We start from the raw sequence: 128,362 nt of genomic DNA on the forward strand, positions 1-128,362 counted from the left end.
TTGTGTTTGGGGAAAATAGCGTCAATATCACAGCACTATCAATATCAATGCAATGCAATCATCTAAGAATAAATATGCATTCATGCAGTGCATTTACATAATGTACTGTACATTCATGAATAAGATGCGTGGCTGATTGTTGTGCTTTTTTTTTTAACAAGCATTGAGATTAAAATCAGGAACAAATTGGGAGGAAGATTTTAAGCTGATGTGATGAGGCAGTAAAAATAAGCCTGGGAATACTCCAAATTTACTGGAATAATGTTATAAATTTTTAAACAATAACATTAACTGGATTATTTTACTATCCCCTCTTGAGCCAGTAGTAGTGTTGCACTACTTTGCTTGCACCAGCGTTTCCATTAATTCCCTCATTGATTGGCCAGACACTGGGATCACCTAGCCAGATCTAAATCAGTCACTAATTAAAAGAGCAAGATGAAAAGCAGCCGACACTGCAGCCCTTCAGGACCTGTAAGGTGAAACAGTCTGTAACAACTACAAACTAGGAAGCTGCTCGACACTCGTAGCAGAAAAAAAGAAGCTAGCTCTGCATAGTAATGATTCACAATCTTATTCTGCAGATAAACAGATTAAACTGGTGTGGGAAACCTTCACTGATAATTATCACGCTTTTGTGCAAGGTCACGTAAAGGCAGGTACGCACTCACAGACATGCGTATTTACTTTACACGTATGGTTGATTGTGTAGAGATACTGTCACATTTACACACACACATACACACACACACACACACATATACACATACACATACACATACACATACACATACACACGAGAGAAACAGGAAGCTAGTCTCTTTCAGTAGCAGGTGCCACATGTTGCTGAAGTCAAGCTGGATTCAGTCTGCTTAAAACCTAACACTGCATAACAATGTTGGGCATTCACAGCACATCTGGCTCTGCCCCCGCTCATAACCAAAGGTGTTAGAAACGCTTCTGTCAGCCTGTCCTATAAATGTTGGCAGATCAGTTCGGCTCAGGAAATGCACTCCCATGTAGACAGAAACCCAACAGGGGAGAGGAATTTGAGGATCGAGACCAGTGAAGGTTTTTTCTTGTGGAGCCTCAGATGATCCTCAGGAGTAAGAGGTGGTGAGAGGTTAGTGAGGGGAACGTCAAAGCCCTACTGTGTTGTCTTCACACAGCTGAAGCCCACTAATCCTGGGACGTCTGTCCCACAGCAGCAAATATGTAATCTCTCGCTATCTCTTTTTAACATTTTGACACACAAGGCAACAGTATCTCATCAGAAAAGGTGTTGAGTCTGAGAATACCACTGCTCTTTACATTGGTATCGTATCGTAATGTCATATCTCATGGACTGCAATTAGCTGAGTGGGGAAAGCTATTCACGTCAGTCTCCTAGTTGTAATTCAAAGTCAGAGTTAGAAAGACTTTCTGACACAGATGATATGTCCCACTTTTAAAACAAGAACTCCATTTATTATCAATGAAGCAGTGACAAAAAGGCTGGTAGTGCATCTAAATAAAATCCAGCAACACTAAGGGTTATTAAAAATGAGAAATGGTTTCACTTGTTAATGAACAGCTACAAATATGTAGCAATAAAAATAGTATATTTAGACTTAATTTCCATTCCTCTCATGTGACTAACCATCTTGGTATAATGCATGAACACTCTCTAGTTGCAATAACTTCCCTCTTTGCCAACAGTGCATCTTAACGGGGTGACACCACCTTCGGACATTTCTGTGACATACAATGTAACCAGCTACTTATTATGTAGGCATAGATGACACAGAGCATCCGGTGCCAGCAATTGATCTTCTTCCTATTTCCCATCACTGCTTAATACGAAATGTGTGAATGAGTGCCTCTGTTTCCCAAAGCTGCAGCGATTGATAGAGAAAATGCCACAGTTAACGCTGAACAGATCACATAACAATCAACTTGATGAGCCTGATCAGCACCGGTCCAAGGTTTGGGTCATTTATTGGCTCACTGGGAAATATTTGATTGAAATTGCTATTACATAATTGAAAAGAGAGCATTCAGTCCTAATCACCTTTCAAGAGATAGACTAAAGAAGGCTTCTATGTGAAATAATGTCCCGATTTGAATAATGAAACCTCATAATCTGAATTGAGAACAAATTAATCCCGACCTCGAGCCAGACAACCTGCATTCCAAGCACTTTTTACATTTCATTCTTTTCAGTGTCAAAAACCGGGAGAGGATCTGCAAGGCTGTCTTGTATCACAAGGCCAGTTTTAGAAGCCGGAGCTATTTACATACAGAGATGAAGCACATTAAAACAAGCGCAGGAACATCAAACTATCTTCATCACAGGCTTTCTTCCATCTCCGCGTTGACGTTCTCTCTTCCCTCCTTGTCTTCGTCTCCTTGTTGTACTGGAGATAACACGCTGTGCAAATTCCATTCAGGTGCAAACACACATATTTGCATTTGTAACAGCTGTATAGTCGGCACCTGTTTATGAAGGAATTTCACATTCAAACTTGAAAGAAAATAGAGCAAAGCTATTTTTATATAAAGTGATAAGGCAATAAAACTGTTTCAACTTTGTACCTGGTACGTACACCTCATAAATCTGGCAGAGTCACTTCAGTACAAAGCCTGCTATAAATGCTGGCTTCTGGGTTCTTTGAGAAGAGAATGACAAAGGGTTTTAACAAAGCTGGCCCTATACATGCAGTGCAGGAAGTCTCACAGATCAGGAGGCATGACACAGCAGCCCAGGGTGACATGCGACATGGTCCGCAGACACAGGCTAACATAGTTTTTATAAATGCCCCCATTTCCTCTTTTTAATAACCACTTATGCTGTCATTTCCTGCCCCATCCATCATCATGAAGCACCGCACCACACTGCTGCTAAAAGCTGCATGCCGCAAAACATTCCTGCACATTCCTGCACATTTCTCCATCCTCTTTCATTATTTCTTTTCACCCTCCTTTACTTTTTGGTGCGTGTGTGTGTGTCCATGTGGTGTGCACACAGATACACACATACATTCATACATACATACATATATACATTCATATATACATACAGTAGCATGCATATGACAGTGTGAATCCCATGGGTAAAGTCTTGGGGTCCTCTCTCATCCAAAACTGTGGTTGGTGTTTGTGTGCAAGTATGCTTTTCATTTGTGTGCGTATTTTTGTGTATATTCTCTGTGCATGTGTGTGTGTGTGTGTGTGTGTGTGTGTGTGTGTGTGTGTGTGTGTGTGTGTGTGTCTGACTGCATACCCATGGGTCCCTCACTGAATGTACTTTTTGAGAGTGTGTGTGACTGTGTATTGCATGCATCCATGTGAAGCTGTGTGCCTGCTAGTTGCCTCCAGACTTGTATTCCCAAAACAAGCCGCAGGGCTTTGGCTCAGGTTTGTGTACGGACGTGTATGTGTGTGTGTGCGTGCACCTGTTTGATAGTGATTGTGTGCAAGGAGTGCACGCTAAATTCTCTCTCGCTGTCGTGTGTCTTTGTACCTGTCTGTGTGACTTTGTTTATGAATCTGTCTGTCTGCCAGCCTGTCCATCTGTCTGTCTGTTTCCATCTGTGCCTGTTACTTATATGACTTCCTGTCTTTCTATATACGACATGTGTTTCACTATTTACTGTCTTTGCTGTTCTTGGTCTGGAGTTGGGCTGCAGGTGTGCCAGGGGTAGCACTTCAGGGTTGCCAAACCACAGCAGCTGCTACCTTAACAGAAAAGAAACCCTTAGATAAAGAGTTCAGTTGGTATTTAAGTAATTAAAGTTTCTACAGCATCCTAATTTTGATTAAATATTGATTATTCCTGCACTGTACCATAGTCCACTCTGAAAAACTGCACTCTAATCATACTTAAAACAGCAGTTTTACTAACTCCAAGTTACAACTCTTCCCTCCGCTTCTAAGAGACTCACCACTCTATAAAAACTTGCAGTGAACTACACAAACGATGCCCAGTTTCTGATCATGGTGTTAGATAATATTTGATTTTCTTTCAACTTGTCATAATCAAACACATCAACCTTTCACTATTACATCTAATTAGAGGAAGGTACAATTCTGAGTTTCTACTGATAGCTTGGCAGCCCTAACAGACATCATCAGTAGAGATCTGCTGTACCTTCACTAATGTTTGCAAGAAAGCTGTTTAGCTAATGTTGACAAGCATACTGTTGAAATCAGAATTCAATACATTTTGTTTGAAGTTAAATACCATTTCACGGTTTCACCTTGAAATTCAAATACATGCAGTAAATACTGGAGCTTCAAATATGTATATGAAGATGAACGGTAGTGAGTTGTTATGTCACCCATTAGTCTGTATTGGAGCCAGATTGAAGCACAGAATTGCTGCTTATGGTCAGCACCATTTCTATTTGGAGTCAGGACCTTCCAAATAAATACAACCCACCACCTGAGACCGAAGCGAACGCTAGCTTACTGGGAACATCAAGTAATGCACACTCGGGCTAAAAGTAGCTAATTTAGCTAAATAGTGCTTACAGGGCAGGTATCAAAATCGAGTAACATTAAACTTACCAAAATATTACAACAATAGTCCAACTCAGAGCGAGCCCCGGAGCCAGGGAGAGCAGCAGCTGAGCGAACTGTAAACCACAACTGTCAGTCAACACCCACATGAACATCGATGCCTCAACATCTAAACTATAAGGCTTCAAATCTTATCAATGGAGAAATTAATCTCCAAAATGACCACAAGCACACTTATTAGGGGTCCCTTATTTAGACTGTAATGACTCATGGGAAAAATTAACTTGGTATTTCAAGTTGAGGGATTTTTTTTGGGCCAACATCTGGTGACTGTTGCGATGTTGCACTTTAAGGTACTTCAGCACTGGTTTCAGCCTCAAGCATTGGTGGGTGCTACTTGCTTGATACACATCAGCAGTGAAAATGTCTGTCTATGTCACCCAATCAACATTTACCCCCTTGAATTCATACTCTTAGACAGCTGACATGTGGTTTCTTCATAATTAGACAATATTTTAATCTGTATTTTCCATTACAGATGTATTTGCACTGCACTGACTAATAAAAGTTTAATTTTAAAGAACAAGTGAATTTTAGGCCTATATGTTTGCTTTTACTGCTGTTTACCATCATTTAATGTTTAAAAAGCCTCTTCACTCAAAAAAAAAGTGAATTGATGCATTAAAGAAAATCTAGTGTGCAATTTAAACTCCAGCACAATTTGGGCCATAGAGAAGAGTGAATCTGATAAATCGTGTCCCCTGCTGTTTTCAATGGAGGGCACTCTATCCGGAAATTATGGATTTATTTAACGAGCACTGTAGTCTGAGATGTTATCAGTGAAAATATAGATTTGTAGTTAATAAGCTCGATGTATTTGTCCTTTTTAAGTAAGCCTTCCCAGATTTAAAAAAACAAAACAAAGAAAGAAAGAAAACAGCATACTGGATTAACATTTTTACTGGAAAACCTTAGTCACTCCCACATCACATGACCTCCCGCCTTCATGCCACCACATGCATAAAGGTCTGCTCCAGGCTAAAGTGAATATGCAACACGGTCATCGATACAACCCCAAGAAGAGTCCAGAGAAGAACACTGGGAGAGGGAAGTAGCATAATCGCTCCAAAACACCAGTCTCTGATCTTGTTAAAGGCTAATTGATGTTCTATGTTAACAAGCTTTACCTTAATTAGTGGTATTAAAAAGAACACTGGGTGCAATGTGTGGAGAGGGTGGGAGAGGATTTTGGGTGGGCGGCAGGATTGAGGAAACTATCCACTAATGTTGCATCAAACAAATGATGAAAGGGGAGGAGGGAGAACGAGAGGGAAGCGGAAACTGTGCAGAGGAAGTCACAGGTTGCAGGGGTGAGAGAGGAGACGGAAAGTATTGAGGCAAGAAGAAACAGGGGGATTGGAAGAAGAAAAGAGAGACAAGCAGAGGGGGGATTGAGCTAAGCTTGAAGGTTTTCTGTGCAAAAGTCAATGAATCAATAAGGTGAAATTGATAAAGAGCAAAAGGGGTTGGAGAAAACAAGCACACAAATGTTGACTCTATCCCTCTCATCTCTTCTCAGGCGTCTTCCAACCATGTCCCTCCTCTGATATTCAATTCCAACCAGCCCCTCTTAGCCCACCCCTCACTCTTCCCCCTTCATTCTGCTGCGTTTCCAATCTCTCACCCCTGCTCTCCCCTCATGCCTTCTCTCCTGCACCTCCTCCTCCTTCTCCTCACACTTTCTCTCATCTCTCTCTCTCCCTCCACACCTTCTGTATATCTCTCTCTCTCTCTCATCACCTCTCCTCTCCCCTCCCTTCCTGTCTTTCCCCTTCTCACAGCTGGTACAGTACAGATCTCTCTCTGGGCAACTGTACGACAGATCGGCGGAGAGAAGGGGGCTCTACTGACACTGAAGGCAAGACTTTAACGGGCAGCAGTGCATGCAGTCGGCTGCTGCAGTACGCCTGTGTGTAAATTTCACAGGGCTTGCGAGGGAAAATGATAAACTGAACAGAGCACATCACCTGTGGGTGAAAGAGCTGATTGAAATGGATATCAGCTAGAGAATTCAACTGAGAGAGGGGTGAGACACGAAACAGCCCACAGAAATGGGAAAACAACACATTAATTCCAATTTCCATCTGGATAAATGCACTCAGTGGCCCCACAATATAGGCCAATACATTTGATCTTGCTACTCCCAATCACTGCAGCAAATCTGCAAGAGAAGCAACACTGTGCCTCTCCATTTTACAGGTCAACAGCAAGATCTTCTGCCTTGGTGGTCTCAATGGTCCAAGGCCTTTTTTTTCTTTTAAGAAAAACAAGTGGTTATGATGGTGTTTGTGCCTGTCATTCACTTCTTCCTCCTTATAAAGTACTGCAAGGCAAAGACAAAAGTTATTTGGGCACCCGAAGGCGGTGCAAATTTAGAAATCCACCAACAAAGTGCAATATCTCACACACTCCTTCACACAGCTGGGGGAAAAAAAACAAAAACCCTCCTGCTCCAGCTGTCTGAGAGTGTTTGAGGCAAGTCAACCCGTTGGGGAAGATTCCTCGGTGGCAACAGAGGGATAACTGCGTGCTGCCATACGCCCAAATATTCAGCGTATCGGGATATAAATAGATCAAGAGGCAAAACTGATCAGCAATCTTGCGGGCATAGCGGTGGCTATACAAGCAAGCAGACACGCACACTCACATGCTCACACACACACACACACACACACTCACGCACTAACATTGACCACGCAGCCTGAGAAAATGAGCATCAACAGATATGATCACCTCAATTAATACATCCGCAGCAGAGTGAGGGGGAAACTGCAGCCAGTGCTGGTGTTTAAAGACTTAAGCTGAACCAAAAACTCTTTCTTTAGCTATTAATAGCCACCAATGCATAGAAAATGTATGCCAGACAAAACCATAGCCTAAAGGTTTAGTCTAGCTATGTGATTATTTGAACTGCCGGTAAACTGTGTTGTGTGTATGTGTATGTGTATGTGTGTGTGATTACAATATGTATCCGGGCTGCTGTGAGGAACCTATGCGTTAAGGGGCTAAGAGGCTTGTGAGTTTCCAGGCGCAGCAATGACAGAGGGGTCAAAGCCCCGGTGCGCCGGCCGTTTCCACCTCTCCATCCCCGGCCATCCATCTCTCCATCACAGGCAGCTGTACAGATGCCGACACCCTAGCCCTCTATTCCTGTCTCAATGACGCGTAGCACCCTCTCACTCCCCGAGCCGCAATTAATCTAAGCAGTACTACGAGTCTTGTGTGCGTGTGTGTGTTTGTGTGGTGTGTGTGTTTGTGTGTGTGCGTGTTGCGGGGTGAAGAAAATAAAAAAAAAATGCCTCCGCACTCTGCAAATATCATTCAAATAAATGTACTTACTGTTTTTCACCAGCCTTTCCCCCCTCTTTTCCTGCGTCCCTCCATCCTATTTCACATCCTTCCTTTTTGAGGTATCCGTTTTGCGGGTGTCCCCCCCCAACGCCGCCGCCGCCGCCACCACCACCGCCACCGCACACACACGCACACACACGCACGCACACAAGCTGGGAAAATATATATCTAAATATATGTTCTACATGTATTCAATTTCTCCGATCTCTCTCTCTTTGCCTCTCTCCCTCCCTCTCTCCTCTCCTCTCTCACACACACTCTCTCTCTCTCCTTCTCCCTCTTTCCCTGTTCTTTTGTTAAAATTCAGTATATGCGCCCCGTCACCTAGCAACCGTCAACCTCTCTCTCTCTCTCTCTCTCGCTTCCTCCCCCCTCCCTCCCTCTCTCCATCACTGGCGACACGTGTTGAATGCTAAACTTAGCGGTCCGGAATAAAATTAATAAAGGGATGGACGCTCTATATCTCCCCCTTTCTCTGCCTTCTCCCTCTCCCTCCTTCACTCTTGCGCGTATCATAATGCAATATAAATATTTACTAGAACCACTCAGTCCTCTCATTGCCCACCCGACACCCCCGCCCCCCCCTTCTTCCTCTCTTGCGTCCCTCCGCATTTTCCCTCCCTCCATCCATCCATCCATCCATCTCTAGCTCCCTCCCTGCATCCCTCCCTCGCTGTCCTGCCTTTTCTCCTGCCTCCTATCGCCTCTTTCTGCTTCTCCAAGCAAAACGGAGGCGCCACACCAGCGTCTGTGGATCCACATGTGAGTGTCACCCTGCCTGGTCCGTCGTTGCATGGAGAGCTGCAGCGTGCGTGCCCGTGTGTGTGAGTGCATGTGTATGCATGTGAATGAGAAATCTATACTAGTACAGTAGCAAGTCAGCGCCCATGTGTGACCAGGTTTGCAGGGAGTGGAGGAATACTGCAGATCAGTTTGTGAACACCTTATTTTTGGCTTCAGAGTTGAAATATTTGTATTTAAGTTTTTGTAACCATTTGTTGAACAGAAATGCATCAGTAGGCTTGTTTAATATATATTGTATATTTTGATTGCAATGCTTTTTCTTTCCAAATGAGTTTCTGGAGGAACAGGTGTTAAGTAGCCTACTTTAGAGGATTTAGCTGTTGTGTTGATTATCTGTGTCTATTATGTTTCTTAATGTGTTACAAATCCCACATGCATAGCCAAACCAACAATTCAACAACTCATCCTTACTTACAAGTATTGTTTGTGCATCCAAAGTCTGCTATATTGTATTTCTCTGTGCCAAAAAGTCAATAAGCTGCACTGCTGCACTTAACATCTTCCCTCACCACAAACAGTTTGGGCATGTAGAAACGCTCCAAACAACAGCAATCATGTTTTCATTCTCAGGAGAGCAGTTCTTTATACAGTACAAGCCTCTGCACATGTGTAGTAACATGGCTCCATTTACAGCTTCGCTAGTTGGTTGTGCTACATATCACAACCTCTTTGACTTTCTACCAAAGTCCTTTACAATGTACGCAGTATCACACCAGTTTGTACAAAATGTAATCTTTAAATTCATGAACATGGATTGATTATTATTTTTGTGACTCAGCAAAAATGGCAGTCTCCTGCAAGCCAAGTACATTAAGTCCACTTTTTGAAAGTCTATTCCACTCAACCCACCATCCAAGGAGGCTACATACATTTGTCACCTTAGATGTCAAATGAACTGCACCACTTCACATGAACACATATCTATGGATTCAATTTCGTGACAAATTTTCATAAACTGCCGTGACACTAAGCTGCAATGTGGTACAAAATGACTGAAAACATGATCGCTGTTATTAGTCTTTGGAGCCATTTCTGAACAAACTACCGTAACCAAACTGTTTGGGGTGAAGGAACATTTCACCCAGCGCAGAAGCAGACTCATTTACCTGGTTTTAATACTGTTTGGACAACAATAGAGGTCAGCACTACAGCACAGATGAATAACATATAGCAGGCTTTAGATACACACACACACACACACACACACACACACACACACAACTTATAAATAGGCTCAGTTCATTGTTTGGTTCTGCACGAGCTTTGTTCACAGTTAGAAACACTATAGAAATCTCCTATCCTTCAAATTTGAGATGTGCTGTTCTCTTCCTCTCTTTACTTTGCTATTTTTCTGTGTGTAAACTTGATCAGCAATAATTAATGGAGCAGTAGTTAACCTAAAATCAAGAGCAGGCTGTGCACCAAACTCACTTAAAGATCTTATTGTTGATGTTTAACATTTCCAATCTTTCTTAGTCACACACTGAGCATGTGTGTGTGCAAAAAGTAAACATAGCTGCACATCTTACCACACACAGAGTCCTTAAATGTAACAACTTCTTTAGGACAAACAGGGCAAAGGTCTTGCTTAACTGATAGAGCTGTATCGTCCCTGGAGGGTCCGTAAATGATGGACGCACATCTTAGTTCCATCTAATTGAACAATCATCAATATGAGACTGACTCCAAGGCACACACATGCGCAGCAGAAGCCATACACAGGTTGCAGTATTGTGTAGATGTGTGTATAGTGTGAGCACAGATCAATGCCTGGAGGTGATGTCCCCTTTATCAGACTTGAGATCTGTCCTGAGGAACCATTACAGTCCCAAACCTCAAACACAAATCATTAGGCTTGCCTCGCTTCGTCACTTAGGTCACCAGTGTGTGTGTGTGTGTATGTGTGTGTGTGTATGACATTTTAATGTTTATCATGTTATATCGTTAGTTCACCAAAATTACAAAAAAGAGACAGATGTTCCTCACTTGCTCCTATAGTCATGCAGATAGTTTTGATTTCTTCCAAATACAATGGGGTCGAATGGAATTTCTTTTGTTTTACTCGCAGCACTGAAAAATATGACATTAAAAAATTCAACAGCAACATCTCACTCCACAATCAGTGCCCCCATTACTCTTGATTATCTGGAGAAAATGCAGTCAACATTTGTCACAGTTTTCCTTTAGTAGAAAATATTTGTAACGGAAAACTCGACATGAAAGGCAAAGTTCTGATTCCTGGGTGATAAATACCACACAGAGATGGGAAAATGTGTTTTTTTAGAGAACTGACCCTTTAATCCACTGACATTTAGAAAAGGTACACACAAACACAACAAATGCAAACATGTAGGGTTCACATGTTTTTGCTCACACAGAGGCACAAAGTAGGGCTGCAACTAACAATTACTCTCATTAATGATTGATCGATTGATTATTTTTTCAATTCATTTACCAATCATTTATACCATAAAATGTCAGAAAATCAAATCAAAATCTCCTAAATCTCAGTGTGATATCTTGGTAGTTTTGTCTGACCAACAGTCCAAAACCAGCAGATGTTTTCAAGTTTTTATCTTAAAAAATGTTAAAATTAATTAACTATCAAAATACTTTCCAAGTAATTACTGACAAACTGATTGACTCACTGCACACACACACACACACACACACACACAGACACACACACACACTGTGCATACTGTGGTTTCCACCTGGCTGTTTCCACCCTGCATGTTTTGTGATGGAATGAGGATGAAGTTGCACTGGGGACAAACAATTAAGAACATAAACTGCTGCTAGTTACTCTACATGCACACTGATGTACTTTCAGTTTTAGGACTCTCTCCATATGGCAATAAAAGTTAGGATGTGAGGCGATTAGGCTCCAGATGGTATAGAAGGACTGGTGGCCGCTGTTCCCAGGCCACATGATCTGTGATATGGTATCCATATCTGGTTCAATGGTGCATTCACTGTCACTGCTGTGGTATTAATGGCCAGATACACATCAGCTATTCATATTTCTGCTATGGGGAAAAGGTGAACCAGCCGCTGTACTCTTCATATTCCTCTTGTTATCTGTATTTGCCACATGCATTCATCTTCATTTGCATTATCAATCAATTCATCATCACAGCTTGCCTCTGTGCACCCCTCTCTCTCTTCCTTCCTGTCTCTATGGCGTTCTCTCCCTTTCGCTTACAGCCTATGGAGATACGAGTGGTAACATTAGGGTTTATGAGGCATGTGATGGTCTGCGTCATCACTGTATTTACTCCACAGTGTGTGTCGGTATGTTTCTGTAGTGAAGACATACGCTGAGTACATTTACATGATGTGCTGTTGTGGATAATAAAGGTACAATGTGTGATTGAGGCGCATAACTCTGCTGATGTCTGTCTCAATTTAACATCTGTTAGAGCACGTGTGTTTGTATGTGGTAGAGAGAGAGAGAGAGAGAGAGAGAGAGAGAGAGAGAGAGAGAGAGAGAGAGAGAGAGAGAGAGAGAGAGAGAGAGAGAGAGAGAGAGAGAGAGAGAGAGAGAGAGAGAGACAGTTTGATTTTTGCTGTTTGGTCTAATCAGATGTGGCTGAGCTGCCCTATCTCTATTTACGCATCTGTTTGGTGCTGAGCTAACAATCAAGTTCCTCTCTCTCTCTCTCTCTCTCTCTCTCTCTCTCTCTCTCTCACACACACACACACACAAATACACACTGTGTACACAGAAACACAAGGGTGCACTTGAAATTCTGGACTCCATTACAACATTCTCACATATTTTATATTTTATATAAATCATATTTAAAGAAAAGAGCAAATGTAATGAATGGAACATATTTATAAATTTATTATGTTTTTTATCAAAATAAAATTAAATACAATTAGACATGCTGAGATGATGCACAAGCAGTACGACAGTAATGGTCAATTAACTGTGTTACAGACTTCATTCCTGAGGAAAAGCTTTTCCTATAGTTTTAAAAATAAAATGTCATCAATTTATGTTCATCTATTTCTGTTCTTCCAACTCTTGGTGGTGTATTAAAACATTTCTTTTGCAGATGTCATGTAAACACTGGCAGACCCTGCAGCAGTGGTGGAATATAACTAGTGTATTTAATCAAATACTGTACACTACCAGTCAAAAGTTTTAGAACACCCCACTTTTTCCAGTTTTTCATTGAAAAAATGTTTTCAAACTTACCATCTTGGTCTTTTTTCCTAAGGTAGTTCTGGCATATCTAGGACTTATGTTTTGGGTCATTATCTTGCTGTAGGATGAACTCCTGACCAACTACGTGCATACCAGAGGGTACTGCATGGCGCTGCAGAATGCTGTGGTAGCCGACCCTGGATCCAGAAAAACAGCCCCAGACCATCATGCTTCCTCCTCCATATTTGACAGTTAATGTCACACACTGAGGAACCATCCTTTCGCCTACTCGACGGCGTACAAAACTCCTGCGTGATGAACAGAATATTTAAAAATTTTGATTCATCAGCCCAGACAAGCCTCTTCTTCTTATTCATCTAGCAATGGCTTTCTTGCTGCAACTCGACCTGTTAAACCTGCAACTGGAAGTCTTCACTTCACAGTTGAAACTGAGACTTGCTTACTACGACCGCTATGAAGCTGTTGTCCTGTGAGCCGCCTATCACACAAGCTGTTGACTCTCAGAAACTTGTCTTCTGACTGTTGTGGTTTTGGCTCTGCCAGACCTCTTCCTTTCAGAGTTTCCTTTTTTTTTTTAGGTATTTAGGCTTGTGTATTTTACCATTTTATACATCTTTATACTCCTTTTGTCTGTACGTCTTATTTCATTACATTTATTTTACAGCTATAGTTAATAGTGTGATGTACCAGTTATTATGAGCTAATAGAATATGATGCATTGTAATAGATTACCTATCCACCATTAGTATATAAAAGGAGTGAATTGTTGCTCCACAGAGACAAACTACAACACTATAATTCAGCTTGCACACAGTATCTTCATGCTTCATAGTTATTTTTTATCTTAAAGTACATTTGCTAATAATACTTTTAAGTATTTTTTTATAGTATGACTTTTACTCATTATGTATGTATAATATTTTCACAGTGACAGTACAAGAGTAAACATTTTGAGCATGCAAGTTGGCCTTAATAACTTTGTTTTCCTTTGTTATTTTATTGGAAAATCCAACCCAGAAGATAAATGATGAACGACTACAAACAGCCTGCGGTTTGAACAGATGACGCAATAAACTTAACAAATGCTACTTAAGACTCTAACTAACAACAAACATAGTAATAAAGGTGTGTGTTCATACACGTTTTGGTTTTACATAAATGGGATTTTTCTAGCCTAGGGAGACCTTTAACATTTCCGAGCGGGGATTTGACTCTCTCAAAAATGTGAAAACAGGGATTGAAGAGAACATTTTCATTTCACTTGGTGTCCCAGATGGTGAATGTTTTGAACATTATAATGCTAATTTTACTGAATACATTACTGTTTATATTAATTGACATAAATGACAAATATTCTCTAAATTATACCACCACTGAACCGTTCAAACTTTTCACCCCCTTCAGCACCTGCAGACACAAACCACAGAGATGTTGTACACAAGCAATTAAAATTGATTTGTCTATAATTCAAAGTGCAGTTAATGAGGTTAATTGAGACAGAGAAAATTTCTTTTTAATAGTTTTATCACTTGGTTCCTGTTATGTTAGGTCCCACTGAAAAAGAGACAAGATGGATGAAAGAGGTTGACCACACGGAGAAAGAGACAGGGGTGGTGAGAAGGCTGCTGGTGTCTTAGATGAGTGGTGTTAGTCTGGCAGTACAGTCTACCTCAAATTGAATTTGGCATGTTCACACAGGCCAAATGGCGGTTTTGAGTGCTACATTTGGCTTTGATCGCTGCAGTGTGTGGGGGCGGGTCAGCTGAACTTGAAATATTCCCTTCTCCCTGTACAGCAAATAAGCATCAGGTCTTCTTTTTTTTTTTTTTAACAGCTCTGTTGTTTCCTCCATCTGGCGGGGATGTCGTGAAACAAACAGACCTCGGGCCACAGGGAATATACTGAGATTTCCACACGTTGCAGCATTCAACAGCCATTTGTGAACTCATCAAATTGTATTTCTTCTGAAGTGGACTTAAAAGTTGTTGGGATGACTTTATGTTCCTGGCTGGACTGTGAGGTATTAACATTGAAGACACTAAGCTTTGACATGGAACAAGACGATATGGAGGGTGTGGATGAGGGGATGGAGGGCTCATTATAGGTTGGAAAGCAGCAAAGAGGAATAGTGAGGAAGCAGGCCATGGAGCACTGCCATGTTTTTAAAAGAGCTGGAAATGCCTTTTCAACTTTCTGTGAATTCCTCCACCTTGCACATTACTGCACACTATATGCGTGCATTAACTTTCAGTCGTTTCAGTCCATCTCTCCTTCTCTCTCCCTGCCACTCTCTCACACAAACACAGGGCAGAAAAGTGAGGGAAAGTGGCAATTGAATTTCCTTTCAATGGCAGTGTGGAATAGGAAAAAGCACAGGGCCACAGTGCTAGCCTCTATCTCACGCAGACACTGAACGTAGCCTTAATCCATTCCTCTGCCCTTCCCTTTCCACACATACTTGTCTCCAAATCCCCTCCACTCCATTCCTGGAATAAATTATTTCATTTCTTTTTGGTCCACAGCTCTATGGTGCGCCTCAACTTCTGTCCCTGTGGAGAGCCCTGATGGATGTGTTGGGCTCACACCCTCTGATCATCCCTGCTCTGAACGCCTTTAGATACACACTGGCTTCTGGCTGCCTCCAATCCAAATAAGGACAGTCTCTCTCTCTCTCTCTCCCCCTCTCTCTCTCTCTCTCTCTGACTCACAAATACACAAAGCAATAACGCAGGCTGTTGAATAGATCTGGATTCTTTATCTTTTTCTTCACACACACAAACTCTGCAGAGACAAAACACACTTCACCCTCCTCTGTGGATATGAGCTAGCGCTGTTCCTCCTTGTTCAGATTAATGATGACATTTAACAACACTGAACAATTTCAAATAACATCTATAATTCATCCGGGAACATACATACAACAATATATGGAACTCAGTCTATATTGCTGAGCTTGTGAATATGGAGAAAAGCGGCAAATGAATTATTCTTTTTTATTTAATTGGAAGAGAGAGTGTAAGGACTTGATTACCAGAGCAAGAACCCTTTGTGTGTAATAGCATGTGTTCATATGGTTGCATGTGTGTGTGTGTGTGGGGGGGGGGGGCTCTGAACATGTGTGCTTGAAGGAATTAATGAAGGCAGTTGCGCTTGCGTGCCAAGTTATCATGTTGGGGTGCTGCGCTGATTCGCGTGGCCTGGAACCTGTGTTTCCCAACGGGACATAGCTCAACAACACAAGATTGGGATTCGATAAAGATAAGTGAGCGCTCTGTTTCATCCGGGTCAGTGGGGAATTCACTTCTAACTTCTAACCCAGCAAAAAGCACGCAAGGATTCACACAAACATACACACACATAGAAACCACATTCCCCCGGCAGGCGGTCCTCCAGTGGTATCAATTAAGGAGCTAGTCCAATCAATGTCAGCTAATCTTAGCACCAGCTTGATACTCAACTACAAGGAGATTAAGACTAAGCTTACATCTTAAGACAGAGGAGGAGCCACACAATCATACATACAAAAGACCCCCCCCTATCACAACACATAAAACACACATTACACATCACAACTCCCAGAGATGTTAACACGACGCTCAGGCTCTTTTTTGTCTGCTGTGTGGTTGCATCTGGCGGTATTTGTGCTTTGAGACACTCTCTGAACAGAGGACAATAATGGAATGTGTACTTTCTCTTTCTCTCACAGTTATTTTTTTCTCTCCTCTTGTCTCTCCCTTTGCTAGGCTAAAGTCTGACCTAAATACTTCAGGTTTTTTGATGATTGGACCAAAACAGAGATCAGAGACGTCCAGCGTGCTTGTCGTGATAGTGGAGGAAAAGGAGTGAGGCTAAGGATCCGGACACACTCACAGAAAGATGCTGGTATTACCACACTTCATAACTGTACAACACGGAGCTCATAAACCAGTCAAACCTTATCTGCACAGACCGCTGAATTCATCATCTTAAATCTTACTCAAAGCCTTACCTTTCACCCTGCCATGAGATGAAAAAGCTGCAGTGTATCAGCTCTGTGCCCTCCACCAAACCACTGCTAATCCAGGCCTGGGCGGGAGGGGTCCATTATTCACACGCTCGGAGGGGACACCTAAGAACCTTTGACCTTGGCTTGTGACCACACCTTAAGATTGAAGAGCCGGTAATACAGTGATGGCAGCCGGCCCACCAGTTAATGATATGCTTTTTTTTCTTTTTCAGCTTAATACGGACCTGTCCTGCTCACAGTCATCACTGCACTGACACACAACCACAAGCACGGCCTCATGCACACATTGTCTCTCTGTCGAACACGCGCACGCATATGGACACAATCAGAACAGGAAACATAGAGGTCAAAGAATGCTTCAGCAGTTTTTTAAGAGCGCCCGTTCATTTTTCATTTAATGACGTGAGGTGATGTGATAGGTGTAATCACCATGATAAAGTCCCTTCCAATTCCATCAGCACCTGCGCCGTCGTACCGCAGGAAATAAAGAGATACAGACCAGGAGAGTTTAAAAGAATGTTTTGCTCAGGTAGAAACCATCCTCAGCTCAGTGTGAAAAGATGAGTAGTGGAGCTCACCACCAAAGTTATGTTATACTGTTATGATATAATGGTGAGATTTTATTATAGACATTAATCTTAGTTTTTCAAAATTAAACATCTCCTGAGTAGGCAGGAATATTTTTTTTATTTTAACTGCAAACTATAAATCATCAGATTCAGTGCTGTCTAATGCACCTACAGGTGTGTAAGAAAATTTCAGTCATTCAGTAAGTAGCCTAACAGGAATGCCCGGTAAAGGTCTAAGACCAAATCATTGCATTTTCAATAAAAATGAATGTTGACGGTGTGTGAGAATATTAACTTGAATTCAGATAATAAAAATAATTTGCAAGTAAAACAAAAGACGTTTTAAAACAATGGTTCTCTGAATTCTTCTGTAGTAGTGCTGAGACACAGCCGTGCCTTGAGATAAAAGCTAACATCCACATGCTAACATGCTGTTTAAAGTAAGCAGAATGTTTAGCGTCTTTGCTTAACATGTTAGAATGCTAAAATGTTAAGTCTAATTAGTATGAAACCCAAAAGCTGATGGGAATTGCATTAGTGCAGGAATAATGATGCATAGGATAAATCGTAGACTACAGTAAACATCCATTTCATCCAGTAATCAATCAGGAAACCAACCTTTTGATTGACTTCATAATTGTAGGATCAGTCATCCGAGAGTGTTGCCATTCCTCACCATAGTTACCATTAACCCTGTTCCCAAACAACCTAGAAACCACAATTAGATAATCAATTGAAGCAATCAATGACTTGATCAACCGGTGAATACATGTCTAAGTCACAACCAGTCATCCTTTAAACTGCAGTGATGCATGTGCTGTCAGAGCTCTGTGTGCATTGAGTCCAGGGAGAATAGAAGCAAAGCACACCTCAGCTCTCTGAAGTGGCTTCCCTTCCTCTAAACACTGATCTGATAAGATAAGAGCAAACCCCACCAGGAATTTGTTTTCACCGCTCTTTCACGGTGGAGCGGATGATAGCAAAGACATGTGAAGAAGAGAGCCACTTTGGCCCTGTCTCAAGACACTAAGAAAAGCAAGTGAATTCCACCGGAGAGGAGGAATCCAGAGCCAGTTATTGGTTTTGGCCCTGTCAGAATGACCCAGTGAAGCCAAACATCTGCTTCTCTTATTTGATGGGGAGGCAACAATATGTACTTGGCAGTCACCGTCAGCGCTCACTCACACAAAGGGAGAGTGGCCCGCGACTCAAGGACGGACACGGGCGAGAAATTATGACTGCTTCGATTCCACTACTCATTGACTAAACACGGATTCAATTAAACCCAGCTGAAGGTCATGAGGTAATACAATGTAAGCGAGTCTGGCGTTGTGCTTAATGGAAGCTCTCATGGCTCTGGTAATATTTAATCCAATGGCCCACCCTGACTATCCCCTTGTGTCAGGCATTTATATACCTGAGTGCTGGAAAGAAGTGTCACAGTGGGGGAAGAGGCCTGTCTGTGGAACGTGCTCCAAATTCAAAGACAGCTGTTAACAAAAGTGTGTTACTTAATGTTTCCAGACATGTTATTGTTAAAAACAGTCTTGACGACAGAGAAGACAGAACTGATAGAGATCAGAGAGAAGGAGGGGGTGACACAGGTGAGGAGTTAGTAAAGTACAGTGGGCGGGGAGTGGATAGTATGGGAGGGAAAGAAGGGGGGAAGGAGGGAGGGTGGGAGGGAGGGAGGGAGGGAGGGAAAAAAGAGATAAGGAAGGAACAGGCAAAGGAATTTCTTGAGGAACTGAAAGCAGCGGAGGGCGGTTGAGGCGAAAGGGAGGAGCACACAGCAGACAGCAAGGTTACACATAATAAGTCTGGGGAGGAATTAAAACAAAGCACAGAGAGGCAGGGACGGAAGAGAACAGGTAGAGTCAGTAAGAAGAACTTTTCAATCTTACTTCACAGCTAATTACCACCTCTTCACTTTGGTGCAAATAAGTAAACAGAAAGTAAAAGAGAAAAGCAGAAAGCAACACACAAACAGAAAGGGCAGCTAAAGGCAGCGGAGAAAAAGCAGAAGTAACACGAAGAAGGAGGGAGGGGGCAGTTAAAAAGTCGTGTTCAGGAGATTAATTGAAGAAAAAGAAAGAAAAAAGGAGCAGCAAGGAGGAAAAGTAAGAACCTGCAGAAACTCATTGACAGAGAGGACCGGACTTAACTCCATGGACTACTGACATCAGCACAACAAAGGAAGAAGAGCGTCAGAAAAGAGGTCACTGTGGTGCAGCAGCAGTTAGCTTCGCTGAGTGTGCCTACTATGCAGCTGAGATAGACAGACCTCAAGCACAGACACTTCTCAGTTCATAAAAACTAACTCAGTACCATGTTGATGAAAGAGTACCGCATATGCATGCCACTGACTGTGGATGAGGTAAGTGTGTTTGTCTTTCCCACGCTTTTTCTCTCTCTCTCTCACACACACACACACACACACACACACACTAAGTGTACCTTCCAACAACTGTAAATTGCAAGACAAAGAGGGGATTTTATTTCAATTGTGAACGTGTTGTTACGAGTTATAATCTTGAAAGTGTTAATGTGCTGATAAGAAAACTGCCAACAGAGCACACAGACCTCCTGTCGCTGCTCTGCGGGAGCTTAGCACACTGGGTAGTGAGGTATGTTCTGCACGGACAGACCGGGCCAATCTGACGGAGGCAATGTGTAACACCTGGCCAGCAGCATCATAGCATGCTGTTGTGTCTAAATTATCTCCCCCATCTGTCTCCCTCTCTATGTACCTCGCTTGCTCGCTGAAGCACTCCTAGCTGTGCAGAAACTAGTTAAACTGGTTACAGTTTGGCCAGACCTACATGCAAACAAAGGCATTTGGCCTCCAGCTTTAAAAACAAAGTAGATCCTGCAAGAGAGAACAGAGGGGCGGACATGGGAGTTATGCGCCAAAGTGCCCTTCAAAAATAATGACCTCACAACCTCTTAAACCCCCCGTCTGCCACGTCCCATTCAACTCTACCTGTTACCACAACAATGACAGTGATAAATTACAATCCAAAACAGGATTTACTATATCAGTGCCAGGCAAAATGAAACTTGAGCTGGCAGCAAATCCTCTTTTGTCTGAAAAAAGGATTTGCTTTGGTGCAGTTAACTATAACTGCACCTTATTTGAGGCAGTAGTATTCAAGTCATAACATTTACCTTGGCAAAAGCCATTTACAACATCCTAACCCTCACTCCACTTTTGAGGGGCACATCATTGATTTTCAGGTATGAAATATCCAACAGCCCTCCTGTAACACAACACGGTCCAGGTGTGTTGAACAATGTTCACTATTGTATTCTGTGGTGAGAAAAGCAGACAAGTGGCAGCCTTAGATCAGGTGGTTAGAGTGGGTCAGCCTTTAATTGTGGGGTTGGTGGTTCAATCCCAGCTTTGACTCACATGATGAAGTGTCCTTTACTTAGATGCTAAACTACAAGTTTTTTCCATATGTAGGAGGAAGAATGTAAGTCAGTTAGAGCAAAGGTGTCTGTGTAATATAACAGTGTTCAACTTATGTCACTATGATGTCCATCATATACTCTTTTTTTATAAGGAATTAGATAAAAAATGCTTGTAGTGGTTATTTTGGGAAAAGGTCCTTGTATGTGTTTTGCAGAATCTCTCATTTTCATTGTCAGTGGACCAATTCGGGGTTACATAACAAACTCAAGTGCTTTTATGATTTTATCACATGTATTTTTTTAATTGCCTTGAGCTAAAATCATAAATTCTTTCATTTTCAGTTGCTGTCACACTGACACTATCTGCAGAGTCGCTGCCCTTCAGTGATGAGCTATATTTACACTACTCAGGAATTTATAACAAAAGCACTGATTGTAAACCTATCCTCACCCTTTTATAAAAAAAAGACAATAGGAAGAAAATGCATGCTAAATATTGTTTCTCAGCACGTCAGTCATGACAGCTATTCAGAGTGCATAGTTGTGATTTAAGGACAGATAAGTCTTTCAACTTCCAGCTGAGATTAACTTTAAAAGTGAAAGGAATCAAAACCTTTGTATGGGATGTGCTGGCTGCGCTGTAGAGTGTTAGTCTTAAGACGGTGTAAAAGCACCCATCACTGTGATTAATTAAGCTCTATGAATACCCAATAAGTAAATATTGAATGTTGACATTCCACAGTAATTGGAACAAGAAGGAGTGTCACACTGATGTCAACAGTGTACAGTGAAGGATGGCAAAATGATATCTGCCCTTGTCTTTCTCTCTTCCTCCCCATTTTACTCTGTTTCTGTTTTTAATTAAAATAATGCTTTAGTGGCACATCGATAGAGATTGACAAAATGAATTACATTATGGTGGCCACAGCAGCACAGTTTGTGTTTTCAGTATAATTTTATTGCTTTTTCATAATAACTTTATAAACAAAGTTCATCGAGCGATTTGCAATTAAAGCAAGCAACAAGCAATAATAATGTACATAGAAACAAGTTAGGGAAGAATAGAAAGAGCCAGATTGCAGAATCAGTGAAAAAAATAATTACTGGGTAAAGCATGTCATTTTTAAATTGCTCCAAAGACAACACTGATTCTGTCAGGCTGAGCTCATCCATAGAGCCGGTGCCCAGAGGCCTCGTCCTCTTTCCACTCACTGACACAAAATACACCAGACTCATCGGCATCAAGCTCAAACTAGGCCTGCACCAGAGGAGAAAGTCCCATCCCCCCTAATTTAGACACCCTGTATTCACCCTCACTGGCCAAATTAAATTTTGATGTCTGATACGGTCACTTGAGGGAAATCTTTGTACACAGCATGCAACTATTTAAAAAATGAAGAGCAAATACAAAGCTCGTGCCTAAGCAGCACTGAGTAGGCTAAGTGCCTCTCAAGACAAAACTGGACTCAGCAACTGTGGTTGAACCTGCTGCCAGGATTTTCTGCTGTTGCTCTCACCAGCTACTAAGAGCTTCCGCTAAGTGGGTGGTGCACATTATAATTACTTAAACGGAGTGCCCAGTTTATTGATTTGATATGAATGAATGAACACACATGTAATAGATGTTGCATGTACTAAGTAGACAGAAATAACAACACAATTACTGCTCTGTTTAAATTGTTTTTTATGCATGACCACAATATACACTTTGTGAATGAAACTTAACCTGTACTCACTTTGATTTTAGATTAGGGATGATGGAAGATGATTATACTTTCAGTTTCATGTTTTCTCATCAGTCTCTTTTTTTCTCCTCACCTTCACCACTGTAAACCTCATCCTAAACCTCTCCTCGGGCTTCAGTATAGGATTGGGCAGCTGTACATGATCAGTAAGCACAGCTGTGAACAGAGTGGTGGAGGAGAAGGGGTGGAGGTGGTGAGGAACGAGTCCGATATTCACCCTCAGCACGGCCAAGGACAGATGACCGAGAAGCGAATCTACCTCAGCAGGTAAAGTGCACTCTAATTATTTTGTTGCTGAACTTTAACTCTGCCTATTTGCAAACTGAGTGATCTTTGACCTCTTACTTCACTGCAAAGCTTCACATTCTAAAGATCTGAGTTGCAGGTATCACTACTGACAAGCCATAAAATGTAATCTCAACAGCACAGTGACACTGCAGTGAAACCTGCCTAAATCCAAAGTCCAAGTACCAGAAACATGCTGAGATCGATACTGTGGGGTTACAGTGGAAATGTCATTGTACTATGAGCTCATAGGCCGGCAAACAGTTCAATTATTTTCATTGTGTAAGTACAGACTGGGAAATCACACCTGTGTCATCCTGATGATGGTAATTACAGGATGTGTGACACATTTTTAGGCTGTAATATTTGGCTTCTAGTGTATCAGTCATATAGTCATATATTAGTGTTGGTTGCGCAAGGTATTAAAAGCTATTCACGCCACAAAAGGTTATTCACACTATAACCATGTGTACAAAAAGCACAAATTATCAGGTACTTTTTCTTATTGGTTAGGTCATGCATTTAAAAGCAGTATGTTAACAGATAATGGTTTTTTAATGGTGGATATCTGTAAACTGAGGCTGGTGTATACATGAATAATTACTGCCAGTATAATAACATACAAAGGTAATGTAGCAATTTACATTTATTTTAATTTTATTTTTTTATTATTAATTTTATGACAACTTGAGGATTTGGGTGGGGGGGGGGGGTTGTTATATTTAGTATTTGTTGGCTTGGAGCTGTTACCACGCAGTCTGCAAAGACTCCAAAAAGTTATTGCTCCAAGCAAAGAAATAGTCCAGCACAGATTCTGTAACCTTCGGCGAGGACTAGGCTATCCTGTTCCTCTTAATCCAGTCTTCATCCAGTCTTTATACTAAGATAAACTAAGCTAACCAGCTTCTGGCTGTAGATTCATATTTATCGTACAAACTTGAGAGTAATATCGATTTTCTCACCTAGCTCTCTACAAATGTGAATTTGAGTATTTCCTGAAATGTAAAATTACTGCCTTGATATTTTGTCAATATGTCAACAACTTCAGCTCCAAGCTGTATATATGTTTGCTATATATTTTTTAATAAATACTTGTTCACTCTCCATCAGTAAACACCATACCATCATGCAATCCATGAGCTGTATCTGATAGCTCCACAGAAATCTTGTAAGTGGAGCTAGTTAGTGGACTCTGAGTTAAGATTTTTTTACATTTATTTTTTAATTAAACTATTAAACTAAACTACAACACCTAGAACCAAGACTGAACCTTAAAGCTCAACAGGTTTAAAAAATGATTTGGTCATGTGTATTAATATTATCTGTTCATGGACCAGTTATGGACTATTCAGGAGAAGCACAAATACATTAATAAACTTACTTATGTCTGCTTACAATTATTGTGCTTTATAAACAAAGGTGAATTGGTGAATATGTCTTTCCAATATGATTTAAACAAATTAGACAATCTGCAGTCATTAAAGTAACAAGGAAGTGTTACATCTTAAACGTGATGATGATTTAAAGCTATGCATGACCGACTGTCCTTGTTATTGTGCTGGAAGGATTATTTGAAATTAACCATCAATCAATGAATTTTGATTATGATGAAAGTCTGCTCTGAAAACAAGCAAAAATGTATTTTAATTCTACATTCATTTCCTAACCCTAAACTGACCGCTCTCATTTTCCTAAAATAACCTCAACTCCAACTCTAATCACCACTATAAACCCAAGGCCTAATCCTAAAATAAACTCTAAGAAAAGTAAAGAAATGTTCTCACTGTGGAGGATTTTCCTAATCTCTGTGCTTGCAGGACATTTGGTCCTCATTAGTGAATAAATGCTAGAACACAAGCACAAGCACACGCATTTGTATTTATATTGTTGTGAGGACCCTCATTAACATAAATGCATTCCCTCGCCCTAACCATCACAAGTAAATGCCAAACCCCATCTCTTATCTTAAACTGAACCTAAACCCTTTTTGTCACCTTTAAAACCAAGTCTCTTTGAAAGTTTGCCCCAAAATGAGACAGACCAAAATGTCCTCACATTCTATTAATGTTCTCACTCCCAACTAAAATTGGCCCTCACAAAGGTAGACATATCAGTACACACAAACACACACACACACACACACACATACACACACACACACACACACACACACACAGTACAGTATAGTACAGTGAGTGCAGAATGTTTTCCACCTCAATCATGTTCTGACATGTGACCTAGAAGCAACAGTAACAATTCATCACCACAGGTGTAATTGGGAATGAGTCATACAAATGAACACTGTGGTGAGAGTAGCCTACAGGTAATCTGGCTATGAATGGCACAAAAACCACTTAGCATTTCTCTTTCTCTATGTCTTTTGACATAATCTCTCTCTCTCGGACTCTCCTACCCACTCTGACTGATTCTTATTTCTTTCTGTGTTGGTTTCAGTAAACTGCCGTCCTGGGCAAAAGCGTTCGTCCCGCGATTTTTCTTTGTGACAGAAAAGGCCTGGAACTTCTACCCATATACCATCACAGGTACTTGTGTGTTTATGTTTGAGTGACTTTGTTTGTGTCAAACATCAGGTTACTTTCACCTCAATGCATAATGCAAAACTTATTTACTTTTAACAGCTGGTTTTCCAAGTACCATCAAATATTTATAATTGTGTATGCATGTATTCCCCTGTGGTAACGTAGAGCAATTGCATGCTCATGCATGTGTGAGTAACTAATGCTGTTTTCTCCCTTTCCATATTGAACGTCCCTGGTGCTTCAGAGTACTCAGTAAGTATTCTCACACATCATTTACTGTACATGAATGCAACAGAGCTCATTCTCATCTATTTTCAGTATCAACATATCTAATCTGCACCTGCTTCCACTCTCTGTATCTGTACCCCACAACTCTTTTTCCTCATTTTTACCTCTTGTCACCCTGTAGGTATCATTTCTCCCCAAGTTCAGCATCCGTATTGAGACAAGATTTGAGAACAACAACGGTGATAACGACAATGTGAGTATGAGGGGGAGAGGGGGAGCAAGAGGTGAGAAAGATGGAATGATTAGAGGAAAGGGAGGGGGAAGACAAATGGAATGAGAGAAATCATCATTTTCTCTGCAGCGCAAAGAAAATGTTCATCAAATTGATGTGCCCATTACAAGGAAAACAAGCAAAGCACATAATGCAGTATTGGCAGATCTATTAACCAGACATGCAGCGCGTTGAGCACAGCTGCCATGCTGCATTTTGTCCAAGGCCAAAACGCATAAAAACACACACAGAGACATTCACAAGCAATTGCAACTCTGTCTGGCCCTGATGTTTCCACTCCGTAATCAAGGAACAAGACACAACATGTCAAATATGGAGATGCAGAGTTAAGCTTGTGGAGAGAAATGCGGTGAATCTTGTTTCATGTCGCAGGTCGTTAAACGTTACATACATTTATTCCAAACAAACACGTATCATAGACAAAGTTGTGCATGACCTACAGTACACGCGATTATGTAAGCTTCAAGGCTTTACGTTTCTACACCACAGGGACAATGGGTCTGATGGGGAAACTGGGAGAGCATTTTGAGCGTGTTGTAGAGAGCGACTCAATGCATCCAGCTAATGCAACACATTCCATTAGAGGGAGCAAGACCTTGGGTAGATGCAGACCAACAAAAGCACCAGCTGAGTGTAGCGGGCTATTATCTAACACCAGGTTTTCTTTATTTGTTAGTTTTCAACTATGAAATGAACAAACTTCAGAAAGGCATTAGAACCATTTTTAAACAAGATCAGATAAAAGTGCGACACCCCCACCCCCTGGAGCTTCCCTCCATTCTCTCTAAAGGAAAAATGTATTCCGCCATCATAACTCTTCTTTTCTCTCTCTCCTTTAATATCCCTTCGACCGCCTTGTTTTTTTTTTCCTCGCCCCTTCCTCTCTTTGCCTGTTTACTCCTCTGCTTGCTCCAGTATGAGTTGCTCCAAGGGCCTCAGGGTGGGATATAGAGAGGGGTGTTATGGTGTATGACCTCACTTTTCCACAGTTACTTATCTACTCTCATCCTTTCCTCCGCTGAGTGAGTGACTGCGCTTGTGTTTGAGAGTGTGTGTAAGTGTCTACTCTCATTATACTGTATGACCTCCCTTCTCTGTTTGAATGTAGGTGTTTGGGGATACACCAACCCCAGCAGAGAATGTGAGTTTACTGGATATCCTGAGTGACCCCATTCCTGAAAAGCACTACAAAGAGTCAGAGGTACGTACAGCTCTGTTATACACACACAAACGTGTACTATTGTTGACTCTTTTGAATCAACCAAAGTAAAGTGCTTTAATTACCTCAAAAAATTGTCGAATATTTTAGGAAATATGCTTTGGGAAATACACTTAGAGTTACACATGATGACTGGTGTATAAACGGCTAACCTCACTTAAATGCTGTAGCCAATCAGAATACATGTTCAACAGATGTGAGGCCTGTTCCTGACGAAGTAAAGTGTTAACAGCAATGTCACTCTCTGCCTAGTCGTTATAGATAATAATGTAATCTAGAGTCAGAATAAAGGAAAAGTAATCTGAAGTCACCCAAAGTGGGAGAAGGATGCACCTCGATGACACAGTCAAACAAAAAAGTCAACCCCAAGCCCTCCTGTGTCCTGTTAAACAAGCTAAACAAGCTAGCAAGGGAAAAAAATGTTGGCCATGAATAAAACAAGTGAGAACAACACAGGAAACAGGTGAGTGAGGCTGTGGATAAGTCAGACAAACGTAAATCAGAAAATTAACAGGAAACTACATGAAGGGCAGAAAAAAATGAGCCAGGCAGCACAAACAACATCAGCTCCAGCAGTGTGCAACCGAAACCACCAGGGGAGTTTGATTTTAAAAATGTACGTGAATGGTCAAAGTGAATAAGATGTTTCCAGCGCTCCAGAATAGCATCAAGCTCGGATAAATAGACATAAGAATACCAAGTAAATACACCGATGTACACTCACTCTAGGGACAAAGATGACAACATATTGAATGTCTTTCCATTAAATGACAATCAGAAAAAAATGTATTAAGATATGAAACAGGATTTTGAGAAACACTGTGTGAGTGAAAAAACATTATTTTTGGGCTTGCACGGTTCAACAGGCGCCATCAAGAGCCAGGAGAAAGTGCTGAAGCATTTATTACTTCTGTCCATAGCCTAGCTGAGCATTGTGCATTTGGAGATCTAAGAGAAGAATTGATCATAGACAGAATTGTTATTGGTCAAAGATATGAAATACTGTCTGAGTCATTGCAGTTAGATCTTGAACTCACATTAGTCAAAACTACAGCCAGTGTGCGTCACAGTGAGGAAATAAAGAAGCAGCAGCCAATACTACGTGGCAGCTTAAATGAGAGGCAGTCAGAGAACGTGGACGCATTAAATGCCAGGCGACAAACCCAGAGAGACACAAAAAGGACAAAAATATAGCTCACAAGTCAAGCCAGAAAATACAAACAGAGTCACAGGTTGTGGAAGATGTATTAATGCAACAAATCACCAGAGGAAGGATAGCCCCACCAAACTGCAGAACGCAAATACAAACAAAGGACATCAGTTGGTGGCATCTATGATTTCACAAAAGATCCTGCAGCCCATGGAGAAGAAGGTGTCTCCTTACTTGGAGAGGTGATTATTGAGATTGACAGTGTTGAACATGAGTGGACAGAAACTCTTTAATTAAATAGTAAGGCAGCGGAGCTCTAATTAGACATTCAAGCTGGACTTTCAGCTATTCCGAGCCACCACTACTCCACAGAACAAACATGGGACACAGCAACACGTAAGGACAGATCAAGTCAGGCAGCTCCTGGATGTAAGACGATACTACAAAGTAAACTTGGAGTTTTGAAACAAGACAACTGAACAAGACACCTATGTGGGGGGTCAAACTGATGAAATCGCCATTGGGACTTCTAGCCATTAAGGCCTTGACACTTGTCAAACAAGTGCATAGCGTTTAGGTGAAAGAAGTTATCAGAAATAGATCCCTTATAGTGTCCATGGGGTAGTGAAAGCTGAAGGACCCACACAAGCAAAATCATTTGCCCTCTCTGCCCCACGCTGATTCCCTCTCTCACTGCATGGAAGTGATGGGAGTGATAAGGTCACTAAACCCACTCCATGGTGTGCCAGCCTAGTGGTTGTGTCCGAAGCAAGATCAAAGGAGTAACTCTGGCTGTGTGCAGATCTGACACCCCATCAGGCTGAACATGATACCAAACCTCACCAGGTACTCAGGAAACTGAGAGATAAACGGCTAATGCTGAACAAGGACAAATGTGAGTTTGCCAGGAACAAAATTACACTGCATCACCACTGAGTGTGTCAATCCTGACCCAAAAAAGGTCAAAGCCATTCTGGAAATGCCAGAGCCAACCTGTGTTGCCACCATCACAAGAGCGATGGGCATGGCTAATAAGCTGGGCAAGTTCCTGCCTCATCTGGCACCATTCACACAACCTGTGAAAGCTCTTCTGCCTGAGAAGACAGACTAGTGCTGGAGAGCACCACAAGAAGAATCTGAAGCCAGAACTCAGCTCACCCAAAGTCCCGGCTTTAAACAATGCATGTGTATCAGCTGTCATATTATTCTTCAGTCTTGGAGCTATTCAGATCCAGACCAGCCAGAGAGTAGAGACTGGAAGCCAGTTGTTTTCATCTCCCGAAGTTTGTCTAATGCTGAGAAACACTATGCTTAGATCGAGAAGGGGGCACAAGTAGTAACCTGGTCATGTGAGCACCTGCAATCATACTTGCTTGGCATGAAGTTCACACTCGAGACAGATCACAAACATCTGCTGCCCATATTAAGTTTTAAGGTGCTGGACGAGCTTACTTCTTAAATCCTGAGATTGAAATTCTCTTGTGACATTTTACATGTATCCCGAAAACTACTCATTACGGCAGACACATTTTCACAAGCACCAGTAGAGCACACTCAGGCAGTGGAAGAACAGAAGGCAGACATCCAAATCTTTGTGGACACAATCAGACAGTCTCTCCCAGCTAATGAAGCTAGACCGCAGCAGATTGGAAAGACAGGCAGGAAGAAGACCACTTATACAGTACATTAATCAACTACTGTCAAACTCAGTGACCTGACAAAGCCCACCTATAGGACCTTACTGGAACCTAACCCTAACCCTAACCTGCCCCTGGCTAGGGATATTCTCCCGAAAAGACAAAGAGTTGTCATCCTCATCTTGTTAAAAGAAGAAATGCTCAGCATCCTCCATTTGGGTCACCAAGGGATAGTCAAGAACCAAGGCAGGGCCTGTCAGTTGGTCTGGTGGCCACGGCCTTCAGGTAACATTAGCAAGAAAGTTGGACACTGTCCCATATGCACAGAACAACTCAAAGGGGGCATACCCTGTTACCAAGTCCTGTTCTTAGGAGACCGTGGCAATGTATGGGAACAGACATATTAATATGGGACAAGGAGTGGTTGACTATTTCTCCCGATGCATAAGCCAACACAGTCATATCATCTCTAGAAAATCTTTGGCCAGTTTGGAGTATCCCAGAGCTGCTGATGTGAGACAACAGTCCACAGTATGCCTGTACTCTCTTATTAGACTTTGCCAGAGAGTATGGATTCACTCACATAATCAGCAGCCCAATATACCCACAAGTCAATTGAGAGGTTGAGTGAGCTGTTGCCACTGTGAAGACTTGTGAAAAGAGGGAGGATATCGTGCTAAAGCTCTGCTCCATTATCAAATCACTCCAATGGAGAACAGTTATTCTCCAGCACTGCTTCTCATGGAGAGACCGCTAAGGATCTCTCTGCCTCAAGTACCCAAAGCTTTGTCTCCACATTGACCCAACATCAGGCAGTTCTGGAGTATGGAAACACAAGGGAAGAGAATACAAAAGCAAATGTCATAGAACACACTACCTACCTGACTTGCGCCCAGGCTGAGCGTAAAAATCACCACGGTACTGTCAAACACACAGCCTCCCCAAGGTCTTACCTCATCAGAACTGTTGAGGAGAAACTGTATACATCTGCATGCAACTTATCCGACAACATCTGATACAAACACCAAAGATGACACAGACGCAGGTAGCGCTAACAAAACTGCAGTTGACCCAGACAGTACGCATGTTAGGAGCTCAGACAGACACTCTACTAAAGGTGTTACATGTGTTGCAAAAAAGAAAGAAAATTACCTGGTTTCATTTAAAGTAGTTATGTTTCAAAAGAAATGAATTGGATCATTAATATGAATAAAAATAAGCATTTTTTTGTTGTTAAATGCTAAAAGGAAAAAAGAGAGACAAAAGTTTATTTCTTAAAAAGGGAAGACATTAGGGTCAGAATAAATGTTCAACAGATATGGAAGTTGTGGGGTTTTTTCTTGACTAAGTGAATTGTTAACATCACCCTAATTCTCTGCCTCGTTATTACAGATAATAATGTAACAGACCAGTACCACTCTTAAGTCTGCTCAGGCAGGAGGAAATTGGCTTTTAGTTTAATTTAGCATGAACACTCGACGAAGGAGTAAACAACATAGCTAGCCTGGTTCAGCCCAGTTTAAAAATACAACTACCAGGACCTCTAAAACCCAATAGTTAACACGTTGGATCTTGTTGGTTAAATTAATAAACATGGAAACAAAGGACAAATTAAAGGGGTAGAGAGTGGTGAAAGTCAATGCAGCCGATCGCTATTCACAAAGTAGTAGTAACAGATAACTTTTCGTAATAATCGCAATGTCTCTTTTTTTATATTGCAAAGAAGCATATTTTCTAAAATGCTGAATTATTTGTTTCTTGTTGCTCATAATAGATACGGTATGTGCAACAGAACACAAATTATCATAAACAAATGCAAAAAACACTCTTTTATTCCTTGTTTACTTTGTTTACTTGCTTGTGTTTTTCCCTCTAAAGGAGCATAAATCAGTAATACACCCACACACCTTTTCCCAGTCTGCCTATCTTCAGTCCCTTCCCACCAAGGTTTCGCACATTTTTACTGCCAGCCATTGCATAGACACAAAGGTCAATTCACAGGACTGGTAAATGCAGATAAACACACATTGACACTGATATGGATATATAAACAAGTGCACATCCATTCATACACATGCAGAATAACCACAAGCACACCGAACTCCTGCCATGGTGAGAACCTAATATCACAGACACACTTTGCAGTCATCCTTTGGTCACAGATGCATAATGTATGTTATAATACTTTCTTCTTATGAGCTGTGTTAAGCAACAATCTGCTTGCACATCCACACATACTGTATCATCACACTAACTCACTCTCTCATACACACACACGCACGCACACGCGCACACACACACACGCACATACGCACACACGCACACACACACACACACACACACACACACACACACACACACACATACAAATCCATAACTTCCCTCTGAACATGCCTCAGAGGGACAAAGCTTTTGCAGACTCAGCAAGTATCAACTAGCACATAGTTTGCTCTTTGCAGGACCTGAGTCGCTGGCAGTCAAGTAAAACTGGCCGAGGGCCTCTGGAGAAAGACTGGAGAGACGACCACAAGCCCATTATGTGTTCCTACAAGCGGGTGCAATGCAGCTTTGAGGTCTACGGCTTTCAGACCAGGACAGAGGAGTTTATACACAGAGTAAGACATAGCTTTTTTTCCTATAATGTTGTTTTATTTTCCCCCGTGCTGATGTAAAGGGGGTTGCATCAAGATAAGATCTGCAATTAAGGTTAAAAGCCTTTATGGGTGTAATACAAAGTGGGAAAATTAAAATGTACAGTTAATTGGATTCAATAAAGTGCTTTGCTCTATTTTAGTATTCATTTCTGTAGGTTTGAGTCTTTCACTTCACATCTGGAGTGAAATGATTATCCTCAACAATCCTGAATGATTATTAGTTGTTTGAATGTGCTATGTCATGCATTTTGACATGAATTTATCATAACCATATTAATTTATGGGCATAAATTGTATTACTAAGTCCAATGCCAAAAAGGTTGTTAGCCTCAAATGACCTCTGCCTTGTATCTCATGTAATGCACCATTGAGTCAGATTTATCGTGATTTTTCCTGTATTCTTTCTGTTCTAGTCTTCTCTGTATTTTCTGGAAGGTTTTCAGAGTTTCTAACTACAAAGGCTGGTAGATAAGTAAAAGTAAGAGTAAGTTAAGTAAAACAGCTGATGGAAAAATCCCTTTCAACAAATGTACTGTATGCCCCACAATGAAGCAAAACAATGAAGCTCAAAGAAAAAACCAAAAGAAGTAAGAGCGAAACTAGCGACGCCCAGTCTGCAACATCAGTACAGTGAAACAAGTGTTTACGGGAAATGTGGTTATAGCTCGAACAAAGCATATAATACAACTGAGATAAGTCTCCACTTATGTGAGATAAGGTATCACTTATCTGAACCATGGTCTTGTTTCTTTCAAGTAATTACACAAAAGGTATGGTCATTATATCGACAATGACGTACTGAAAGATAATGCTAAGTGATGCATAATACAAGCAGAGCTACACATAATACATGTAGAATTTTAATGACATTGTTTCCTTCCTGCCATGTTTTTGTTTTCTTTGTTATCTCAGAACATCCGAGACATTCTTCTGGTTGGCCACAGGCAAGCAGTTGCATGGATAGATGAGTGGCACGGTAGGTCAGAAAAAGTCACAATGCAAATGTTTTCATATTAAAATAGAAAATATAACAGAGCAGTGTAGTTTTACTTTGTTGTATTTTTAAATATAACTTTACCCTCAATATACACACAGTGAACTTTAATACATATTTGATGCTCTATTCTAATGTAGTGTGTGCTGTGCTTTCCCCACAGGGCTGAGTTTGGATGAGGTGAGAGAGTATGAGCGGAAGATGCAAGAGACGACCAACAGCAAAGTCAAATCAAGCCAGAACAACACAGGTGAGGTTGGACCTCCTGACCTGCACTGTACAGAAATACCACAGAGGATATGAGAGGGGGGAGGAGGAGGGGGAGTGGGAGTTGGAGTGGGGGAGAGGAGAGAGAATACAGCTGGATATGAGCCACAGAGGTAGAGAGAGATGCAGGTGACGACGTAATGAAATGAGTCGCACACTAGATGAAAAGAACAGTTTGAAATCCACCATAGTTGTAATCCACCATAATTATGCTTGTATTTTATTTCAGCATAATAAACAGCAGACATACTGTAGCAGGGCTGTGAGGTGAAGTATAGAGAGAAAAATATACAGATTCCCATCCGAGGCACACATTTTTAGATCATTAGGAATTTACAATACATCTGAACAGGTATTTATTTACCCTGCCATGTAATCCACTGCTGTCAATGGACTGGATAATAGCATGATTTAATAGTTCTTTAATGCTAACAGGCTTAAACAGAGGCTGGTTGCACCACTAGCTCCTTAGCTGTGCCCTACAAGTACCCAGATGGCTGGTGTACATCTGTGAGAGAAAAATGGAGAGGGAAGAGCAGTCATAAAGCATTTCATAACACAAGGAGCAGTGAGGAGGGAGAGACAGAGGGTCTATGCCCAGAAAAGGAAGACAGAGAGACAGATGTAAGAGACTGAATAAGAGTGTAGGCTGGCTCATGAAGTGATAATGCCACTGCGTCGGTCTGATAAACACTGTAATGCAGCCACCTGCTGAACTCTCCCCATCACCAGCCCTTGCAACATAAATAACCAGCCATTGCAGCACTTAGCTGCAAATGTCAGGCCTGGTGGAGGTCTGTATGTGTGGGTGTGTGTGTGTGTGTGTGTGTGTGTGTGTGTGTGTGTGTGTGTGTGGTCACCCTGCACCCTGCTGGATAGTCTGGTGAACCTCAGCTGGATGTGAGAGATATCAAAGTTAGAATTATTCCTAGTATGGCCTGTAGCATCGTGCTGCCTGTGCTCTCTCTCTCTCTCTCTCTCTCTCTCTCTCACTCTCTATGCGATAATGAGAGACATTGAGCTGCAACAAATCTGCAGTCATTGCTCAACCTGCTGCAGCTCGCTGCACCGCCATGACCCCCTACAGGCCAACTGCTGCCATTGCGTTTATCTCCGCACAGACTGGACAGAGTAATAGTTTTCATTTCATTCATCTGCTGTAATAAAAGTAAATGGATGGATGGATGGTAATTTACTCTAGAGAGTCTAATAAAATGTCGGGTATGTGAGTTGATTATCAATAAGGGATTTAACTAACGGTAATCTAAATGTATGACACAGATTTTAGGTATACTTAAATAAATTGAAAACTCAAACACAGTTCTCCCTTTTTTGCTTTTCTTCTCAGTGCCTCTTTTGCTTCTCTTCCTCTTTTATCTCTGCCCTGTTGTTTGTTTCAACTCAAGTGTATCTCATTGTTTCTCCATTCCTCTGCCTCTTAGTTTTAATTTCAATTTGCTTTATTGACATATTAAATATATGGACAAAGAAAAAAGGAACAATTAAAAAAATCTCTTATCTGTCTCTCTGTCCTTTCTTTCCCTTTCTCAGGCCCACCGGCTGCCTCTCGTCCTGTGTTCTCACGCTCCATCTCAGTGACAGACGAGCGTTCCCTGAAGAAGATGGGAGTGACGACTGCGGCCATGTCTGACCCTTCAGACTCCTCTGTGCCACACAGTCCAATGCGACTCAACTCCACTCCTGAATGATGCATCTCACACACATGCACACACTCACACACACACACACATCTACTGTACTGTGCATACACAGAGAAACCTGTGTGATGTTATTTCTCCAACACAACCACAGGCTGAACATAATCACATTATAGAGGTTACTTGTTCTCCCCATTGTACAACATACACATTAATACTGCACAAACACCATGTGCCTACTCAAAGACAATTTCTACTGTCCACCGTGTCTTCAACAGCCTTTACATGCAGTGCATTTCAGAGTTTACTCTCCATTCCTCAGCTGTGGTGAAGCTCACCGACCACCAGCAGGGCTCTACGATTGTTTCCCAGCCCCTGGCCAGAAGCCTACAGACAGATGCATAAGGAGTTTAATAGAGTGGATCTAATGAGAGAGCTGAGAAGAAGCGGGGGGAGGGCTGTCAATGCTATGGATCTGCTCCCCTCTCCAACTCAGCCAATAGGTCAGACCAGGTGTATTGACAGAGGGCAGTGAGGCGTTGTATTGGCTCCTTGATCGCTTAGCAGAGAGTTGCAAATGGGTCAAGCCAGGGCTAAACTTCAATTATGGGTCAATGATCTGACCATTTATAAGACGATTAGCTTATTTTTTAATGTACATTTAGAGGAGAATGGGTTCTCATCATCAGGGATCAATGATGGCATCATTTGACTCATTTGATGCATATAATGCAGAAATAACAGTTTACTGTTGCCTTATTTGTAATATCCAGTATGACAATGAATCAAGTGGAAGATTTATGAGGAAATTACACTGTAAAGTCTTTTATAATGGATTTATATCAATGAATAAAAAAATGTCTTTCCAATGAAAAGGTTCACCAGTGCTGTGATATCTGTACAGATAAGTGAAAAAAATGGACTCCCTGCACACATTATGAGCCATGTTTGATCAGTATTGACCTGCAAAGATGGACCAGCTGCTCGCCCATCACAGCTCTCACATGTAATCTACTCACCAATTTCACACTTGTGTGCCATGTGGATCTGGCTACAGCAGCAGTGGACATGAAAAGAAGCACCCACTTGTTTGGTTCTGTAATTCATGGCAGTTTTCTCTGCAAGACAAGTATGAATAATGAATATTTAACAGATGCAGGGTTGTGAGTTGGGCGTGTGTGTATGTCTGTCATTGCTGTATCACTTTATTGTTCAAAACTTCAGGACAAAAGCCCAGGCTTGTCACAGAGAGACTTGGAAGTTCCTATGATTGACTGACATGGCAGCTTCCCTTTGAATGGTGCATTAAATAGATCACATTATGGGGCTCATTATGGCGTCTTTTATCCATACAAATCAAGAGCCAGCATGACAATTTGTTATTAACTTCCCGACAAAGGCTGCACACTTGCATTTACACACACACACACACACACACACACACACACACATAAATACATGCACGTAAAACTCTTTCTCTCAGTGTCTCTTTTTACAGTAGCAGCAGGAGGCTGATATGAAAGAGCAAGTGCTCAACACAGCCAGTCCTGTTCACAAGTGCTGCAGAGGGAGCACACACTGCCAGCTCCACTGCATTAACATTACCTCTTTCTCTTCTACTTCTTTGTCTCTCCCATTAAATTTTCTTTCTCATTATGACTGTCTCCTCCACTCACTCTCCTTTCTCTCTGTCCTCCTCCTTTATTCTCCCTCTCTCATTCTTGAAATCTCCCTTGATCTGCCTTTCTTTCGTTTCTCTTTATCTGCGTGTCCTCATCTGTGTTCCTCAAGAGGGCCTCTAAAGAAGATGTACTGTGTTCATTATATGGAAATGTTCCCCATGGTACATTATCATAGATCCTGACCCTGTAGCGCTGAATCATCCTGCTATTCCCAGTACGCCAGTCAGACCCCACAAATAGTATGGTGGAGGGAAGACGGGACGCTCTCCAGAGCCGCATCCAGTCAGCTGCACTGCTGTCTCCTCCACTGACTGTACTGTAAATGTTACACCCTAAAAAAGGGAGACATCAATAAAGATGCTCAGACACAATACTTCCTCTCTGGCAGCCTCATTGAGAATGTATTATTTTCAGAAGTATTTACATAGGTGCAAAACTTCTTTCTATATAAAATTTTCCAATAATAACATCTCAAGGTCTACTTTTCAATTTAATTTTCGTCTTCCACTTTTCTTTTACAGGTAAGTAAACAGGTAAGCATATTGTCATTTCACACTTTTCCTTAAACATGTAAAATCAAATGTGACAGATAATGATACTGTTAAGAGGTGCCCGTTAGTATGGTGCCTTTTGTTCCAGGCTACTCCTTGCCACGCAAGGCCAAAAGAAACTATTTCTGATCAGTGATGTTGCATTATTTTGTTCGATTGATGACCCATCTCACCAGGCAACTCTTTCAATACAGTGGTCTTATACTTCTCTGGTAATACTAGCTATGTTTTGTTTACTAGCTATGATATCTTCCTGCAGAGAGTGCCATCTTCATTAATATGAAGTCTTTCCCATCCACACAGTGGACATGTGCTTTGCTTCCTGAAGGCATTAATTTCATGCCCTAAAGGCTTGTTGTCCCTCAGCTTACACTGCATTACTGGACCAATGTTCTTGTCATCTTGATGTGCTTGCCGGATCTCAGCAACCAATAATGGTCTGTGCATCTTACTCACTGCTGTACATTGGAGAGAGACAGACTCATAGTGAGCTGGAGTCATAAGTCTCAACAACTTGGGTTGTCACTGCCACACAATCTGATGCCAACTCTCACACACTGTCCCATCATTTCCTCAATATTTACAGACTGTCAGCATCCACATTTTCTTTACCTGGACAGTATTGGATAGTAAAATAAAGCTCTGTTACCCATCAGCATCCAATTGTGTTGAGCTTGGCACTTGACAGGACATAAGTTAGCAGATATTATCACTAAACACAGTAGGCGCATAATGCAAGTAATATGGGACTTTTTCTGTGACTGCCCGCTTTAAGGCAGTCCCAAGTGGAGATGATAATTCCATTCATAGGCTGTCAAATTCTGGGAACCCTATGTTATCAAATTAGGGCTGGGCGATATGGACCAAAAGTCATATCCCGATATATTTAGGCTGAATATCGATATACGATATATATCCCGATATTTTTATCGCAAAGTGAGAGCAAATGTTTAGTCACAGTCAAATCCAAATATGACATGTCACAATTAATTTGATTGAAACTAGCAGGATGAAATAATGCTCAGCTGTTCAAAGAACAATAAAATGTAAACATAAATACTATATAACCACAGGAGTACGTTCTTTGAAATCAAAGCTCCATAAGGTGCACATTTAAATGAAAAATATAGCCCATCTTAAATAAAAATAGCCCATAAAGTAAAATAAATATATTTATATGAGAAAAGCATCAACATTTTGACAATTATAGATGGCTTATTAAAATTGTATTTTATTAAAAGTAGTTGTGACTGGGTAGCTCATATCTCGGGTATGTGTTTTTCAGTAGCTTTTTAAATCTGACTTGTTCCACAGTTGCAACAGGGACCACATCTTTAGCAATGTGATAAGTGACCGCTTTAGTTATAGTACACCACTCGTCACTTTTCTTTTCATACGGTAGCCTACACTACGGGAAAATGAAGCTTGCAGTGAGCTTTGTTTCGGGGCTGGAGCTTTTGCGGGTTGTGGATGGCTTGCAGCTGGGGCTTCTGCAGCGCACAGTTTCACACACTCTTCGTACTGCAGTTTGTGCCACTGTTTTAGGTGGTGAAAAAGATTTGTAGTGCTTCCACCCCTGGCTGTAACTTGTTTATGGCACTGCCTACATATAACGTGATTTTGTTGCTCATCTGATACTTTGAATCCGAACCATCTCCCTATTACTGAGCCACTACTTTTTCTTTTACCAACCAATTCGTCCTCCACACGCTCCACAGACGGTGTTGCTTCCTCCAAGTTTGTTGAAAAGTGCCGGAGTGTGTGCTCCAGCCCCTCCCCCTCTGTGGGTGAAAGAGGAGGGGCGGGGGCGCGGGGAGCAGTGCAGTGCAGAGAGCTCCGGGTCAGCAGCTTGTTTGGAGCAAGGATCACAGCGCAAATTTGAAATATATATATATACGTATATCGATATATGCGATATGGTCCAATTCCATATCTCATTAAAAAATATATCGATATATTTTTTTATATCGATATATCGCCCAGCCCTATATCAAATGGAGATAAACATCCTGTTGTTGGTATAGAACTGCCTCGAGGCCTTGGTTTGAGGCATCTGTATGGAGGATAAATGCCTGTGAGAAGTCTGGGAACTCGAGGACTGTTGGCTCGACCAGACAGTGCGTTAGCTGCTCCAGTATGCGTTGATGTTCTTCAGTCCACACAACTAGTTTGTGTGACAGCACACCTGTTCCCTATAACTTGTGTTTTTCCTGTTTTGTGGTATATTGTTGTCTTTTGTCGTTCCTATCAGCAAGTTGTAAAGTGGCCCCCGAAGTGAAAAGTCCTGTATATATTTGTTGCAATGACTTAACAAGTCTATGATCTTCTAGGAGTTCTAGATCTCCAACACTGCTGGTTTACATTATCCTCAAACGACTGACTGTACACTAGTGGTCATCCTGGTAGGGGACACAGTCTCATGTCTCATGTGTCTTCCAAACACTCCTCCCTACAGCATTGAGAGGCTGTGGTTGTGTTCATTAGCACAAATTGAATCCTTATCTATTCATAAAGGCACCATGGAATCACAAATGTAGTCAAAGGGCTTTATCCATAAAACCATAATGGTAGGCCTTTCTTTGGTCTAACAATGAAAACCACAAGTGGTCAACAAGACTATCGAGGATGTACTACACTGGAGGAATCGGTTGTCTATCAGCGTTGGTCTTTTTGTTTAGCTTTTGTTCATTTATTCAAAGTAGGTTGCCATCCTTTTTCCTTACACAGACAACTGGTGAGACATAAGGTGAGCTGGATATCTTCACCCATCCTTGCACAATAAGGTTGTGCAGACAGTTTTTTATCTTTTTATATAGCTGCCTGCACTGACAGGTAAGCACGCAACAGGATCCATACCCTTCAATGATATGCACAGCTTCAGCTTCTCGATACATCTAGTGTCATCATCTGATTTAGGGAAAAAATGAGCATTCCTCACAAAGCATGTTCTACACCACTATTCTTTCATGTTGACTCAAATGGCTCAGTTCAATGGGTGGATAATACTGTATGGAGTGTCAGTAACTTGTTCACTCTGCATTCACTTGACTCACTGACAGTGGAGGGCGATGATTGGGTTTATCTAAAATGGTAGCTGGATACACAGCCTGAACTGGCTGTAAGGTACCAACAAGAGTTATCAGCGGGATTTTGAACATCTGGAACAATGTAAGGTTAAACACCACTGAGTTTACCAGCATCTCACAAAACTCAAGACCTTCAGCCCACTAAGGATTTATGTCAGGCTCAATAAGAAGTGTGGTGTCTTTCTTCAGTGGCCATGTCTGAACCTTACAGTCAATCTTAACAGCATGTGTTTAGGTACAATGACTTCCTCTTTTGTCGTTTCCACAACAGTCACATGACTATTCAGCAGTCACAAGATGAAGTGAATGAATGCTGTAACACTTTCTTACTCAAGGATAGGGAAAACCACTCTTCTCCACTGGTCTGGTTTCTACTGTAGTGATAACACTAATGCTAATTTATGTGTGTCTCATTTTGCAACCATTTTCATTCTGAAGGCAGACCGACATGCTGTTACAACCAAATCGGTCTGTTTTGCATCTGAGGCTAGCTGTCCTTGTGCGGCCTGTTGCAACTCGACAGTTTTATCTTTCAGGATCAGTAGCTCTGTCCTACCCTGATCCTCAAGATCACCTGACTCTTCTCTCTCTAAGTGCCTCGTAAAATGTGAGATGAGAGGAGCGTTTTTTACCTATTCAAATTTTGAACCAGCAATGGTTAAAAAATTGCAAACTTTAATCGAATTATTTCTTGGCAATGGGTACAAGGCACCACCAACTTATAGTTTCATGTCTTCGAGCTCTGAAGAATCCATTTCAGTCTCTGATGGACAATATCATGGACAATGGACAATATCAGCGTGATACAGAAGCTTCTTGCAGAATAGACAATGCCGCTCTCCTGGCACCAGTGGCTAACCCCAGATTGCATGCATATCTTTACCCAGTTGTTGAACCACCACGCGCTATCATCCACCAGCCTGTAGATGTGAAGGGCTTGCTTGGACAGCTGGTCCTCGTCACATTTATCATAGTGGTGCTGCCAAGATGTTACGCTCTGAGAACAGGTACAGTGTAGCTAGCAAGCTGCTCAACAGTATACTGATTAACAAGAAAAAGACCAAAATAATTCTTTGAAAACACTCAACATTTGGTCAGCATGTTAACAAAACACATAAAAAACAACTTAGCAAATATATTTGACTGTTCAAGAGCCTAAACTCATTTTGCACCTGAAAAGTGGAGATATCAATAAAGACGCTTTACCATGATGCTTTCTCTCTGGCTGCTTCACTGAGAATGGGGCACTGTGGCCGAGAGCTCCCACTTCTGGCCTCTGCTGGTACAGCTAATCAATGACAAGTGTTGTTTCTCAAAAAGGCTCAACAAGTAGACGATAAATTAACTCTTCTGGCAAATCTTGTATGTAACCCTGTTAGCCTTGTTTTTTAATGTTTAAAGCTCTTTCTTTCATAGGATTTCAACATTTTAGCCTTTCTTACGTTTATGGTTGTGTGCTATTTAATAAATGAATTCCCTTTTGTCAATGGATCAGCTTCCTAATAACATTAATCTATCACATACACTTTCATTTTGATGTGGCAATGGGCACCTACTGGCACACGAGAGAGAGAGAGAGAGAGAGAGAGAGAGAGAGAGAGAGAGAGAGAGAGAACAGCAGAAAGGGGGGGGAGTTAAGAAAAAATGAATTAGGAAATCAAGAAGAGCACACAAAATGATCAAAATTTAGATAGTATGAGACAGAGTCTGTGTGTCCTGGTAAAATAAAAAGAGTGCGTGTGTCTGTACATAATTTCTCTTCCACCTTAATGGCATTTTGCCTAACCACATTGATGTACGAGCCTCTCCTCCAGATCAATACGCGCTCTCCATTCACTGGACAGACAGTAATGCAACTGCCTCATTTGTTTGATGATGTGTGCACGTGCCTTTGTGTCTGTGTGTGTCCACGTCTTTCAAACTGGTCTCTGTTTCCTGGCAGTATCTTTAACTCTGCTGTTAAAGGAAAGCGACCATTAAGTCACATAGTTTAGCATGTCACTAACTTAATCACTTAATCCACAAGCCAGCATTGATTTCATAAGAGTGTAATTAATGTGTGTGTGTGTGTGTGTGTGTGTGTGTGTGTGTGTGTGTGTGTGTGTGTGTGTGTGTGTGTGTGTGTGTGTGTGTGTGTGTGTGTGTGTGTGTGTGAATTCCCACGAGTGATACTCTTGCATAAGTCTAAAAGGTGAGGCCAATATTCTTGTGTTCCCTCATTACAGTGTCAGCAATACAGTTTTTAGCCCACTCAACCACATAAATGACTTCAAATCCTCCGTGTATTAATCCTCACCACTGGGAACCCAATTTGTAACCTCTGCCCAGTAATACGTTAACTGGACTTTATCTGGGGACAGGCAGAGTGTAAAATTCATACAGTATCTGAGAGAACTAATTGAACCAATTAAGAAAGTGAATATGGATTACTGTGGGACTGTGAACACACACATCCCCTCTGGAATAGAGTTGGAGACCACTGCTTTCACGCGATAATGATTGTCATTGCAAATGGATGGCAGGGCTGTCTCACTGTGCTGCGAAAAAACACTCCCAGAGTCGGCTGGCTTTGCATTTACACTGATGTGTTTTCATTTCCTTAGCAGCTGATCCCACGGCTGCTATTCTAGGCTGTAATTAATTGCATGCCGGTAAAGGAAAAGTCAAGGATAAGTGTTAAAACTGTTCCTCGCCTTGTACACACGCTCACATCACACACAAACACAAAGGCAGTGCTTATTTTTCACACAAACACACATTTGCTAGAGGATACAAAAAGGGAACGAGTATAAACAAGGAGATACACAGAAACTTGCAAAAAAATAAGAGCCTTGGGTGCTTCATGCTTTAAATATCTTAATCAGCAAGCCCATAAAGCCTCCCGATTTTAATTGCCCCACCATGACTATTAATTACATAACAGCCATTGCAGCCAGCATGCCCATATGTTTGCTAATAGGAGAGGATGGATTAGAATAGTGAGTGGAATATATTAGAATACAATGGTTTTTATTGATCTACAAAGGTAGAATTACATTTCCCCTCCAGGATGCACACACAAACAACAGCTTTTTTTTTTCTTTCTTGTGAGCCCCAAAGAACGACATAAAACACACGGCAGGAGACATTTCATAGGCGGAAAGAATCATGTATTACTGTAAAAAGGTAAGGCAGAACACCACATGTAACGGTATGATAAAAGATGCTTCATACAGCAGGCTGCAAGAACAATGCACCACATTGTTGTGAAACTGAAACACTATATTTCATTTAAGAGGCAGCCAGTTTGAACTGACATGTGGATCAATAAACCTCACTTGGGATTTTTGCATGTATGAGTAATTTCTATTAAGAGACACCAAGCTCAGCATGCTGGTATGGCGAGATTCTTGGCACCTTAAAATGCAGATCTATGTCTTCTTGAAGTGTTTTCATCTGTACAATAACAATACTACTTTGTTAAATTTGTATGACGAAGGGTTTTCTCCGTCCAGCACAACAAATATTGCCTGTTTTCTGTAATCCTACCACAACACTGGTCCCAATATCTGTCAAATGTGCAAGTATATACTGTATGACTGAAAATTATTGTTTTTCTTCTTAAAAAATGGTCCCATTTTACCATCCTTCCTTTTAAATACAAGCACTCTGGTGGCAGCAATTTGACAGCAGCGCCCTGTTCTGTCCTCAGCCTCAAAATCTTATGCTGTGATTTTTATTTATTGCTAACTTGTAAGATCTTGCTGGTCCTAATGCCATAGTTTGTAATGATCTGTGTAAATTTTGTTAATAGAATAATTCACCTTTTGTGAAAAGTAGAAGCTTCTTTTATAATGTTATACTGAGAGTTAGATTTAGTGAATGTCTTTTTGATGTTTTTTATTTGTGTGATAATTAAGAATATTTCACGGAGTGGTTGCCGTGCATGCCACATAATTGCAGGGTCCCTGGTTCGACTCCCTGGTTCAAGGGACCTATGCTGCAGGTCATTCCCCTCTATCTCCCTGTTTCCTATCGACCTCTCTGCCACCTAATATCAAATTAAAGGCAAAAAACCCAAAAATAAATCTTTTTTCTTTTTTTTATATTTCAAAATATTTATTTATTCTGCCGTTGTGTGGACAGATAATCATGAGGAGGTTAACATAAATGCTTCTGTATATTTCCAAATTGTTTTAACAAAACATTGAGCTGATGCTGCCTTCCTGTGGGCTGCTGGGGTTCAAACTGTCAGCTAAAAAATGTATTATAATAGATACAAACATGCGGATGCCACATTTGTAAAGACAAATACAAAATCACCACAGCCTCACAGACTGAATACAGCATCTATGCGTATACATTTGTGGTTTGTTACACAGTGACCTCACAAAAGTAATTTAGCACTACGAGCAACAGTCAATCAATGAATTCAGTCCAATCCATTCAACTGTGCTGGTTTCTTTATCTAGTGTACACGATTTACAAGGTGAAGGCTCTTTTCTGATCCATTATATATTGTTGGATGATTATGATATTGTTATGGCCACATATCTGTTTTCTCCCGTGCTCTTTCTCTCTGAACGTCTGTGTTTGACATACCAGACATGTTAACAGGCCACTCCACACTGACTGTACTGTGGGACACATGCAGACTCATGTCGACAGGTGATTGGGTCTCCAGTCACCGTTCAGTATGACAGTGAAGTGTCAGCTGGTCTGCAGACCGGAGAAGGAGTTTCCTTTCATGTGTCCCAGCCCAGCTGTTAGTTTTGTCTCTATCATAGGAGTAACTACTACTGCGATTCACACTTCTGTGAGTCGTATTGTTGCGTATTGAACAATTAAGATGATAAACAGAGACCGTTTTTTATTTTGTTGGCGACCTGGTTCAGCTGCACTATGTTCACTGAGTTGGATCTGTTTTCGGTTTACGAATTTAGGGCAGAATGATGCACTTTATTTTTTATTCTGCGAGGTCACACGCTGTTTGCATTTTGGCTGGGCAGTCTATGCATTATTTATTGTCTAAAATGATCATTTATGGTTCCTCTGATTATTATTGAATCTCATATATCAGGAGAGTAGAAAGTTTGGTGTCATAAAGTGAATTTAAATTCCGAGTATTAAGCTTCTCACTGGTCACATCATCTTTTCTTTGCTTTAAATGTCTTTGAGTGAAAAACTTGATCAGCAGTTCACACTGTTTTAAGAAAGAAAACAATGAAATTCTCTGAAAAGCTGAAAGTCTTAGACAACATGGTAATGACTACCAAAGTCTTAATTCCATACAAACGCCAACATGCTTTTCATTCTCCTGCTGCTCGCATAACATCTTTTACAACTTTCCATAGCTTTAGGCCAAGCTTTCCTCTCCTCTTTCTTCTCAGCCTCTGTCTTCTCTCCCTCTCATCTGCACTAATTTCCAACTTTGCCACCACACTCTGTTTTATTTCCAAATCAAAGTAATGAAATGCATCTTTACTGAGGTGATTTTCATAGCAAGCAAAGAGGGGGCTGTCATTACTGCATCATGTGGAGGGACGATGAGCAAAATGAAAAACAGGAGGAGGAGAAAGTGAGCAGAGAGACAAATCAAAGACACTCGGCTGCCTGGCTTACTTTTTCAACCAGATCTATAGCACTCGCCTTAAGCTAAAATCCACTCTTGAATACTCTTACGCATTATAAGTCATCAATCTGAGGTGTTCAGTGGATTGCAGCAGTTCATTTGTCATGAAGTGTTGACATTTTTACTCTACAATGGATTTCTCCCTGTGTGATTGTTGAACACTCGTACATCTAGAGAGACACTCCCATTCTTCTAAGGTGCTGTTGCCAAACCCAACACTGATATTTCAGAAAACTCAGTTTTATGTGCTATTGAACTAGCTACAAATATTTGACACCATCTGTGTTTGGACAATCATTAACTGGGAAACAATACTAAAGTCTACAGCCATGCTAGCTCCTCTGTGAGGCTGTAGTTAGCAAGCCCACCAGGAACAGCGCTTAAAATCAACATGCTAACATGATTAGCAAGCATCACGTTTATAGTGTTCAGCACCTTAGTTTAGATATCATGCTAACATTTGTTGGATTGAAATGTATTAGATTAAAAGTGAAGGGATCAACAACAGAACATCCTCAGACCAACATGAATGTTTAATCACTTAACGCACGCTGTTCCGTTCACGGAACGGGACGGATGTTAGGAGGTAGCCACAAGTTCTTCTGAATGTTTTAAACACCAACCCTTAAACATATATATTCATGCCGTACATCGTTGGAAAGCTTAGATTGTCCTGATTCATTCAAGACCACTCACGACTTATATGGTTGCTCACAGCCGTAATAGTATTAGCGATTAGCTCGGCTAGCCCCTGAGCTAAGTAAGAAAAGCAATAATGCCTACATACCTTCAAAGTCTTCCCTTTATCCACAACGATCATCTTATGACTCAGGACTTTCTGTACAGCTCGCCAAGTATCCATTCTTGTGAAATATGAAATCCGTTTCCATAAAACCGAAATACTTTCCTCAATATGTCAACATGTATTTAGTCCAACACCTAACGTAATAACACAAATAACAAACCATATACGGTCCGTTTACGTCATTTCCTGACCTGCACGTCCATCTCAGAGTACACGTGACTAGATGTCACCTGCTTCTGACGACACCACACACAAGCCAATCGGTGTTTAGGATTAGGCAGTACATGTCTCCAAAGCCAATGAGGACATGTGACTTAACATATGACTTATACCAAAATAAACAGATAGATAGATAGATAGATAGATGGATAGATAGATAGATAGATAGATAGATAGATAGATAGATATGGCCAAACAAAAAATATGGTTATATGTAGTAATAATAATAATAATAATAATAATAATATGGCGTCAGCTTTCATTAGAGACCAAGATTTTGATTGTAGGCAAAGGGGTTGTGAAGTTATAAGTGTTTGACTGCGGTTATACAGCTTTGGTAACCAAGTGTCCATTTGGAGTCTCCAAAAAGGACCTGAGGAAAACGCATGTTGAAAAATAATTCTGAAAATTTCATCTTTTGGTCTTTTGACTCCAAATTTGGACTGCATGAAGAAAGCCAAGACATGTGGCTGTGGCCTCATTATGTCTATATCCTGCTGAGAGGTCCCTGAATGTCTGTACACATGTCATTGTAAAGGCAAACCTATGGGCGAGTAAACAACCCCATCATTGTAACCTCTGCCACTCTTTCTCAGTAAGTCACAGAATCACACGGACTGTGCTGCTCACAACTTGGGCATGTCGTTTAGGCTAACAGCATAAAAAACAGGGGCGTGTGTTAAGTGGTTAATCAAATTACTGCCAATCCATCCCAAATTATATAATATTTACCAGGTAAGTGGAAACTTTGACATGCTGGTGGTAGATGAAAAGTCAGAGACTCACTGAAGTCTGATTCCTCTGCTGGAGAACATAAATGTCTGTTTATAACATAATGAAATTCATCCAATAGCTGTTGAGATATTACACTCTGTGTCGTGATGGACCAATTTACTGACCAACCGGCAGGGCTACATTTCCATCCAACTAGAGCGGCTACAAAAATATGCCACCAAACAACGAAATTGACTTGGAAATGCCGATATTTAGCAACAACAGCTGTTATGAAGAGTTTTTTTTTTACAGTGATTAATTAAAAACAATTCACTGGAAATAACAAATGGTGCTTTTTAATTCATTTTGGTGAATTCCCCAAAGCTATCGGGTTGGAACGGAGCTAAAGCACGCCTCTGAGCCTCTGTTACTGTGGGCCACTGCATTGTACTGCCGTGTCTACCTGCTTCACGGGCCTATTATAGAGACATCAGGGGAGTAACAGAGGCCGACAGAGACAAACAGGTCACCCTTACCTGGGCTGCAGGATAAACGATTTCCCCTCCGCCACTGCTCTACCCCCCTTATTTTCTCTTCATCCCTCCATTCTAACCCCCCACCACCCCCACCCCCATCAGTCTACCTCTCCTCTTTTCTACCTGTCTGCCATCTGACTTCTTCTTTCCATCTCTTTCCCCTCGACTAGCTCCTCTGCCCGCCCTCCATCCCCTCCTTCTTCCCATCCCAACTCCATCTCTGTGCCCCCACCCCACCACCCCTACACAACCCCTACACAACAGAATTAATATTAAAAAGGTGACTGTGTGTGCAGCGAGGGAGGGGGTGATGAGGAGGACAGCGTGTACAATGACCTTACTCGCAAATCGTTGCCTCATGTACAGCAAGCATGTCCTTGTTGCAACACCATAACAGCTCTGAGCCCCAGACCACAAGGCGGCACAAACACACACACACACACACACACACACACACACACACACACAGACCGACAGCTAACCTCTCCCTCTCTCCTTCTGTAGCAGTGTTGGATGCTCATTATCTACCCTTAAAATTTCATCCACTTTGCTTGGTTGGCATTTAACAGAGAGTACAACCAATACTCCATTCTTGTAGGAAAGTGTTGCACCTCAGTATAACAGCTTTTTGCTTTTTTCTTTTCTTTTTTTTTTTAACCCTGACACCTCAATCAGGTGTAATAAGAAGGAATGTGCCTGCAGCTGGTTCCTCTTTAACTGTCATAGAAAGGGACAAATGATGTCAGACTCTGTTGCCACTGCTTCAAAGATGCACATGTCCTTTTAAAAAGCCCTGGAGCTTTGGCATTTAACATTAACATAGGACAGGTGCCGTCATGCATTCAGCTCTGTGTCACCAGCACCTCACGTATTTATGCATGCAATCTTATCCGCTGATGTATGATCACATGCATACCATATGCGTGAATGCATAGATGTGTGTGTGTGTGTCTGTGTTGCTGTGGCATAAATCATTGGAGCTGAGCAGGGGGCTGGTGCTGCTCCCTCCATCTGTCTCTGTCTGCAGGGGTGAGGTATTTTACACTGATGATAGGGCGAACGGAGGGAGGCGAGAAAAAGTGAGCCATGCTCGAATCGTGTGGGATGGACAGAAAAATAAATGCTGTGGTATCGAAGGGCAGCGGGCAGCGTGTGGATCATGTGAGTACGTGGAGAGACTTGGGGGAAGGGATGCATTGAAGCCTTCAGCTCACATAATCCGCATCTCTGCAGGGCCTGTTACTCACTACCTAAGATCTACTTCTGTGAAACACTGTTATGCAGTGCTGAAAAAATAATGCAGCTCCTATGAGGTCTCCACATGCAGTCCTCCCTCTACTGCAGGCTGCATACTGGATACATGTGAATTAATGCACCTGGAAGCTAGAATCTCAATATCTGCTTGGCCTTACATTCACTTTGGGTCCATGATATGGACACATCAGCCACACTCTTGGACTAAATTACGTTTTCTGGTCCCATTTACATGCAGAGATGGAACAATCCCAGGAACCGGCTCTAGCCATGGGAGAGGAACTGGCTGTCCACTAGTTACCTCCCTTCCATCAATCCTGCTCACTCCCTCTAACAGGATAAACTGAAGCAGAACAGCTCCTGAACAAATGTATCCAGTACTTCCTGATCAGGCTGTCACAGTGACGAGGAGAAACGCTCTTCAACTGTACAGCACAGGAATTCAAGCTACTACACTGAGCTTGTTCCGCTGACGTGTCCTTGAGCAATGAAATGAATCCCCAACACATCCAGAAATTGCGCCGAGATGGACCCTGCAGTCCGTACTATCTATAGAGAGGAGGCAACTGTACAGAGAATAATGGGTTACACGCAGCAAACTCACTTAAAAACAGCAGCAGTTGGTCAGCACATCATACAGGGACTGAGAACACCACCACCGCTGGACACTGCGCCTCGTTGAGCAGCCTCTACTCCAGCTGCACCCGCAAGAAACTGAGAGAGCTTAGTGCAAAAACAATTCAAAAACTGGAATAGGTTTTGAGCCCCCCATTTATGACTCGTGGTGAATCCCTCATCCCTCCTATCCATTTGGATTACAGCGTTTCGAAGAGACTGAATGACAAAGACAAGAGGAGAGACTGTTGGCTTATGTGGGTCTACCATTGAAGGAGAGGGGGTCATGCTTGGTTGGCTTGGTTGTTAAGGTAGAGGGAGCAGAATCTCTCCTGACAGACAACCAGTAGCTCGCCACAGTGCAACATTTGGTTCTGGGTGCTGAGATTAGCTCAAGCATGGCAATCTCTCCTTGGAATTTGTGGAGGGCTTTAAGAGGCAGCCGTAGAGCAGCAACACGACTGTGGAAAGGACAGAGCCATGCCAGGATGTTTTTTGTTGGGGTTTTTTTAACACAAAGTCAGAATTGGCAACTGAACACCGCATAGTGACACAGTCGCATGATTGTTGCTGCATGTTGTGTGTCCTGGTTCTTCTTAAAGTAATAGTTCAACATTTTTCATTCCCAGCTCCTCCAGTTCACATGTAGTGGGGAGAACAAGTATTTGATACACTGCCGATTTTGCAGGTTTTCCCACTTACAAAGCATGTAGAAGTCTGTAATTTTATCATAGGTACTCTTCAACTGTGAGTGACGGAATCTAAAACAAAAATCCAGAAAATCACACTGTATGATTTTTAAGTATTAATTTGCATTTTATTGCGTGACATAAGTATTACATCAGAAAAACAGAAACCTTTGTCTGCAATTACAGAGATCAGACGTTTCCTGTAGTTCTTGACCAGGTTTGCACACACTGCAGCACGGATTTTGGCCCACTAAGATCTTCTCCAGATCCTTCAGGTTTTGGGGCTGTCACCTTTCTCATGATCATTGATGCCCCACGAGGTGAGAGCTTGCCTGTAGCCCATCCCAGCCTTGTGCAGGTCTACAATTTTATCCCTGATGTCCTTACACAGCTCTCTGGTCTTGGCCATTGTGGAGAGGTTGGAGTCTGAGTGTGGACAGGTGTCTTTTATACAGGTAACGTGTTCAAACAAGTTCAGTTAATACAGGTAATGAGTGAAGAACAGGAGGGCTTCTTAAAGAAAAACTAACAGGTCTGTGAGAGCCGGAATTCTTACTGGTTGGTAGGTGATCAAATACTTACAGTATGTCATGCAATAAAATGCAAATTAATTACTTAAAAATCATACAATGTGATTTTCTGGATTTTTGTTTTAGATTCCGTCACTCTACATGAAAAATTCCAGACCTCTACATGCTTTGTAAGTGGGAAAACCTGCAAAATCGGCAGTCTATCAAATACTTGTTCTCCCCACTGTATGTCTCTGGGCAGCATACTTAACCCCAAATTGCTCCTGATGGCTGCACAACAGTGTGTGAATATGTGTGAATGGTTAATGGTTAGTTTCCCTCTGATGAGCAGGTTGGCACCCTGCGTGGTAGCCTCTGTCATCAGTGCATGAATGTGAATGTGTGAATGTAACATGTAGTGTAAAAAGTGCTTTTAGTGGTCTTAAAGACCAAAAAGCTGCAGGAGACAGCAGGTTAGCTAAATTCACAAGATCACGAGAATCCATTCTTGTGATCTCGTGAAGGGAAGACGTGATATACTGATGGTTCATCCAATCAGCCCTTTTCCAAACAGTTTCCAAGGAAAATTTCCTCGATGGTCTTGTGTAACAAACCATCTGGTGCGTCAGGTTGGGTTAGCTTAGCATAAAGACTGGACATACAGTAACACAGCTAACCTGCCATTTTAATGAAGCCAGCCCATCCACACAGCACAGATGCCAGTGCAGTGGGCTCCAGTGAAAAAATGTAGGGTCCTCCACCAAAAACATTGCCTGGTTCAACAGTAATATGTGTCCTCATCTAGCAAGATGCTGTGGAGGCCAATCAAATACAAGCAAGTGAACATTACTTTGTAGCCTAAATGTGAAAAAGAACTGATAAGCCTTAAACTCATGGATCTGTTACTTGAACATGTACTAGCACATTATGTTTGTAAAATCACAGCCTGTCTTCTACATGTTTTTTCATTTTTTGTACAAGTTAATCCAGCAACATGTAATGTATTCATTTTTGAGTTTTACAGTTGCTGGTATAGGCAGAATTGTTTAAACCTTTGTCTCAAGTCTTTCTGCTAAACTCAGTTAATCAGCTGCTGGCTGTCACTTTATTTTAAAAGGACAAAAATGAGAATAAAATCAATATTCTTGTTTAACACTCTACAAGAACGTAAAAACACACAGAATGCTTCTTGGAAAGAGGCGTGCAGTATCAAAGCTCCTATTAATTGTGAGCAAGGACACACTCTTAACATCTATTCAAGACAGATAATTGAACTGTTTGATGTTCAGTGGGATAAACTCTGAGTTTATTCCATGTTATAAATAAAATTAGGACGTAAAGGAGCACTGCTGATGGTATGGGCGAGAGGTAATGGCGCACCTAGAGCACACATGTGGGTTATGACAAACATAAAGATACTTACAGATAAAGAAACCCGAATGTGTGAGGAGGTCAACCTAATCTGTGGTTGTATTCAGAGCATATGGAATACGGATGCAGGGGGTAGTTAATCCCTACAGTACTCCTACGACCTTGGAGGGATGGGAGCCCTTATATGCTCATTAACATGGATGAAGCATGGCCACTTGGTGAATACACCTACCAGCTCACTCTAGTTCCCTGCAAACTAATAGACGACGTAACACACGTACACAAACCCACGTGCATACATACACGCACAGTGAAAAGAGCAGCCAGGCATGCACAAACCTCCAGCATCTATTTTTCATTATTACAATGCTATCAGCTGGAGGCAAGGTTGGGTTATGTTACACTGCAGCTGTGCAGAGGCTGCGTATGTGAGGTGGGCTGTCATTGACACTCGCCCTCAAACATGAGTTGTTGCTAAAAAGTACAGGAAAGACCCAGCGGGGAGCAGAAGGGGAGCAGTGAGAGGTGTAGTCGAGTACATATCCTGCGCAGGAACTCAGCTGCGTCCTTCTGCAGGTTAAAACACACAAGATTGCTTGTGGATTTATTTTATCTGATTTAGCTGTAATCTTTTTCTACAAGACAATAACTCATCAGAGGACAAATATTAGCAGTTCAGGTGCTTGTAGTTTAACAAGCTGCTCAGGAAGGATCAGACCACTTTGTTTCATGTTCTCTACAATGTCCTGTCCTGTGTGCTTTGATGTCCTGTCCTGTAGAAAGAGGATAAACTGTCGGCTCCTATTTAAAAAGGAACAAAAATAGTTTGAAGTGAATAAGTAGTCCCTCATGTTGACATATACACATATATCCTGAAGGATGTCCTGAAGGTTTAAAATGAGGAATAAAAGCACACTAAAGCTTGTTCGTACTAAATTCACACACGGATGTGACATGTCGAGGCTGTCAAAACAATGGCCACAGTAGCTTTTGGTGCTAGACATTTATTAATAAACAGAACATCTCAATAAATTAGACAAGACAGGGCATAAAATGATCTAATCCTCTGTCAAAATGAGCGACGATCAGTTCTATGAAACAAACACACAAAAAAAACAGGCAGTAATACCATCTTGTATTATTTGCCAATTAAATTATCATGAACAATTGAAGTAAGTACTGAAGATTTACATGGTACCATTATTTGTTAAGTGTCACAGCTTTTTAGATTTACTGTGGGTCACTAACATCAAACTGAACACACACACACACACACACACACACACACACACACACACACACCTGGGAGGGAAAATTGGTCCTTATAATGTGATTTTTGATGTTACTCTACAGAGATTTCTTACTGGATCTTTCCTCTTTATTATAGAGATTTTTAAAAAACCTGCATGATTGATTTTAGACCACATTGAGGCTCAATTGACACCCGAGTTTATAAAACTGACATAATTGTTATGCAAAGCAGCTTGAAAAGGTGAACTAAAACACTGACATAAAGGTTAAATCACCTTTAAGGATGTAAGTGGTAATTTGTGATGGATTTTTCTTCCTAAGAGCACGAAAGACAAGATAAGATAAAAATGTCTCAACCTGAAGCCAAATAAACATCCTGCAGTTTTACTGACAAATAGTTCACTCTGATTTTATGGAGCTTTGTATCCGCTGTTGCTCTGCTGAAGACCCAAACACAACTAAAGCCCTTTTTTTTCTTCCAAATCGTACATAAAGTGTTCAATTAAAAAAATCACATTCCTCATCTATCTGCCATTCTGCTCACTGACCTTCATTCCAGCAGTGAAAGAAGCAGGCATCTTTTTACAATATTAAAACACCACATTACAAGTTAAAGTGTTATCAGAAAAATGTGCCGAAAGCGTCACAAATGAAAGTACTCATGATGCCCTCTGAGTGTTAGACTATGTATTTTATATATTGGATCATTATTACTGAGGCAGTAATATGTAAATTAAATTTTACTGTTATGTTAGGCTGTGGAGCAAATTTTAACTATTTCATACATTATTGGGTAGTTTAATTTACAACAGAGCATTATATATTATAAGCTCATTATAGCCTACCCAACCACTTCATTAGAAACACCTGTGCACTTCTAATGTCATCCAATACTACAGCTCTGCCATAAATTCTACTTTTACTGAGCTTGTACATTTTCTGTTTTTGTTGAGATTGTCTCAAAGGTGATAACTCTACATTACATTCGACAGCACAGGTGTACCTAAAGAGGCCGCTGAGTGTATGTTTTGTATGCAACATCTAAATCTGTAAAGAAACTAGTGACGACATCCAGTGTAGAGTTGTAAGATAAAGATAAAGTATGAGGGAAAAGAGGCTGGAAATCATAAAGCAAAGTACAAAAACATCAAATGTATTCTTACAGTAAGTGAATATATAGTCAGTTTTTACTACTGCTTAATTCTAATGGGCTTAAAAAAACAAATTCACATTCATAAATTCCCCATCAGTCATTAATTAAATTTTGATTAATCCTTCTGTTTGATTAAAATACATTCACAATCACTATTTTATGGTGCAGGAGAACATTTTATAGAATATGATGAATACAACATGTTTTAATGCTGATTTTGGCAGGGGGGGTTTTTTATATACAAAAGACTTGTGCATTTGCATATAAATATTTGCACCAGCGGCACAAAAATAAAAAATAAATATGCATTTTATTTTCATTGTTGTATAATATGGGTCAGATTAGACCCTGAACAGTATGTAATGGTTTTTTTTTATTATTATTATTTAAATGTATGTACTTATGTGAAAAAAGGTTAAACTGATGTGTTACTTATGTGTCATAATTTACAAAATAATGTGCATTTTTACAATTAAGGAATGAAGAAATATAAACAAATAAATAAGAAAACTTAAAATAATAATAATGAAATAAATTTCAGTTGAAGAAAAATACAATGGTGAGAGTGATCTGTGAAATTTCACTGTCAAGAATAACCGTCATCGCTAAATGTCATAAACATCACTGTCACAGTCACTGAGATATTTTAAGACAAAGCCATGATGTGTCAGGTAGAGACGGCTAATAGTGACTAATAGTAGAAAAACTACACGAGCACACCAGCAGCACACTGAGATTTTAATTCACATAGTACTGCAATACTATTGATACTATATTTCTTTATAAAATGCAAAGCCTGTCATGAGCCATTGGAATAATGTCCTGAAAACTTGCAACTTGTCCAAATTTCATATTAAAATATTCAGAGGATCCACGAAAGCTTCTCAGCTTCGTTTTATATTATAATAAACCACTATAATGGAAAATACTGTCTATATTTATCCCATAATAAGCCTACAGCGTGCTAGTAAAGTTTCTAGATAGGCACACTTACTAAAAAGCCTCTGGGATACATTTTCTGTTGGTAAAAGGCAAAGTGTGAGCTGCACAGAGTAATTTTGGGCTGATATTATAAAACACCACAGCAGGAAAATTATAAGAATTAGGCACACAATCTTCAGCTGGTCCTTGGGTTCCTCAAAAGATGCTGAGCAGAGTTCAGATACACACACTCTGACTAGTTTCATTAGGGAGAAACCTTCACATACATACTATATAGGATCATTCTTTTCACATTTCAAGGCCCTACCTGCTGTAAGGCCTTGGATTCTGTGTGAATTGGAGTTGCCCCAACTGCACTTTATGGGTCTATATTGGGGTAGTCTTTATGAAGTCTTCATGAAGTCTCAGGGTCTTGGGATTGCAGCTGGAAACTTCAAACATTTCCTAAGGTAACACTAAGCCCAGAAAAAAAAATGCTTTAGAGAAGAAAAGTTGAAAGTTGGTTAAACTTTCATCCCACGGGATTGAGCGGCTCCACTACTGACTGTCAAGAAGCTCGGTTGGAGTTGTTGAGGTTCCTGCTATTGTGGCTAAGGTCAGTTTAAGCACCAGTACATCAAAAACATTTCTTCCCACTCGTTTAGTGACTGCAGAGCCAAATAATGCCACATTGGGTTAGCCCTGAAAATGAGGCTCTTTTCTTCCTGCATTTTTTTCCTTTTACAAAAAAGAGGCAAACATCTGTGGTTCAGAAAGACTGTTCAGTCAAGCCTTGTTTTGGTGCTAATTAGTCCAATTAGCCTTCCCCATCTCACACAGTTTTAAACAAAGACGAGCAGCAGCTCTGCTCAGCTTAACCAGCCCTGCAGTTTGATGTGTGGTTGCGCTGGAAAGCTGCAGGAGCCTCTAGTTACAGACACAGACGCAGGCTACTTTAAACAGTTTCGGGGCATCCTTCCTCCACAGGATAAAACTGCACCCTGCCTCGTCTTTTGAAATATTCTGTGTATGTCCCTTTAGCAAGATTTTAGCACAGAAACATGCTTTTGTGTGTTAGGAGTCAGACTGCAGTGTGGAGGTAAAATTCCCACATGATTAGCAATGCTGAAGGGCACGTTCCATATTGGTCGCCTCAGCCTGTAACGTGTGATAACAGATTTCACGAGGAGGTGTAAATGAACCAGTTAGATACAGCTCAACAGAGAACTACAAGGAAATTTGTTATTCTGAACATATGAAGAATAATTATCCATTCTTCAACAACAGCCTCTTTAGATGCAGTTTATCATCATGAATCAACCCACTTCTTCTTTCCATTCTTCCTCTTTTGAAAATCACACAAGTTATTATTTACAAATCATGTAATTATGTGCAGAAAGATGCTGATATCTGACTGTTGTCACACCATTTATTCTAGCGGGTAACAGCAGAGAGAACAACAAGAGAGAACAGCATTTGAATCTTTCAGACATCTCCTCCTTGGGGCAGAGGAGCAGTAATAATTCACCAGCTTTTGCAGAAGAAAACAAGATTTCTGTAGTGGTTTCATTGAATCCCCATGTTTTGTGTCCCAAGAGGAAGCGATACATTCAGATGTTTTTATTTTCTTTCTACAGACTTAGATACAGTCTGAGGGTCAATATAAAAAATACAAAACTGTTTATGAATGCCATCTCAACACTGGCTGCTGATGTATAAATGTACATCAGCATCTAAATCCAGAATCTGGTCTGCTGCGTTCCCCTTTCTTGCGTTTTCTTTAACAATTATGATTGAAAATGTTGTATTTTACTGCTCTTGATGATTTTTTAGGGTTGATGTTTTAGTAATGCTAGTGGCATGACCGTAGGGGTGGCAGGTCCGGAGTGAAATATCTATTGGATAGATTGCGATAAAATTACAGACTTTCATGGTACCCAGATGTATGTTCTCATCAAAACAGACAACCAAAAGATTTGTGTGTTTGTTAGTGTACAGAAATATATATAATCTAATCTGGTAATCTGATACAAGTGCATCAACTCTGAACAGAAAACTTTAACATGGAAATCATTCACAGACCTTAAAGTGAAGGTTCATGTGAAAAAATATTAATGCATGTATCACATACATGACTTACACACTCATGTATGAGAAATAGCCTAAAAGCTGATATGTTAACACTGTTGTTATTCTATTTCATTTAATTATTAAAAGTCTTAATTCTAGTTAATATAAGGTATAAGTCAATGAAGAAATTGTCACAAGCTGGCAGGCAGACCTCCTGCACACTTATTCACAAACTACACAATATCGACAGGTGACTGAACAACCACTCAATTAAAAAGTGGATTAACTCCAAATGAATCACACTCTTTCTGTGTGAGTCCACACAGCTCACTCTAACTGTTCAACAGCTTCAGTCACCAAGCCAACTACTTACAGCACACTATACAATATCTGCTGCATTCTTGTTAACCACTTAACACACACCCCTGTTTTTTATGCTGTTAGCCTAAACGACATGCCCAAGTTGTGAGCAGCACAGATCCCACATAGTTTGAGACTCAGAGATGTGTCTGGTATCATTGGAAAGGAAACACTCTCAGAATTCTCATAAAAGTGTCTGTGTGATTCTGTGACTTACTGACAAAGAGTGGCAGAGGTTACAATGATGGGGTTGTTTACTCGCCCATAGGTTTGCCTTTACAATGACATGTGTACAGACATTCAGGGACCTCTCAGCAGGATATAGACACAATGAGGCCACAGCCACAGGTCTTGGCTTCATGCAGTCCAAATTTGGAGTCAAAAGACCAAAAGATTAATTTTTCAGAATTATTTTTCAACAGGTATGTCCATGCATTTTCCTCAGGTCCTTTTTGGAGACTCCAAATGGACACTTGGTTACCAAAGCTGTATAACCGCAGTCAAACACTTATAACTTCACATCCCCTTTGCCTACAATCAAAATCTTGGTCTCTAATGAAAACTGACGCCATATTATTATTATTATTATTGTTATTATTATTATTATTATTATTATTACATATAACCATATTTTTTTGTTTGGCCATATCTATCTATCTATCTATCTATCTATCTGTTTATTTTGGTATAAGTCATATGTTAAGTCACATGTCCTCATTGGCTTTGGAGACATGTACTGCCTAATCCTAAACACCGATTGGCTTGTGTGTGGTGTCGTCAGAAGCAGAAGAGGCTCACGGTCGTAAACATCTAGTCACGTGTACTCTGAGATGGACGTGCAGGTCAGGAAATGACGTAAACGGACCGTATATGGTTTGTTATTTGTGTTATTACGTTACGTGTTGGACTAAATACATGGACATATTGAGGAAAGTATTCCGGTTTTATGGAAACGGATTTCATATTTCACAAGAATGGATATTTGGCGAGCTGTACAGAAAGTGCTGAGTCATAAGATGATCGTTGTGGATAAAGGGAAGACTTTGAAGGTATGTAGGCATTATAGCTTTTCTTACTTAGCTCAGGGGCTAGCCGAGCTAATCGCTAATACTATTACGGCTGTGAGCAACCATATAAGTGGTCTTGAATGAATCAGGACAATCTAAGCTTTCCAACGATGTACGGCATGAATATATATGTTTAAGGGTTGGTGTTTAAAACATCCAGAAGAACGTGTGGCTACCTCCTAACATCCGTCCCGTTCCGTAGACGGAACAGCGTGCGTTAAGTGGTTAACGAGACAAATCACATTAAACTTCCACACAGAGACACATTTAACCATCAGAGGAGACACAGAAGGAAAGAGAAGCTGTATTTGACTCACATTATCTGATGTCTTCTTTCTTTCATGGACATGAAGTATCCATGTCATAAAGTCCATTTCGTAATCTTGAACGATGATGGTTAACCAGTCTGATAGCATTAGCAACAACAACGAAGAAGCTAACTCTTCCGGTTTCAAGTCCCTTCTCCCGTTACCTTAGCAACAGTCCTTCAGCGCTGCTACAACAAGGTAACTGTTGGGTTTAGAAGTAGTAGTTCGCCATTAGCATGTTCATTTCTTTACTAATACTTTTTTTTTTTTTTTTTTTTTTTAAATCTATCCATTATTACAGAGATTTGAAAATGAAATTAGTAAACTTATTGGACCAATTCAATGTCAATATTGTACTCTGGTTGCTGACTGGTTATAGAGAACTTCATTTTACGTGTTTTGGTCAAACATAAATTAGCATGAACATTAAATAGTATAGTATAGTGTATATATAAGTACATTAAACTGATATAATATATCCCGCCCTAAAGAAGACAGCTGGAGCCCGTCCTCCTCTGCCCCCACCACCATTTCTCACACTCACTGCCCTTTCCTCCCTTGCCTGCAGGTGTCACTGTCTTTTTATAATGTCACTGAAGTTGAAACAAGTAACGAGCCTGTTTTGACAACGTGAGGAGTAGAAAGTACATATATTTGTGTTCAAATGTAGGGAGGAAAAGTAAAAAGTCGTCAGAAAAATAAATACTCAAGTAAAATAGCTACAGATACCTGGAAAATCTACTTAAGTATAATAATAAAGTATAAATACTTCCTTCCCACCTCTGCCTATAATTATATCCAGATCCAACCTCTCTCTGCATCTTACTGGTGAATAGAACACACCGGTGTATAAGGCGGACCCCACTTTTAAATTAAACGAAATATCGTGTTAAAGGTGCGTCTTTGCCTTTTTATGGTATAATACGTCACAGTACAGTTACTGGAAAGTAAATGTATAACATTTTGGTTAGTGAACTTTGAAGGTGTGTGTGTAAGAGATTTAGATATAATGCTATGCAGATCTGCAAAACTCTATTTGTATCTGTACATACACACATTTACACACTAACACACACATTTATTTTCAGTGAACAACTACGAACCTTCTTTTATACAGTCTATGCTACGAACACGGTGTTAAGCCAGGGAGTGGAAGAAGAGAAAGATAAACACTGATTGATGACTGACTACTGATGGTAATTTTACCGTTTTTAAACATTGTGGTAAACACACACTGAGGTGCTTATGTAGGGATCCTTTCCATGTTGTGAGCCAATGAGAATGATATTTATGAGCTGTCACTGGAGAAAACTAACGTATTATTTATCATGTCCGCCTTGTTTAATTGCACTCAGAACCAGTCAACCTTGTGGTGACAACATGGCGTCTGTTGTCGTGTTGTATACGGCTCTGGTTTTAATCAGAATTTCAATCATGGATTTTTTTCTAAATCATAGTGAGATTTCGTTTATTTCAACCAATTATTTTTTCATATTTTTTAATTTCACCTCCCTGTTGCCTCTCAAAAGGCCATAGAGGTGCATAGATGAGCTTCCTCTGATTGGGCTGTATAAATAAAAGTTACTTGAAAACCTTTTTTTTTCATACAATTAAATTGTCAAGATTGGTTTGCTCAAGTGTGTGTTCATACTACCTTTATGTGGAGAATTGGCTGGACTTTATTTGCCTTTATTGGACAGCAACAGTTGAGAGATGACAGGAAACAAGGAGAGTGAGACATGGAATGAAAGGCAACAATAATGTCAAATATTTGAGCTTAAACGGCTAACAGTGTCTGTTTGACTGGACTTTATTCTTTAACCATTTATAATCACATATAGCCAACCATTTTTATTAATTCATTCAACAGTTAATTCCTCATTTTAGATATTTCAGTGAGCATCACACCAACATGTAATCTTCTTTGTTTTCCTCCTTAATACTGCAAATATGTGCATATATATTTTAATCAAATGACATCTTCTGCTTTTAAGTTAAGTTAAATAGGTTTAGTTGAGTTAATTAGTTCAGCTTTCCATGTTCTCCTTGGCAACTGTGAATACCATCTGGGGCAAGCTCCCCTGGTTGGTAATCACTATGTACTGTATATATATATGAAGCTGTCGCTAGAGAGCCAGCAGCAATTCAGGGCCTCATTGAGTCTCTCATCACCACACAGCTCACATAGTAAAGAGATTATTTGATGGATTTTACAACCCATGTATTGGTTGCTGTGGTACAAAATGCCTTTTTTTCTGCTCTAATACTGAAAATGTGATTACTGCTCACTGTTGGCTAACTGACATACAGTGGCTGCTGAGAAGTTAACATCCCTGTGCCTGCTCTCATATGGTTTATAATTGCAAAGCAAACCTCTCAGAGGAGCGCCACAGAAATCGAAACATAGCAACCTTCTGCCAATGATCTACCTCAACCAGCTCCACCCCTACACATACAAACCCGGTACTCAACACCCCACAATACCCCACCCCAACCCAAGAGACGAAACGAGAGAGCGAGGAGGAGAGAGAGCGAGATGGAGGGAGGGAATCCGCACAAACCATCTCACGTCTCAGGGAGAGCTACCTGCTTTACATATGAAACACACCTTTCTCCCTTTAATTCCCATGAAATCGTGCAGGAAGCGGTTATTGCAGTGGGGGGAACGAGGAGGAAGTGATGTGGAACGGCTAGAGGGGCCATTACAGAGAATCCCTCATTACACCCTGGTCACAGCTTTGGAGTATTACCCTTGTGAAAACACACTCTCTCACCCCCAGGTGTCAAAGAGAGTAGATTGTCTCCTCTTATTTTTCCCTTTGTACCTGGTCTCTTGACAGGTATGGTAGGGTTAAACTTATCAAAATATAATGCAGCTGTAACTCGTTGTATCACCAACAGACAGGCTGGTTTAGATCTATCTGGGCTGTAAATAAGTCTAAAGAATTGTCTGTTATGTCCTTATATTCTTCTCTTTGATTGGAATAGAGATGGATCCTCACAACACATCTTGGTCTGTGAACAATCAGTCAATTAATCAACCACTGGCTTTTATACAGGCTCCTCATTTGCAGCCACAGTGTCTTAACCACTGAAGAGAACTGTTAAGTCATCAAGTCTGATGAGAAAAAAGAAAACACCCTCTAAAGGCATATTCTTGCGTTGGAGAGCAATATGAGTTGTTTGGCAAGACATCAAAGAGGGAAAACATCCTGACTCATCTGTCAGATTCATGTGCATCCATCAAGCCTACTTTCTCTGTTCATTAGGAGATGCAGTTTACAGTAGAGGCAGTTTGAAGGAGTATTGGCAAATGGAAAAAAAATAATTGATTATAAAATACATAATTCAGTACATCAGTATCAAAACAAGTGAGAAAATAGCTGCCACAGTTAGAAATGATATATTCAACAGACCATTCACTTACATGTGTTGAACTTAACTTTGGCCCACTAACAGGTCTATCAAAAAATAATATAATTTAAAGTTTTCAAAGCATCACCTCCGTGGTTGGGATTAGGGCTTAGGTTATGGTTAGACGTAAAAGATGTAACTGGTTGGGGTCATGTTAAAGGCATCCTTTGCAGAATTATCCTAAAAGATAAACAATGTACAGTCAAGCCCGAAATTATTCATACCCCTGGCAAATTTTGACTTAAAGTTACTTTTATTCAACCAGCAAGTTGTTTTTTGACCGGAAGTGACACAGGCGTCTCCAAGAAGATAAAAAGACAATGTACAAGAGGCATCATTGTGGTAAAAAAAATATTTCAGTCAGCTTTAATTTACATTTGAACAAAAAGTGGCATGTCCAAAAGGGGTATGAATAATTTCGGGCTTGACTGTATATACTATATATATACATACACAGGGCAGAGCTCCACACACACACACATACACACACACAGGGCAGAGGCCACAGTGGGCAGCGTGTGCTAAAACTGCATTCACACCAAATCCAGCAATATGGCACTTACCTGCATGGTTGTGCGGAGGTGTGGGTGTGTTTTTGTGCTTTAGATTGTAACCATTGAAATAACGTTTTATTTATCTGATTCACTGCTTTTTTAGTTAGCATCGCTCCCTCTCTTCAACCACCACTGATCTCTCTTCCTCTCTCTTACCCATGCTACTTTATGACTTTTTATCTGTAGGTCCTTATGGCCTAAACTTGAATATATCATTTATTACAATAAATGCGATTAAATTTAACATTAAAGTTATATGCTGACGTGGTCCTTGATGGAAAAACACAATTTACAATCAGAAAATATCTTTTATCTTTTGCCTTGATGATCACTGACTTTACATTATTGTTCCTCCAGATAATAATAACTATGTCATTATGAAGATTAACCATCAAGCCATGTGAGTGTCAGTGCTTTTTCATGGATATTTAAGCAGCATATTGGTACAAATGAATATTTAATTCACTTTGTGACCATCAATATTTGATAAGACATAATTTGGGACAGTTTCTTGTAAAATATAGAGGTGATCAGTAGTTATTTCTCCATAAAGCAGCTTTGGGGCAGCTTTGGCTCAGGAGGTAGAGTGGTTCATCCATTAATCAGAAGATTGTTTTTTCAATCTCCAGCTCCTGTCCAGATGTTGAAGTTTCCTTGGGCAAATTACTGAACCCCAAATGGCTCCTGAAGGCTGTGCCATCAGTGTGTGAGTGTGAGAACTCCTGATGAGCAGGTTGGCACCATGCATGGCAGCCTCTGCCATCAGTGTATGATTATGTGAATGGGTGAATGTTGGCATGTAGTGTAAAGCACTTTGAATGGTCAGAACACTTGAAAGGCGCTATATAAATGCAGTCCATTTTACCATTTAAAGTGTCCACTGGTTAATCCGTTCAGCATGATATATCACAGCAATGAGCTGCTCGATTTCTTGACACAGATAAAAGAAACCAGGAAGAGCCACATAGAAAAATCTATTAAGACTTTAATTTTCTTAATGCTTTAAAATACATTTTGGACAGGGGTTGATATCTTTGGCATGAATAAATTACATAATAAATAAAAGCAAACACATTTTATTTTGTTTCAGTTGACACAATAAGGCATTTATAGCAGCAGAAGTGGCCTACAGAGTCTCAGTTACCTGCAACACCCCCAGTGTTTTCAGCTTCATATCTAAATCAGGTCACTTTATAACAGTATTTAACCTGGGTTTAGTCAAACCTGTGAAACTGTCTCAGGGGTGTTCTGGTCTCTGAAATAGGAAACTCTGCGCTAGTGTTCGGAAATTCAATTAGAAACGAGGAAAACACTAGTGTAGGCCCTAAAGCACTGGAAGTCACAGGAGGTAGCATCTTACTCTCCTGCCTATCAATTTTCTTTTTTTTCATGCAGCAGGCAATGTTTATTGATTGCTATGATTATCATAGCCATCCATCCACATTTAACTGCATTTTTCATTGTTTCTGTAGTGAAAGCTGTACAAAAATAGCTTCAATATAAATTTTCAGTATTCTGTTGAAGGCTTACCTGTGCTCAAATATCTTCTTCTAATAATTTGCCACAGCTGTCTTGCTTGGTAAGACATTGGTTTATCATCAGAACAAGAAACTAGAGGCTGCAAGGTTTGCGTACAAAAACAAACATGACATGATCACAGTATGACCTTACATCTACCAGTTGCTGTGCCCTTTACACATATTGCACTCAGCACATTACATTTATTTTAACACAATATGGTTGAGAAGAGCAGGGGAAACACAGTTCTTGCAAAATCAAGTGGTCTTACAGAAAGACATCCAGTTAGTTATTCCCCAAATGAATGAGTCAATCAGAGCCCTTCAAAAATGATTCATGGCATATGCAGCCAATTAAGAGTAAAATTTAATTTTATGTAGATGGGATCTTGTATCTAAATTACATTTATCTGGTGCAGCTTAGGTTAATGGCAGCTAACCTCTGTCAGATTTTTTTTTATTAATGTTATTATGTTAAGTGGGGTTGAGATTGGACATAACTCACTGAAAGTATATTATACAAACAAATATTGTACCCATTTCTGCATGACCAGTAAATCATTTAGAATATGAAAGCAAGATCACTGTCACAATTAAGAAAATGTGCAGCATTTACTGGATCAGCTCCAACTGACTAGCTCACCTCTGGTCATTTTTAATATTCTCCAAACATATTACGTCCTACTTCTACAGTGCATTTTATAGTCATGTCTTATATTTAACTGTACAGCAAAAATTTAACAATGTCAAAAAACACATTTGTGGAATTAGTTTTGCAAAGTGAACAGGTGTGGTCTTGGCGCTAGGTTATAAATTGTGCTAAATCTGGCTTTGCTAGTAGCAGGGTAAGCACCGAGCAGCGGGCCAGACACAGTTGGGGGTTAATCAGGGAACAAAATGACCACCTGTTTTTGCAAAGTGATGAGAAAACTCTCACTTGTCTGATTGGTGCATTTGTATGAGGACTATTTTTGGGGCAGTTGCCTGATTGCTCTCCTGGAGAACAGTGACTTGAACAAGGTAATGTGGTTGTTCTGATGATTACACTGGATATCTACACTGGAGTTACTGCCCGCTGGCAAAGAGACTACAACGAAATGTCTAGTCTGAAATGTGGACACAGAAATACACAATCTCTCTTCTGTGTCTTTCACTCGTATCCTCTCACAGATCAATCGCACCACACACAAACAGGCACACTTAATTGTAAGCGTGTGTAACTACAAGTGCATTTGGCAATAATGCTTATAAATATAGATGGAAGCATTTTGTGTGTTGACACAAACAAAAAGCAGCCCTGTGTGCACAGTTACACACAGTCAGACATACTCAACACACACATACTTGCACTCGTGCACACACTTGCACTCGCACTTACACATGAACACGCACACACTGCTTGTTTGTAGCTTCTGCCAGCTTTCTCCCTCTGCATGCCGACTGTGTGTCTGGCACCGGGTTAAGGTCTGGAGCCACACACAAGCTGTGTGCTCTGTCTGGCTTTTACACACTCTAAATGGGCTTTATGAATGGCTAGGACTCAATGACTGAGTCAACACCAGGGGCCACACTCAACCCAATCCGACAACGGGTTTTGGAGATAAGTCAGAAACAACATTCTCCCAGTGCAGCCAGGAAGCATGTTTAAATTAATATGCTACCAGGTTTTCTTTTGTTTTGCACTGCAAACATTGTGCTGTGGAGTGTGTCAATCCACAGATGTGTTGCTTGTTTGCCATTTCTGGCTGAGCCCAAGTGCTTTTAAATAGCGTGCAGTGTCTATGTGTGCGTAGGGTGCGTGTGTGCCATCAAAGCTATGTTTGATCTAATCTCTGCAATGAATCCAGCTCTCGACATTGCGTGGAGCCAGTGACTCTGACAGCCTATCAATGATGGATGGATGGAGGCTTCTATTCACAATCTTGTGCCCTCAGTGGGATTCATACAGTCTTCCCCATTCATGACAATCAAAAACTACAACAATCACCTTCTGTACATAGAGAGTTACAAACAAATATGCACACACAAGTTCTCACCACTGCTCTATCATTAGATCCAACACTCGATTAGCACTTACTCGTGTTGTTCTCTCCTGACTAGATCCTTGCTTGTGGATATAAGGATCTGCTAAATTAAATCATAACATTGTAACATGGTAGCATTCAGATCCAGACTGAAGTCTGTCTCAACGAATGGAGCTGTGGGTGGGGTAAGTGGGTGCAGGCCAGATGTCAGCGTTTCAAGCCAGTCAGCAGCATCAAACTGAGTTGGAGCCCGTCGTTTCCGTGACTTTCCAGTGGATAACAGAGGGGAGGTGCAGATTGGAGGTGGTGGAGGAGCAGGGATCACCTGGCTTGTGGTTATTACAGCAGGAGATGGAGGGAGCTCCAGTAAGAGAGAGGAGCAAAGAGGCGAGGGCAGAAAGTTGTCATCCTTGGGGTGTTGTTGATTGGCTTGAGGGGGAGGAGAAGGGCTGGGGTCTGAGTGGGCAAGGGATTTATCAGAGACATTGATGGAGCCTGGAAGGATGGTAGTAAAAATAATTAGACTCTGAAAGAAATAACAGTTTCATTTAGGTTGTATTCTTAATTAATTATTGGATACTCACGGGCGCAAGTAAAAGGGTCATCCAGAATATCATCTATGGACTGCCGGGGGTCCATCTGTTGGCAAGAGAAAGGAAAAACACTTATTTCCTTCTGTACAAAAGGAGTTATTGGTGATGTCTTCCTGATCAACTAAAGACTCTAACCTGTGCTTTCTGGATGGCCTCTTGTAGTTCTTCCTCCAAGCTGCGAGCTCCAGGCAAGGCCTGAACAGGACTTGCTGTAATCTGCACTGGCAGTTCAAAGTCCTGGCCGATCACATCACATGGTTGGCAGCAAAACACCTGATTAGAAAGCAAAGGGTGAATTAGCGGACAGGTGGTGATGGGAACATGCTCAAACATTTAGAAAGGAAGGCTCTGTGGTGCCTCCTTGAAAAGAGGCATCTACATGTGATATGTGTGTATTGATTTTTGTGTTTACCTGTGTAAACAACACCTCTGTCTGTGTGTCTGTTTCTGTCTTCCCTCTAGAGCATCCTGAATCCTGTTGCAGGAATGGATGAAGGGATCCTCCACAAGACTAGAAGATGAGAGGAATGGTAAAAAGGTACTTATAATTTTATTTCTGGAAAACAGTCACCCTGTTAAATTAACTGTTCCCAACACAGATCAAAGATCCAAGCCAGTTGGTCCTTACCTCATTGCCAGTGTTAGCAGAGCGTTCCCTGGGCCTGCTCCTTATCCTCTCCCTCATCTCCAGCTCCACGCTCAGTTCCTGCTGCTGCTGTTGCTGCTGCTGCTCGTTGTCAGTCCTCCAGAGAGTACCACATTGCAGGGGTGAAGAAGACGACATGGGTAGACTAGGACTTGGAGTTCCTGAGGCGGTGCTTGCCGGAGCCAGGAAGACAGTGTTGGTAAGACCACATTGTTCACCTGTCAAACTGACTGATGCAGCATTTGAGAAACCATTCGAGACAGCACTAAGGATCCCATTTGGGACTTCGCTGAGAATCCCATTAGGAATTCCCCTGTCCTGCATGTACATCTGTTGGTTAGGGCTGCTGCTGGGCGAGTCTGGTCCAGAGCTGGAGCTTAAGCTGGGACTCTGGTTGGGTGGCAACTGGGGGCTGGGAGCGAGGGGCTCCATACTGGTCCCCAGCTGGCAAAGAGGTGCAGGAGTGAGACAAGAATGGGGGAGCTGGAAGGGTCGGAGACGCTGCAACAGGGCAGGCTTAGTGCCGGAGACGGGGAGTCCACGCTTACGCAGCTGTTGCCGTAACTCTGACACCTGAGGAAGGGAGAGTTGAAATGACAGTCATATGAGTTTGTCTTAAATTGTAAATAAGAGTTTTTGGTTCTCAGACATTTTAATTGCTTTTCTTACTGTTAGATCAACAAGATTGGCTGGGAGAAGCTCAGGCTTAGATGTGGAGTTTGTGTCCATAGGCGTGTGGTTTGTTGTAGCAGGAACAGGTTGGGGGTTCAGGGGCATGGCTCCAGAGGACTTCACAAGATCAGCGTGATCTCCACTAGAGGAAAACGAAACCGTAAACTTACCAGGAACATCTGAGTGCTGATGCCCTGCATACCGCCTAGGTTCAGATTGAGTTACCCAACACTATCAGCAGCAAACTACTGAAACTGCATACCTGGGTACAACAGTGAGCTGTTGTTGGGGTTGTAGTTGTTGCTGTTGTTGCTGCTGCTGGTTCTGGAGGATCTGCAGCTGGAGGAAGACCTGCTGCTGCTTCAGAAGATGGGAATAGGCTGGGTCTAAAGACTGGGTAGGGGTAGGGCTCTTCTGTTTAGCTCCTCCCCCTGGAAATAAACACATTTCCAGGCTTAATTCAAACAACCAGCAACAAGAGCAAGTCTTGAAAGAACTAAAGAAAGAACTATTAAATTAAATGTAGTAGCATGAAATTGGTACCTCCAGTTCCAGACCCTCCTCTCTGGTCTGGAGGAATGTACTGGTGATACTTGAGTTTCCTCATCTTGGGTTTGGTGTCCCGCGGTTTCCGTGGACGTGGGAGGTGGTTGAAGTTGAGGGAGGATGGCAGTGAGGAGGAACAAGTGGGGCTGGGAGGCCGTGCTGTCTATAAAGGTAGAAAATACCCACATTTATAAGTATATTCATTTGTAAGTATACTGAGGTTCTGATGAGTAATTTCAAGAATAGCATGTAAAATATCACACAGAGAAAATGTCAAATCGTTTAACGTCATTTGACAGTATTTGCCCCATGTCAAGGTTAAATTCTTACATGAAATGCACAAATGCCTCGTAAATCTTCAGATGACAGCATGTGCTAGTTCTGACACACAGCCATGCTGCTTGTGTGTGAATATGTTAACCTACAGGGCAAATACTGAGCTCCCCCAGAAGTGCAAATTGACAGTAATGAATGCAGAGGAGCTTACAGCAGAGCACTGTGTTTGACAAAACAGAGGAGTGACCATCCTGTTAGGTTAAAGACCTTTACAATGCTGTTTTATCTCTCATGTTGTATACCTGCTGTGAATGCCTGTCACCAACATAAGAACATACGCACACATACCCAATCTAAATGTTGTTTCCCTCAATGAAAATCACAGTTATCTCCCTGCATACATGACATTAACATTTTATTTTCAGGAGTCAAAACAAAAAACATACCACCATAAATTTAAATGACCCAAAAAGAAAAAAGAAAACCAAAATAAAAGCAACAGAATCCATATGCATTAACCCCACATTACCTTTGGCAGCAGGGGTGTGGTCTGAGAGGTCAGATAGATCCCATTTGGTCTCCCAGTTGTTGCCATGGAGTTTGATTCACTCAGTGTTACAGTCATTGGTTGTCTGATGCCCTCGGTTGCCGGGAGCAACGCCAAACCAGACTGAAAGGAATATTACATTATTGGAGTTGACATATACAGCTATTTTTAATCTCATCAGTCTGTTAATATTTACTTTAATGTGTTTATCAGAGGCTATTGGTGAGAAGTAATTTATTAGACCTTCTTGTTAACTTTGTGCACTTCATGAATCTTAATCAAAACTCAGTGCTGTTTCCTCACCTGAGCATGACTGGGGCTGTGGTTAAGGGGTGGGCCCACAGCTGAGAAGTCACTCAGTAATTGGTCACCTGAGAGCCCTGGCAGTGAACGGAAGGCTGGTGATTGGTGAACGCCATGTTGCTCAGGGGGCGATGAGGAAGAGCAGGAGGAGATGTCATCTTCGAAGACATCAGTGGACAGAGGGAAAGAGGCAGGACCTGAAGAATTTAAAAGTGAAAGGAGGTAAGGTCACAGGATGAGATAAGGAGATGAGGGTATTAAAATAAAAATGTGTGCCATCGTATGTGGATGCATGTTGACTCACGGTTCTCCAGGGGCAGCGTGTGTTCGTGCTTTTGCTCCACAGGTCCAGGCGGATGTTGGATCCTCTCACTGAGGTCCTGTGCCTGGCAAGTCTTCTTCTGCCTCTGGGCCCCGCATACACTCCTCTCTGCGGGTGGGCGGGATGGTGGAAAAATAAGCGGAGGAAAGGGGACAGATGGGAGATCAGCAGAGAGGGAGAGAGAGAGAAAAGAGGAGATTGGAGTGAGAGAAGCAACAGGATTTCAGAACATATGTGATGTGAGACTGTGCTGCCACAGGCTATATGTCCAAATTCAAACTAGTAGTGGCATCAAAAATAGTAAACACTCCTGCCCATAGGGAGGTGTATTCCCTTGGATGTGAACATGCACACACAACATTATTAAAAGGGCAGAAAAGGACTGTTTAGGAATTCAGACAACCTGAAAAGCCAGATATTATAAAAGCAATGTTTTAAATTTAAAAAGATGGTTAGAGGGTTACGGAGAGGAGGAGGAGGAGAGATAAAGAGATGAGAGAGTAAAATGTCACTAACAGGAAAAAATGATGACTCTGATCCCTGAATGGGCGGGCTTATCGTGTGCTGTCAATCACCGATATGTTTGCAGCCTACTTAAAATGCAGAGTTACAGTGTGCAACAAGGTCACATTTCTATTTAACTGACAGCTGATGAAACGCCAAGCCTGCTACCAGATTTACACACTTCATTTCCTCGTACAACTACTGTACAACAGGGAGCAGAGAGCACCACAGATATGATAAAATACAGACAAGGAGAGGGAGAGAGATAGAGAGAGCAGAAGAAACAGCAACAGTATTCTGAGCAGGGCATCACCTTGTGCAGTTTCAGTGTTCAGACCACTAGGGGGCAACTTCTGAGTGGCACCATCATCAGTTAGACGCTGCATCAGGAAACAGCAGGTCATACAAACAGCCAGGGATTACAATGTAGTTTACTCAGGGGAAAGTTAAATACTGCCGTAGTACAATGTCAATTATTTTGCAAGATCTTTGAAGCAGCGCTTGGATCTTATGCAACACTGAGACCAATATTAAGTCTCTTTTTAGGTTATGTTTAGTCCTCACACAGAAGACTACTTAGTTCATTCACTTGTTTTTGAGTGTGAATGTTGACTTAGTCCTCATGAAAACACAGCAAAAGTAAATAAAATTTGGTCCCATCATTTTTTTCAATTGAAAAATGATCCTAAATGTGAAGTGAAAAATGTCTTTACATTGCATCATGGCTTTTACCACATCAACATCCATATTTAATCTGTTGAATATCAATGAGAAAAAGGATGGTACTCACCAGAGCTTCACTCTGGTCTTTCTCTGTTTTCTGAGAGGGACTGGTAGATTTCAACCCTGCAAGATAGTAGTTATGAATTAAAATGACAATTCAGCAGAAGAAGACAGAGAATGTTTTTCAAATCCAAACTCTCATTTTGGTTTTTCTTTTGGAGGATGCTAGCCTAATAGAGGAGCAACTCGGGTGAACTAACAACAAAGCACTATAAGCCTTCAACTCATCCCTCCAAGTTACAGCATGGAGCATCCCAGGCACTTTTTTGTGTCGACAGGCATCAGGATGTGCAGCACTTCTTGTGCAACCTGCTTCCACCTCAGACATCTAGGAGGGAACTGAAGCAAGGTGCACTGCCTGTCGACAAAGGGATGGTGTTTTGCTTTTCTACACTGTCGACTACTCTGTAGATTTACTGCATGAACCTGAATCTGCATGTCCTGCATATGAGTCTACATCACATTTTATTTACATACCTCTTACATATACAGATAATAAGTGATATGAAGAACATATTATTTATGCACACATGTTAACTCCCACATATATAATTGTATCCAGACTTGCACAATTGTATCTGCATTTCAAAAGCTACAATGAAAATATGCAATCCTTTTTTTTATAGTGCACCTCTACAATTCTGACACCTTGCTGTTTGTGTGACCCTGTGATGCCTTGTTAATGTGAATAAAAGGCACATTGTGCATATCTTTTTTGTTGTTGCTATTATCCATTATCACGAGTATTTTTATATTATTTTTTATTTATTTATTTATTTATTAACATGCAGTTTTAAGCCAAAATGTTAAATATAAGAAAGTAAACAATCAATATAGTAAACCTACTAAGACATTTACCAATCAATAGGCAATCATCTTTCAGTAAGACAAGGTGACCTAAAGATCATTAATATGAAACTGAATCAATCACTTTGTTAATGATACACATAGACTAACCAGGGTCTGCATTGATCTCACTCTGCCTTCGGTTCTGAATCCTCAACTGCAGGACTGAAAGAAAGGAGCAGAGTTTGAGCGGGCTGTTAAATATTTTAAACTATAACAAGTTAGACTTATGGAACTGTAAATTAGATTAATTTCTCTATGAAACAGACAAACAATTTAAAGGACAAATAAATCACGTTTGACAGAGAAAGGTAAGAGTTGAGTAAAGCAATATAGCAGGTCCACTGTTAAATGATACGTCCTTGTAACATATATTACCTCATGACTTCACATTGCTTGTAGATTATATATCCTCTTGCATGCATACACACATCTACACACCACACATAGGCGCACACACATTAACATTCAGTACACAAGCAGGTGAAGGGTAGGGCTGGGCCAAGGGCCACGATTGCTTCCCCCATGATACATTTCAGTGAGTTTTGAGACCTGAGAGACCTGACGAGGGGAGTGGAAGTCTGAACAGGGGGTTGAGGCCAGTAACTATTTATCTCTCAGTATGTCTATTTCTGTTGGTCCCATCCCCCCTTCAGCTGTCCCACTCTCTCCACAAGCCTCTCATGCATCTCCTCCTCACGTCATCCTCATTTGTGCTAACTATACTCTTCCTGCTTTCCTGCATCTCAGAGAACTCAAAACAAAAGTTTAACATGGTAGAAATCTGGATTTTAAGCACATTAACACACTGAGCGCTGTGCTTTTAATAAGATAGTGAAGCAGCTCTTGACACACAGATTGGTTTCAGAGTGTCACAGCAGATTTTTTTATGTACTTGAACAGGGGGCCTGGAACAAAAACTTAACCTCAGTTTTAATCACAAATACGCTTTGCATAATGTAGTGGTTCCCAACCTGGGAGTCATAAAAACAGAATATTTCTGTTACTGAAATGTGTATGTTTGTTTTTCGTTTGTGGGGGTTGTCATTTTCCATTTTTCTTCCAAAAACAGTTTTCTCTTATGTCTTCAGGCCTCTTAAAATCATTCAAATTGAAAAATCCCACACTGACTCTTAGGTTTAACTTTTCACAACTCATAGACACACACAACCTGTGAAATGGGCTTGCATGTTTAAGAGGTTCATTTTCAAAAAAGGTTGGGAAGCACCGCTTTAACATAAGGATGAACATGTTTTCTTAGAACTGACCAACATCAAGCATATGCTTATGTAACATGAGATGCACCAGGAGATATAATGTCAAGAGTTTCAGGTCAACAAAAACAGTAACAGCAAATTTAAACTATCGTCCTATAAACAGACTGACACCCGGCTAATCAGTAATATACTAAGTGATATTTTGGTCCTGCGCTTCAACAGTCTGTACATACATGATTTCAAACAGAGCAGCTGCCCTAAAGAATCACGTTTTCCAGCAGGTGTTTGTACACCTAGGGGACTGTCTCCATGTCATTTCCTCGGCTTTCTATTTTACCAGCCGTTTGCGACAGCTGCCAGGGAACACAACAGCAGCCGCTACAACTTGTAGCGAAACTTGCATTATGCACTTATGAGAAAGTTGTTTAATGCTGTTTGTTAGAGAAGATTGTAATGAGTGGAGTAATACATCATATTGGTACAAAAATGGAATTAATTTCAGTCACACTTTGACTAATTTCTGCTCAAGGTCTTAACAAAATGTAACAGGATATCATCGATCTGTTCACCTGCAATAATGTCTACATATTTCTTGTGTTGAATTTTGGACTTAATCTTGTGTTGAATCTTGGATATAATCAAATATACTCAACAAAATCTCTGCTTTTTAGTACACTGTCTCTAATAACAAGCCTTGGACTTTGACAGAGCTACACTGTATTTCTCTGATGACATTTGTTCAAAGAAAAGGAAAGTTCATTTTAAAGGGCCATATAGTCTATTTTTCCATAAATTACAACAAACCAACACATGACCTCATTAAAGTGTCACACAGTAACACGCAGAGATCTTTAACCCCAGGTTCAGCTGTCCTCATGTCCATTCAAAACATCTCTGTCTGCGGGTAGCAATGACTAAATCCATTCACCATGATCAATACCTTCACTCTATTGATCACATGATAGACAATGTGACTGACTAGCCAATAACCTTCACAAACTCTTCACCTCTATATATTGATGCTAATCTTGCCAATTATGCCTGAGATGTGAAGCCAGTGTTGTGGGGAAAATAAATCCTTCTCCCCTTAATTGGCGTGAGTTGAGTTGAGTTGATTCCTCACCTGAGCGGAACTTGTTACGGATGAGGAGCGACCTCTCGGAGGCCAACAGTGTCATGGTTGATTGTGGGGGGGAGGGGGGGGGGTACGGGGTGAGGGAGTGGAGCAGAGAGAAAGAAAGAGGAAATTCCTGGTGTCACTCTACCAGGAGGAATGGTCCCTCTTCTTCTGTCTCTCGCTGTTGGGAGCAGAGGAAGCAGGGGAGGGAGAGAGACAGATGCTCGTTAATCCACTGATAGACACAAACCGATATGGATAGTGGCACACAAAGCACAGCAGAGATAGATTGAGGGGGAAATAGAGACGCAAGGCCTCTCAGACCTACAGACAGACTGAACACTGCGGTGAGCTGCTCTGGCAACAGCAGGCCTCCCTACAGACAGCCTGTCATAATCACACAAAGAGTTACAGAGGCCCACACACAGACAGAACTAACGACAGAGAATTAAACAGACAAGGAGGCTTTTAAAGAGGCAGAGGAATAGGAGGAAGAGGAGAGTCGAGCTGCATGAGTGACAGAGACAGGAGCGCCAACAGATACTCAGACGTCAGGGCTGAGGCGTTCTGGAGGACACTGATTGTGACGGACAAACATGAACTTGCAACATCTACAGCATCGCACTACACATTTGCTGTTTGAAAGAGTGACTGCAAATGTGTTGTGCTGTAAAAGAAAACGAGGTGCCTCTCAAATAGAGAAGGCCAGAAATCTACATAAGCTGCATTAGCGCACACACACAACCTATTACCAATATTGATTTCAGCAGGCCAGCCACAGAACACCCAAAGGAAGCCTGTTTGAAGGCAATGGACAAACACACACAAACAAAATACACACAAGCTGTGGAATAGCTGAGGTTATGCATACTAAATCACCACAGTGCTTTTCCTATTCCCAATCCCATAAATGCACACACCTCACTTATTTACAATATGAAGAGTGCTCCAAGAAGAAGAAGGCCACTCAGTCATTAATGCAATCAAATAACAAGTGATTGATTGAGATTTGACGTCTGGCACAGGCATTATTTCACAGTAGGGCACTGAGGCACAAGAAGCCAGCGAAAAAACAGTGAGCAACCCAGAGAATAAAAGCAAGAGAATGAAAGAGAATACTTACAGGAAAAAGAGAGAATTGAGTCCCTCGGGGGAAATTGGAGTGGATTTAAGATTAAATTGAGAGAGGTGCGAGATGGAGGAAGAGAGGGAAAGAGAGAAATTCGTAGTGCGTTTAATGACGATTTCTTTCTTTCATGTTCTTTTCATATCCTTTTTTTCCCGTCCCTTTTCCACACTTCTTCAGGGTTTTTTTCCTAAAGGTAAATATGCAAGGAGAAGAGGATCTATGGTTCCTTCGTCCCCTTATGACAGAGACTAACCCTATCCTTCTTTCTCTACCTCTGTCTCGCTCTCTCTGCCCCTCTCCCTGTCCGCCCCAAAGCATCCTGACTCCTTGGTGCCAACTGTGAGGGACTGTCAAAGTTTACCCCTCCCCCTCCGCGGCCTTGTCTCACCCTCCCCTCACCTAGCAGCCATTCACTCCCCCCTCCTTCTGACATGTGCTGGCTGACTGATTGATTGAGGAACAGATTCAAAGACAATAAGCACTTTGTGTGTTTGTACATGACTTTGTCAGAAATAAACTCACTGATGAAGAAGTCAGCACATTTCCTTAATGTTAGGAGCTGAATTGCCACATAATGTGATGGATAGAAAAGTGAAGGCTGGATAAAGTAGACGGTTTATTACAAGGTAGAGAGAAAAGCCCGGGAGTGTTTTGGACTCACATCAAATCATGTACTGCAGCAGGACTGCAGGCTCATATGCTCCTGTCAAGATACCTTTGGGTCACCCTCTTAAAGTGATTTACAACTGTTTGCGTGCACATGTGAGCGTGTATGTGTGTGTGTGTGTGCGTGCGTGCGTGTGACACCACAGAGTCACAGATCAGTAAGTCAGTGTCCGTCAGCATATAGTTACAGTATGTTTCAGCGCTGGTGCCACACTGAATCACCCAGGTTTAACCTCGTTGTTCAAGCCTCCATAACAAGTCAGGTGAACATGTAGGAGAGTGTTTGCTTATGTGTGCATGTTTTCTATTGTACATGTGTCTGTGCATGTGTGTATGTGTGTGTGTTTAGTGCCTTTGGGCTGCAGAGGGGGAAAAGTGGGGGAAGTGAGGTCGTAGCTGGAGCACCTGTTCCGTTGATTTGACAGACAGGCCAGTGTGTGCTGGTTCAGCAGGTCATGGAAGGGGGAGGGAGGGTGACGGAGAGTGAGGACTGGTGGGTGAGGGTGAGGCGAACGAGACAGCAAAAGTTAAAGAGGAAGGGAGGGCGCCACGCAGAGGAAGTCTTAATGAAGGGGGCAGGAAGCGAGTAGGCAACAGGGAAACAAGGAGGTTGCTGCCATTTTATCTGATGTGGAAGGAGAGTCTGACGTTAAAATCCACTAATCAGAGAACACAGAGCAGAGATTGCACCACATGGGCCAATTACGGTTGCCATGGAATGAAATTTGAGCAACTAATGGAACACAAAATGAATGGGAACCTTAATTTAATATAGTAGCAGTTAGAGACAGACAGCTCTTGCAGGTGCCATTTGCACAGAGCGTCTGTGTTTTCCTTCATTATAAAATCTCACCTTTGACAGGTTTTCCTCCCGCGCCCTGTAAATGCATTTCACACACACACACACACACACACACTCACACACACACACACACACACACACACACACAGACTCACAGAGAGACATAAGAGACACATATATAAACACTGACTGCACTGACAGCATGGCACATTATTGGAGGAAAGGTGATGTAATTGCTTTTTCCTCTGGTTCCCCACCACAACTACACCCTCTTCTCCACAGCCGGGACTCCCTTTCTGATTAACACCTGTTACCCTCCTTCTTTCTCTCCCTCCCTCCCACTCCTTCGCATCTCTCTCACACGTAGACTCACACTCCACAGTGTTAATCCTGCACTGTGTCTGGTGAGCAAAGAGGCTTGCATGCTGTTAACCTTTCCCTTGTGCTGTATCATATTTCTCTGTGTAATTCTGGGCTCCTCAGTTTTTTGTACAGCACAGCAGCTAAAACACATTAGGTCCATCATACGCTTTGAATTAAAAATATACTACATGTGTAGGCGATTTCATATTAATATATATATATATTTAAAACCTGCTTCCTTTGCTGCTGAAACTGCAGAATTTAAATGTAAATCCAGCCTTCCCAGGGCTCAGTCTTCTGCCTTTCACCCTGATGTAAGTATCCCTCCACCATTTGAGAGAGCTGAGAGTCAGCATAGGGAATGAGGTAGCACATGCAGCAAATCATAAGTGTAATTGTGCCCTCACATGGCTGAAGAGTGCAATGACAGTCATGCATGTTGGACCCCCCCCCCAAAAAAAACATCCATGGTTAGTTTAGCTCTCTTTCATTTTGGTTCTTAGTGGCGATAATGGGACGTCTGTGATGCAACAGAGCGGGTTTACAACAAACATATCAAAGTGCCGAATGTATCATAGAGGATAAAAAGCTGAAACATACCAGTCTAACACTTCATTACATCTGCTGCCTCTCCTCTGCTCATTCATCACTGGATCTATTCTCGTCCCTCTCTCCTCTCCTCCTCTACCTTTATCACTTCAATCACTTGGCAATGTGCCTTGTGCCACTCAGAAGGCCTGCTGCCCGTTCCACTTCACGCAACACAAACACAGGCACACACACATATATACACTGCAGATTTCTGTCCTCACTCTGTCTGTCATCCATCTGTCTGTCAGTCATTGCACTTTGAAGCTTTGTGCAATCTGGACAGTTACCAGCTCTGCACACACTTACTGTACTGTACACACACACACACACACATCTACACACACATCTCCAGCTGGACTGCTGATCTCACACACTTGGTCGACTGAATATTCATTATCATCATGCACTGAGGACCTTGTAGGCTCAGCGATGCAACAGCCCAGTGGAGTCAATTAGGGGACGAGAATCTGATTTGTGTCAATTTATTCTTTTTTTCTGACAGATCAGCATCGATTTAATGGCTGAACTCTCAGAGTGACCTTAATAACGAGTACATAGCACTTAAATTAGTTTCTACAACAGAGCAGTTAGGAGCAGTTGTTAGTTAGGGGCCCATCTTTTATGTGATGAGGACGTGTAAGTAATACAAAATGAAATGATCAAGTTAATGATTACATTGGTTACAAGGTATTCTAATTGATGAATGGGGAGAAATATGGATTACACCTCCTATCAAGATATTTATAACATTATATTGTGATACATATACTTGTGTATAGATAAATAGTCATTCATAGATAAAGCAGACAACTGTGAAAAGACAGTGGCTTATTAAGTTGATTAAATAACTTGTAAATCAGGATTTTTCATCACATTGTTGCAACAAGCCTGTAAATCATTTTTTATTTCAGGGATGTGCCGGCAGTCTAGAGATTAAAGATGCTAGTAATGAACTGAAGCATTGTTGAGTTGAGGCCAGCCAGAGACGTTTGTTTATGTCATTACTCATTTATTTATTTCTCTTATTTTGTATCATCCCTCACTGTTAAATCTCTAAAAAGGGCCTAAAAATGCTAGAAATATTTTTAAAATCCAATATTGCCATAAAGTAGACATTCTCATTGATTTGCATCCTCAAATATAATGAATGACACAAGAGTAAAAAGCAGCTTCCTCAACAAACAATACAACATTTCTGACAGTTAAAAAATGTACATCATGGCATACACAATGAGCACTTTATTGTGCAATATAATGCAATCCAATGCAACAGCTCTGCCATAAATTCTACTTTTATGAAGTTTATAGATTTCCAGTTTTTGTTGTCGGAAGCGGAAAATTCTACTTTATGTCTATTATTGAGGTCAAAGTGGCTGCCAGTGGTGTGCTGGAGTTCATTAAATTGGAAAGGGCTCCTAATATTTATCCAAAACCTTAACATACATGAAAATATTAGGAGCACTTTTCAATGTAATTTACTCCAGCACACCACCAGACACTAACCTAAATAATAAACTTAACAAATGAAGTAAAATGATCACCTATTTGACAAAAATTTAAAATGTATAAGCTTCATGAAAGTAGAATTCATGGCAGACCTCCTGTGTTGGATTGCAGAAGACTTTATTGCTACAAATAATACAGAATTACATCAATGTACAAACTTTAGAAGGTAAAGTAAAATAGAAATAAATTGAAAATAAAATAAAAAGATATATATTTTTATATGTTTCTCCTCCAGCTAATAATCACCAATTTCCAACTTCATACCCCCATACTGTCAACATACAGCGAGCTTCTATCCTGCTGCTCATAGACGAGCATATCAATCATCTTCAAAGTCACTCGGCTGACCCAGTACACTCTCCAAGTCTGTGTGTTCAGGGTAATTAATAAAACAACTCTTGTTTCCCCTCAACAGAATAGTTATTTTGCGGGTTGTTCTTTTACCATTTATCAATATTTGGTACTATCATCTGCTGTCACAAACAGATCTAGACAGATTTGCTTTTTCTTCTCTTCTTTTGGATTACACCCTTATATGAAAAACTTTCATAGATGATAGTGTTGCTAAAATATCTCCCATCATATATTTGACCTCTTCCCAGAACTTAACTTACTATCAATTTATTTATATTTCGGGGGTCATATATGTGCCCATCAACCAATTATATTGTAAAAGCCTAAGCTGGGTATTTACTGTTCATATTTGAGCTTTCTTGCAAGAATCTTCCCACTAATCAAATGAAATGTCTTCCTGTAAATCCTCTCTCCAAACTCAACTTAGCTTTGAAAGACTCAAGAGAGCAACATATAAGTAAGTTATGAAATCCAGATAAGATGTTTTCTTCCTGCAGAGTTCTTTAAAATAGTTTTTTCTCTAGTATTGAATAGGGAGGTATATTTAGGGATTGTTTTTTGTTTGCTCCAGTGAAGCTCCTGATTTGTGTCAATTTGAGATGATGAATTACAAATTCATCAGATGACATTAGTTTATCATCCTTTAGCCGAAATAAGTGGTGAATTTTCTGTATCCCTTTATCTGACCAAATAAACCCGATGTCAGCTCTACCTGGAGCGAAGTTATCATTTCTCCAAATTGGACTGAAAGATGAGAGAATGTAGTCTCATACCAAACATTAACCATGTTCTTAACAATGGAGATAAATGAAAAACCAACATTAAGGGTCTCAAATTAATGGAAAATCCAACATAAAATGTCTTAGTGAGGTGTTGGGATAACACGTGGTGCCAGAATCAGTGCACCTTGGCTTTCATTTTATGAGTCTCTGAACTCTACTGGAGGGATGATCATCGTTCTTCTAAAAGACATTTCCTCATTTGGTGTTTTGATGGTGATGGTGGAGAGCGCTGTCTAACACCTCAGTCCAAAATCTCCCTTATGTGTTCGATTGGATTGAGATCTGGTGTCTGTAAAGGCCACAGCATATGATTCACATTTCATTTTTTATACTCATCAAACCATTCAGTGACCCCTCCGGCTCTATGGCTTAGTCATCTTGGAAGAGATGACTCCCATCAGGATAGCAATGTTTCACCACAAGATAAGAGTGATCACTCAGAACAACTTTGTATTGATTTGCAGTGACTCGTCCCTCTTAGGAGACAAATGGACCCAAATGCCTGCAAAATGCCCCCCACAGTATAACAGAGCCACCAGATGCCCTCACTGCAGGGGTCTAGCATTCAGACCTGTAGTGCCCTTCAATTTGTCACCTCTCTGTATGTGGGAAGAGATGGTTCTAAAGATTTGGACTCCATATCTCTCTAGGTAAGAGGGTTGTCATTCGTACAATAAAAGATAATAGTTTTTAACTTAGCTGCCCAACAGTACCACAGAGGGTTAGGACCGTCCTCTATCATTTACGAGACTGCACAGGTGTTCCTAATAAAGAGCTCTGTGAGTGTACATCCACATATCACCGAGCAATAGTTTGTATTGTATTTAATTCATGAGTCCTTCTGAGATAAAATGGTAATTTTTGTAATCAAGATCTCTCCCTCTGTGAGTTGCTGGTTATATATTCAGTTAAACATAAAATAGAAAAGTAAGATGTGCTCCCAACGTCTGCTCTCACTGTTTTACCAGAGCAAATACTTCACTATCTCTGTCTCCCAGCAGCACATTCTCTTTTCTCAGAGAGCCTGCTTGGTTAACCTTTGCTCCACATAATCTACACCTCTCTCCTTCCACTAGCCCTCTATAAAAGTGAGTTTGGCAAACTATAATATAATGGAGCTTAGTGCGGGGCTTTGAGCATGCATCTCTAGTCACACAATGGCCAGTGTAGAAATAAGGAATGGGACATCCATGAGGACCCAGTCAGGTCATTTGAGCGATACAGTATTTAATAACTTATCTTGAGCTCAGCTCCGTTAGGCTCCGTGGCTTAAATGGAGCAGAAAATTGCGAGAGTGCAAAAAACAGAGGACTGTCTTACAAACTCAATTACGCCCTGGAGGCAGTCCAAGTGGTCAGCTTGAAAGCCCCCAAAAGATAGATATCAGGTATCTTTTTCTTCACAAAGATCCGTGTAAAGTCTGGTCCGGGGGTGATTAATGTAGAAAAGAGAATTGAGTCATAGAATTGCTTAAATTAAAGGAGAGTTATGAACGTTGTATTCATTACCAATGAGAGTTATATGTGATGAAAACCTTTTTATGCAAAGCCACATTAGAGATACTTGGTTTCTTTACACATCTGTATTGAACAAAGACTCAGTCACAGTTACAGTTGTCAAAATTTAATGGAAATAAGTTAATATAATTCACATTAAACAAAAAAAAAAAAATCTGAATATAGTGTTTATGTTAGAATAACTCAAAACATTTGGTCAAACTCTTACATTATATGTATTAAATACATAAAATCAACAGGCAACAAAAGACAAAGTAAGTATTTTCATTCACAATGTAAAAAAGTGAATATTGATTAAAGTAAAACAAGTGCAAATGACTCACAGTGTCTCTGACGGTAAGAAAGATAGATTACATCTTTCACATAAGATAGTGCAGAAGTGCAGCTCTTCATATATACAACTAGAGCAAAGAATTGTTTTAGTAAATTATCTTTTTGAGCACTTTAGGGTTTTATCATGGATTGTGTGGGAATGCAATTTAATGGGGACATGTTAGCATTATAGTTAATATTTTGAACTCACATTTTTAAAAAACAGGATTCCAAGCTCTCCCTTTCATATATGTAACTTTTTTTGAATACAGGAAAGTTAATTCAAAATCATGTATGACTTTGAAGGCTGTATTTTTGGCCCATCAAATGGAATGGGAATAATATACATTCACATAAATAAATTAGCATCAAAACATTAAAATATATATTGCAAGTGCTCCCTTCTTTGAAAGTTAGTGAATTACTCCTTAAGGTTCCATTTCAGACTCAGAGTTATCCAAGTTAGACACAGTGGAGCTGTACCATTCGGCACTCTCTTCCTCTTCTTGCAGTGTGGATCCACCGCCTCCACCGTCTCCTCGGCCGCCTCCTCTGTCTCTCCTCTCGCTCAGCATTTCCATGGCAACTTGGTGGTATGGGTGTTTGCGTTTGGTGTGCCGGCGTAGTGTGTTGCGCTCTGCAAAGCGCGTGTGGCAAAGTTGGCACTGGTAGGGTTTCTCTCCGGTGTGCACCCTTTGGTGACGCTGCAGCTCACCGGCCTCCCTGAAGCGTTTGGCGCATATGGGGCACACAAAGTTCCTCTGGCCTGTGTGGATGTGCTTGTGTCTCTGTTGAGGAAAACAATACACATTTTGTCAAAAATCTGAAAAAAATAAAACTCAACACTTTATAGGTTATAATAAATATTTCACTCATGATAACAACATCATCTGCAGTTCCCCCCCAACTCCACACAGCATTTTGGCATCTTTGAGCTCATTTTGTGATCTTCCAAACAACATAATTGACGACTATTTTGATAATAGGTCAAATATTTTCTTGTTTACTTAGTCTTTAATAACAGTAAACTGAATATCTATGGGTTGTGGACTGTTGAGCAGGACAAAATGAGATATTAGAGGTTGAATCTTGAGCTTTTGGAAACAGTGATCGACATATTTCACCATTTTCAGGCATTTTAAAGACCAAATGACCACTCAACTGACTCAGATAACATTCAACAGATTAATCACTGAGTAATATAATCGTTAGTTGGAGCACTACTCTCACAGCTGCATTTTCAGTTGCAGGAAGCAGCTGTTTTTGGTCGGAAAAGCCCTAAAAATCCACTGTAACACCAAACGGCACACAGACAAAGTTAGTGACTAGGTGGGAAAATAGTGGAGCATTTAGAAGCTGAGGAGAGGGAGAGGGAGAGGGAGAGAGAGAGAGAGAGAGAGAGAGAGAGAGAGAGAGAGAGAGAGAGAGAGAGAGAGAGAGAGAGAGAGAGAGAGAGAGAGAGAGAGAGAGAGATTTCTTAAAAGTTATTATCAGACTTCTTCATCAGGATCATGGACAACCAAATGAATGCTGATGTTACTCTGCATTTTCTGGATGTGTTAATAGGAAACTGTTCACCAAAACAAATTATGTCAAACATGTTTTCACAGTTTGTTTCCTGATGCCACCAGAAAATCAGTTATTGCACATTATTGAACAGATGCTGCACTAATAACTTGTGACATCTGTTTAAGTGATTTCTGTTCAGACTTTTATGGCTGTTGAAATGATGTTCATAATGTGTTTGCACTGACCTGCAGATGGCTGGAGCGTTTGAAGGCTTTGCCGCACTGCTGGCAAACGTGAGGCTTCTTCTGTGAGTGAGTGATGGCATGGCGCTCAAGGTCAGAGAGGTAAAAGAAGACCCGCGGGCACAGCTGGCAGTACAGCACCCTGCGGGAGCTCATGGCATTGGGTGACGCCGCTGGAGAAAGAGGGTCTAGCGGGTCGAGGGGGTCAAGTTTGCCAGAGGAGAGGATGGTTCCGATAGGAGGAGAGGAAGGAGCAGCAGCGCTGGAGTAGTAAATATGGTCCTCCAGAGGTAAATGTTCCGATTGCAGGTCAGAGGAGTCAAATTTGGGCTCTGAAGCTGGTGATTGGGCTTCTGCGTCTGAGCTGGGCTGAGCTGAGGGGTCATAGGTCAAACTAGCAGCGCACTGTTTGTGCGGAGAGGATGCTGCTGCTGTAAAAGTTGATGGCTTGTTGTTCTCATTTGAGACTTCTTCGGCAGATATGGCTTCAAGTCCGAGGTTCGAATCGGAAGAGTTGATCTGAGCGTGAATGAGGGCTCCTCCAGAAGTGTTAACGTGATTGTTGTGGAGAGCAGGAGCGGGTGAAGGGACAGCAAGAGAGGTGAGAACAGAGCTGGAGTTTACATTATTCATTCCTGATAGGATAACAGGGGGGTTATTGGGACTTAGTCTGATGACAGGCTGAGACAGCGTGGGCAGAGGCGACCCCAGAGTGCTGACCTGACCAGAGGGCAGAGGAAGGGAGACTGGGGCGGAGTCCGTGGTGATCTGGGACAGCTGACCAGTCGTGGGGTCAAGGACAGCAATAGGAGTGGAGGTAGAGGCAGAGTCACCAGAGGAAGAGGTTACAGAGGAGAGGAGAAGTAACACGGGGGTGGAAGCACCAGGTGAGGTCTGAGTGACAGAAAGAGGAAGCGAGAGACCCACCGGAGCAGAGGAGAGCTGAGGAGAGGAAGAGGAGGACGATAAAAGCAGAATCGAGGCATTAGTAGAGGGGTTTGTGAGGATCTGAATGGGCTGGCTGGAGACTGATATCCCAGAGGGTTGGGACAGTGCAGTGTTAGGCTCCTGAACAGATTTAACACATGGCTCTGAGGCCTTAGACGAATCTGAGTTTGTAATCAAACTTGTGAAGACTTCTGGAGCCTTTGTCTGATCCAGACCTAGTGATGGTGAATCTGTAGCGGGGGTTGGTGAGGGATGTATATCATCAGAAGGTGCATTCAGTGCATTATCTAAACTTTGGCTGAGACTAGGACCTGACCCCTTTTTCTCCAGCTCTGCTGAATTTGCCTGATCTGACTGAGGATCCTCTGATGTGGAAGCATCGACTTGCGGCACTTTGAGTCCATCTGGACTAAGAGTGTATGGGATTCCTTGGTCGTCTATGAGAAGAAGGTTCTCTGTGTCACAGTCTACCGACGAGAGGGAGGTGAAGACAGAGGTAGAAAAGAAGGAAGGAGACAAGAGAGAGTCTTCGAGCGTGTCTGCGCTGTCCATGCAGTACACCGTGTCCTCTCCTTCATCGTCCTCTTCTACTATGTCTCTGTCTCCTTCTCCCTCATATTCATCAACCTCCATAATCAGTGAGCTCTCACAGACAGAATCATCCAGAAAGCGCCCTCGACTCTCTCTTTTCTTGGGCAAACTCAGGTCCAGCGGTTCTATCTGTTCCTCCATCCCCAATTCATCAAACTTCTTAAAAGAGTTCAAGTCCATTTCTTGCAAATATAGAGGAACATTTTTCTCCAGTTCTCCTTCTGCACTTTCCTCTTTAATCCCCTGCCAGCTCAGTATTTTAACTGTATTAGTGCTGGAGATAAAAGGAGTTACTGACCCATCAATGTGAATCATTTTAGCATCCAAAACATCCCTTTTCTCCCCCTTCTCTGCCTCTGTCCCATGGAATGATTCTGCTAGAGTCTTTTGATATGTAACTTCCTTTATCTCTCCTTCATTCTTTACAGCAGATATTTGGATTTTCCCGCTGTTTCCCTCTGTAATCGCAGCTCCAGCTGAGATCAAAACAGGTCTTCTGAAATGTGAGTGAGCAAAGTCTTTGGTCAGGCTGATGGTGGACTTTGTGATTGGCCTTTTGCACCGTGGGGGAACAACAATTTTGATTCTGATTGGCTGGCTGCGCAGAACAGGCACTCCAGTCTTTACTGTAATTGGCTGCCTGAACCCACCAATCTTACTTGTTTCCTGAGAGGCTGGCTTAGAAGTCCCGCCCACCTCTGGCTTTTTCCCATTGATTGATAGAGCATCCTGCCTGATGGTCACTGCTTTGACAGGGCATGGCTGGAGGTTACCTGCTAGAGTACTTGATGAGGTTTTTTCCTTTGGGTCCAAAAAAACCTCTGTCACTGGCCCTGATCCCTCTGTACACTGGCTGCCATTTTGGACATCCAGGCTGCCACTGGTCAGGACTGTAGCCAACTGAGAATCCATTTTGGGGCATACCTATTTATATTTCTATAAAATAGGAATAAAAATAATAAATTAGAAACTCAGAGTAATAAAATTAGAGTGAAAATAAACACATTCAATGGTAGGAAATGAAGAGAAATAAATAAATAATATGGTGTTGGTTGATAAAAACTCACGTCTGGTGTTTATTGGGGTCAAGTTGATGAGGAAGAAGCCAGTAATCATTATTGATTTTGTGATATTCTTTATATACTAAGAAGATGATGCTTTCTAATTCCTCAGTCCGAATTGATGAGCGACCCCCCCTCCTCCCCCTCCTCCCCCCTTCCTCAGTAGCAGACCGTCCTGTTAATTGTGTTACCTTGCATGATCCTAAATTATATCTCAGCGGATTGCTTACCGCGGGGTCGACTGGAGTAGCCGATCATTCACAGAAACGCACCGGAGCATAGTAGGGTCCGAATGATGTGAGAGAAATGACATTTCATCTCTCATACTTCTAACCATCCACATGCAACACGAATAATAACTCGTTTCATTTCGGATCTGCTTCACAACATTAGAAATATTCTGGTTAGTTTGGAGAATGACAGCCTTTTATCTTTGGTTCAAATTTGGCTGGGGATAAACCGAGAGGTCCTGTCCGTGGAGGACGCCATTACGCACAGTCGTAGGTGCGAAATGCCAAGATCATTACGGTGCGTGTGCGCATTGACAGTTCTCGGACCTGGGACAACGCCATCACTACATCACATCGTAGTAGAGAAACGTGTATATTTACTGACTGTCGCGGTGTGGAGCGGATCCTTCCCTTTGCACCGGAGCCTGCTCGGACCTACAGCCAGCCATTTTAGAGCCGAGGGTCCGAGCCACCGAGAGCGCAACCCGGCAGCTTTAGGACAAACTTTCCCGCCGTGCTGTCATGTATTGCAGCCCTGCTGTCAGAGCCGGCGGAAGACGCGCCGGACACGCTTTCGATACATTTAAAACTGTATTTTTAAACTATACTCCACCCATACACTCGCTGCATAGGGACTGGCTTACCCGAGCTGTGGATATTTCCGGAGGACCAAATATGACTGTGCAGTGTAAAGGGTGATGCTGCGAATGCTGAGGGAGGGAGGGGTCAAGGGGAGTTGCTATGGTGTCGCAGCCTACCGGGTCCGACCAGTAGCCATGTTCAGCCTATGAGTACTGTTGAACCTGCAGCCTGCAAAAGAAGTACTGTCTGCGCGCCTGGCAGTCAGAGAGCCGGGGAGGGAGAAAAAAGGACTTGAAGTCATACAGTTGCACTTTATGTGTTGTCTTTTTTTTTTTTTTTTTTTTTAAAAGAGAGAGAAGAAGCCAGAGAGCAAACCACTTTGACATAATTTTATTTAAAATCACTCACATCTTTAAAACTTACAAGCCTCAAGACTTGATGCGTCCGGCTCAACAGAGGAAAGAAAGATCACACAGTGAGATATCACAGAGTCAAGCCATTATGAGTTAGGCTATATGAAGGTACGATCCCAGGCATAACAAATGGTAGGCCTATAGCGTGTATTAAATGTATTATATATACACTGCCATCTACAATATGTATTGGCTCAAGCTGAAGGAGGATCAAAGTAATACTTGAGGGGTTATAATTAAACCTGCAGTTTGATATTATGCAGGAGAGAGTGAGAAAGGCCACAAGCACAGGAGAGGTGTACAGCTTAAGCCTGCGGATGCAAAGGAGCACAGTTCAAATTTTTACAGCATCTAACAGACCATAATCATAGCACAGATTGTGACATAGTATAGTGTAAGTGAAGCTGCAGAGAGTTCATGGTGCTGGTGTGTGTCAGGACGTGTTGGGTGGGTGGAGGTCAGACATGGAGGTCATTACTCCACATCACCAGGCTCACACGCTTCGATCTCTGAGACCAGCCGATGAGGGAAGAGTTTATACTGCAACCATGTGGGCTCTAAAAAACAAGAAGAGTGTTCATGAAGATTATGAATATTAAAGTATGTAAGTGTCATTAAAAACATCTGACTGACACACTGACATAGATACAGATAAGAAAAGGATGTATGGCCTGTATGAGTGGTCCAAGGTTTACCAAGGTAGCAGGCTGGTGGCTGCAGCTTTCCATCAAAGCAAGTCTTGGTTGCAGTGAAGCTGCACTGCTTGCGAGGGTGTTTGCAGTAGAACGTCACATTTTCCCCATGAGGAACCATGGCATCTGTAACGTCAAAGGGCCAACGCTTCACCCCGCCAATCACCACACGGCTTCTCTCAGCAGGGATGAGACAGCGAGCTGGAAAAATTATCAACATGGTACTAGAGAATAAGTACCACACACAAAATCCTATTTATGCATGCTCACAAGTGGCTAAGCTTGTACATACTGGTGTTAACATGTATGTAGTTTGCATATTTGCATTTGTTTTAAAACCTCCAGGGTCTCCTTCACCTCTGCAGTATGGGGGCGATGCACTCCAGCTGCCATTTGACAGGCAGGTGACCTTCTGGGGTCCATCCAGCAGGAAGTTCTTTTTGCAGAGGTAATGGATGTCAAAGCCCACTTCATATTCTGTCTTCTGGACAGCCACCACGTAGCCCTGCTCCACCTCTCGAGGAGGCTGGCAGTACACATCTGGGAGAATGAGAGGATTAGATTATTTTTTAAACAAAAGTCAGGGTCAGGCATATTTCATATCCTTCAAGAATTCCCCATTTCTCACAGTGGAACAGGCCAGGAAATACCAGTCTAAGCCACAAGATGGCAGAAAAGCACTGTGAAAGAGAGCAGTCGATCCTGACAGATGTACACTTGAAGGGGTTTCAAGCTGTCTCCTTTGATTCACTCAAACATGCACACATGAGCACAAGCATAAAACACAATTTCCACCCATTCAAGCTGATCACATATGCAGTCTCTCAGTTCATTCAATCACACGTCAACCACCATGCCCTCTTCTCCTGTTAACCTTGATCGTAGACGGAGTGATGGAGTGTTAAGAGGATGTAACATATGTGCAGGTTCACAGTGGTCATGGTCAGTGCATGAGACAGTAACCTTACTTTTACAGATGGGATGAGGATACTGCCAGGTTTTATTCTCCTGGCAGAAGTTTTCACTGCTCCCCACTATATCCGCTCTGCAGGAAAGAAACGAGAGAGTGGCTGTGACAGATGGCTGTGTGACATGTACAGTATTAACAGCTAGGGAGCGTCATTTAAATAAAAGTGATGAAAAAAGGTGTAAATGATTCCTTTCCCATTTGAGTGTCTAAATTCTGTGTGCACAGATCTGGCTGACACATCCACTAAGGCTCATCTTATCCTGTGGATGAGTCAGTGTGAAAAGGGGAGTCAATGCAAAGATTAGACTGTAATGACCTAGTTAGCTCAATGCAGGAATCGTCATCTGATAGATCAAAATGAATTCCTTGCAATTCATCACTCATAATTCCCCAACATTTCTCCTATATTCAAGCTTTCCCTTCATCTTCTTCAAACTTTATCCTCATCCTCTCACTTCCTACATTTCTACCTCTGTGCCATTTCATGTTTTCATAGCCTCTGCCTACGCACTCACAACCTTAAAACCGCCCATCTTCTCTCACCCTGACAGGCAGCTGTAGCGGATGGAGGTTCCTACAGCAGCGTCGCCCTGGATGCTGAAGGTTTTGATCACCTCCTCGGGCAGAGTGCAGGTTTGGGCAGCGGCAGGTTCTGGCTGCTGAGTCTCTGAAGGTCAGAGAGAAGAGGAGGAATGAACAAGCAGCTGGAGGTTAAATAGACTTTACTGTCAGAGAAGGGAAAAGCACAACAAACAGGTGTGATATTTTCTCTGCTCTTTATCTGCTCTGGGATTCTCCCAAATAAGCATCATATTATTACATCTTAATACTCAAATCTGCAGAATAAAAAGCAGGTATTTGACACTTTGTGCTGTTTATTTAACAGATGAAGAAGTGGCATCTTCCAAAAGCAGTTGTGGATTGTACATTACTCGACTACTGTGAGCTCAGTGGCAGGTGTTTGTTCTTTACCTGAGTATATTCAAATTATGCCTTAATACTTCTACTTTATCAGTTTGGAGACAAATATTGTACTTTTTACTCCACTAAATTTATCTGACAGCTGTAGTTACTAGTTAATATAAAGACTGTAATAAACATACATAGTATAATACTAGCCGACAGTATAAACACATTAATGCAGCAGTAATACTCATTGTAATAAAATACATATTATAATTTAACAATGAATATGGATATATCAGTGTGTCAGGTGTCCATATGAACGCTGAAAGAGGTTTTGCTTGCTGCAGTTACTCTTCCTGTACTGACTGTTAGAAGAACCCCCCCCCCCCCCCCTCAAAATGCATTTACAATGTAAGTTATGGGGACAAAATCCACATTCCTCCTTTTAAAGAAAAATGTTTTTAAAAGTTTATAAGACAATATGAGTCGTCAGCCTTCTGAGTTAGTCAAATAAAATAGATATCTTCCACAGTTACAGTATTTTTAGAAGAACATTCCCACTTTATATCTGGACAGTGATTTCCTGTTCAGCTGCAGTAGAAGGATCATAACAAAAAGAGGGAATTTGGCACTTTATCTCTGAAAGATATTTACTTGATTCGATAAATTTGGATGGTTGAGGCCTCATTTCAGCTTCAAATAAACGTTTAAATAAATTTTTGCACAAAATGATGACTTTGCCCCCCATAAATTACATTGTGAGTGCATTATGGAGGGATAATTACAGCAAGAGGAAAAATATGTGTCAGTATTCATTTAGCCAACTAAATATTGTTTTAGGACAGACTTGAAACATCATCAACGTATCCTTTAAGTAAAGGTTTTGAATTTGTCCTTCACCACTGCCCTATAGTGACACTGATATGTGAAGTTTGTAAAGCACCTCAGAGAGAAATGCAGAAAGTACACTCAGTGTTTATCTAATATCAGTGTGTTTGTGTTGCATTGTGATTTAAATAATCAAACACTCATAGAAAAACAATATATACTCAAAATAACCCAGACTAACACATCTTGCACATAAAAGAAATTAGTCAACAGTCATATGTGATTAATGAAAGAACGAAGGTAGGAAGCAAATAAGTGAAAGCATATAAAAAAAAGAAAGCAGGAATGTCCATCATGCTACCTCATTTGACTTGTATAAACTAAGGTTTCTATATAGTTTGTGGCCTGCGGGGGCATTGCACTCAATGTCTTGTTCTATTTAAGTTGTAATAACCCTTCTTAGGTAATAAATCAAAGTTCGATGAGCAGGTGAAATGCCTCACACCTCTCCAGGCTCACAGCTATATTCTGTGATTGTGTAACACCTAGCAGTGTTCATTCCTGAAAAGTTTGAGTGCCTCACGCTCATGGAAATATAAATATCAAGAGTGGTGCTTGGAGAGAGGATGGAGTGACCTGAGCTCCATCAAGCGCAGGGTATTGGAGCTGAGCGTGGCTTTGAAAGGCAGAGACAGCTCTTGCCTGAGGGCTGTCTTAGGTATCTGAAACCAAGAAACGTTAATATAAGGATGTAAAGGGACCTATGGGAGAGGGAGAGTTACGAGTCTGTTTGGCGGTGGATGAGAGCCCGAAGCCGAGTTCTGTTTTCACATACCGCCCCTCTCCTGCCTCGCACTGCTGCCACCCACACATGCTGCAGCACAAAACTGCTATGAAGCAGGTATATCAAATTTATCTTCAAAAACATGATAAAATAGTGATTTTGAATGTGCATCTGTGGTAACTATACAGGAACCAGATTGAGACTAAAGATGCAAAGGTCTAGGCTTCATATTTGCCCTTTTTTGTAATTTTTCCTCTCTCTTTCTCACACAAACATACACAGAGACGCACGCACGCACACACCACAAACTAAATAGCCCAAAGCTGCATGCTTGTCCTTGGCTTCCATTGTAGAGAGAGACCTTATCAGAGGCCTCAGATGGAAGAGGATGAGAGGAGAAAGAGATGAGAGGAAAAGAGGATGAGAGAAGAGAGCAGAGGAGAGGAGAACAGGGAACAGAAAGGCCTGAAGCAGCATGAGCAAGAGAGCTCTCTGACTCGCCTGACTGTGATCTGTCGCCCACACATACACACGCACACGCAAACACACTCACACGCACATAGAAATTCTGTGACACATGTGCAGTCCGCCCCCCACACATACACATTTAATGTATACAGAAAAAATCTACCTCTCTACCCCTCTGATAAACACACACAGAGACAGGTTCACACTCACACTTTGTGCACACAGCTCTGTGCCACTCTGACAGTGATCTGCCACCTACTGCCTCTCAACAGGCATGAAGGAGCTCAACTCACACTCATACACACATGCAAAGGACACACAATGCAAACGCTCTCACACGTTCAGATCCCACCTACCTTCTGCTTGTCTCTCAGCAGGAAGATACTCTACGAGGGAGAGGGAGAGAGAGAGAGAGAGAGAGAGATGAAAATCATATCCTTATTTCACATCTTTGAATAGCTACAAAATCTCAAGGGAGAGACCGAGACCCAGCTGTGTTGAGGATTCCTAAGAAAGCATGTTTACTGCAGCTCCAGGTGTGTGAATAATGCAGCAGGCCTCAGACCTTTAAAGCTTAAACCGTATTGTTTTTATCAGAGCTGACAGGTCAACAAAAACAGACAGCAGAACATGTTTTAAGGTGCTGTGTGGTGATGAGATGGGTTGAGATACTAAGAAGCACTGATAGCTTTACTCTCATGCACCACTGTGCACAGTGGTAGAAATAATAAGGCTGCACAGCAGCAGAACAAATTCTGTCTTTTATGGTGCAGCCTATTCAGTTTTTTGTTCTATATTTAGAGAGACAGAATGTTCAAATATTTTATCACAAGATTATCTTGGGGCAGAGCGGCACTTTGGTTGTAAATTAACATGAATCATGGAAATGATCTTTCCAAATGTGTTTACAGCTCTGCTCTGCCCTGCTGACCCATGTCACATTTTAGGTCAATTAAAGGATTGCAGAAGACCTGTACCACATATGTTCAGACACAACATGAGTGAAGCTAATAATCATCTTCTAATGTTAGATTTTTATTGACATTGTCTCCACAGTGTTCAATCATCTTGGTTATATTTTTAGACTGTAATTTGTGTTTTTGTTGTGTTGCTTTGCTTTATGTGGTACTTTTTTAGTTCAGCCTTGGACAATAAAAAACAACTAATTCTGTCCATGGATAGACTCTATAATGCATGTCTGTACAACAAACCCACAAACTGAATGCAAAATATAAACACACACGTAAAAGTATGTAGAAGAAAATGTAGATTTTTGACTGATAGCATGCATATTTAATCAGCTTTCATCATTTGAACTTTTCATTTAAAGAGTTTAAATATTATTTCAAAAGTCCAGCAGTGAAATCTTCAGACAGCCAATATGAACAACTAAAGCTCTGGTTGCTATGGTGATGAGGAGAACAGGTCCCAGTTGTGCAATGTCTCAGTCGACATGATCACAGAGGGGTTTCATTGCTATCTCTCTCTCTCTCTGTGTGTGTCTGTTTGTCTGTCTCTGTCTCTCATAAACACAAAATTCTACCTTCATTCTTTGACTGCTGACCTAAACACATGCACAGCACACATGCAGTTCACCTGTTGCATCAGTTCAATAAGAGAAACAATATTACATTTGAGAAAGTCATAAATGTCACAGCAACATTCTTCCGGATTACAATTATTACCTTTGCTACAAATTCCTCATTCTGAAAGAACGCAGAGCGAGAATGAACATCTCTTTGTTGAACTCAAAACCCACCTGTGCAGATGGGCTCATCCCCACTCCACTCTCGGTCACCTTGACAACGGCGAATAGTGGCATCCAAGCCATTGGGCAATGCGAATCCTGGCTTGCAGTGCACTTCAAGCAGGGCAGAAAAGGAGTGAGTGGGCGAGAGAAGGCGAGCCACTGAGTTTTCACTAGTGGTGGGTAGAGGCCAGGGACAAGTACGACCTGAGGAGAAACGAGACGGTCCAGAGAGAAGAGAGGAGAGAGAAAAACGTAACAAAGAAATTCTCAGAATGTGCTTGATTTTTCCTCGTAAAAGAAAAATTGAATGGTAACACTTAACCACTTTCAAAGAGCACTAATGATGTTGTGTAACTCAACTGGATCCATGCACAGTGCCCCCTTTTAACAATGCACAAGCATAATAAAAAGCTTGTGTTCAGTCCTGGCATGGAGCACATTTTGAGCCCAGATTTTGTGCATGACCAAGGCTTTTATTTTATTTTTCCAGGATAACGCACACACGCGGACAGATGTACGTTGGCACAGCTGCGTGTACACAGACACACACACACACACACACACACACACACACAAACACTTTTAATGACTGAGCCCACAATAGTGTTCACTGTGACAACTGAGGGCACACATACATACAAATAGTTACCTGGAGCCACACAGCTGAGACCACAATGGCCGTCACACAGACATTGGCGCTTGGGGCCACAGTCTTTGTCTGTTTTGCAGGGCCGAGGACACGTTCTCCTCCTCTCCTCTCCCAGAAGTCTCTCTGGACACGACCCTGTTGTGATACCACACACACTGTCACACTCTCATAGTAATTACCCTTTTGTTTACTTCTGCTCCATTCATGGCCCCTTGTAAAAAATGTAAATGTGAAGGGCCATAAGAAGAGTTTGTTTGTCAGTCCTGCTTCTCTTTCTATTTGAAGGAACGTAAATCCTGTGCGGGTGGCCAGGAAAGCATTGGCCACCCAGGTTGCCTGATAAGTAAATAGATGGAAAGCTTTATTACTCTTTGCCATTCTTCTTTTTACTTAACAGTGTTGTCTCACATCTGTGCATAGTATTTAGTCTATCAGAGTCCTCTAGGACCTATAATCCCTCCTCGTTTTCCTTTTTTCTCCGTTATGGATTCCATCACACATCATAAAGCCATTTTCATTTTCATTGCATGCCAACACCCACACCCTCGATGTACAGAACATTTGAGGGGGAGAAGGGAGGGAAAAGGGGGAGACTGGGTTCCCCATAATTCATTTCACTGAATGAAAACATGTGTGCTACTGTATTCACTTTTCCCAAAACACACGTGACCACTTTTCCACCAAAACACACATGTGCCATGCGTACGTACACATGATCACCGCAGCAGCATGGAGACACACTGTACAGTACATGTAACAGCTATTATACTGGCAGATATGGAGCAGTGTTAGGACTGCCTACAGAGCTATACAGATACACATTTAAGATAAAACTGGGATCACATGATTAATAGACAAATTAAACAAAAACAGAAGTAAACTTATTTACATTGACTTGACTCACCCATCAATACTGCATGGTCCTGACAATCCAGACTACATTTTTTCTCACTGATTTAATCAAGTTCTTTTTAATCACTGTATGGAGGCAGCTAATGCTTATTTTCCTGATTGATTAATCTGTCACTTATCTTTTGATTAGTTGTTTAGTCATTTGGTCTTTAAAATGATGAAACATGTTGATCACAGAAGCCCAAGATAAAAACCTTACAAGTTTTGTTTTGTCCCCACCAACCGTCCACAACCCAAACATATTTGGTTTATTGTCACAGACGACTAAAGGAACCAGAAGACTTTAAGGAGCTGGAACGAGACTTTTAGAACTTATTCTTTAAAAAGTGACTCAAACTATTTAGCAGTTATCCAAAAAGTTGGGGGAATAGTTTTCTGTCAATCAGCTAACTGACCAATCAACTAATTGCTGCAGCTCTAAATCAGCGCACTGATTGTGAATACACACACTATATTGCATATTGCCAGTTTTAGTTAATGATTAAGTGCAACTGATTAATCGCACAGTTTCAAGCCCTGACTGCATGATTATCTCTACATCCAAATGCAACAAAGCTTGCGGGGAAAACTTCAGCTGTGTTTTACACAAATGAAGGACAATCAGTTAATAAATACAGAAGTAATTCCCCATTAATCCACAGTATTTAATAACAGGTCAGCTGTGTTCGTTGTGTCTGTAGGGTTCATTGCTCTCCCAGGTGGAAGTGATGGATAGAGGTAAGAGGCTTACCTGAAGCCTGCAGGGACACAGTTCCAGTCAGAGCCCACAGGGACAGCAGCAGCAGTGCACAGTCCATCCTTGAAGCCTGGCCTCAGACGATATGAGGGAGAGACGGGCAGACACAGCATTTTTAAGGAAGGGGAACAAAGGGTGGGAGAGAGAGCGAGAGAGGGAGTGTAAGAAAGAGAGAGAGAAAGGGTACAGCCCAGGAGCACACATCTGGTTTGTGTTGGGGAGTAGAGATTTGGGAAAAATTCCATTCTGAAGGACCTTTCACCCATTTCTGTTGAGACAGCAGATAACAGGGATGACCTACACATGGCCATTTGCCCTAAAGCACAACAAACAAGAATAAACAAACAGGAAATGCAATCAACAGAGGTTTTTTCTTTAGGATTTTAACTTATGTTAAAAGCCCAACAATTAATTCTCTTGAGCTACGCATTTCAATGTGGGTTTAATTGTTTAACAGGTCTTTATACAAGACTATATGTTGAAACTACACCTTCCTTGCACATATATGTTCTGTTTTAATAAAATGTGCATTTCATTGGGTTATGAATCCCATTTACGAGCACTTTATGCCTGTAAACATAGAGTTGATTTAGTTTAGAAATATGTAAAATACTCCTTAAACATCGCGCCAGCGCTGCCTTCGTTGGGCAATAATGCATATTTGGGCTGCTTTGCCTATTAAATAAATGTACCCAGCATGAACAAACAGGGTGGATATCAAAACAAGTTGTCTGGGGACATTTCACTGCATATTACTGTCTAGTTATCTGATTTAAGTAAGCAGCCCTCTTGAAATTTGACCTTTCATGGCCATTTTCCTGGTGACAACTGGGTACTAATTCAAGACTTGAGCAAACACAATATAAAGAAGCACCTGAAAACAATATAAACTTGTAATAAAACACCTAAGGAAATCAGAGCAGTAGTGAATGAGAACAATCTTTTATTGGTGTTTTGGGGAAATCTCGACTACATCCAAATAACCAGCATTTAGAGGGCTGGGCACCATGGACACCACTGATGCAGCAGGGCAGTTATAGTTCAATTAAGAGTCACTATAAGATTTATCAACCACATCTGTGAGGATATTAGAGACGAAATCCTGTTGGGAGAGCAAACAATCACTGATTGAGGTGATAAAGGCTGAAATAAACCAACAAGGACGATAGCGTGCATAGTCCATACACAGCTGGGGAACAGAAGAGGTCATCATGAAAGGTAAAGTAAGTCTGTATGAACATCATGTTCAAGTCTTTGAGCCACGTTTGTGAAATCCATGGTCAAAGAAAACCAAGGTGCCGGTAGCGTCCGTAGCAGAAGTGAGTAACATTGAATGTCTGGAGGTCTGAGACAGGATGCAAATAGCAGAGAGTGAGGGTTTGTTTTTTTCTCCACTTGAATAGTCTTTCTGGGGAACACTGAAGATCAAAGATGTTTCAAGGTGCAACAGATCATGTTCATCCAAAGAAAGAAAATCATTCAATAATATAGAACAGCAACAATAAGAGGGATACTCATCATAATCATAACAATAATAATAGCAGTAATGGTAACTATCCATCATGGTCATTAAGGGGATTAAAATCACACTCTATTACTAGTCATCCCTCCCCAAGGAACATAACATAGTGTACCATGCCCCTGTGTATGTGTTGTGGGTACACAGAAGTTTATAGATACAGTAAAAAGTAAGGAGTAATAACAGGAAAAAACAGTAAGGAAGGAGCATTATTGAAAAAAGCACTAAATAGCAACAAGCTTTGTGGATCAACACAGGAAATTTTGGCTTTTATTTCTCCCAGAAATCTGAGAAATTAACACCATTCCACTCAATGGGTGTACTCGACCCATCTCCTGGAATACATCAAATACACAAAATAGTATAGGCCTATCCAATATACATAGTATTTCGCCCCCTGTAATAATGCTAATTAAAATGTGTTTATAAAGTACAGTAAAGTAACAATGTGCGTTTTACTGGGAAAACTGATTACGATTTCAGAATACGTTACAACACTGAGATTCAACTACTCGGTGTACCATCTAGGTACAAGAGAGACAAAGGACAAAATGTTATGGGAAGAGTTTGCACATAACTGTGAGGGATTGGCTGTAAGTGAGAGCAGACAGAAATAGAGCAGTTGGATATAGAAACAGAGGAAGAGAAATGTCCCAACAATTCAAAGAGAGGATCAAGAGGAGCAGAGTTACCCTGGGCATCACAACAGGCTTTCATCAGCGTAGGTAAGATATTCAACAACAGATGTAGAATAAAATCACTCAACGCCGGGGAGGGAGAAAAAGAGATAAAGTCAAAGATACAAGTATGGATGCACCAATCTCATAAAATTTAGCCTGAGGGACAAATAACTAATGTTGGTGGGGGGGATAAACAGGGAACTTAAAGACCAATCATTTAAAAAAGGATGAAGTGGCTCTATTTAAAAGAGAAACGCACAAGACTGGTCAAGACAAATGTTGAGGATAGTGCTGGACTGTATACGTGGTGTCTCCCCTTGTCTCTCATTCTGTCTCTCATGTCCCAGCATGCCCATTCCCAATGACAGAAGAAACATAACAGGAAAAAAAAATTAAGTGCTTTGAGTAAGATCCACAAAAATGTTGAACTAAACGATTTTAAAGATAATTTTGCTCTCTATATTACAATTGTTACATGCGTCTTCGCCCTTGCTGCTGCATCCTGACTATAATAACCAAGTTGAAAAATACCCATCAACGGCTGACCACCTGTTAAACAACTCCTGACTCGTCTATAATAAAAAGATATTTACCATAGCATTGCCCCGTCTCTATGTCCCAGTCATGTAGAAAATATACAAAATTATTCTCCAAATTTGCTCTCCCTCTAATTTTTCATAAGTATTATAAAAATATACAATTCTCCAATAACAAAACTCTTAAAAGTCACATCTTTCATCCATTAAATTATTCTCTCCATCCATCGCTTTTAAGAGTTGACACCTCAACACAACTAGACACCTGAGCTTCAATGCACAAACCTCCTCCTAGTCTTATACATTCATCATCATAATCATCATCTTCCTTATCATCATCATCATCATTATCATCATCATCATCATCACCGTGACCCCATTCTGTCCATCGTGACACCCAATAATTCAGAGTCTTAAATGTTTAATCCAGCTTATTCCTCCTCTTCCTTGCTTTTGCCACACGCCTTCATCACTGGTCAGCGAGCCGGTTCTCGTATTTACTAAGGATGTTGCGACACCGGCCCAGTTCCTTCCTCATCTCTGCCACTTCCTGTCGCAGGGCGGCATTCTCTCTTTCCAAGTAGGCAGCGCGAACAGATATTTGGTTCTCCTTGAGGCGGCGAGCATCTCGAGAACGTTTCGCTGCTTCATTGTTTTTATATCTCCTGGTCCAGTACTTCTCATCCTACAAGAGGAGACAAATAAAATACATTTATTATTTCAGTATCCACCAAAAAATGTTTTCACTTTGACCAGGGAATTTAAGTATTATAAGGTAAGACTACTCCAATCAATGAATGGTCAGACTTGTTTCGTAAGAAGCGTGCAGTAATCTTGTACAGCCAAACTCCAATCATGTTATTGGTAAATGTGGGTGTTTGGCTATGAAGGAGAGTGGGACACGTGTTCAGATGCCTAATCCTCAGAGTTTAGTCAGTGCTGCATTAGTGTCTGAGATCACTTTAAGTATGCAAACATCCTGGATGTGCTACATCCAACTGCTGGAGAAATAATACAGTTCTAACACCCTCAGTGTCATTCATTTGGGGATTTTTTGTGCTTATTGAAATCAAGCATGAAGTCTAAATCAGCTATTTTATTTAATTAAATATTAGCCCAGAGCCTTCTATGTGCCATGGTGGAAAACCATTGATAAATTACATGTGCTTTAAAATGATCTAGACATGACCTAAAATGATTTCCCTCCCAGCCCACATGGCACTAATTGACCGCAACAGCTCTGAGTTTTCCTGCTGATGCAGTGAGGGTTTCACCATGTGTTTACCTTCAGGTCATCAGGCACCAGGATCTTGCGTGCCTTCTTGATCATTGGCTGCGGCTTGAGTTCCTCTTCACTGAAGGATTGCCTCCTGGGGTCAAAGTTCTGCTGACCAGAAGCCATGTCTGAAGAATCCATGTCAAACATTCCTACCACATCTGGCCCACTGCCTGTGGGCGTCAGCAGAGGTGGACAAGAGGACGAAGAGGAGGACGAAGGTGACTCACAGGAATCATTCATACTCGTTTGACTCCCTGAAAATAAAGAGAAGAGAATTTTAGATGCTTTTCACTGAACTATGTTTACAATCACAAACATTATATTGTCTCAATAAGACAGATTAACAGATGACAGCAAGCCACTAAGAAAACAACACAAACACATGCAGCATTTCATCAGGATGACCACCAGGTGGAAGCAGAGAGCTATGTTCTCAGTGTAAAAACAATAAACAACATTCCTTTGCCCTTAACTGATTCCAAACAATTGAAGACGGTTTTCAATCAGTTTTCATGGACGCCGAGGATTTTTATACTTCAACCAGGCACAGAGTGATACATTACTAATGCAAATACATTTCTATAGTGACATACATAAACACATACATTTATTAGTATTCACATATAATGACGCTATACATTGTTTTAATAATAAATATATTATATTTTCCGTAATATACCTCAGTGATTATTTCTACCTAAATGATTTCATATCAAGTACTCCATATAAGATACATACGCATATCAAACAACCATTGTTAGATATTACTAATATTATTGCTGCATGCAAACTGTCAATAATGGAAAACCTGATTGAAATACTTCTTATGTATCTCTTATTGTGAAAACCACTATTTAAGAGAAGTTAAACTATGGTCTTTATGTTCAGCAGATACTCTGGAGTCCCATTTAGGACATAATGTGAAAACTTTTAACAAACTAACACATCAAACTGCATGAAGTCGATCAGTGCATAATCTTACCTACTTTTATCAATCAAACCATTGAGAAACTCTATGACAACATCCAGACCTAAATGCCAATAGAGAAATCTAAAAGTGGAAATGTTATGTAACTTTCTACCCCTCCCCTCAAATCAGTTTCTTTAAGTGGGGCCACTATAGGGCTATACCTACCCCACCCCCTTTAAGGCCCGATGCACCTTAGTCAACTGACTTTCTTTCCCTATGACAGCTCAAAATCCTCCCTAACTGGTCCTATATCTCCACACAAACTCCTGACTGATTTGTTATTAATATAGTCAGATTCAAGGGAGCAAAAATGTAATTTCCACAAGAAAGAAAGACAACTACACAGTCCAGTAGGTACTAATCAGGAATATGTGGTGATCTGACAGTCACAATGCTTTAGAAGTAGAATCAAGCTGCTGTTTTAAAATTGTAACAAACACATCATGGCAAGTCTCAATCACAACCTAAGCCCCCATCAGGGAGAGATGGATCCATAACAGCATAATTAACTAACATCACAACACTGCAGCCTTACAAAAAACCATAGAATTACATCTACTTATTCTAAACAAAACCTCAAAGCTGGTAATCATTACAGACTTACTATGTGGAAATAAGACACATGTAAAGAGTGCATAATGTGGTCTAATGGGCACCAAAGCCTATACCTGAGCAACGGGGAAAATACTACATAGGTTTATAATTTATCATAGTGGGGCAGATTGTTGTTTGAAGGAAAAACAGAACCAGCCTTAAATCTAAGATAAGGTTTGATGTGTAATATATGAGCAGCTATTGCATGAGTAAAGGCCATATGATGGTCAGGTAATATGAGGGCAAGTTATCACACATAGTGCACACTGTTCATTTATGTTGTTTCCACATTCCACAATAACAGTGCCACCATAACATACATTAAAAAGTGCTTTCATAGACACCCTGAGGAAGTCAAGCACTCCCAAAATACAGAATCAGCAGGTCTAAACATCACTGAGTCTTGTTGTGGATAACAACCATGTGCCACCGAGGCCAGAAAATATGCTCCGTCTCTCCTCTCTGTGTGACTAAACCAGGAGATTTCACTGATTTATACTGCTTAAGCCCAACAGCAGGAGCTAGTCAGTGCAACCACCTGGTGTAGTGTAGTGTTGGAACAAGGACCTGCAAACCCTCAGTGCTCATGCGGGTACATGGTTGCCTCTCCCTGCTTTTTGGGAAGCTCTGGAATGCAGGCTGCAAAGTAGATTTGGTGCGTTTTTCTCCACGTGTCTCAGCGTTCAGTGAGCAGACGGCTTACGTTTTTTGGAAGAAATGGTCGAATAAGTGATTACACACTTGTGCAGTAACATTCCTAAAAGGCCTGAAGCTGTTGTGAAGGCAAAGCAAAACCTCGCGCCTTCTTAGGTACCAAATGATAATATTATCTTTGCTGTTGTCCATTCAATATCAGTGAAGCAGCTGTTGTTTGGGTTAATAGGAATTATTCACTCAACTTCAAAAAAGTAGGAAGACATGTTCCACTTTTAAAACAGTTTTAACTTAATACATTTTATACGTCTTTATTCATGTGTTTATAAGATTTCATATACAGGAGTTTTAGTATAAATGCAGTGTAATTGCATTATGAGAGTTTATAAACATGCACTTAATAGCCGATCGAAAGGTCCTGCATCCACATACCCATAAAGTACAAAATTATCCCCTGGATATCAGCATTCTTAGCGTCATTCATTCCTGATTAAATGTTCACTTTGAAGACCAGCAGCAGTGGGAACCTCTTCCTGTTGCCCGGTCCGTCCCTCCCCCTCTGGGCTCCACCTACATGTCTACTGGCCCTGCCTCTAGTTCTCTCACTCCAGTACTCTCAGCCTCAGCACGTGTGCTGACGCGTGCACATGGCTGTGGCGTGTGAAGTGGGGAGAGATTTAAAGACACGCAACCGCAAACACTCCACACACTCCTCTGCCTCTCTCTCTCTCTCTCTCTCTCTCAGTACTGTTTGGACATTGCTGCATATTAATAATTGGCATGAAGTGAATGCTGATTGTCTTGTACACTTCAGTACATTGCTCACATGCCAAACAAACCCAAACCTCCTTGTCAAACTGCTATGAAGTAAAATATCTCAGGACTATTTTTTTTTTCTCCTCCTCCACACGTCTCCCTGCTCCCTCATACAACTAAAAGACAAACTGAGAGAAACAGCTTTCAACCCTGAATTGCTCTACAATATGAAAAGTGAATTTCAGCTGTTTTTAAGCAGCCACTTCTCTGTCAAACTGAGCCATGTGAATGTATCTTCTGCCTTTAGTTTGACCCCACAGGACAGAAAAATGCTTGGTCACCATGGCATTTGTTAAAACCTCAGAGGAGAGATAAAATGCTGAATCACTAGCCCGTGGGAACCTTATAACCATAACACACACACATTGCAGTTCAACTTATGGTGAAGTGTAGTGGTCTACTAGTCTCATATCAGTGGAAGGGGATAATTTGTCTCTTTCAGCATGTGAGCTGATATGGACGAGCCTTGAAGAAAGAACCGTCCTTCTTTCTTTCTTTTTTTTTTTAACTCTTGTTCAACTGTCCACGTATTCAGTGGAGAACAAAACAGCCCATGTCAAATGAACTCACCATGCAGACAGTCGTTTCCTCCTGTAAGACTCTGGGGCTGAGCCACTTCCAAACCAATGAGGGAAGGGGAAGACGAGGAAGAGGGCGATGAGGATGAAGAGCCAGGTGGAGATGAGGGCGGCAGGCACTGGGAGCTCTGGTTGGGCACAGCTGACTGGGAGCTCTGTGAGGGGATCTGGGCTGAACTGGAACTGTTGTTGTTGTGCATGCTGCCCATTCCATTTTCGGTCAGAAACTCCTCCAAGTCCATGTATTGAAGCTGGAAGAGGCCCCCGTCTGCAGGTAGGGTGCGATCCCACAAGAGAGGCCCCAAGAACTGGTTGAAACTTCCTGTTCCATTTGCACCACCACCTCCTCCACAGCCATTACTGCTATTGCTGTTGCCTACTCCACTCCCATTCCTCATGGGGCACACTCCCAAGGAGTCCTCATCAAGGTCCAGAGATCTGTCTTTGTCTGCCAGAGAGAGAGAAGATAATGGTGAGGAATGGCTTTAACAGCAAGACACAATAAAATGGTTTTCTGAAGATATATCACTCCATGACCTCTGGATAATGGATGCTATCAACCACTCTCCATATTTGTGAGGCACTCAATACTGTGGCAGGTGTATCCATAAGATGCATTCAGCAAAATCTCCCTTTTATTCGCTCTCACAAACAAATACACACTCACAGATGGACCAGATGGTAGTTGAATTGCGGCATTAAGCGAGAGCCGAAACCAATTTGTTGTCACAACGTATTCGTAAGCTCCCTGAACAAATCTCACAATAGCAGAATATACAGTAAGCAACCAGAACGCATGCCTGCACAGCATTAAAGCTAACATATTATCACTCATTGTAATCTGGATCCTAATTTGGAGTCGCAGCAGTGATTATAATCCAGGTGACTACTCATCAGGGTCATGGTGGAGTCATCCTGAATACGCGTGACTGTGCATCTGACTTTGGCGAGAAATAATAATATAATATAAATTTATCACAAATTAAATGTTAGTTATATAATAATGTTACATATTTGTATTTCAATGACAGCAGGAGTGGGTGGGAGAGAGAGGTATGATTTATTCATGTTAGGCCATTGCATTATGTTGAAGATGGACTGGTGTCAGGTGGTGCACAGTCAACATAAACAACACTGTAACATAGCACGATGCAATCCTTTCACCTCACCTTTTACATCGCAGGGGCTTTTTAAACGCTGGTCTCCCTTCATAGGGTGCTGCAAGAGAGACTTCAGCCCTGCCATAGAGTTGAGGTGTCCCCCTGTTAGGGAGCCTGCAGGCTGATTACAACTTCCAAACTGTGGGCTTGCACCGGCAGGGAGGTCGGGGGTCGGAAGCTGGGAGAGCTGCCTGGACATCCTGGACCAGACGGGGTCGCAGATAGACACCTGGGGCACTTGAAGGGGCGAGGCAAACTAGCCGGAGTACCTACCAATAGGACAAGTATGCTGGATGCCTGCAGGAGGGGTGGACGTGAGGGGGGGTGAGAAGCGGAGGGGAGGGGAGGGAAGGGGGGGTAGAAAGAGAGAGAGAGATAGTTTTGATAAGTGTCCGTGTAGAATAAAGCCAACACTGTAATGTGTGAGTTTGGTATTAATGACGCAGTTTTATTATAACACTTTGACAACTTGAATAAAATAACACATGCACCGTAATTACCTTTTATGTGTAGATAAAGCAGGACTCCTTATTTCGTTGAGGAAATATTTGCATCGAAGTCCATCGCAGTTGAATGTTGTTAAAAAAGTGTTCAGCTGATCAAAGCTGTTATTCTCAGCAGACCAGTGTGGGAGGGACAGTCAGACCATCGGAGTGGGAATACTGTCCATAATAATAACAATATTCATAAAAAATGCAAAAGCGTGAAAATGACAATGAAAACCCGGAGAGTTGCACGGTCAGAGAAAGAATGTTGGAATTAAAAAAAAAAAAAAGTTGTGTAGAAATATCCCGAGTTAATCCAGGTTATTCAAAAACAAGATCCCAGAATAGTTGCAAAACGAGCCTCCGTCAAAACAAAACAACCCAAGTGTGTAGCTATAGGAAAACACACACACACATACACAGCGACGGGAGCAGTGGCTGCGTTGGTCAGATGACAAGTTGAATTGGTGTTTCTCCTCTCTGCTGTCGCGCTCTGCTGTCCGTCGGGCGGAGGGAGGGAGGGGGTCGTTTCCTCTTTCTCTGTACTTTTTTTTCTCGCATCCGGTGGATCCAAGTCACGGGCGCACGGGCTCGAGTCTGTGTTTGGGCCGTGCGACGTCCACGTCTGACCGTTCTCTCCCTCTCTCGCGCTCAGCTGGAACTGACACGGGCAGTTCACGTGACGTCACACCTGGCAGAACAAGCGAGCAGAGGCGCAAGAGGACGGGTGTGTGTGTGTGTGTGTGTGTGTTGGGGGGAGGGCGGGGCTGCTTCTTACTGTTCTCTCGCTTCTCGTGTATTATTTATGAGACACACCTACCCTCGTGCCACACCTCGAGGAGTGAAGGGTGTTTGTTTTGTCTGACAGGTACAAATCGACTTCTTTCTGTTTTGCCTATACTGCAAAATAAATAAATAAACAAACAAACCTGGGAATGGTTGTATCTTAAATATGGCAGAAAGCAAACTCTCTTTATTCTAGTAGGGGTCGTGCCATCATAAATAAACTCATTCAGTCAGGGCACGAGATTACTGGCTTAAAAACTTTGCCCATCTCTCTTTAGAGCATAGTTTGTCTTTCTGTAATAATCAGGTAGTGCAGCATGGCTTTTCCAGTTTCCTTGTAATCCACAGAAAACGTGAGTGCGCCGTTTTTTCAGGCGAGAGGAACGCTTCAGCACGTTGCCTCCCGGCGTACAATAGCTGTTCCAACTCACGTGTATGAGGCACGCGGAGACCAGGCCAGTCCGCTCTCGGCTCTCGCTACGATTGGGTTCTAGAACTCGTCGCCCCGCCCAACGTGAGCGCCTATTGGAGAGAATTAGGTCGAAGAACCCCGCCCGCGCGGATTCCCCGTGCATGCCACTGCCGCGTGAGAACAGTTCGAAACACAAAAAGCGCGAGGGCTGTCCGGTCTACAGTACAGATGCACAGCACATGCAAAACATCGCGCGCTGCAGGAATTCACCTTTGTTTTTTTTCTACAGACATGAACATGCAGGAGTGAATAATTGACAGACCTCAGTTAACTTAGTGTATTATTTGTCATCTGTATGTATATAATGTACTGAGGGGCTGTGCTCTAAACACACTAGTAGGGGTTCAAAATATTGCCTCAGTCTTTTTTTGTTGTCGTTTAAATAAAATAATCCGACTGAAAATGTTAATGTCAACTCCAGCTGTGGGCCCCTAAAATTGCAAACTTCATTCACCTCCCCCCCTTTCACTTGAGAGTACAGTAGTTATGAATCATCTTTTTTTTTTCAAAGTTTCTTGGCAACAATGATTAACATTACCATCAATGGGAATCAAAATATGCACTTGTTGCTTTAAAATAATTTAAATGTCCTATAAGCCCACATAACTTGCATGCACCAAACACCTTGTTGAATCCCACAACCACATTAATGTCTGTACATTGTCACGTTCAATTACTTAAACTGGTCATGGTTTCTGAGTGCTACACAGCCATTTTGTTTATTTGTGTTAATTTCGTAGTCAATAGCAAACAGGCACATAATTCAGTCATACAACACTCAGGCACACCAGTCCACCCCCTATCAGTGTAAAATCCATGTGACTGTCACACTCCTCCACACCAGGGCATGAGTACAGTATAAATGAGTTGTTTACTGCCATCTTGTGGAGCTGAAATAGGACTGAGCCGTTTTACAGAGCCATTTATTTCAAGTTTTCTGAATATATATAGTATAAATATTAATGACTGAAAACGATTAATTAACCTAGAGTAATCTGACCAACAACTTGGGCAGCCCTAAGAATTTTAATTGGCATATCGACTACATCCTTAAAATCCATTTAATCCACACAGTGATATCAAATTCACATAAATATAATTGTATAACCTTAATACTGACTTTGGTAACAGTTACAGCTTACTTATGTTTAATAACTAGCAGTTTGTACCATCTTCTGGATATTGCAGTTTGTAACTTTGAATGAGAAATGAAAGGGAAAACAAATGATTACACTTAAGGTTTATTCATTGCTGAAATATAATCAACTACTGACTTTTCAGTAAATAATGTGATAGAAATCTACTAAAACTATCATTTTTTTCTTTAGAAGAAAAAAAAAGGCTTGGAAGGGGTATGAACATTTCATGTGAATAAAGTGACATGACTTAAAACTTATTTTTCTTCAGAAGAAAAAAAAGGCTTGACAGTAAGAATATGATTGCAACTCAGCAAAAAGAAAAAAGGTAGGAGTTAAATATAAGATTGGCATGAAGACTGATTGGGTTACACACATAAATACATGGAATATTACATTTGCCTCTATTATGATAGGTCCTTGACTTTAACACACCGTGAAGTACTGTAGAAATAATCACTGCTAAAAAGAGCATACAAATAACATGAGATAAACATGTGTTACAGTCCACTTGTTTAACCTGTTTTCAATCTCTTGGTATAAAAGCTAGGAATATCTCAAATAAATGAAGTAAAGTGAACATAACAAGCAAGGCTTTTTGTAAGTTTCTTCATTTTGGCAGGAGAGGGATCCTTGTACTAATTACCAGCAACTTTGACGTTTTATCTATATGTGATTAAATCACTAGGGAATATAGAGCAACTTTCAAATCAAGTTAACACTACAAACTTCTGGGGATATACTGAATAAACCATCACATACTGTAGGAGTGATATCACCTCAGCAATAAACTTGACCAGAGAACAAACATGCACTGACAAACTATCAACAAATGTCTTTGTCCCCATGTCCCTACTCCTAGTAAATGCACTTTACATTTAAAAAAAATCCTCAGAGCCTCTAAGTGAACAACAACAAGACAAAATACACAGCAGAGACGTTTATCATACAGCAAGAGGTGTAGCAGGGATTCTAGTTAGGATATGGGGAGGAGAGATACATTAGCAGGTCATTTCACCTAAACTTGTCTAGTAACTGCACAGTGTCAGCCAAGCATAGTGTCAATGCACTTAAGGGGTTAGTGATCCTATTGAAACAGTCACATCTTTGAAACACCTTCCAGTATAATCTGAAAGAATTTCTGGTGATATTTTATAGGATGCTCTACAGTAGTTGTTAACACACTCATTCTAATAGTCAGCAGAGTAGATGTCAACATAGACACCAGGCAAATTCTCCTAAAGGCAACAGATGCCTTTTCAAGTCCCTTTTTTTTCTCACCTTCCCATTTTAAAACAGAAATATCCCTCTTGTATGCCACTCTATTGAGATACCAGGATGCTCAGTATCTGTATGGTCCCTGTAGGAATGGCATCTCCTCCTGACCCTCTCGGGTCTCTCTCTCTCCTGGTCTCTTTGAAAGCTTCAGCCTGTTAGCATCTCCTCGCTGCAATCCTTTAGCCCTGCGGCGGCAGGACACCTTGTGCCTGTGGAGAAGTGTAGCATTCCAGAAGCGAGCGGAGCAGCGTTGGCAGGAGAAAGTCCCTCTGGCACGATGGGAGGCCCGATGGATGAAGGCTGCCAAAGGCCTGTGAAACTGCTTCCCACATACACTGCACCTCAGTCGCTCCGGAGTGGTCAAGGCTTTTTGTGGGTGTTTTACTGCCATGTGGACTAACAGTCCCGCTTTGCGGGAAAACACAGAATTGGGGCATATAGGACAGCCAAAACGTTTCACAGGGACTTTTAGAGATGGCAGGATTGGGACTTTCATACCCCCCGTGTTGACAAGCTTATACCCACCACCACCTGATCCTCCTCCCCGCCTAATTGTCAAGCGAAGAGAGCCTTGCTTTTTATTCAACTGCCCTCTTATTGTACAACTTATCTTTCTCTTCCTTTTGATTCCATCAAATCTGACTAAATCTTGGGATTCCCATTTATTTTCCCTCCGATCTCTCCTCTCGGACTTTTTTTTTTTCTTCTTGTGTCGTCTCATGTCATCGTGTGATAACTGGATGTTGCAGTCAAGGTGTTGGTGGGGCTGGGTACCTGACTGATGATGAGGATGATGGTGGGAGAGATGATGATGATGATGCAGATGATGATGTTCAGTGGAGGGCAGTTCCGTAAGGGGCTGGAACGGGGCTGTGGTGTGAAGCGTGCGGCTACGGGATCCGGCTGGATATATGTGCTCTCCTTTCACCCCGGCTGGGGAGTGCGGGTGCTGCGGGGGCATGATTGTAGAGTTTGGAGGCAGAGGCTGAGAGTAAGATGGGGCATTAGCTGCTGAAGTTTGGGCTGCTGCAGCATCATAAAAGAGAGGAGAATAACCAGCTGGTGGTGGTTGTGGGGGTGGCTGCTGTTGGCTATGAGTGACAACGCTGAGACTCTGCCCTCCATGGCCTTCTGAGGAAGGAGCCATCTGGAGCAGGGCATTGGTGGCAGCCTCGCTCTCTGACGTGGACTGATTAACATCATTTCCACCTCTGTTGTCTCCAGGCCCACTGCTGCCTTCTTGAGGGTTAGACGGCTCAGCGCGGGTTATCCCATGCTGTGATATCCTATGTCGGGTAAGGCTATTGGAGTAAGCAAATGCCTTCCCACATACCTCACAGCAGAAGAGCTTTTCACCCCCACCTTCATGTACCGTTTGGTGATGGGCAGTCAGATGGAAGTGATGGCGGAACGACTTCCAACATATAGCACAGGTGTAAAGTCGAGGTGGAGGTGGGGCTTGGGGATGTGGCTGGGGTGGGGGTTGTGGCTGAGGGTTGGTGTCTTGAGGCTTGACATCTTGAGGGTAGGAGTAATAGGAGGAGGTGCTTGGTGCTTGGTTCTGGCTCCTGTCTTGGGCCACGCTACATTGAGGGTTTGGGTTAAAGCTGTTGAGGTTCTCTGCAGCTGGTGTTGTGGGCACCTCTTCCAGCTCCCCTTTCTGGTGGAGTTTACTGTGCCTCCTGAGGCTCTGGGAGTAACCAAACTCCTTCCCACAGATGCTGCATTTGTAATTCTTTGCCCCAGAGTGAACTGTTTGATGCTTGCTGAGGTGAAAAGCCTCTCTGAAATATTTCCCACAAACGGTGCAGTGATGAGGCTTTTCTCCAGTATGGATACGGTCATGCCTGCGTAGGGTCTCGCGACGTGCAAATCCCTTACCACAGACACTGCAGAGGTGAGTGCGTGGAAGACCGCTGGGCCCCATTCTCGGAGTGTACTGCCTACGTTTGGGGGGCTGTCCTCCAGCTGCTGGATCTTTCTTTGCTCTAGGTTTGCGGGGACGTTTTGGCTTGGCAGCAGGATTCTGTGGGTTGCTGCTCATCGCCTCCTGATTTCCACCACCTCTGAAATTCTTATCCAGGCCAGATGTTGATGAAGGTGAGCCCAGAGGACCTAAACCAAGACCACCTAGTAGACCTCCTATGATGTCTCCCCTATCATCCCCTCTATTTCCACTGTTGCTAGCTGCTGTTATAGCAGAGATTGCATTATTGACAGAGCTAGTGACATCATCCTCTGAGTCATCCAGTAGAGAAGATAGAGGCAGGTGGGGCTGTTGCTGCGGATGGTGGTGCTGGTTGTGGCTCTGTGAGTGTGGATGCAGTGTCGGGGCCAAGGGTGCCTTTCTCAGAGCTGGGCCCGCCATCCCACTTCCACAGGGGGAGGCACCAGAGTAGCATGGAGATGGGTTACCTTGAGAACGGTGATCATCATGGTAGCCTGTGTAACGATTCCGAGAGTAGTCAGTGGGGTATTTACCATCTGTTCTGTCCCTGTCATTTGAATTCCCTTCCCTTCCAGACTGAAACAGACCATCACATCCTAAACCTGATTTTGGTTCTCCTTCCCCCACAATGATTACACCATCTTCTTCCTCAGTTTTCCCATAAATTACCCCTCTATTGCTTTGATAAGTTCCCCCTCCTCCATTACCTCCTCCACCCCCTCCCCCGACTCTGTCCTCACCATCATTTCCTGTCTTGCTGCCCCGTTGTTTGGGTCCCCTACCTGGCTTGCCGCAGGTGCCTGAGGCAGCATGGTTGAGTAGAGAGGTGCTCTCACGGAAGGCACGACCACAGGCAGGACATCTGAATGGCTTTTCCTCATGTATCTTCTCATGGCGTGTCAGTGACTCTCTACGATTAAAAGCCCGAGAGCAGGTGGAGCAGCCATATGGGCGGGCTGAAGAGTGTAATACACCATGTTGCAGGAGGTGCCCTTTTTTCTTAAAGCCTTTGCCACACTCAGGGCAATGAAATATTTTGTCTGGGCTAGGACAAGAATTGGTTGAGGGTTGGGGAGTTTCTTGGGTCGAATGGGGAAGGCTTGGGTCAGTCTGACTTTTAATGTGTACAGGATTTGGGCCAGTAGAGGCAGATTTGCTAGTACCAGCTGCGGTTGGCTCATGCATGCGCATATGCCTGCGAAGGCTTGAAAGGTGAGGGAAGCTTTTGGCACACTCTCCACAGCTATAAATGTGCTCTGTATCAGACTCTGTGGGGTTGGGTTGCATTGAGCTCTGGTTATCAGATTTAGAAAGGTGAGAATCATTAGTAACCAGTACTGAGGCAGCAGTGGAAGAGGGAGCAGAGGAGGAGGAAGAAACTACTGATGAGGATGAAGATGATGAGGCAAGGAGGGATGATGGATCTCCACCCATATTTGACATACCAACCCCACTCCCAATTAAAGCTGGGGGCTGACCGTGGCTAAGCCCTCCACTATTACTACTACCACTAGGATTACCGTGGCTGTTGTGGCCATGACTGCTGCCGCCACCATTACTAGTGCTATCAGATTTTCTCTGTGGCAAATAGCCAGCCATAGCTTTCTTTCTCCTACTGCTACTGCTACTGCCAGTACTACTTCCACCTCCACTGCTTTCCCCTTTGCCATCATCCTTTGACAAGGATAAATGAAGTGGCAAGGGGAGGGGTAAACCTGCTTCCTGCTGCATCAGAGAAGCTATCTGATTTGATGAGAGTACAGGGATGCCCTGTAAGTCAAAGCCGCCCAGCGATGAATGCTGGGAGCCTGGGTGGAGCGGGTGGTGAGGATGAGAATGAGGGTGAGGATGAGACAGGGTGTGAGGTGGAAGCTGTTGCTGCTGGGGAGGCTGCTGTGGGCCCTGCTGTGGCTGGGGAGTGGAGTGGCCATGTGAGTGAGAAGAATGCAAAGCGGGAGGCGGAGCAAGACTAGTACTAGGCTCCCCACCTGTCTGACTTAAACCAATCCCTAAGTGGTTATGGGTTCCCTGTTGAACAAGAAATTGCTCTAAACTAGCATTAGCAGGCACCCCAGAAAGGAAATACTGATTAGCAGCTAACATGCAACTAAATTGTTGGTGAAGGCTCCGTGCATCAGACTGGGCCCCAACCAACTGGTGTCCCAATGAGCTGACTGCACTGCTGCTAGAAGGGTTGTTAGAGGTGGCCACAGAGGTTGAAGGGGAGGGAGAGGAAGAGGGGGGGCCAGGTGATGCTTGGGGGACAGAGAGGCCGGGATGCAGAGGAGGAGGGGGTGGAGGTGCTGATGTTACTAATCCTCCTAATCCCCCAGCACTCCCACTACTGCTACTTCCCCCGGCAAAGTGCTCAAAGCGGCCTACACCTGGATGTAACTGCTCCTGTGCTAGTGCTGCCTCAGACGGGTGGAAAGAGCGCAGGAACTGTGGGTAGCCTGAAGAATGGCTTGAGCTGCTGCTCATCTTGCTTGACTTTGAACGAGAGCTCTGAGATGAGGAAGGCTGTTGTTGTAAAGGTGGGGGAGGAGGGGCACTCATCTTGGCAAAAATGGAGGCAGAATCAGAAAAGGCGTTACCTCTAGACCCCTGCAGGGGGCCCAAGCCAAGTCCAGACAGAAGAGCTCCAGAAGACTCAGCCTGCTGCTGCTGCTGCTGCTGGAGTTGATGCTGGTGAAGTTGCACTTGCTGTTGATGCTGTAGTTGTCGATCTAAACCAAGGCCTTTGAACTGGTGGGCCTGGTGCCCACTTAACATCTCTATAATGTCCAAATTGTATTTTCCAAATTGGAACATTTCCCACTCACTGGCACATGGGGGTGCAGAGCCAAACCTCCAGCGCTAGGGGAGCGGCAACAATGATCCCACCACTGACTGGTGAAAGACAAACTTTACCCTAAGGGTGATGTTATGCTACTATTTCTTCCAGAACTACTTGAATGTCAGCTTGACTCTAAAGTTCGTCTCTCCAAACTGTACAGTTCAGCTGTTGTTACTCCCTCTTGATCATCCACTGCTCACACTTTACTTCCAAAAGCAGTGGGGTAGCTGAGGAGATGACTTTAAGATCAAAGGGTAAAGATGCCTTTTTAACAGATGAGTTCCAACTAATTTCAAAAATGCTTATAATAATTTTTGAGAAGCAGTTCAAATGACAATCTTCTTGTTTCCTTTGAGTTACTGCATTGACATTTTCCTTCATCTAAGCAAGATTCCTCATCTGCATTCAGCCAAGAAGTTCCTATAGCTGAAAAAACAAAGGTCAAAAGGAGAGAAAGGTCATAGAGGGGCACAGGAAAATACTTTTGAACAAATTTCACTTACTGTCCCTTCCTAAAAGCAACATCTGACCCTATAAGAAGGTGTCACATCCATCCAGGCAAATGTGTATTTACATGAAGTCCATACTGTTACATTACAAGATAGGAATTTATCTCCATGGTCCACTTACAGTGGAACAATCATTACCATGCTATTCTGATTCATTTCAAACAACAAATTTATGTTCACTAGAGTCAGCCACCGATGACATGATGCTTAGTTAAGCATCATGTCACTAGGTTTGTCACAGAGTTTTACAGGGGGTATATTGTATTGTTTCATAAACAATACAATATACCTCTCTTTCATGACATTTCTATTGTTTAGCCACCTCATCAGGTTAATAATAATAGTAATATAACTAATAATAATAATAATGTGGTACATTTTTAATATTTTATAATAACTTACCATGAGGTGGTTCTGCTGGATTGCAGCACAACCAGAATCGGTGAATGAATGCTCATTTTCACAAAATTCATATTTACCATGAAGGTAAATATGAATTTAAATCAAGTACAAAAGTTATTTTCTACATTTTTCAAGTCTTTGCATCTAGATGTTCATAGCAGGCCTCTGCTACAAAGGTGTAAGTTACCGGTTTAATGAGGCTTATTTAACAGACCTACTTTAGACCCAATTTATTACTGTATTATACACTGGCCCACCACCTCTTAACCTTTTATGCTGCAGCAGTCATGTAATATATTGGCGCTTTTCCACTACGACTCGACTTGGCTTGACCCGGGTTTTTTTTGGCGTTTCCACTAGGGATAGTACCTGGAATCTGCTCTGCTGAGGTTCCAAGCGAGCCGAGCCGATACTAAAAGTGACGTCAACAGGGTACGTTTTAGGTACATTTTTGAAATGGAAAAGGTCGTTCCTGGAACCAAACCGAGTCGAGCCGAGCCGAGTAGTGCTAGAACTGTATCGTGGAAAAGCGCCATATGTCACACTGTATTTTATCCTCTCATTTGAGATTTACAGCATAAATATAGTACATGCAGCTATCTCTAGCAGAACCACAGAATACAGAGAGATGTGACAGTGCTGACCAAAAACACATCAAACAGCAGATGCCTTTTGTGAAAATGCAGGTTTTGTGTATTGAACTGCATATTTTAATTTTACTTGAACTAACTACACTTTGAAGATCTAACTTGACATAAGTGAAGACTAAACACTGCATTTTCCACCTTGCTCACAGTCATTCAAATTGATTAAAGAGTCCTTATACAGACATCTATGTTTCAGCCAGGTAGGACAGGTCCTATTCCAGTGTGGCTGTTATTCTGTTACATGCTTACCACTGTTTTTAGGGTCTTACAATTGTACAGTACAATATGATGGGTGGAAGTAACAAAAAATATAGATAAAAAATGGAGGTGATGAAAATGCATGTGAATTGAAAAATAAAGGGCTAAAAATGGATGTTGGATGTTAAATGAAAAAAACAAAAAAAAGTGATTTGATTAATACGAAGCTGATTTAATTGAAACAACACCATGTTTTCTGTCTTACATTTATCATTCATAATACAAATTTGCCATTTATCAGTTATGGAAAGTGGCCTCAAGTAACAAAAAGTAGCTGGAAGAAATGGAAGTGATGAAACTGTGTGTGAATTAAAAAACAAGGTTATAACTTGTCAATTGATATGATAAACGTGATTGAGATTTTATTTGTACCTGTGTTGCTCTCAGCTTGCTACTGGTGAGCTTAGATACAGACACTAAAGGGGCGGGGGGGGCAAATCCAAATATGATATAAATAAAAGCACAAACAGTGGGTTTTTATTATTTATTTCACACAAATATTTTTTTTAATTATTTGTTTCCATAGTGTGGGAGACTGGGTTTCAAGAACCATAGTGGGAACCCTCCTTTGCAAAGTAGTTAATAGAAGAAAACTTATTTTAACACTTTAATATCCTAAAATTAGAAGTATAATTAAAACAAAATCAGGATTATTACACTTATTTCTTTTCTTTATTCAAATATAAATACAAATAACTTTGGTGTCAATCAATTTTATCAAATCGATAGACAATCCATTGTTACTCCTACCTTTGAGGCCACTTTGCTTAAATTATAAATAGCAATTCTGATTGTGAATGATCAAATTAAAACAAGAAAAATGATGAAACATGACTGTTTTCATCATATCATGACTGTTTAAACCAAATCGACTTTAATTTAATCAAATAAATTGATAATTTATCACTCCATTTTTCAGTTCACATGCATTTTCATTACCTCCATTTTTGTCAGTTGGTTTTGTTACTTCCACTCCTCATAGTAGGAGCCCCCAGCGTGTGTACTAGAGAACAGAGCTTCCTGTAACCTGTTCTTCAGTTATTCCAACATTTTGGATGCAATCCTTCATCAAGATGAAAGAAACTACAAAGACCCAGACTGATGATAAATATCTATTAAATATATCAGACAGTGTAAGTGAGAATTTGTCTGAGTTGATGATGTTATTCTTTCTTGAGGAGCCTTTTAAGGTCATATTGTTGCATACCTTGTTATAAGACACTTTCATGGTGTCTTTCTAAATAAATCTGATATAGAAATTGGTAGAAATCATTGGGGCAGTCAGTCCCTTATCCAGGTTTTCTTTTTCAGCATGTTCACTATTCATTTTGTTGACATGTACATCAAAGAACATTACACAATGTTTTCAAATGCAGGTCGGACTGTCCTGCAAAAAAATGATAATTATTTTCATCCAATCCTCTTTTAAAACTTTGTTGTTTTTATTTGTTTATTATAAATTGGTGCAATGGCATGCAGCTATTAGGTACATTAAAACAGTCACAGTTGTTATTCTTAGGCTGATAATCAGTCTATATAATGGAAAATACCCATATTGTTCATATTAAGTATTTATTAAACACTTCATCCAGTTTTGTTTATATCTATGGCATCTGGTTAGATATAGAATTGGATTTTGGGGTACTTACACTACTTACACTGCATAATGCCATATTAATTTAATTGAATTTAATCAACAACCAACAAAGAAACAGGTGTAAACAATTGAAATAATTTCTCTATTTGATGAAAAGAGGAACAGGAAACCAGAATACATTACAAAAAAATAAACATTTTTGCCCAGTGTGGGAAAAAAACACTGCACAATTCTTAGAAAGCAGAAGTTATAATTCACATTAACATTTCTCAGTATTGTACTTGTGCAAAAGGCTCAAGGTAGGTAATGTGTCTACACCAGAGTCACTCACTTTGAATCTCGTTATTGCTCACCTCTTGTTTTCTTACCGTTTCCTCTAATCGATCCGATGAGCACACAGGGGAGTACGATCCCCTAGCAGATGAAGAAGGCAATTTATCGCATATTTGACCGCCTCTCATTTTTTTTAATGTAAACCCCGCAAAATCCTGTGAAGGAGAAGAAGAAGGAAAAAGAAGGGAGGGAGGGGGGTAGAAAATGCTACAATTAAAACATCAGCAGCATCACAGTCGCTGCACAATGTAAACATTAGCAGTGCGTTACAGGCGCAACTTAACAACGGATGCACTTGAGGAGGCAGCCTGTAATAGTATTGGCCAACATTTGGAGTAAAAAAAAAGAAAAACATTGGACGCGCTTGCATGCAAAACTTCACGGTTCTCCTTAGCATCCTATTTCACACACTGGTGCTCGGCGTGTTTAGCCATTTGGTGCCCGCACGCCATCTAAAAAAAACCCCAACCTAAAACCACACTGCTGCTAACATTAGCCATCCCTCCCTAACTACACAACATTCAATGATAAGATGCTAACGCCGCCTTTATACATCTGCGTATATTGAGGAAAATGTTTACCTACGCATCCAGTTGCAGATGGATGAGGCCTGTCACGCCTTCTTCTTCTTCTTCTTCTTCTTCTTACCGCCTAGCTAGCTATCGTCCGCGTCCATTTCTGCGTGCTGTTTTCCAGTCGATAGTCAGAGCCATTTTCACTGATGCTGAGCTGGGTAAAAGCGGACTCGGTTCCCCCCACAAATCAACAGAGACGGACAACACCGCCGCCCTCTTGCTATTGGGTTTGCACCGTGTGTGTGGCAGGGAGCTTTCCTCAAAAAAAAACTCGACGGCCGAGAAAATTTGGATGGTCGGGTGATAATATTTTTGGGTAAAAGTGAGTGACGTGTGCTCCCTTAACATTGGTCCTTTCCGGCCCTTGTAATATTTCCGGGTAGCAGCAGCGGGGCTCACGGACAGTAGTTTTTGGGCTCACGGTAGATTCCCCCGTTTGGTTGCACGTTGAGTCCAAAATAATGCTGCTTACCCGGATAATTTGAGCCTGCTTCACCACCACACCCCTGTGTCCGATGATATCAATGTTACCAAGCCCCGGTGGGAGGCTGAGGGCTCGTCTCCAGGCTGCATAATGGCCGATGCCTTGTAGGCCATAGAAAGAAAAAAAAAAACATAACTTCAGGCTATAACTTTTCATAGCATGAAGAAAAAGTGAGGGGAAAAACAGGTTGCAAGCTTTTATTATTTATTTGGGAATTTCTATATGTGATGCAAGAGTTTAATAATCGGGTTCAAGCACAGGCCATTCATTGAATAATTAATAATACACATATAATCCATAACGTGTGCAGAAATTCACAAGTGTTAATTTTCTCAAAATCCAAACAAGCAATAATATTAATTACTGCTGTATAGTATGAATGAGTAATAAAGCACATATAGCCTAGCTGTTGATCTGTTGTGTTCTCCAATTATTTTTCATTAAAAAAAAAATCTTCACTTTGTGGACTGAGACAAATATCAGAGCAACTTGACATTAAAATGAATATAATCTAATAAATATTAGTATCAAACTAATTTTTAAATGTGCTAGACAAGAGGAAATATGCACCAAATCATCTTGTGTGTTCATCAGTAGGATATTTTATAATCTATACAAGATATATAGACTTAAATACTGTTGATCAAATGGGACCATTTACACATTTTAAAAGAGATTGTTAAACCAAGACAGCTTGTTTTTTTTTTGCCTATTATTTTTTTAGGGAGTTTTTCCTTTTCCGAATCAAGGCTCTAAGGATGGATTACACATTTACAGAGTGTAAAGCCACCGGAGGCAAATCTGTGATTCATGATATTGGGCTATACAAATAAAATTTGACCCAACTTGACTTGACTATTAGTCACAAATATGTCCATAACTCCCGAGCTTTAAAATCCTTCAGTAACAAATGTGACGGCTGGATTATATGAACAATCACTTCTCAAGACAGAAAGAGTTTCACTGCACATCTCTTACCAGTCTCTCATTTTCTTTATTGCCAACAATATTGTTGCATGTTTGAGCCAGTATAAAAGCAATCACCCACAAATCAATTAATGAAATTGCTGGATTAAGATATCTATATGATATTTAGTATGTAAAAATGGATCCTGTTATAATTATTAAGCCCAGATGAAATCATAATTTCATCATCACATAGCTTATATCTTGGATTTGATTCAATCATTTTAATCACAGAGATGTGAATAATTTCATCTCTGTGATTTTTAAGGATGTTAATCATGCCTGGGTTGGGATGATAATCATGTGCAAATACTGTGCGGGTACAGAGTCTTTCACTTTGGACCATCAAAGGCCCTGAAACACTCAATTCACATGACATACATTTGCAATTTAAATATTAATTGGTCTTTATAGCTTTTTTGCCATAAACTGAGCATCAGAGGTGAGTTGTCACTTCACTAAACAGATATTGACTGGTTCTGCTTTTTCACTGTTCTCTGCTTTTTCACATGCTCAGGATACTACACTCTACACATTATGAACTTTGCAGTCAACCCTGTAGGTTAGCATTAAGAGGTTTACAGTGTAATTTATGTCTTTCTCAACTGTGCATACAGGCAGCATGCACAGTTGTGTTAGAGTTGAGGAGCCACTAAACCTCCTGGTGGTGAAATGTGCATATTACAACGGCTGTAATGTATCAAAGGCTTGCCAGTGCCTAAATCAAACATAATCATTTTGTTTTCCCTTTGTGTACCTCCTGTAAAACATATTCTGGTATCAGCACAATGGCAGCCGTCTGTTCTTTTATTTAAGCTTTCATACAGCTCAGTGCAATAAATGTAATCACAGGAGGTTTTAAATATGAGCTCCTTTTGCCCTTACCTCCCTGTAAGGATCCAGCCAGGGTACAGTATGATATAACCCTGCGCTCACATGGTTTGAAGCTGTGAATGATTTGAAGACAATTTCATTTAAAAAAGCATGGTGTCCATTCCCTCTGGCACTGCATAGCCTTGCCGTGGCTTATACAATATGTTACAGTGATGCAGGACTTTATCTTTGTCACACTGTGTGCTCACTACCTACTCAAAGCTAAAAGGCATTTTGTTAATATAGAGCTGTTGCTTCAAGTTTGACCTCTTATAAAAGACTTATTGAGAACTGCAGCTTCCTGCACAAACATATGTTTGACTGGTCAGACATATGTTTGGCATGACTGAGTGGTTTAAGCCTAAAGTGAGTTTGACATTTTTATGTTTAACTTTATTTTTACTTTAACTATAAATCTTGAAAGGCAGCCACCCCCATGTTACAGAGAGAGAGGTTAAAAGAAATTTGTAGAAGAATGTGTATGTAACAGGTAAATTAATACAGAAAGTAGAAGTAGTAGTGCTGGAAATGACTGTTAGCTATGTTTTGTACAAATAGTTTCCATCTACTTGGATTATACAGCAAATTAGCCCTAAGTAAAACAATCTAGTAAATTGTGAAACTAGGATCTAAACTCTAGAAATCGTTAGATCATACACAGAAACATTTGTGTAACAAGGCACCTGAGAAGCAGCTCCTTAAATATAGAGGAGACATTTTTCCCTCAGAGTTTAAAAAGCATAATTTAAACCAGGAGTTTTCAGTCTTAGACTGTGGGCCTCCTCTCAGATAAATCCCTGCCCACCTTACTTCACTTGCTTAGTTTTGCTCAATTCCTGGATGTCTATAGGATTATAGTTATGTTATTTGATCCCATAGACACTCAACAATTGAGCCAAGATAGCCTGATATTGCTATAACATACTTCAGACTTCATCAAATATATAAAAAGTTCTGCATAAAGGCATTTATTAGTTTCTGAGACTGGAAAAGTGGGAAAACCCCCAAATTTACACCAAACTACAAAAAATCTGAACTATCTATTTAACCAGATCATAAACATTTAGTTTACTCTATATGATCTCCTTTTGATAACAAATGTAATAACTATATAATAATATAATAATATTTTTTCATTTACATTCACTGAGCCTCTCCTGAAACTGTTTGGAGCCCCCTGGCACCCGCCTCCCACTTTGTAAACCTCTGATTCAAACTGTAATCCTAAACCATGCAACCCAATTTGTATTTTGCTTTGTTGCATGGTAAGCTGTGTTATGCAAGATCTGTAAAAGTTTTGCCTATTTAAGATAATTGAGAATTTATTTCAATATTCCTGAATGAGAAGAAACAGTGCCTAGGTTTGGAAATATTGATAACTGTGGTGCATGTGCCAGAGGAGTAGACTTAAACTGAAGAAGTTGGAGGTAGTTCAAAGATATCAGATGGAGGCTACATTCAATGTGGTCCGACAATAAGTCCTAAATTTACCCTCAGTTGTAAAGATCATTCAAGAACAAGAACTCTGTAATAAATGACAAAACATTTTTCCCACCAACTTTATTATACAAATTATTTGTAAGTCACTGTCGTATCCAAGGGGATCAATGCATTGAACAATAACAAAAGGGTTGTTTTAAAATTTATAGGCATGAAAATAAATCCATGAGTTTCATCACTGGATGCGATCCCTGTCCATACAATTTACTGTTGGTAATGTTTTTTACATTTCAGGTGGCCATTAATCATCCTCATGCTAAATGAATTCATAATGGCTAGAACACACACCATATTCATTCATTTCTCTCTGAAAACTGGCTTTTCAGCATACTTTCCTGTGTATTAGTTCTCAGTTGTGAAAAAGAAATACCCCTGTTGCCATGGAGAAGGCTGTGACAATAGAAAGACAACAAAATGTTATGAGTTTGGCACTGTACAATTCATTAAATACTAACACATAATTTGTTGAATCCTCAAATTAATGTTGAAGAGATCACTCAAAATATTCTGATTGTACTAGCTATACAAAATACAATACTTGCACAAATTAGATTAACCATTTATAAAATTGTGATAATGAGTTTCGATGGATATGGCTTGTGAGATTTTACAGACTTTGCTACAGACCTTTTGTGGCTCTATTAAAAAAATCTAATACTACTGTATGTCATCTGTCCTATTTCCCTGAAAAAAGACACTGAACTCAAAGCATTCGGGTTTCCATTAGACCTCCGTTTCCTCCCCACTTGTGTAATAAACATTCATCCGAACACACATACATTATGGCATCATGGGTTTCAGTGTGTGCAACCCACAAGTTATTGGGTCAGGCTGCTGCCGTCGAGTGACAGCAGACTGTGTCTAGTCTGGTGACGTTGATAACTTCTGGCCCGTCCCGAACACGTCTATCCCTCCCTCACTGGCTGTTACAACACTGTCAACAACACATAGAAGGCTGCAGATTTTTTCAATAGATGTTTTTTGTACCAGAGTGGAAACCTAAGTATTCACTTGTGATCAAGAAGTCATAAGGCCGATGTCTAGGCACAGTACATACAGCTGGAAAAAGTGGCCATGTAAGCATCGATGACCTTAGAATCCAGGCATACTGTAAATGCCTCTCAATGAAATGGAGCTGGCATGCATCAAGATTTGGAATGTTTTTTAAAAACTTGAATTTATGACCCGATGTATGAAAAACCAACTAGTCATGAGAATGCTAGTTATCTAAAAACAATAAACACTTAAATCCCACCAAGTAAAAGAACATCACATCATAAGATAATTGTTAATAATAACCATAACAGTTATAATAATTATTAATAATAACACTCCATCATATTCATAACAACTACATTTAGCACTGTGTATAGGAAGATTGTCCGAATAAAATCTGTGTTTCTGTTTTATCAGCATCTAGTCTCTGTATCCTTTCACATGACTGAACAAAAGCAAATCCCAAATAACAAATTCCTCTTTGATCGGCGTAATTACCTCTGTGATTTCTGTTGATTAGAAAGAAAAAAAATCTCCTCTGCCAATTAAATACCATTGCTCAGTCACACCTTCAGCCGTGCTTGTACAGAATGTAAACCTTGAGGACACGATACAAAGTATGTTTGTATCTGGTGCAAATATCAGGGGATAGATTTGTGCAAAGTTTTGTCTCTGTGTTTCTCTTTGAACTGTGCTTAAATTGCTCTTGTTTTTTGTACACGTTAATACTTAATACATCATGACAATATCAACACAAAATCAAGAGAAAGAGATAGCATTTTATATGGACCACAGATATCACATACTACAGTATATAGGATAGGATAGCCCTTAGTATTGATAAGCGTTGTTATTGATGAAGTTTTTTTTTTGTCTCTTTTCAGTTTTTTTTTATTTTATTCATACTGGCTGAAGTGCGTTATGATACAGCAAGGTCTTCGTCAGAGGATGGGAAGGGCTTCCTAACCACCCGAGTCTCTTTCGGCATATGGAGCCACGCAGTAGAAGGCCCCTGCTCGCCCTCTCTCTTGGCTCGCTCTGAAGCCAATCCTTTGACTGTACAAAATATCACTGACTTGTATAATTTGTCACCTAGTGAGAATAATAAAATGGTGATTGTCAGACGAGCTTCCTCTGTGGTATTTTTCTTTGTATCTCCATAAATGGCTTTGAAGGACAGTTGTGTAAGTGCAACCTCTGCGTCATGGTCTATTCATTTGTGCTCTGTAAAAAGGCCCTTTGCTCTCATACACAACCTACATTAAAGCAAGTTGCCTTTTTATAAGTAAACTGAACACGTCTTGACTCGTGGGTTTAAGTCAAGATTTTTTTTTGTAATAATAATAATAATACGACTGATGGCTCTCAGTTATTTGGTAGCCCGTTGTTGTTACAGTTAGGTCCTGATCTATAGATGGGGACATTAGGGAAAACTCACCCATAGCATGATCTAATATCAGCTTCTGTAGTGTAACAGTGATAGAGCGCAAGACTTCTTCTGGGGGTTTGATCTAAGGTCACATGGAAAACCCAGGCATCAGATTAGTAATGTGGGTATGTCCGCAGTTTTAATCGGGCGTGGAGTCCTGCCAATAGTGTCAGGCTGCTGTGTCCCAGTCCAAAGAGTTCAAACTCCTAAAACAGCCCCCACGTTGTCGGCTGATTCACGCAGGAAGCAACAAGAAGCAGTTCTGTCTCCCTGCGTCAGGGTGAGGTTGGCTCAGCAGAGTGAGCAGTGAGTGTCAGACCTCCGAAATCCCTCACCAGGCACTCACTTCATCTAGACTCATCTGGTCTGTCCTGCTGCTCGCCCATGAGACTCAGTTTAATATATCGTTGTTGGTGAGGGCCGAGCAGGTTGACGGTCCAGTGGGTTAGTTGACTCAATTCTCTACAAAAATTCTGTGATACAATATTCCACGTGGTCCTCCTCTTCATCTACCTCTTTTTTAAAATCTTTAAATCGTCTGTTTCCCTATCTAATATGGCTCCTGAGTACTTTTTGAAAAACATATAAAAACAGAAGTATGAACGACACTTCTGTTGGTTTTGTCTCACCCTCCCAGTCAGTCTTTCTACAAGTAATGGCACCGCTGTATATGGCAATATGGCAAATTCTCTTACAAAATATGGCTGATGTAGGCTATCACATAATTGGAACAGATATTCCCCACCTAGAGTTTAAATTTTATAAGTAATCATATTCAAGCTATTTAATAACAAGATAACACTAATTTGAATAGCCTAAACACATTATACTGTTACTATACTTTATACTTGTATTCTAGTTGTATTACTTGCAGTTGTAAATCTAATAGTTAAATGCAGAAGGGTGATCTATTCCCGAACCTTTGATGAGGGGTTAACTCTGCATTAGGCACAAACCTCACACCGTCACCTCATTTTTACTCCCCGTCCTGATTCCCTGACTGCCTCCCCCACTTCCTGCTGACCCCCCACCGCCCCCTCCCGGTATGAAATGTAACTGCTCAATGGTGTTCTGCCTTTTCGCTGCGAAAGCCATCCTCCTGGCGCTGTGGCCCCCTAGTGTTCCCGTTCCCATGACTACCCCTGCCCCGGGCATCTCCCCCGCCCAGCCCATGCCCCCACTCATGTGCCCGGTCATGCCCGGGTTCCTTTCCTGCTCTCGTCCAGACGTGGGGTGAGAGTTCATCTTGATCATGTGGTGCCGGTCGAGGGAGGGCGTGGCGCAGACATTCTGCTGGGACTGGGCCTTCTGCTGGCGAGGCAGCGTTGGGACAATCCCACCTGTGTGGGCGTACGGGTCTACAACCCCCATTCCGCTGACCCCCATCCTGTCCTCCAAATGGTCTGGGGACATGAGCAGCCGTTCTTGCCGTTCTTGCCGTTCCTGCCGTTCCTGCCGGTCCTGCCGTTCCTGCCGTTCCTGCCGTTCCTGTCTCTCTGGCCTGTCCTGCCTGTCCTGGGTCTTGCGGGTGAGGGTCTGCGTGTTTGAGTTCTTATTGGAGGCAGCCATG

General features: G+C 41.4%; 7 protein-coding genes across 9 annotated transcripts in view; 1 reads left to right on the top strand and 6 right to left on the bottom strand.

Annotated features, from left to right (window-relative positions):
• Window positions 1-19,277: 19,277 nt before the first annotated feature.
• On the top strand, window positions 19,278-35,872 carry pitpnc1b (phosphatidylinositol transfer protein cytoplasmic 1b). Its single transcript, XM_053326587.1, has 9 exons — window positions 19,278-19,844; window positions 22,745-22,893; window positions 25,366-25,462; window positions 25,861-25,932; window positions 27,080-27,172; window positions 32,437-32,592; window positions 33,544-33,607; window positions 33,789-33,875; window positions 35,444-35,872. Exons 1-9 carry the CDS (start codon window positions 19,797-19,799, stop codon window positions 35,599-35,601), a joined length of 924 nt encoding a protein of 307 aa, XP_053182562.1. The 5' UTR covers window positions 19,278-19,796; the 3' UTR covers window positions 35,602-35,872.
• Window positions 35,873-67,720: 31,848 nt separating this feature from the next.
• Window positions 67,721-76,270, bottom strand: si:dkeyp-69b9.3 (myocardin). The gene is made up of 16 exons (XM_053326567.1): window positions 76,210-76,270; window positions 73,981-74,034; window positions 73,031-73,086; window positions 72,554-72,620; window positions 71,719-71,844; window positions 71,415-71,611; window positions 71,094-71,234; window positions 70,286-70,451; window positions 70,005-70,173; window positions 69,740-69,884; window positions 69,053-69,643; window positions 68,837-68,935; window positions 68,560-68,697; window positions 68,416-68,470; window positions 67,960-68,326; window positions 67,721-67,879 (listed from the first exon to the last, which is right to left on the bottom strand). Exons 1-16 carry the CDS (start codon window positions 76,262-76,264, stop codon window positions 67,840-67,842), a joined length of 2,466 nt encoding a protein of 821 aa, XP_053182542.1. The 5' UTR covers window positions 76,265-76,270; the 3' UTR covers window positions 67,721-67,839.
• A 7,794-nt stretch (window positions 76,271-84,064) lies between these two features.
• LOC128365939 (transcription factor Sp1) lies at window positions 84,065-88,695 on the bottom strand. Its single transcript, XM_053326565.1, has 3 exons — window positions 88,583-88,695; window positions 85,980-88,451; window positions 84,065-85,013 (listed from the first exon to the last, which is right to left on the bottom strand). Exons 2-3 carry the CDS (start codon window positions 88,425-88,427, stop codon window positions 84,654-84,656), a joined length of 2,808 nt encoding a protein of 935 aa, XP_053182540.1. The 5' UTR covers window positions 88,428-88,451; window positions 88,583-88,695; the 3' UTR covers window positions 84,065-84,653.
• Window positions 88,696-89,776: 1,081 nt separating this feature from the next.
• ntd5 (ntl-dependent gene 5) lies at window positions 89,777-98,581 on the bottom strand. The gene is made up of 9 exons (XM_053326582.1): window positions 98,491-98,581; window positions 96,849-96,983; window positions 96,209-96,403; window positions 94,806-94,835; window positions 92,007-92,130; window positions 91,462-91,538; window positions 90,851-91,033; window positions 90,497-90,694; window positions 89,777-90,358 (listed from the first exon to the last, which is right to left on the bottom strand). The coding sequence occupies exons 1-9, from the start codon at window positions 98,555-98,557 to the stop codon at window positions 90,276-90,278; spliced, it is 1,092 nt and encodes a 363-aa protein (XP_053182557.1). The 5' UTR covers window positions 98,558-98,581; the 3' UTR covers window positions 89,777-90,275.
• Window positions 98,582-99,422: 841 nt separating this feature from the next.
• Window positions 99,423-108,354, bottom strand: dbpb (D site albumin promoter binding protein b). Its single transcript, XM_053326581.1, has 5 exons — window positions 107,783-108,354; window positions 107,292-107,579; window positions 106,115-106,570; window positions 102,517-102,764; window positions 99,423-101,916 (listed from the first exon to the last, which is right to left on the bottom strand). Exons 2-5 carry the CDS (start codon window positions 107,479-107,481, stop codon window positions 101,701-101,703), a joined length of 1,110 nt encoding a protein of 369 aa, XP_053182556.1. The 5' UTR covers window positions 107,482-107,579; window positions 107,783-108,354; the 3' UTR covers window positions 99,423-101,700.
• Window positions 108,355-110,121: 1,767 nt separating this feature from the next.
• On the bottom strand, window positions 110,122-121,091 carry si:dkeyp-69b9.6 (hornerin). 3 transcript variants are annotated; one of them, XM_053326564.1, is made up of 4 exons: window positions 120,551-121,091; window positions 120,005-120,124; window positions 114,170-116,649; window positions 110,122-113,881 (listed from the first exon to the last, which is right to left on the bottom strand). In XM_053326564.1, the coding sequence occupies exons 3-4, from the start codon at window positions 116,196-116,198 to the stop codon at window positions 111,504-111,506; spliced, it is 4,407 nt and encodes a 1,468-aa protein (XP_053182539.1). In that variant the 5' UTR covers window positions 116,199-116,649; window positions 120,005-120,124; window positions 120,551-121,091; the 3' UTR covers window positions 110,122-111,503. The 3 variants fall into 3 exon arrangements, with proteins under 3 accessions (XP_053182539.1, XP_053182538.1, XP_053182537.1); XM_053326563.1 differs by having other exon boundaries at window positions 110,122-116,649; window positions 120,555-121,091; XM_053326562.1 differs by having other exon boundaries at window positions 110,122-116,649.
• Window positions 121,092-124,418: 3,327 nt separating this feature from the next.
• LOC128365942 (uncharacterized) overlaps window positions 124,419-128,362 on the bottom strand; it is a 7,434-nt gene continuing 3,490 nt past the window's right edge. Inside the window, exon 5 of the mRNA XM_053326568.1 lies at window positions 124,419-128,362. This exon is cut by the window's right edge and continues 379 nt beyond it. Coding sequence (XP_053182543.1) covers window positions 127,750-128,362 — 613 coding nt within the window. The 3' untranslated portion in view covers window positions 124,419-127,749.

The sequence above is a fragment of the Scomber japonicus genome, chromosome 10, assembly GCF_027409825.1.
Source record: "Scomber japonicus isolate fScoJap1 chromosome 10, fScoJap1.pri, whole genome shotgun sequence".
Classification (NCBI taxonomy): domain Eukaryota; kingdom Metazoa; phylum Chordata; class Actinopteri; order Scombriformes; family Scombridae; genus Scomber; species Scomber japonicus.

Bases quoted from the DNA above. Each gene is read 5' to 3' on its own strand.
- si:dkeyp-69b9.6 (XM_053326563.1), bottom strand. From the start codon at position 116,198: ATGTTCCAATTTGGAAAATACAATTTGGACATTATAGAGATGTTAAGT.
- ntd5 (XM_053326582.1), bottom strand. From the start codon at position 98,557: ATGGACTGTGCACTGCTGCTGCTGTCCCTGTGGGCTCTGACTGGAACT. The intron at 92,131-94,805 runs GTAGGTGGGATC...TCTGACCTTCAG, and splicing joins TGCTGAGAGACAAGCAGAAG to AGACTCAGCAGCCAGAACCT. The intron at 90,359-90,496 runs GTAAACCTTGGA...CTTGTTTTTTAG, and splicing joins GCCACCAGCCTGCTACCTTG to AGCCCACATGGTTGCAGTAT.
- pitpnc1b (XM_053326587.1), top strand. From the start codon at position 19,797: ATGTTGATGAAAGAGTACCGCATATGCATGCCACTGACTGTGGATGAG. The intron at 19,845-22,744 runs GTAAGTGTGTTT...CTCGGGCTTCAG, and splicing joins TGCCACTGACTGTGGATGAG to TATAGGATTGGGCAGCTGTA. The intron at 32,593-33,543 runs GTAAGACATAGC...TTGTTATCTCAG, and splicing joins CAGAGGAGTTTATACACAGA to AACATCCGAGACATTCTTCT.
- si:dkeyp-69b9.3 (XM_053326567.1), bottom strand. From the start codon at position 76,264: ATGACACTGTTGGCCTCCGAGAGGTCGCTCCTCATCCGTAACAAGTTC. The intron at 68,698-68,836 runs GTAAACACAAAA...CTTTCTAATCAG, and splicing joins CAGAGGTGTTGTTTACACAG to GTGTTTTGCTGCCAACCATG. The intron at 68,471-68,559 runs GTTAGAGTCTTT...TCTTGCCAACAG, and splicing joins AGGCCATCCAGAAAGCACAG to ATGGACCCCCGGCAGTCCAT.
- dbpb (XM_053326581.1), bottom strand. From the start codon at position 107,481: ATGTCCAGGCAGCTCTCCCAGCTTCCGACCCCCGACCTCCCTGCCGGT. The intron at 106,571-107,291 runs GTGAGGTGAAAG...TCTCTCTGGCAG, and splicing joins AAGCCCCTGCGATGTAAAAG to ACAAAGACAGATCTCTGGAC. The intron at 102,765-106,114 runs GTGAGTTCATTT...CTTTATTTTCAG, and splicing joins AGGAAACGACTGTCTGCATG to GGAGTCAAACGAGTATGAAT.
- LOC128365939 (XM_053326565.1), bottom strand. From the start codon at position 88,427: ATGGATTCTCAGTTGGCTACAGTCCTGACCAGTGGCAGCCTGGATGTC. The intron at 85,014-85,979 runs GTCAGTGCAAAC...TTTCCTCAACAG, and splicing joins AACGCTCCAGCCATCTGCAG to AGACACAAGCACATCCACAC.